The following is a 141,859-nucleotide window of genomic DNA, read 5'->3' on the forward strand; positions in this document are numbered from 1 at the left end:
GGGAAGACAAGAACAGAGGTCTGAACAGAAAAACAAAATGGCAGAACAAGGTTCAGATTAGATCAGAAACAGAAAAATGAGTGACAGGAGTTGGAGAGCGGAAATCGGAGGTTGGAAACGGAGGTGGTGAACAGAAATGGACAGGAAATCAGAAACAGAAGGTGGTACGGAAAATGGAAGTGGTCCGAGGCCAAAATGGCCAGGGCCCAGAGGTCTAGGGCAGACATGGCTCAAGGCCAAAAGTCGGAGGGGTGATTCGGGGCCGACGTGGCTCCGGACCAAGAGGCAGAGGGGTGTCGAAGGCTGAGAGGCCTAAGACCAGCGATCGGAATTGAGAAAAGGGCATGGCCCAATTTGCCAGAATGACTGCACAGGCAGCAATAGTGGGCCTGGCATCAGAGGCGCACATGGTGGGTTGAAGGTCGGGTGACCAGCGAAGCGACAGAGGTTGAGTTGGGTGGGTTGCTAGGAGCAGGGACATTGTGCTGTTCAGTACCCATCCGGATCAACGGATCACAAGAGGGCGATTCAGTTGTCCTAGCATGATAGCGACCTAACCAACAGCGGAGTTGCGGAGTTGCGGCAAAACCTCACCAGTGGCAAAGCAGAGAAGCGGCAAGGGTCGGGAGCGAAGGCTAGTGACCAATGGCGCAGACAGAGTGACCAAAAGGCCAGGGGGCAGATGGTGAAGACTAAGCATGGCTTAGGTCTCCCAGGAATGGTGCATGCTCAGTGGGTCGGGTGTCGGAGTTGGCTCAGGTGGATTTGGGCTGGAATGCTTGGGTGTGCGACTTTGCCAATCAGTAACCGGCTAGATCAACGGATCATAGGGGTGAGTTGGCTGTCTTAGTACCATGGCATATCAGATCCGAGGTAGGAGAGGGCTTGGAGACCGCACTGGCAGCATAACGGGGAGGAATGACGGAAATGGTGCGGCGAACAACGGCGAGAACTCAGTGGTATGCACCAAGTCGCAAATTGGTGTTCAGGGGAGAACACTGCAGAGTCACAAGCCTGAGGGGTTGTGGGAGAGGTGCCTCAGCGGAGGTCTTTCGGAGGAGCGGGTCCGCAAGGGGACTTATCGCCAGAGGGTGCCTTGATAGGAAGGGCTTTAAAGATGCGTGTATGCTCAGGGAGGCTTATTACACTCGAGAGAGATGTCGAGGGTGTGGTGAAGCGTCTGCAGGTGTGAAGGGAACCAATCCTCATGGCTTAGAGTGAAAGACGCAGATGGTTGGATGCCTTTGAGGACGGCGCGGAGCGGAAAACATCGGCGGGACCATCAATGGTTGACTTGGCGACGTCCTTATCCCCCTCTTGGGGTAGACGTCCCATCGTCTACCTAGGAACAAACGACACCGAGTTTCCAGGCAGAGGCAGAGCTCGTAACGGAGTGGAGAGTTCTGAGGAGAGACTTCAACAGGCTGCCTAACCAGCCAGTTAAGTCCAGACAGAGGTGACGGAGGCGGAATACCAACAAGCGGATTGCCCAGCAAGTTGTAATCCAGAGGCGGAGTAGCGGAGCGGAGGTTCAAGCGTGCAGAGTGCAACACATGAAACCAGAGACGGAAGGGTGACAAGGGGTAGCAGAGTTAGGATTCCAAACAAGCAGGTTATCTGCGAGTCAGAATACCAGGAACGGAGTAGGACTCCAAGGGAACAAGGAGGTTGGAGAGATGACAGGGAGTGATAGACCACAATCAATAGCAGAGTGAAAGCGGAGGCGTGAACGTAAATCCCAAACCAAGGAGCATGGCGGAAGTCAAACACTTATTGCCTATAGTGGACTGTACCAACGGGTACCAGCACCAAGGTCGAATTATGTAGACTTGGCCAGTCCCAGGTAGGAGGAATGTCGGAAGGCTCAGAAGCGCCAGAGGCTGCGGAGGGTGGTCATATCGGCGGAACGGCATAGGCGGAGGTGGAGTTGCAGAATGGTGAGAAGGGTGTGGCTCTTCTCCAGAGGTGAGTGCCCAGAGGGCGACGAAATCCTTCAACCACAGTACTCAGCAACGGCCGCAGTACTGATGGTATTGATGGCAGAGTTAACGGATTAGGGGATGACGGGGAAGTGGCGGAAAAGTGCGGAAGGCGAAAAGAGAGCGACTCTTCTCTCAGAGGGGTGCCCGAAGGCAGCGGAAGTTCTCAGAGGCCGGAATTGCTCAGCAACGGCTGAAGCGATGTAGGCGATAGAGTGATTCCGAAGTGGAGGGGAGCATAGCTCACAATCCCAGAATGTGAATGCCCAAGCAAAGGCCAGAGCCCTTTTGTCAGAATGCTTAGCTAGCAAGCGGACGGGATAGTGGTGCTTGACAATCAAGTGCTGACGGTGAATCGGGTTCAGAGCGCAACCAGGGAAAGGTTCCACCAGCTGCAGTGCACGGTTTTGTTGGACTGGAATGCAGAATGCACAGACCTAGTGACTGCCCAATACTCGTTGATCAACGGATCATATTGAGTGAGCTAGTCGGCGTCCCAGAACAGAGAGCAGGGTCCATCCAACGAGGTATGTCAGAATGACAACAGAGAGATTGCACCGGAAAACAGAGGTGTTTGGCGACGTGGTGTCCACAAACGATAAGCGATGTTCAGATCCGCAGAAGCGGGAAATGAACGGCGATGTGCGGAGTTGGACTGATGGGGTGACGGAACAGAGGAGATGCTTGGCGGCAATTATGCCCACAAACAGCATGCGATGTTTCAGCAGGGTGTTGCATAGCGCAACCAGAGTTGGAGACGGAATGGGATTGGCAGGTGGATCAAAAGCCTCAGCAGGGGGATCAGCCCTCGAGACGGGATCGGAGCGGAAGAGCAGAGAACCTAAAAGTAGGTTAGAGGGAATCAGAGAGAGCGAGCGAAGAATCCGAAACGGAGATCAGAGAGAAAGCAGAAATCAGGGAAAACAGAGAGAACGAGCGACATGTCCTGAAAAGGAAATCGACCATTCAGAGAACAAAAGGAAAGACAAGATTATGACGGGAGACAGAAATCCCGGAATGGAAGACAAGTCAGAGCCGGGGGTATACCCCTTGAACTGGGGAATCGACCATTATCAAACCAAAAGAGAAACAGAAAACAGAAAAAAGAAGGAACAGACTATTTGTTTAGTCTCAGAAGAGACGCCCGGTTTGATTTCCGGACATGCAATCCTGGTTGCTCAAGCCAAGGATGCACAGCATGGAGGTCTTTGGTAGTCTTTGGTAACCTAGACCAGACTGTCCGCAGACTAACAGAGGGTAGCAAGGATTATGGAAAACAGATAACGGCTGAGGGTAGGTGCACGGGTACAGTCTCGCCGAGACTTTCGCCGGACTCCTAACCACTCATGCCACGCAAATACGGAAGGTGGCCCCGGGCTGAAAAGCGTCGGGTGCCCAAGATACTCTCCTGAAGACGTGGCATCAGGGAGAAAATCCACACAACACCGCAGATATCCAAGTCGCCCAATGAATGGGTGATTGAAACACGATGGTGAAGCGGGAAACATAACAGGGTGGACAGAGGTGGTGCAAGCCAGGCTAAGCAGACTGGACAAGCCGGAGGTCGACAGAGGTGACAACTCATAAGGGAGTCTGACCATGATTAGACCAGCGACGCACGAAGCGCCTCCAGTTATCAGTAGTCAGGACAACCGAGTATCCAATGGCGGAAGGTTGCGGAGTTGGTAACAGAGGTTAGAGGCGCAGGGATGGGGTGCCGAGGTCGATGATAACGCGGGTAGAGACCAAGGCGCATCCCAAGCGCGTCAGAGGATACTGAGTGAATCAAGGAAGTGTGAACAGAGGTGCAAAAGCGGCAGCGAGTTGAAATCAACTGCCAGCTTGCCAGATGTTCGGATGCCGGAGTTGAAGTGAATGAAGGTTGCCCAACTGAACTACTTCCAGGACTTTGGAAGAGATGCCCACATGGGCTCGGAGTGCCAGCGACGTGCTAGCGGCGCGACAGAGGTCAGATCGGACGGAGATCGGATTTTGGGAAGTCAGATCAGATAAGGACAGATGTGGTCGCGATAAGGATGACAGAGGTTGCAGGAAGACTGGATAAGGGATCGGAAAGGACATGAAGAGGCCCCCCACTCAGGCTCGAAGATTGGAGTAACCTAGAGCACAAAGTGGTATGGCCAGGTAGAGTCGGAGCAGAATGAGAGGTTGTGAATCCAGAGGTTATCCAGCGACCTAAAAGCCCATTCTGAGTGCCTATCAAAAAGGCCCCAGAGGGTCAGAGAATGCGGGTTTGAGCCATGATGGCATCAGGGAACCCCAGAATCCCTACTGAGCGCGATCCAACTTCAGTGGGAGTGGTTTGTTGGCGGATGTGCGCGACCGTGGGAAAGAAGACGGAATCGGCCGGGCATACAGATTGACGGAGTTGGGGATCGCAACGGGAATTCAGAATGGAATGACGGAGGAGCGTCAAGCCCAGAGTGAGTCTGAAATACTGTCAGAGACTGGATTTATTGTCAGAGGCTGGGATATTGTCGGTGTCGGAGATTGTGGCAGAGGTCTGTTGGAGCGCGCACGCGCGGATATGCGGGCGGAAATATGCGGCGCGTCCGGAAGCGCTGTTCAAGGTTAGCAGAGTGGGATCGCGGCCTCAGCGACTCAGGTGGAGCGCTGTGCCCTGAGCTTGACGTTTGGGGGAGATCCCGTATTTACAAACTGACACTTACAGCGGACTTCAAACCAGACTTGTGGGCGGAGCGGACCTGTAGGAGGAGCGCGGACTCCGCAAGCACGGACTCAGAGGGGGGAAGCCCCCTTTGCAGAAGGAGAGACTCAGACCAGACAGGGGGGGTACTCTAGTTGATTTCAGACTGGGGTCCCCGAAAGTATTTACAAGGTATATAAATAGGCAAGAGGGAATATAGAAAGGCCGGTCAGTCCGGCGCGGTCCGGCGCGGTCCGGCGCGGTCCGGCGCGGAGATAAGCGGGAATTGTCAAACTAAATAAGGACAAGAGCCCGGGAACTGGAAAGGAGGAACAGATCACTAAACAATAAGTGGCAAGGGTTATTGATGAATAACTGAATGAGATCAATAACCTAGTGCCAATAAAGAGGGGATCAAATGCCGATATTGGCAGGGAAGCAAACAATAAATGGCACTCGGCAAGGAATGAATGATAAGCTGCCAAGTGACAAATGGCCAGAGGAAAAGCAGAGGTCAGCGCGCGGCGCCGATACAAGTCCGCAAATAAGCGGGGTCGGTGCGGTGCCGACACAAGTCCGCGAACAGAAGTTGATCTGCCAGCACTGTCACACAAGGACAGCATGAAGGCCAACAGAGGTACAGAGGGGAGTGGGAGTGTTGACCTGACCAGAGGTGTCAAGGGCAACCAGAAGTGGCCAGAAGGTGCAGAGATGGGCAGAGGGTGCGGAGTGGGCAGAGGGTGCGGAGTGGACGGAAGCGGGGCATGGCTGTGACCACATAGCGGGAAGCGATGAGTGTGGTTCAGATGGAGACAAGGCAGGCGTGACTGAATGCCGGGAGCGCCAAGGGCTCAGGAACTGGAGGTAAGGTTGGAATACCGGCAGGGTCTAGGTTCTGATTCTTGGCCAAGTCTCACGCAGTAAGGCAGGGGGCCAGACATGGGGTTGGGGGCTGGTTAGGATGGGTTTCGGGTCGGCGGATTCGCCTATCGGCATTGGTTCGCCGCTGACGGAGCCCCGGGATTTGTCGGTCGTGACAAACGACTCGCATGGTTGCTGTATGTCAGGGGACGCGCGTGCTCGTGCAAGATGCTCCAATAACTGTCAGGGACGGCTTGAGGGAGGCAGAGGTAGTGGTGTAGCGCTCAGCGCTAGCGGCCCGGACAGCAGCGGGGCGGTAAGACCGTATAGTGGGCAGCCCTCACTTGGGCTTACGTCCCTGTGTGGCTTCTTAGGCTGAAGCGGGAAATGTATTGTTATTAGGGTGGGAAGCTAGACTAAACTAGGGTACTTGCCTGAAGTGGGAAATGAGAAGAAGGTTACTTCTTCGGTCCTGCTTCGGCTTAGTTTATATACATGTGTGAATGGGTCACATGGAAGTGCCACGTCACCTTCGGATGAAGCCGGGTTACCGCGGGTGGCTCCGCGGTCGATCCCGAGTGTTGGAGGGGAAGTACAAGTAGGAGTGCGCGGCGCGTCCGGTGTGGCGGTGCCCCTACAGGGTGCTCAGCATCGGGCGCGTCCATGCTACAAGTGTAGGAAAGAAAGAGAGAGGTCGTCTGTATAAAGATAGAAAAAGAGAAGAGGGAAAGAAGAGAGAATGAGACGATGAGACGAAAGGAAAGGAGGTGGCGGCGGCAGCGTGCCCTGACAATAACCTAGTTGTGATTAAAGCCAGGGGAAAGGGATGTCCCCATCTTAGGGTCAGCTATATACATGTAGAGTCCGGCAATAAGGAAACCAAACGGATTGCCGATAGAATCACGTGATCATAGAATGTTCCAGAACAATGCCGGAGATGATCCGGGTCACCGGGGCTTAGGTAAGCGGAGTAGACGGGAATTACCGGCATACTTCCCACGCGCATACGCGCAGCCAGCATAAGGTCCAGGGTCATTGCTGATCCCTGACACCGTACCCCATTCTTTTTGGGGATTTTCTGTAACAGCAGCTGACCTGTTGTTTCCGCAATGGTTGTTGATGCGCCTTTTGGCGCAAAAGGATTCAGTATGCCCCTCACCCTTCATATGTCGGTTTCGAGGGCTGGTACACTTGGATACAAGACGAATCGGTGGGACTCTCCATCATCCTGATTTTTTGCTCTCTTGGAGACTCGATGCCATCAGGTACTCCTCGGAAGCACTATTTCCATTTCTCAGTAACACCTATTGGTGACTCGTCTACTATCAAGCCGGTCGAGTTCCATTTATTTCCTGATGACCTTCAACATATCGTGGACTCCCTGCCCAATTCAGAGACAGTTTTGCAACCATATACTTTGAACATACCTAATATTGGAAGCTTCACCGTGTGTCAGAGACGGGATTATTGTCAGAGGCTGGGATATTGTCGGAGTCGGAGATTGTGGCAGAGGTCTGTTGGAGCGCGCGCACGGATATGCGGGCGGAAATATGCGGCGCGTCCGGAAGCGCTGTCCAAGGTTAGCAGAGTGGGATCGCGGCCTCAGCGACTCAGGTGGAGCGCTGTGCCCTGAGCTTGACGTTTGGGGGAGATCCCGTATTTACAAACTGACACTTACAGCGGACTTCAAACAAGACTTGCGGGCGGAGCGGACCTGTAGGAGGAACGCGGACTCCGCGAGCACGGACTCAGAGGGGGGGAAGCCCCCTTTGCAGAAGGAGGGACTCAGACCAGACAGGGGGGGTACTCTAGTTGATTTCAGACTGGGGTCCCCGAAAGTATTTACAAGGTATATAAATAGGCAAGAGGGAATATAGAAAGGCCGGTCAGTCCGGCGCGGTCCGGCGCGGAGATAAGCGGGAATTGTCAAACTAAATAAGGACAAGAGCCCGGGAACTGGAAAGGAGGAACAGATCACTAAACAATAAGTGGCAAGGGTTATTGATGAATAACTGAATGAGATCAATAACCTAGTGCCAATAAAGAGGGGATCAAATGCCGATATTGGCAGGGAAGCAAACAATAAATGGCACTCGGCAAGGAATGAATGATAAGCTGCCAAGTGACAAATGGCCAGAGGAAAAGCAGAGGTCAGCGCGCGGCGCCGATACAAGTCCGCAAATAAGCGGGGTCGGTGCGGTGCCGACACAAGTCCGCGAACAGAAGTTGATCTGCCAGCACTGTCACACAAGGACAGCATGAAGGCCAACAGAGGTACAGAGGGGAGTGGGAGTGTTGACCTGACCAGAGGTGTCAAGGGCAACCAGAAGTGGCCAGAAGGTGCAGAGATGGGCAGAGGGTGCGGAGTGGGCAGAGGGTGCGGAGTGGACGGAAGCGGGGCATGGCTGTGACCACATAGCGGGAAGCGATGAGTGTGGTTCAGATGGAGACAAGGCAGGTGTGACTGAATGCCGGGAGCGCCAAGGGCTCAGGAACTGGAGGTAAGGTTGGAATACCGGCAGGGTCTAGGTTCTGATTCTTGGCCAAGTCTCACGCAGTAAGGCAGGGGGCCAGACATGGGGTTGGGGGCTGGTTAGGATGGGTTTCGGGTCGGCGGATTCGCCTATCGGCATTGGTTCGCCGCTGACAGAGCCCCGGGATTTGTCGGTCGTGACACCGTGGAGCCAAAGACCCAACGTTATAATCTCACCATCCCATGTAGAGAAAGCTCTTCCGAGCACTGGAAAGTGTCCATAGACATAACGGATCGTGTTCCATTATCGCAGGAGCACCCTATTCTGAGTCCTCACAGCATGGCTCTTTCAAGATTGGAAACTTTACTTCCATTGCATTGGGCAATTTTCTCAACCGGATCGAAGGCAAATTATGACATGAAGCATATCGGTACCGATGGGGTGGGATTAGAAGTCTTTGGAGGCACAGGGGTGGCACATATGGAAAAGAACTGGGGCGCATCATTTCCAACTGGCTGGACATGGTATGTCGCTATGCTGTGCTTCACCACCCACTTCTCAATTCGAGCTTTTTTTTATGTTGTAGGTGTCAAGCATTTGGCGCATCCTCGCATGATCCCGTGCAGACATTTGGTGACCATCGAGACAATGCAACAAGAGATTGTGTTGCCATTGTGGGTGGTGTCCTCGCTTTGGGTCAAAAGGCATATCTCATCCATTACAAGGATTCAGGCGACGCCTGGCACCGTCGTCATGAGCGTTCGACACATCCTTATTCAGCGAAGGATCATGAAAGTACTGAAAATTCTGATCCTAATGACAAGCAGCATATCAACTGGACCTTCCGCCCATTATGGACTCTGATTCTAGCACTCCCGTATCCTGCTGGTATCCCATGATTCAAGATATCGTGGAAGAATCTAGTGGAAAAAAATCCCTCATTGTCCAATACCTTTGACTCCTCTGCTGGCTGTGGGTCAACCGCCGTTAGCACATTGACGTTGTTGTGGGGACAACTCCGTGTACCGCAAAAAGTCGGATTCTGTGGAATTTGGTCACCAACACGCAGTACATATCCGCTGACGCTCACGATACTCATTCTATCACTATCCAACACTCCTTACACTCATTCCATATTTTTCCATATTTTCCCCATCATTCCCGACAACCCCAAGCAAAATTCCCACGCCCAACCACGCCGCCAATTTCACCCCCTCTCCAGATCTCCATACCTACACATACAACCCAGCCATTTTTCCACCCGATAGTGATGCTCTACCTTCCTTCTTCACCCCCGGAGCATTTCCCAGAATGGCAATCCCATGCCTGGATGGTTCAGCACGGAGTAGAGTCTCACGTGGTCTTGACAGCACCTGTCAATGGCCACATCTCAACAAGTACTGCACCAAATGGGACGAATAGGGGCTCGTTGGAAAGCTGGAGACGAGGAGGTCGCTGACGGGAGGATAGGCGGGCGCTGTGGCGAAGCGTTGCGGAGTTAACTTTTACATTTCCCATTTCGGACCCGTTATGATATATTCCCCATTCATTCATATTTCTTTTATTGTTTCTTTGTTCCCAATTGGATATTCATCATTTACGGTTGCCTAACGGCCCGTTTACATTCCCCCAGTCCATTCATTTCATTTCAAACATATATAAACTAGATAACAACTTGTACATAACAAGTTAGTATTGAATAGACCCGTGAAGGGACAAGCAGAAGTTGCATCCAAGTGGCAAAGACGCCATCCACGACCCTAATGCCCCCTCTGAGCTAGTTGCTCACGTCTAAGACCCCTCACATCATAATACGCAGCCTTGACGTCCAAGAGAGACGTAGGTGAGTGTTTGTTTGAGGTTTTTGCAGACTCAGTAGCACCCACGGACCAAAACCCGGCCCAACGAACCACACCCGCGCACACTATCACCCTCCCCCTTCTCTCTGTCTCGAGTCTAGGCGATAGACCCGTTACAACGTTTAATTTTTCCATCCTCGGCCTCCCTGCACTATCCCTCATGATCCCTTATGCCATCATCCAGTTCTCCCCATTTGGATCCATGCATGAAACGTTCACATACGATGAACGCTCAGGATTCGGACAGTTGCAGCTTACCGCTGCGACCCTTAACAGACGGATCCTAATTAATGCACAGTCAGAGTCGCGGCCTGCCATTCTCAATTCACAAGTACAGCCAAGATGGCTTGCGCTGCATTGCCCAATGCCTGGTGGGCATGCCACACGTGTGTACGAGACATTCACAGCAAGGGCAACGATAAGAGCCGACAGGCACCAGTGGAGATTCAGCTGGCCATGATGGGTCGAAATCAGGAATGTCAAGTTTGAACACATGGCATTGGAGTTTGGAGGATTGTATGCTGCGATAGCATGATCAGCACCTCAATAAATCAGAGATGCCAATATGGGACGAGCTATAACTTGTGGAAAAAATTATGCCCCCTCCCAGTTCCAGATATTGGACCCTGGCCACCCACCTTCTATAACTTTATTCTAAATTGTGCAGATGTGTTATTCTGTACATAGAGCTTGCGAGGATTGGGTGGAGTATATGGATCGATGGCCACCCCAGGCCAGTGCTGGTACGTCGAGCATCCTGATGTGTCTGGTTCTGAACACAATAAACAGTTGGATAAAATGTTGCTCTTTCCTGGCATGCATGATTCTGGGATGAAGTCATCAAGAACCGCTACTGGGTGGGAGGGGTTAAGGATACCTATTGTCATATCCGTGCATACCCGACCCTGACCCGACTTCCGGACCTCCACCCTCTTCACCTCCGGAGTCATAACCTACCGCTGCTGTTCCGATACTCACCTTCGGTCCTGGCAACACACCTCCTCCTTACCTCTCCGACCCTATCCCCGTCCGCTCCGATACTCACCTTCAGACCTGACTACTCTCCTCTCCGCCACTCCTCCTCCCCTTACCTGTCCCCTCTCTCCTCCCTCCGTTACTCCTCTGCCACCCTTCCGCCAAGTTACGACCTTCCACCGCTGTTCCATACTTCGCACTTGGACACCGCTCGTACCTTGCTCCGAGCCTCCGTCATAGTCCCTACCTTGGACTTTGACTCCACCTCGGTCTTAGTCCATTGCATTGGTGACCTCATACTACGTAAACACCATTGCCAATATCCCTCGGACTTTCAACCCCGCCTCCACAACCTCCGTAAGCTCTGCAACCCCCGAGCTTCACGGATCGCCTTCGGCACTCTCGCCGCTTGTAATGTATTTCTCGCGTTTTCCCCTCACCCCTATTTGGACTACTGCTTCTTCCTATTCTAGCCAGTTAGTCATCATCCCCACTTCCCCTCATCCTCCTGCCTCGCCCTTCCTACCTCCTTTCGGATGTATCACAGGTCCTGCCTTATGACCTTCGGTACCGCTCCGCTCCTTCTACCCTTTGTTCCCGTTCGGACGTCTTCGTTCCGATTCGGTTACCCTTTGTTCTCCTTGTGCTTTTGCCCCTTCCATTATATATATCGGCGCTTGTACATACTCGTTTTGGTTCAGTCCGAAATCGACCTGAAATGCCCCCTAGAGACTTCCTGCTCACCTACTGTGAAATTAAGGACCAAATGGACAAACAGCAATGGCACAGCGCTCCGCCTGAGTCGCTGAGGCCAAGGTCCCTCCACGCTAAGTCTCCAATTCCACTCCGGAGTCGTCTGTTTCCGCCGGTTCTAACACCTATCCCATTTCTTTGTGCAACAGACTTGGGATAAATCCGAATGCGGCACAAATTCTGCAGCTTTCGCTGGCCCCAGGTTTCAGTGTGATCAAGCCAAGGTGGAACGAGGTACTCTTCAAGCCTCACAAGTTCATGGACTAAGTTGGGATGGGGTTGCCCATACATTGACTTTATTTAACGCGATGCAAAAAAATCGTTCACTTTTGTCCCGATATCTTGTAGCACTAAATGCTCATATCTCAGCATTTATACAACGTTGGTTCTTTGTATGGATGAACGCCGGGCGAAACGGTGGAAATTGGCAAAAGAAATACCGATTTTTTAATACGTTCAGAGTGATCCATTTCGGCCAAGCCTTTTAGTGGTGCAGGTTGGCTCAAATGGACAGATAGATACATTCTGATGCAGAGTGAAAGGGAATCAAGGAACTATGGAAAGCGCAAAATCAAAAAGTCTGGGGTCACAAACGCTGATGAGCATTCATGTTGTCTGACCTGGGACTAAATGACAGTGCAAGGAAGGAATGGTCATAGATCCGTTGAAGTCTCCAAGCCCGTATTTATACCCACTGCACCATAGGGAAAGGGAACCTCATCCGGGGGAAGTCCAGAAAGATGGAAGGGCGACCTAGTGAAACTTCGTGGCAATTCCCCCTCTGATAGTGGATAGAACGTGGAAGGTAAATGAGAAGATATTGCAATTGACCACAAATATCCTAAAGGACTTGACTAAGATCAACAACAATTGGAGCTGTCTGTCGGCCTTGCAAGAGAATTCAAGTCCCATCTTTGCTGGACCGAGGGCTGTACAGATCGATAGGATCAGATGGCACTTGATCACCATACCAAGCGCCTAGACCTTCGGCACCAGAAAAGTTAACTAGGCGATACTCCTTGGGAATAAAGAATTCAAATTCGCCATCGAAGTACACTGGTAGCCCAGCGGAGCCGAAAGTTCCGAAAAGTGGGGTTCTTCCGGCTGCAGATGAATGGATTTTATACCGCGGTATTATGAAATTGATGTCCTCCTTGGCTAAGATAACATAAAATGGGCACTTGATCCAGGATTCGTCCAAGTTATGCCCTGCATGTGTTTCAGAATGATGTATATCTGCTGCTTCACCCTCTGTCAAGGAAAGTGTAGGCTGAGTGGATACAGGATTAGGGATGCGATAAGAGCGGGCGAGGGGAACAGCAGGGTTCATGATCCAAAGCTTGAAATCTGTCACACGATAACTCGCAATGAGCTCACCCGAACCTGTCGACCAGGCGAAAGCACTGAGGCCATCGAAAGCGCCGAGATAATGTGCTCCCGGAGAAAACCCAAGCGTGCGACGATGAGGAATCACTAGGGATGCAGAGGACCTAGTAGAAGACTTGGAGGCTAAGATAGGAGGGTTGGAAGTTGGAGTGAAACCATTGGAAGTAGGGGGTGCAAGGTGCTGCATGTGCAGGTCACCTGAAATGGATATGAGGGTCATGCTGTCATGCCAAGAACTATCAGCGTTCCGTGGAACCTGTACGATAAATAATCCATTATCTGATACTCGAGTTACAGCAGGAAGAGGATTGTTGGGAAGAGTACCAATATTAATGGAAGTCATATCATGGCCAAGGATGGTGACGTTCCCCTCATTGTCCTCAGCAGCAACTCGGTGGCTGCCATGGACAAATTCGATCCAGACTGGATGGTTGGGTGGATCGAGCTGGAATCGGGAAATTGTGTGCTGATGGTCGATATCAGCGAGTTCGATGACACCGCTACCAAAACCAAGAGCTACACGGTGACCATCAAGGGAGAGCGCGGCGCATGTCACGATACCATTACGAAAATCAGGGTCGTTGAATTGGGCGTCATAATCAGCCACAACACCCTCATCCTCAACATTCTTTAGCAAATTAGGTAGCTTCGCCTCCATGACCATCCGAGCATTGAGTAAATCCTCACTCAATGGGATTTTGCGCCCAGAAAACTCGCCGGAAATGGTGAAGATCCGGACAGGATCGGAGAGGTGGCCATACAGTTCATACAAAGGTGATGAGGATGGGGTGAAAGGAAGGGTTACTCGATAGAGGGGCCATGGCTCGAAGGACTTCATATTGATATACTTCACATACTCCATTTCTTGAGCTTCTTTCAAGAGTTTAAATGAATCGCAATTCTGTTAAAAATGACATCATATTAAAATAATCGCAACGCATTAATTTTATTTACCTTGAATTCGTCAAATCCATCAGGGAGTTCCCTGCGCACTTCATTGAATGTTGTCAGGTGCATAAATGTAACCAAGTTTCGTGTGAGGAATGTATTAAACTCATTCTGCAAATTGGACCCTTGTGCAAAGAGTTGTGAGGGGTCCAAGTGTTCTAATAAATATTCACGAGTATATTGGAGATGATGAGGGAGGTTATGTTTTCTTTCCCGAAAATCGCCCCATTTCCCCATGTCTCCCAAAGGGAGAACAGTGGGCAACTCAAACACATCCCGCTCACAACAATTATTGAAAAATTGGAGGAGTGGTAGTCCGAGGAAATACTCATTCACATTCTTGATAAAGAATACTTTGTCGTTTTCATCACCAATCGGATCCCCCGTTATAAACTCTTTCATCGTTGCATGATAGAATTTGATGCCCTGCATGTCATTCGAGGAACTTTCCAAGCCGCCGTCCGGGCCGCTGTCTGAGCCGCCATCCAGGCCACTGTCTGAGCTGCCATCCGGGCCGCTGTCTGAGCCACCGTCCAAGCCACCGTCCGAGCCACCGTCCAAGCCATTTGTCGAAGAAAGGTCAACAATTGAGCAAATTGGATCCAATATGGCTAAGACCTCTTCCTCGGCAATTCCTAATAGCTGTGACATGGAAAACACACTCAGTGGCTCAAACGCCACATTGATTGTGGCAACCACTTGGCGATAGTTCTCCGCTATATGTGGAGGAACTCCAGATGAGTCAAATGTATAGGCACGGCGAAGTATGCGCAGGTACTCCAAATTGACGTCACCAGGGGCATCGATGAGGTCACGGAAGTATTTGAACTCGGATCGAAGGGTTGCACCACGACGAGTTCGAATGCTGACATCCCGGACGCGGATTGAAGCGATAATGGGTAGTCCACGACAGGCTGTGGCAAATGTATCGATATCCTTTTTCGACGGTTTCCAGAATGACTTATTGACACAATCCCGGAGGCCTTCCTCCACCATGCAGCGGATAGTATGGAACTTCTCTTCCTCAGTGACGATGTCCACATCTGCACATGGTATGGAAAGACCCCGAGCCCGAGCTCCTTCCCATGCCGATACAACGGATGACTCTTGCCGACAGCTGACCAACACGGCAAATGTGGCTGGCAGCTCATCAAGGATAAGTACTAGCTTCATTAAGGACTCAAGTTCCTCCTGAGCCCCACACTCGTCCAATCCATCCAAGATGATGACGGAACGCTCCCCACGCAAAGATAAGAGTTTGTGTATGAGATCGACAATCAAAGACCCCATCTGCTCCTCCAGTCGGAGGTCCTTCAGTGCCGGGGACTGTCGAAGTTGACTGACAAGAAGACCTTCATACTCAGCGTTAAACAACGCAAGCTGACGTGCAAGAGTAGAGGCAAAGTGTTCAATCGAAGCAAGTCCTTCTCCCTGACGATTTTTGTCCCAGAAGAAAGATGCCGCCAAGCGACCCTGCTTGTTAAGAGCCGAGGCAACACTCATCGATATAGCAGTCTTTCCCGTACCCAGAGAGCCACGAAGCCAGACAAATCGGTGCTTCCGGTTCTCCAAATGATCGAGTATCGATTTCTGGATCTGGACTCGCGTACTTTCCAGGCACTCCGACTTGCTTTTCACGGCAGAATATCCCGCATTTGCTTTGTGGAGTTTTGAGAGTTCATCTGAAATGTTCATTAAATTCCAAACGGTGAAATCAATGGAGAACAACAAACAGTCCACCGATACCCGAATTGTGTGAAGGAGACTTAGAGTTGTCGCAGCAGCCTATGGAGAATCGCCTGGTCAATCTTCTAATGGCTTGAACGTAGACGATAACGCAGACTAGAATAGAATAATACTCAGTCTCGCGGTTGTGAACGCAATGAGAACTATAATTGGATATCTACCTAGAATAGAATAATACTAGGTGAAGGTTTTAGAACAAGTAAACGAGTGAATATGATAAAAGATATACCGACCTCAGTCTCGCGGTTGTGAACGCAATGAGAACTGAGGGCGTCAGCGAAGAAAACATCGAGCTTTTAAGCGTCGATTAATCGAGTGTAACAGGAGTGAGGATTATTACAAATAAAGGAAAGTGAGGCGACCAACAGGTCGGAAAAAGGAAGATAAATGCTAAATAAACATGGAATGATCAGACAGTAGAGACCGACTAGAAATAAACCTAACATCAATCATCGGGCGTCTCACCGAGATAATGTAGGTCGGGTATCCTTGCGCTAAACGTCGAACCAACCGTTGCTGTCTTACAACACACCCACTCAGCGATGGGTGACTCGACGCAAACCCAGCTCTCCTCGGAACTTCTCGAATTTGACGATGGGGAGAGCTTTCATGAAAAGGTCGGACACTTGATCGGCGGTTGGGACGTATTGGAGTTCCAAAGTTCCGCTTTCGATCTTCTCTCGGATCCAGTGGTGGCGAACGTCGATGTGCTTCGTTCGGGCGTGGAATACGGGGTTCTCGGCGAGGGCGATGGCGGATTGATTGTCGACAAAAATGGTAATGGGTGAGTCAACGGGAATTCCAGAGGAGTCGTAAAGATGATCCAAGTAGACTGCCTCCTTACCGGCATGAGTTGTCGCCATATACTCCGCCTCGGTACTCGACAATGCAATCGTGGGTTGCTTCTTGGATGACCAGGCAACCGCGGCCCCACCATAGATGAAACAATACCCGGACACGGAGCGTCGGGTGCTCGAGTCGCCAGCCCAATCGGCGTCAGAGAAGCCAGTTAGTCCTTCCTTTACCTTCTTCCCATCAAAGACCAGAGCATAGTCGCGAGTTCCGTTGAGATAACGAAAAACTCGTTTGATTGCCGTGAGATGTTCTTTTCCGGGAGCGATCGCGTGCTGAGCGAGTAGACCCACAGCGAAGGATATGTCGGGACGAGTGCTGACGGAGGCGTACATGAGTGAGCCGAGCATAGATTGGTAGAGGTGAGTGTCGACTTCAGGGGAATTTATTTTGTTTAATTTCAAGTTAGCAGACATTGGAGTGCTCATCGATCGAGCCGTCTCTAGTCTGAATCGCGTGAGAATTTCAGTCACGTACTGGCGTTGGCTAATGGTCACGGTTCTCGCCGTTCGATCACGTGTGATTTCCATCGCGAGAAACCAATGGACTTCGCCGAGGTCACGCATCTCGTAGCGCTCGGTGATTTCCGACTTGACTTTCGAGATGTCGCGCTTAGGGGCAATGACGAGTAGGTCGTCCACATAGACCAGGACAAAGTGTGAGTCCTTTGAGCGATATAGGCAAGGATCATACCCTGATTGTTTATATCCCAACGACTTTAGATAATCGCGAAGCGTGCGGTACCACTCGAGTCCGGCCTGTTTCAAACCGTACAAGGCCTTCTTCAGTAGCCAGATCTTACCGGGTGTAACGGGGACTCCTGGGGGTGGTTTAATGTAGATCTCCTCTCGGAGATTGCTGTTAAGATAAGCGGCAACGGCGTCAAGTTGATGGATTTCGAGGTCGAGGGATGCGGCGTGTGCGAGTGAGGAGAATAGGGTGTCGCGACCTAGCGTTGGTGAGTATGTCTGGAAATAATCCACACCTAGCTCTTCAGTAAAGCCTTTCGCAACTAATCGCGCTTTCTTCTTCACTACTTCTCCCTCAGAGTTCGTCTTTTCCGCGAAAACGAGACGACTATCGTGAACTCTCATATCTTGAGGTAGGTCCACTTCCTCGAATACTCCGCGCCGAACAAGATTCTGATGTTCTTCCACAATAGCTGCTGTCCATTCATCCGAGTCTTTTCGGCCCATAGCTTCGTGATAATTGCGTGGGACGCCTTCGGCGGAAAGAGCAAACTCGCCAACGTCTTTGAGAATGGCAAAGTTAAGTTCTTCGTCCCGAGTATGATTATCACCCACTGAAGCTTGGTTCGTCCCGACGTCACCCACTGAATCCGAGTTCGCTGGCAAAGGTGCCAGAGATTTGACTCGTCTTGAACCTAGACTCAGTTTCGGGTCCTCGTCAGGTCGCATAGGGCGTTTCCCGGCATTAGGGCGATTCGAACGTCGGAGATTTGGAGCAGGTGTAGGAACAGGATCATGGGAAGTGTGAGGGGGATGAGTCAGAGAATCGTTCGCGCTCGGTACGTGAGTATCCGTAGAAACGTTCCTATCCCCCCCTGAATCAGCACCCTGACCTTCATCCTTCAGCCCATTTCCCTCGCTTCCAACTTCCTCTCTCGTCACTACTTCAATTTGCACCCTCTCCTTACTATCCGCCTCCAAGAATTCCACATCCCGCGATTCCAACATCCTCCGCGCAACTCTATCATACAACAGATACGCCTTCTTCTCTTCCGCGAAGCCAACATGCACACACTCAATCGCCCGCGCACCCAACTTGGATTGGTACTTCTTGGGGACGTGAGCGTATGCGAGGCAACCGAAGAGTCGAAGGGCTTGGAGAGATGGCTTACGATCAAAGTACGCCTCGTAAGGCGTCTTATTGTCGTCGAGAGCACGGGTGAGTACGCGATTTTTAATCCAAACAGCATGTCGGATTGCAACGCTCCAGAAGTTTTGAGGCAACTTCTTATCTTGTAGGACCTCTTTCGCGTCCTCAATCATTGATCGGGCGTGGTCGTTCAGCGTGCGATTAGTACGTTCAGCAACGCCGTTTTCTTGTGGGGTATAGGGATTGGTGTGTTCGTGGGTGACGCCGTCGGACCTAAGGTACGCTTTGAACTCTTCCGACGTGTACTCACCGCCGCCGTCAGTACGAAGGATCTTCAACTTCTTACCGGATTCCTTCTCGGCTTTGGCTTTCCAGGCCTTGAATTGACTAAGAGCGGCGTCCTTGGTCTTGGTAAAACCAATGTGAGTGTATCGACTGGCGTCGTCAATGAATGTGATGAAGTATCTGTAACCTTCGCGGCTTTCGGGTAGGATGGGTCCACACATATCGCTGAAGACCCTCCCCAGGGTTTCAGTAGCGCGTTGTGGAGTGGATTTGGGAATGGGGTTACGCGTCCTTTTGCCCTTTAGGCAAGGTACGCACTTCTCTTTCTTCTTGTCCAATACCTCCATGCCAGTAACCGCCCCCGTGTTTGCCAATCGGAGGACAGTATCCTCGTCGATGTGGCCAAGTCTCCTATGCCACAAGGTGAGACTACCTTTAGAAGCATTACTCACACTCGTTACTAGGGCACATCCGTCAACTTCTTCGACGTGCGCAAACCTGGCTTCCTCCGGATACACGACTTCGGCACGTAGCCTATAGAGGTTTCCGTTTAAGTAAGCCCGACTGAGGACCTTACCGGATTTGGGGTCAACAATGTCGGCGCTACTGGAGGAAAAGGTGGTCTGAAGACCGCCTTCGGCCATTTGACGCGTGGAAAGAAGGTTTTCACTGAGGTGAGGGACGTGGAGTACTCTGGAGAGTGTGGCAGGTTTAGACTGATATCCGACCGAGGTTTTGATCTCGATGTTGCCAATACCGACTGCGTCGATTAGTTTCTGATCGGCAATGCGGATTTTCTTTGGATTGGGGAGTGTTTGGTAGGAAGTGAAGTAGGAACGATCCGAGGCCATATGAGACGAGGCCCCAGAATCAATGATGAAGTCAATGTGGGAACGGGTGTCCGATGCGAGTAAGGCCGAGGTTTGGGGAGAGGTTTCTAGAGCATAGTAAGTAATGTGATCTCCGTCTCCACTTTCCGAGTCAGCCACTCTTGCAGATTGTCCGCCTCCCCTCTTCTTTCCTTTCTTCCCTTTTCCGTCCTTCTTTGGTCCTTTCCCCTCAGAACCTCCCCCTTCGGCCCAACACTGTTCAGCAGTGTGGCCTTTCTTCCTACAATTTGAACACGTAGGCTTATCGCCATCCTTTGGCTTAGGTCCAGACTTCGTGGTCTTCTTGTTATCGCGAGCAACGAGGGCGACGGCCTGCATCTGCTTTCGCTTCAGATCATGCACAAGGATGTGGTCGATAGTGTCTTGGAGAGTTAGGGAAGAGCTGTTTAGGAGGATGTCCTGGATGGTAACCCATTCATCTGGCAACGACATAAGAATCGCGGTGGCTAAGACTTCGTCGCTAATGGTGGTGCCGAGTGAGTGAAGTTTAACTGCCGTCTCTTTGATTTCCTGGATCTGGAGCTGAATGTCTTTCTCGGGCAAGATAGTGTTCCGAAAGAGCTTCGTCAGTAAGTAAAAGACTGATTTGGGGCCTTTGCCCTCGAAGCGCTTCTTGATAATGGACCACGCCTTAGTGGCTTCCTTTATATCATTGATATATACGCGAGTTTCCTCGTCGACAGATACCAAGATTTGGAGCAAGGCATTAGAGTTACCCTTATTCCAGGCTTCTTCAGTCAGAGTCGCAGGTGCAGTGGGAGCCGTAGCAGGTGTAGCAGCAGCAGGAGCATTAGGGTCTGGGGGATTTGGAGGATTGGAAGGAGGAGTGGGAGTAGAGGTAGAGGTCGGCTTTGTGATAGAGCCATCGGCGTAGCCAAGTAGTCCCTGGTTGATTAAAACGAGTTCTATGATAGCTCGCCAGGTTCCGTAGTTCGACCCGTCAGACTTAAGACGGTCGTACTCAAAGATCTTGGTCTCAAGTTTGATGTTGCTAGGATTAGTAGACATGGCTAGAATAAGATGGCGAGTTCTTAAAGTTAGAGTGAGACTGGGCTCATAACCCTAACGCAGACTAGAATAGAATAATACTCAGTCTCGCGGTTGTGAACGCAATGAGAACTATAATTGGATATCTACCTAGAATAGAATAATACTAGGTGAAGGTTTTAGAACAAGTAAACGAGTGAATATGATAAAAGATATACCGACCTCAGTCTCGCGGTTGTGAACGCAATGAGAACTGAGGGCGTCAGCGAAGAAAACATCGAGCTTTTAAGCGTCGATTAATCGAGTGTAACAGGAGTGAGGATTATTACAAATAAAGGAAAGTGAGGCGACCAACAGGTCGGAAAAAGGAAGATAAATGCTAAATAAACATGGAATGATCAGACAGTAGAGACCGACTAGAAATAAACCTAACATCAATCATCGGGCGTCTCACCGAGATAATGTAGGTCGGGTATCCTTGCGCTAAACGTCGAACCAACCGTTGCTGTCTTACAACAGACGAGACGAACCGAAAAGTGGGAGATAGCATCACGGATGCACGACTGTACGGCGCTTATTTCTTGCGTTATCTCAGTCGCTAAAATTACCCTCTTGGCAAGCTTTTGACGTTTGAGTGCCTCTATTTCCTTTAATTGTTGTTTTAGAGCTCTGTGACCGAGGGTCAAGATTTGGGCGAGAGAACAATGAATGAATGCACATACGAGTTAAATCGTTCAATCAGTTCACTTATTTCGAGAGGAACTTGGCCAGTCCACAACTGGACTGGCCTGAAAATCGTTTCGTGAGCCTTTCGAACTTCATCGTCTAATCCCTTGAGATTTTCGTCGTTGTCGTCGATGGTCTGCATGAAAACATGGAGGTTATATCATTAAATCGCAAAATCGCAACAACACCTGCGAACCTCGTAAACTTGGAGCCATTTCAGAAGTATATTTGGTATCTGATCGACGTTTGGAATAGGGGCGAACCTAAGGGCAGAGGCGGCAGTTTGAAGGACGAGCTTTGTGGCGGCGATGATTGTTTTCTTTCCGTCACCAGCAGGGACAGCTGAAGATGACGGTGTCCGATCTGTTGACGATGGGGCATCTAAGTTCACGCCTGTGCGTCCTGGTGGTGAGTGGGGTGTCTCAGTGTTGCTATGGATGATGGGCTCGTGGGGCATCATGTGAGGGATATCGATGGCCCCCTCAGGGAGAACGGGAGATGGCGATAAATTAGGGGGTGGTGGGTCGGGCGTAGAGGGAGAAGATTGTCTGTGATCGGAGGGTTTCGATTGGTCGATATGAGTGGGATCGGGACTGAGACTTCTGCTCAACAGCTTAGCTATAGTGTGCCGAACAGACCACCGCTGCTTCCGGCCTCGAGAACTACCGCCAGTAGTAGTAAGAGGCTTAAGACCGGATCTATCAGATCCACCGCGATCTGTGCTAGTTGTTGCAACGCTTTCAGTGGGAGAAGTAGTGATCTGAAGGCTAGGAACAGAGGTCGAGGGTCGCGAAGAGCCACCGGGAGGCGCAGGAGAGTGTCCTCTGTTAGAAAACTTAAATCGATCAAGCATCGTGTATCAGCAATCGCAGAGGATGTTGTGGGTAGAGAGGAGAGAGTTGAACCGCCCTCGACCACACATCGACATATAAGGCAGTACTGTCCTAACCACTGCCAAAGCAGGACAACAAATATTGAAATACCCTTCTGTCGGCGATGGAATGTTAACTATGCTATCTGGGGCCGATAGCGAAATCCAAAAAAACCACTTGTGTTTACCACGCTCCCTTGTAAGTGATTTTTTAACATTGTCGCTGTCGTTGATAGTTATTTGGTTCGGACCACCAAACGCAGCCTTGTGTTTCCCGCCACAGCGAACTGTCCAATACGCGAATATTAAACTGATTGCACACACAAACATCAGGGTCTCGTCTGTTGTCCACCTTGTCAGTTGTTCCCTCTCCACTGCCATCTAGCAATACGCTTCAGCCCGGTTGCTTCGATTCCAATGCTCTGAGTCATCCCAGAACAGCTCTAGATCACTTCCCAGCTCCTCGTATAGGGATCCAAGCCATTGATGGTGGGCTGTGTCTGACTGGATGGCTTTGTGTTAATGGCGACACAAACCTAGACGAAATTTCAGCAGAAATTACTTACCAGGCGAGGCATCCACTATTTTTGTCGGGCCACTGGCCAGTAATAGAACTGATGCGAAAGATATTAATATTCCAATCTTGCGCTATTACTGTTGGACTCCTTTCTGCGGTATCCGCTTCCCTCAACTCTAATTGGCGACCTCGCACCCCCAGGTATCCAAGTAGCGGAGGGATCCTATTTCGCTGTCGTTCTAAAACATGAATTTACCTAAGCATTTCCCCACATATCAAGTGCTGCTATCCTTGAGAATGGGGTGGGTGGAAGATGCCAATACTTCGAGTGATGACGGAGTTCCATCCGTACAGAGTATCTCGATCTCACGCTCTATACTCTCAGACGGCAATCACACGAGCGCACCACAATGGATTTCTTGTCAGTCCCTCCCCCTCCCCTCCCTAGAAATTGTATTTCATCGGTTCCCTCTGCTCATGTCACTCCACCGTCTCCGCGTTGACGCGTCAACATAGCTCCATCGGGTTGCTTCTCTAAAACAGTCCGTCCATCCCTTGCCGTTAGTACTGGCTCTCCCGCTTCTTTCCTCAGAGCCACCGACTGGAAAGCGTCCCCGCGATGTTCAAAAAGTAATTTGTCTTCTCTTCTTTCCGCCAACCAACCCACTCTGCTTCCAACCTAGTAGGGGAGAGAGTGTTCCTTCAGTCCTCAAACTATCTCCGCCAGTATCGTAGGAGCAATGTTTATCAATGGGCCATAGGTGGATGTCGGATGGGGATTCCATGAGTGCAGCAACCAATGCCGGAAGAAGGACGCTTGGCTCATCTGATCCATGCAAGGAAATCTTGATGTAGATATATGATCCTTGTTCGGGTCACCGTTTGACTCCAGAGCAAGAGGATGTTGTTTCCCCCTTCACCTGCCGTTCACAACTAACTCGTTATCATTAATATTATAAAATGTCAAGCGCAACGATGTACAAATCGGAGGACAATGTATAACGCAGTGACAGAAAAACGCTCGAACTAGGCGACTAACAAGTGAAGAAGGAATCGCAATGACCCGCGACCCATCCTAAACGACTTGCTAATTTCGACGACAATTGGAGTCGTCATCCGGTCTTGGAGCAGAAGTTGAGTCGCATCCTTGCTCGACCGGAGGTGATAGAGATTCGTGATTGGTAGCATCAAACGGCATTCGATCACCACATGAGGCTCCTAGTTGGTTGACGCAACTCACGTTAACCGGCGGGTACCGCATGGAGACAGTGGACTCTGTTCTGCCATCAAACCATGTTTCCTATCCAGAGCAATGGGTGTTCTCCCTGCAACAGACGAATTAACGCCGAGGTCCTCGTGCATGCTTGGTGGGAAGCCGTAAATCGGGATGCATCTGAGTCACGCATCCGGTTCGGAAAGGTGCATGTCTGCTGGATCACCAGGGAGGATTGGGTCGAGGGGATACAGGAGTAGGGATGAAATATGAGCAAGTGGTGGGGACCTGTGAGATTCATAAATTAAAAACTGACATTCGTAACGCTGTAAGGCGCAATGAACTCGCCCGACTCGGTCGACTAAGTGAAAGCGCTGACTCCATCGAAAGTGCCGAAATACCATGCTCCGGAAGGGAACCCAGGTGGGCGACGACGAGGAATTGCTAGCAAAGGATTTGAGTGGAAGGATGGAGTAGAAGGATGGAGTAGAAGGAGAGGGGAGGGGCTGAACATGCGGGTCGTCGGTATAGGCGTCATTTTGCCGACATGTTGTCGTACCAAGGCCTCGGACATCAATGTTCCGGCACGAAGGAGCCGTTGGAGAGGGTGGTCCCGTCATGGGGTGAGCATCCCCGACCACTTGGTCTGAAGTGGGAATGTGAGAAGAAGGCTACTTCTTTGGTTCCCACTCCAGCTGTTATTATATACATGTGGGATCAATCACGTGGGGTGCACCACGTCACCCTCACATACAGCCGTGGCTCTCCAGGTGTTTCCATGGGATATCCTGAGAGGGTCTGCTGTAGGCGCAAGGTGAGCGTGGCGGCAGTGGCGGCGATATAGGGATGGTAGGTACAGGAGGGGGATGTGGCATGTGCGCCAGTGATACATTGAACAGCAGGAAAGGTGGTCCATATAAGAGAAGGAAAGAAAGAAAGAAGAAGCGGTGCAGAGCAGGGGGCAGTGTGTCAGGGACCGACCCGGGGTTGAGAGCGCCCAGGTGTATCGCCCGAGGCTGAGGGTCCGGTAGGTATGACGTGTGTTGGAATATCAACAATCGGTTCTGACGACGGAGTGGCGAGGACGGTGTTGATTGTTGGTGGCGGAAGTGAAGTTTTGGGGCATGTCTTTTGCACCCCATTTTTCTTCTTTATGCGACGGGCTCGCCACTGGTGTAGTTCGCATATAAGAAGGGAGTTTTTTGGACTCCCTCTCCCTCAGATCTCTAACACAAGTCTGAGGTGAGATAGATTTTATTATTCTTTACAAAAATTGTCTAACTGTTGGCGCAGACACTTACGTGCCATAGGTACATACAATTTATAGACCTCTAACACGAGTCTGAGACACTTACGTGCCATAGCCTTATATTTAAAAGGTTATGAGCCCAGAGATGGCCAACTCAAACGATAATACCAAAAGCGTTCATAACATTGAAAAGTTGAAGAACGATGGAAAGAACTATCGGATTTGGTCCCCGCATGGTGCTCATAGACAGAGGTCTCTGGAGCGTTGTAAACCCTAAGGCAACAACCTCTAATCGCCCCACTCCTATCTCTACTTCTGCTGCTGCTCCACAATCCCCCACGGCTTCGGCTTCACAAACTCCTGCTGCTCCGCAAACGTCTACAGCTCCCTCTCCGGACCCTACCCAAGTTTGGGATGAAAAGGATGAGAGAGCGCTAGCACAGATCTGTCTCACGCTTGAAGAAAACCCACTTAACATTGCCGAAGACAAGAAAAGCGCAAAAGAGGCTTGGGTAGCGTTAGAGAAGCGCTTTGTTGGACAAGGGGCTCTGGATGCCTCGGACCTGGCTTATGATCTACACCACATCAAACTGGATGACTCCAAACCTTTGGAGCCTCAGATCAATCAGATGCGGATACTGTGCCAACAACTGGATTCACTCGGTGACACTATAACAGATGCAAAATTTGCGCTGATTATCGCCAAAGCTCTTCCACCTGCGTATAAACCACTCAAGACTATAGCTATAGCCAATACTCAGGATGCATCGACACTAGCTTGTGAAACCCTCATAGGCCAGATCATCAGAGAAGAAAAATCTATTAAAAGCGAGGAGGCTGAGACAGCCGCACTACTTGTTAAATCTGCGAAACTACCGGAGAAAGGCAACAAACTAGCAGGAAAGAAGTCCCAGAAGGGTAAAGACCGCCCACGTTGCACTAATCCAAAGTGTAACAAAATAGGCCACACATTTGAACAGTGTTGGGCCGAAGGGGGCGGATCTGAGGGACAACGTCCGTCAAAGTCCAGCAATGGACAGTCCAAGAAACCCTCGAAGGACAACAAGAAGGAAGCTAAAGTGGATGTTCTCCTAGCTGGAGAACATGCTGCAGTTGCAAAACATGGTCCTACTCAGATATCTGAGTGGGTTGTGGACTCCGGTGCATCATCGCACATGTGCGCACACCGCGAGTGGTTCTCATTCTTTACATCTCTCAATCCTCCCTGTCCCATTTACCTTGGTGATAAATGCGTCTTGAATGCCATCGGGCAAGGACAGATACATGTCATCATTCACAATAGTTTCGGTGAGCGATATGCCATACTCAAGGAAGTACTTTATTGCCCCCAGATCGGCACCAACCTACTATCCGTCACACACCTCACTAAATGCGGATCGAATATCCGCTTCGCCGGCAACAAATGTCAGATATACAATCCCAACAATGATCTCATTGGGATGGCATTCTCATCAAATGGATTATATCGATTAACCTGCACTATCTTTGGAGCGGAACAAGCATACATCACGAAACATGAAACAGACAATGTCGAGGCTGCCCAACTTGCACGTACAACAACGGCAACAGCTTCCATTGATGTGTGGCATGCCCGACTTGGACACATTTCAGTGGATTCAATCCTGAAAATGGTCTGAAGTGGTATGGCCAGGGGAATAGATATAGGAGGAAATGAGCCAACAGAATACTGTGAGGAATGTGAAGCATCAGGACATACCCGATCTCCAATCCCAAAAGAAACACTTACCCGTTCCAAGGAAGTCCTTGGACGAGTCTTCTCCGACATCTGCGAAGTCCAAACCATCACCCGAGAAGGCTTCCGATATTTTATCACATTCGTCGATGACCATTCCCGATTCCTCACCGTCTACCCCATCAAGAAAAAGAGTGATGCTCTTGAAATCTTCAAAGAATTCTTGGCAGAGGCAGAACGGCAATCTGGAAACAAACTCAAAATCTTGCGCACTGATGGAGGAGGAGAGTACTTCTCTTCAGACTTCATCAAGTATTTGAAGGATGCCGGGATAGTCCATGAAAAGACAAATCCCAACACACTGCAGGAAAATGGTGTGGCTGAACGTGTTAACAGAACACTGGTCACTATGACGATCGCGATGTTGGAAAGTGTGAAGTCTCTAGTCGGGCGCACTGCTTGGCCATATGCCCTACGACATGCTACTCGCATCAAAAATGTCGTCCCACATTCATCACTCCCAGATGGCATTTCACCCTACGAACTGTGGACGGGAAATAAGCCATCTGTCTCCACCATACGCACCTTTGGCTGCAAAGCCACTCTTGCTGTCCCTGAGAACCAACGGGACAAGCTTGCAAGCCGCTCTATAACGGGAGTCCACCTCGGACTTGCCATCGGTAAAAAGGCGTTCATCATCTATGACCCGACTACCCGTAGAATCCACGAATCCCGAGATGTCCATTTCTTCGAAGGGCCTACCGAGTCAGAGCGTGTCACTATTGAAGTGCCCGAAGTTGTGTTGGGATCACACATTGTTCAAAGGGATGAAGAAGTTGAGGGCCAGAGAGCTGAGGGTCAGAGGGTGGAAGGAGGTGCGACAAGCATCGTGGAGGGTGGAAATAAGGAATCCAGAGAGATAAATGGTAGAGTTGAAGATGGGTTGAATGACGATGAAAGAGGGCTCGCGGCTCTCTATGCCGACTAAGCTCATGGGGCCAAACTCTCCAAAACTCCTACTTCTTGACTAGACTTTGCTTGACTCTCGATCCTTAAACTCTGTGTGGGTTCTCCGGGATTTCCGCAAGGTCCGGGCTCAGTGTCCACTACTCACTCGTTGTGAGCTAGATCACTGCCCTTATTCCTACTGTTGGAATTCCACTCACTCACACCCTCTCTAGCACATCCTAGCACCTTAGAGAAAATGGGGGAGGGGAGAACTTCTATTCCAAAATCCGGTATGTACAGGATTATAAGAAATAATTATTTTTAGAAATAATAGATGGCAAATATTGGTGCCATATGGCACCTGGGTACCTTATTAGGCGAAATAATAAAAAGGGGTAATAGTAACAATAAAAGAATATCAATCAATATCTGAAATGATGGCAAAATATGAAAATATAAGGAAATAAGCGATATCTCAATGGATTTACGGAATTAAGAGCCGAAATTGGAAATGTGACTGAATAGAACTATTATGCAGCCAATGAGCATTTTTACCAATTTATTAGACGCCGTGGGAACGAGTGAGGCTGGAATTCTGGGTTGCTGCTTGAGATTCCCACGCCCGCACATGCCCGTGCCTAACTTTCCCAACATAGAACTCCGTCAAATCTTCACCGATTGGGACGTTTTTGATACCGTCGGAATCGTACGAATTAGCACTATTTTTGGGTACCAAATTCATATCGAGTTGTCGCGTGAATGGAAGTGGTTTCTGAATGTTGGAAGGGGTATCTGAGCCGGCTCTGTGCGTGGGCGATTATCCCACCTACAACGACGCGCGAGAAGAAGTAGTGCCGGAAATGCCGAGACGATCAGGACGAGTACGCCGACCCCGAGTACGAGACGACGACGACCGATACTTTGTTAGTTCCTATGATCGAGGAAGTCAGCCTGACAAACCAAACAATGCCCAACGAGAGGGTGAAGTACACGCCTATGTAGCCCATACCGAAGTTCCACGCACCTATCATGAAGCCCTAGATCGACCCGACACGGACTCCTGGCTTGAAGCTTGCCAGGATGAACTTCTTTCACTAAAGGAAACCCGGACATACAGTCTGGTTAGTACAGATGAGGTAGGCTCCGGTAATGTGGTCGGATGCAGATGGGTATTTGCCTTGAAGCGAGGGGCAGATGGTGCAATAGAGCACTACAAGGCAAGGATTGTCGCTAAAGGCTTCAGTCAGATTTACCAGGTCGACTATGACGAGACATTTGCGCCTGTAGTCAAATGGGCTTCCATCCAGATACTCCTTGCAATCGGTGCATGTCTTGACTTAGAAATCGACCAGATGGATGTCAAGATGCGATCAATTCGGTTTCTCTAACGCTCGACCCATCTCTACTCCTATCGCTGCCGGTCTCAAATTGTCACGACTCGACACCTCTGAAGTGAACGTCCGCGACTATCAATCCCGCATTGGTAGTATCATGTACGCTGAAGGAGAGAACAAAGGAAGGTCAGTTGGGAGGTTCAAACGAGACCACCACCAAGCTGTTCCCTGGTTCTTTAGTTAGGATGGGGAAGTGTACTAGTGTTGTTTATTGTAAATATAGTACCAATCCGAGTGTTTTGGCGAATTCTATTTTTATGGGTTAGTTTTAAAGTTTCTGGGAATTGACTTACAGATAAACCGAACCCTGCGGAGCTGTTTCTTTATTGAAATTTCCTAATTTGTCTAGGTGTAATTCTGTGTAGCGTTGTTTAATTTGGATTTAATCTTCTACTTGGTGAAGTTTCAAAGATTCTATTCAGTTAATGAATTTGGATTATGTCTGGAGTGTCCCTTGAGTTTGTTTTATTTTTGTCTTATTTTATTGCTTGTTTTAACAGTAGCAAAATAACTGTTTTGTGTTTACACTTTGAAATCTGGAGTGTTAACCAGCTCTCCTGTTGAAATATCTACTTAATATTTCTCTCCTTAATTGCTGCCTTTTACTACAGTGGCAATCTTAACTGTATATCACTTTTTCGCACTGGAGTGACAACCAGAAATGCTTGAGAAAAATAATACTCTATTTTCTTACTTCTCTAAGGGGGGCGAAAAGTCGCAGAAAGGGTCTCCTTTTTATACTCCTTGGGTCGCCTTCCTTTTTCACGCTCTACCTTCTATTTACAGGATTTATTTACAGTGTATTTTTCTCAAACTGAATAAAAAGTGAAATTTTCACGCTATAGTTCCACTGCGCTTTGCTGCACTGAACTGCAGCTCTACTGCGGTCAGACTGCGCCTGGAATCCTTATTGTCCTTCCTCGCCTAAGCTATTTTAATGGTTAATTAGAATTTGTCTGCGCCGCATTTGCCGCAGTTCCCTATATCAAAATCCCCATATTTTCCATTAAGTTCGCTATGACTCGGTCATACTGAATTCAAACCTCGCATTACTATGCGTGCGACTGTGCTGAGACCTTCAGCTGATTTATTCCAATTTTATTTAGTGACATTTAGTTAAAATGAGACTGAAATGATAAATGAGTGAATTATTCAGGTTTAAAACTGAAAGAAAAAGTTGCTAGTAATCAAGAATTACTCAAACGAATGTGTTGTAGCTCTCTACTTCATTAGAACATCGTTCCCTAAAATTCCCGCCATGGTCCATCGTAGTTTAGTAGTTTTCGTGAATTTCGTTCATATTCCCTGATTCCCCTTTGTATTATCACATCCTAATCCTCCATATGTATTGTTCGTTGTTATAGTAGGTCGTCCTCGAAGATATCATATTTTTATGTATTTTATTTAGGGCTCTAGACCTCTTGAAGCTGTCTTCCCGCGTGTTTTCAGGTTTCTAACTTCATGTCCTTGTATCTCATTCATTTCTGGATGTTTTCTCACGTTCTTGGTATCATAAATTTTCATTTATTCCCACCTTTCCAATGGTACTAAGGTTGTGTCCTATTTCCCTGTATTCGTTGAGTTAGCAAAGTTTCGCGCGCACATTCGGTAATCACGTGCGTTGTTCCCATAGTCGTTCGTATGCGGGAGCCGTTTTCGTTTAGTTGTTTGGGATTTATGATATGCGCGGGTGTTTATTTCTTTCATATGGGCTTCTGTGATTTATTTCAGATTTTTCCCTCATGATCTAAGGTTGTTTTGCACTTTCCGTGCTTTGTTTTGACCGGGCTCTTCCTTATTTGGATGGAAATTGGTCTTCGCGATCTGCCGAAGTGCGGATCTCGGTTCCAACGGCCGGTTCCCTGCGCATCGCCACCCTCACGTGTCATTATACATGATGCGGATTCCTATATTCCCGTCATGGGTATAACTTCACAACGGCTGGACCGTTTGGGCTGAGAATTTGCATAACTATAGTTTCCCATTTTTAATAATTTCTGTGTAAATTTCGTTGTATGTTTTAATTATGGATCCTACGCAAACATCGTCTTGTCCCTGAGCTCGGACTTTTGATGTCACTATTCCCGTTATTGGATATCTCATTAACGCATGATCCTTTTATTATGAAAATTTGGGAGGATTAAGATTAGATCCCTTCCTTTCTAATGGGCCATCAAGCTTGTCTCGGTCGTTACTGGTTAATCTTCGCGCTTGCCTTTTAGACATTGTCCTCGTTTTGCAGGAGTTTTAGTCATATCTCCGTCGTTTATGGGTAGTTTCCCCTGTAATTACTCTCATTGGTTCCGTTTGGGGAACATCTACATTTCCTATTATAAACACGACTTTGACCTTTGCATTAGTTCCTGAGGAATCTTTGTTCCATGGTACTTCCATCCTTGGCTACATGTGCGGACGTGGGAAAGTAGTTTCCGTGGAGGTTCTCTGATTGTTTTTATAGTCAAATCTTGGTCGATTGTCCTAATTCTTGGTTTAATATTTGCTATAAATTCCCCCGAGAATTCCGTCTCGTTGATGGTAAGCTTGAAGTATTTTTGTTATTTTTCTTTCTTTCGATTTATCGTGTATAGTCATAATAATTCGTAAAAATTCGTAAAATTCGTTAAAATTCAGGTCCTTCTATGTTCTCATATCTACTTGTCGTATGAGGTTTTGTGATTTATCTGGCATATTTCCATAATAGGTTTCCATAGTGTGGCCGTTATTTCTCCTACAACGCAATGCTGGGAACTCGCCCCGATATCGCATATGCCGTAGGCGCTCTAAGCCAATACTCGGCCAATCCTGGAAAAGACCACCTCAATGCGGTAAACCGGGTTCTCAAATACCTCAACTGTACTAAGGACTACAAGCTCATGTACAACGGAAAAGCACGCGAAGGTGACTTCACGGCCTACTCTGACTCTGACTGGGCGGGCGATGCTCGTGACAATAGGTCCATTTCCGGCTATGTCTTTATCATGGCTGGCAGTGCTGTGTCATGGAGCTCAAAGAAACAGCCATCCACCGCGTTGTCGAGCACTGAGGGAGAATACATGGCGTTGACCCATGCGGCAAAGGAGGCGATTTGGATGCAACAGTTCATTGGTGATGTCCTTCGTCCTCCATCTGTTCCTACCACCATACTTGGCGATAACCAAGGCACATTAGCACTCGCCATGAACCCCGCTTTTCACGCTCGTACTAAACATATCCGTGTCCGACAGCATTTCATTCGAGATTGCGTTTACGACGGAGATATTATACTCGAATACATTCCAACCGCGGACCAAGTGGCCGATATCCTCACAAAAGGACTCGCATTCGAGAAACATGATAAATTTACGAGGGGAATGGGAATTGTCGATGGGAACCATCGTTGAGAGGGCGTGTTGGAATATCAACAATCGGTTCCGATGACGGAGTGGCGAGGATGGTGTTGATTGTTGGTGGCGGAAGTGAAGTTTTGGGGCACGTCTTTTGCACCCCATTTTTCTTCTTTATGCGATGGGCTCACCACTGGTGTAGTTCGCGTATAAGAAGGGAGTTTTTTGGACTCCCTCTCCCTCAGATCTCTAACACGAGTCTGAGGTGAGATAGATTTTATTATTCTTTACAAAAATTGTCTAACTGTTGGCGCAGACACTTATGTGCCATAGGTACATACAATTTATAGATCTCTAATACGAGTCTGAGACACTTACGTGCCATAGCCTTATATTTAAAAACGCGGGCGCGCGTAACAACGGGCCTGAAGCAGACAAGGGTCCCTGGCCACTGAGACTAAAGTGGGAAATGTGTTATTGTTATTATCAGGGGAAGTGTAAGCTACTTGCCTAAAGTGGGAAATGTGAGAAGAAGGTTGCTTCTCAGTTCCCACTTAGGCTGTGTTTATATACATGTGGTTGAAGGCCATGTGGGAAGTGCCACATCATCCAAGCACACAGCCACCTCCATCCGGGTACCTCCGTAAGAGGTTCTAGGAGCGTCCGGTATGCGGGGGGTCGTCCGGTGTGTCCGGGTTCGGGCGCGTTACACTGCAGCCGGGTCAATGGTACATTGATACAAAGGAAGTCGTCCATGTGATAAGAAAGGAATAAAGAGGAGAGAGAATAGAAAAGAAGGGGAAGAAGAAAGGGAAGGGAAAAAAGGGGAAGAGGGGGGAGGTTGGGAGGAGTGGATGGTGGGGCACTGGGTTAGGTGGGGCCGGGTCAGGCGGGTGTGCCCTGACACAGTGGAGCAAGGGTTGGGCGGGGCATGTCGGGGCATGCCCTGACACAACACCCCTCCGATCGCCTACCTTGGATCCAACTCCGAAAGTGAGGATGACGTTGGGTTTGACATTGAACGGCATCTTGGTGCTACCTCCCATTCTGGGGTTAGGCATGATCCGGTGGAGCTCAGTGATGATGAGCTTGATGCCAACGATGCAGACTCAGATGTTTTCCTCTGAGCCACAGCCCACCCAATCAACCTACCCCTACCTCTTTTTTTACATCTCTTTTCTTTTTTACTTCTGTTCTATCACTATGCATGTGTGAAATGCATTATATTTTCAAGTATTGTACAAGAGTTTAGAGGTAGCCTGAGTGATGAAACCAACCTCAAGCTTTCACAGGCGTTACGGAGAACACAGCAGACAAGAGTAAGTCTGTTGCACGATGAAGGGACTGTGAGGCCAGCTCATTGTTTACATATGAGTGGTTGCATTGCAGCCAAGCCTTGATGGATGAAATGTCTTCTTCAATTGGGTTGAAGTCCAGGGAATATGGGGGAAGATACTCCAATCAGACTCCACTACAAAGGGCAAGGATAAGAACAATAATGATACCAAATATTCAATTACTTACCGATCCTCACACATTTGTGCAAGCTGATCAGATTTGTGAATTGCCACATTATCCATCACAAGAACCGAGTTTCGCTGTGGGAAGGGGTTCATTGTGGCTGTCAGAGTACACCTGTTTCCAGCCTGCTTACTCATGATTGATGACACTACACAGCCCCATGATCCAACCCTGTGATCCGTGATCCATGATCCCTGATCCCTGATCCTTGATCCTTGATCCATGATCCATGATCCAAGTCCTTGATCCAGCATAGCCCCACATAGCTAGATCAAACACCTGTGTAGATTGGCTGTGCATGTAGTAGGCTATATTATCCCCTGAGTAGCAAGTAGGAAGGGCCAGCTTTCTTCTCTCATTTCCCCTCGCTGCTCAGCTGGAGCCTGTGTTGCCTAGCACACCTCATGGTTCTCCTATTGAGACCGACCCAGACCTTCCTAGTCTTACCTCCACATCTACTGGATCTCTTGACCTTAGCTCTGAGCAGCTCGGTATCCTGACAGTGGCCAGAAGAGCCTCAATAAAGTGGTCAAAAGACTTGGCCATGTATGTGCCGACCTGGATGTCACAGTGCAGAATACCATCCAGTGACATTGCAGGGAGGACAGAATACCTAGTGAGGAGATTGTCAACTTATACAATATCTTTCTAGAACCTGACTTACTTTGTGCCACAAATAAAAAAGTCATGGCGTTGCATGTGCTCTCCACAAGGTGCCCAACCATGCACCCGGGCTCCTGTCTGACGGTTAACCCCAGTTTCATCCACGAATACAAGTTGGTTTGCTCAGTAGTTCATTGCCATGTATTGTCGGAAATTAGCATGCCTATCTTCATCACACTCAGCTGCCACTCTCTGAATCTAAAATCCAAGTTTATACTTCCACATTGTGGGAGGGATGAGCCAGTAGTACCCAAACACCACCATATAACGGTCTACAGATGCTACCTGGGACCCGACACACAATCCCCCAGCCCATTGCACTTCCCCCATCATCTCTGTATTTTTTGATATTTTTCCGGACCAGGTTACGGCCACTTAGTTTCCATATCGGGCCGCTTCTATAATATTTTCATCATATCTCCCCCAGTTCTTCTCCGATCCAGACGCATTTTATATCGTTAGAAAGCTACCGTCAAGGTGAGTCGAACAAGTCCAGCATCGGGTGATTTGGTGCAGCCGTTGTGGAGATCGTCGAATTCTATCGATTGTGTGGCCGCACCCATATATTTATCATGTTTTCTGTTGTTTTCTTTGTTCTATGTTGTTCTGTCCGTTTCTGTCCGTCCCTAACACCGTCGGATTGCTCGGACATTAGCTTTGGTTATATACAAACATGTATTTAGTATGATAAGAGATCTTCTCCTTCCCCACTTTAGTGCCAGTCTGACAGTACTGCATCTGGGAGCGTGTGAACGAGTTCAGTTAGGTTTAGGGTGACGTTGAGAAGGCAGGATGCCTTGCTTGGCCCTAGGGAAGGTCCACCAGTTGGTTTAGTTGGTTTTTCATGGAAGTTTGAGTTTTCGGACCTAGTAGGAAGGTCCGCCAGTGAGTCTGTCAATGCTGCGGTTTTGCTCCTCCCCCTTTCGTTACCTGTGTGTGTGTGTGAGGGTGGTCTGCTCAGGTTCAGAGGTCTTGTGCCCCTGCAGCCTCTTCAGCCATTCTCCCCGCTTGCAACGCCCTTGAGGAATGGTGGCACTTCCTGCAAGGAGCAGAAGAGAAGGTTGAGGTCTACACTGACCATCGTAATCTGGGATACTTCTGCACCGCACAGCACCTGAACCAGCGCCAAGCACGTTGGTCACTCCTCTCCCAGTTCCACTTTACCCTCATCCACTGCCCAGGAAAGCTCATGGGGAAACCCGATGCACTCTCACACCGCGCTGATCACCTGAGGGGCAAGGATGACAATGAGGGGCTGACACTCCTCCAACCAACTTGGTTTGAGACCCACGCAATGGAGGCGATCTCCATAGAGGGAGAGGAGATGACTATCCTCGAGAGGATCCATGGGGCAAGGGACCTGGATGAGAGTGTAGTGAAGGTGATGTGAGAACTAGGAGAAGGGATGGTTAGGTCAGATGAATGGGAGAAACAAGGAGAGCTAGTCCTATACAGGGGGAGGATATATGTCCCCAAGGACCTGCAACTCCGCCATGACCTGGTGTGGTTACACCATGACACGCAGGTGACAGGGCACCCGGGGCGATGGAAGACCCTGTCAGGGCCTGGCCTCGGACTCGGAGGCTCCCTGACCTCAACCCCCATCTAACCTGTCCTCACACTATGTGGGGCATGAGATGAGAAGAAGGGTAAAGGTCTCATCTCCCCACATGGTTGCTATATAAAGGAATGGGTCACATGCCCACAACTATACAGCTCCTAGAGTTGTGTAGTGTGACCCGGAGGGACCACCCAGGTGGCAGTGCCCAGTAAGTGTGGGAACATTCTGGGTGAGCTGCTCGCTCAGAAAGTTCCCACACTATTCCGTGCACTGTAGGAGAAATAATATTCAAAGAATAAAACAATGATCTATCAGAATAGTCAACAAAAAGGTGACAAGTTCAGATGTTTAACAGATCTCATGATCTTTATGAGACTGGACAGACATTAGAAGATCATTATAAATTATCTACACCCATGTAGCATGAGATTTAATCTACTACAAGCATGCCTAGAACCTGGCATAGGTGTAATATTCAAAGAATATATCCCTACAACAAGAAAATAGCACATAGACGGCAGAATAAGAAGGAACATTGGGAAAGAAATGTGATATCTCGGGAACCAGTAAACTTTTGACTGTAATCTTTTTACCATCTGAAAGGACTGTTTCTAAACTTTATCCACGGTTTTGTTTCATTCTAAAAGCTTCAAAACTGACGGAGATATCGCTCAAACGGCGAAACACCTTATAATTCATATATATTTATTTGCTAGTTCTTATAAAAAGTAATGTGACTCAAGGGAAATATATTGGCGCCCGGAAGTCTGGCAGACCAAATACCATATGACAGAGTATTCCCCGACGCGGGTGGACAGTTTTTGATCGCATCAGAAGAGGAGAAAATGCTAAAAAACTGGATCTTGTATATTTTCCCATGATTCATCAAAACTTTTTGATTTTAAGCTCAAATAAATCGGAACAAAGGAATGATTGATGATCTGGATCTCGGATCATAAGCATAAAGTGATTCAGAAGTCCGCGGATCAGTTAATTAATTGGGAAAGCTCTAGAACATTAGTAATGATGCGGCTTCACAAAAAGGGGTGAATTAGAGAACAGTCTAGAAAGTTCCTTTATAGCCAAGTCATTTCTAAAGATAACCGTTCGTAATTAAGGCGGTGTAGAGCATAGCTTTAGCGCTACAAGACCACGCTAAGATCGGCCCAAAAGACAAAGAAATGAATTACTTATTGCTGAGTCATGTCCTAAGTCCATTATTAAGCTTACACAGCCCAAGCCCCTATATCATTCTAGAACTATCTATAATACAAATGTAGCACATGTAACTAGTGCGAGGCGTGGGAGTAGAGAGGCCTCTGAAAAGCATAAAAGGCCGCCGCTTCTGCCCCCTCTCAAACCTCAGGTAGAAATAAAAGTTTAATTCTCCTCACCAGTGGTTGGTTCATTTGCTCCAAAAGATAAAAGCAAATATTAGTTGTTAGCTAATATAAAACTAACACGTCACTCTAAGCGTGAGTTAGGGTCAGTTAGACACAGCTGAACAAAAGTGTCATAGTGAGAATTAGTGAGAATTTGGTGGAGGGACTTCTTAATTGAATAATCTCTCAGTAATACTTGGTTATCACACCACAGGAGAAAAGTGAGCGATCCTGAACCTGCTAGATAACTAGCATGCACTCTAAGCGATAGAAAGAGCAGTTTGGTCACTCCTGTATTGAGTAACATTTATTGCAGAATTATTTTATTAGTAGTTTTCCTTCAGTAAATTATCAGGAAAATCATGTCCTACTGAAAAGTGGTATATCTAGGTGTAATATTGACTAGAAATCATAGTAAAGTCAATATAGAATTTTATCCATAGATGATCTATACGTCAGGTGAGATCGTTGGGGGGTGTTTATTGTTGTTTAGACAGTGAACAATTATATATTTGGCAACCAAAACACGGTCAGTATGCAAATCAGCACAAAGTTATTGGACATAGGAAACTGGTTACATAAGGTGATCCAGCTCCGCTCCTTCAGCGCGCATGTACACAACACACAAAGGCAACAACAAGGCAACAATCAAGGAATAAAGTAGGTGGGGAGTCTGGGGCACCCTAAGGCAGGGTGCTGAACCCTGACAGACCCTGGAACTCGTCTCCCACGACTACTGGTGGCCTCAGATGGCAGAGTATGTAGGATGGTACATGCGCTGATGCGACACCTGTAACCGCGTCAAGTCCTTCCCCTCCCACAAGGTCAGAAAGCTCATCCTGAACAAGGTCCCCACCTGCCACTGGCAAGTAATCTCTGTCGACATGGTAGGGGAGCTCCCTGAGTCGAAGGGCTACAACGCCATTCTTGTTGTAGTGGACTGCCTGTCCAAGTGCATCCATGTGGTCCCCACAGTGATGATGGTGGACTCAGCGGGAATCGCATGGCTTTTTCTTGAACACGTCTGGAGGCACCATGGCCTACCTGAAGAGATCCTCAGCGATAGAGGAAGCGCCTTTATTTCCCATTTCTCAAAGGAACTCGCAGACCTCCTCAGATTCAAGCTCACCCCCTCAGCACCTTACCACCCCCAGACAGATGGACAGACCAAATGGGTAAACCAGGAGATAGAAGCCTACCTTCAAGTATTTGTCAACCACCACCAAGACAACTGGGTGGACTGGCTCCCGCTAGTGGAGTTCACCTACAACAACCACGTCCACTCCGCCACCCACTGAACCCCCTTTGAGCTCAACACTGGGCAACACCCCAGGATGGGGACAGAGCCCATGCACATGTCTGAGATGCGTTCTCCTCAAGAATGATGAAAATGCAAGAGGAGGCGAAGGTGGTGCTGGAGCATGCAGCGGATGAGATGGCCTGCTACTATGACCGCAATTGGGGAGCAGCCCCTACATACCAAGAAGGTGACCAGGTCTGGCTCAGCACCCAGAACTACATGACTGACTGTCCAACCAAGAAGCTAGACCACAAGTGGATCGGCCCCTTCAGGATCACCAAAGTCGTCTCCCCCACTGCTGTTAAACTCTGATTCACCACATGACAGAAGGGAATCCACCCAGTCATGTCTGTGACGAACATCAGGCTGCACCGCCCCGATGACATTGTGGAACGCCCCACTGACCCCCACCCGGGCCCAGACCTTGTAGATGGAGAAGAAGAGTACAAGGTCGAAAAAATTCTGGACTCTAGATGGCAGTGCCGAAAACTCTGGTACTTGGTAAAGTATATGGGCTGGCCAAACTGTCAGGGCAATAGCCCCGAACCCCGAGTCACATGTAAACTAGATACATATAGTCACGTGGACAAGCGGGAACCTCCGGGTAACCGCTTACACACCACCGTAAAATACACCATCTTGTATCACTTACGGCCTTGTGTGCTGAGCAACCCTAAGACCTCACACTTTTTTAAGTGCATGAGGTGTGTTTTACAACACAACCCACAACTACACAATCTCAACATCTGATTCGGAAGCGCTTATGGCGCCTAAACACGCCCGCAAGGGCAAGGTCGCATCTGCAGCGATGTTAAAAAGAAACGAGCGGTTTATTAAGAAACCGCAATCTCCCATCATGGGAGATTCAAACCAAAAGCCGTTGTCAGATGACAACGAGGATCAACGCGATCCGGAATTAGCAACCACTTCAGGGCTGGTCCCTGAAGGCTTTAGAAACTTACGTGGAGTAAGTGCGGGGCAAAATACCCCCAGAACTCCACAACAAACCGATCTAACCCAAGCTGGGGAAGATCCCTTACCTCCTCACGAGGTGATCAACTTGCGCGAAAAATGCGTAAGCGCCCAACGATCAGCCCAAAAAGCTGATCGGATAGAGCCGCAGGAAACCCCAGGGCCCCACTATCCCCTGGAGTTCCCCATCACGTCCCCAAGTCAAGCCCCAAAGGCAGACAAAGGGAAACAAAGGGAAGAACCCCCGCGTCGGCTATCCGAAAAACTACTGGACTTGTTCCAGGTTCCGTCCGAATGGAGGACGGAAAGTGAAGATCAACTTCTTCTCAGGCTGAAAGCCCGAGAAGGCGTGAAAATACGCCCTGAGAGCAGGATCTCTCAGAGCGCGGAAGCTCCAAAAGAACCTCCGCTGTTTACACTCCCACGCACCATGCCAGACAAGGCAAGGTCGCCAACTTCGGAGGAGGTCTCCGAGATAATGAAGAGGAGGCGAACTGAAATGAGGGAGTTCGCTGAGGAAGCCTTACGTAAAAATAAGGAGAAACCAGCGAACAGACCCCTCTATGAAAGGGAAGCACCCTCCGCAACGGCCTCGCCAAAACAAAGCGAGCGTGGAGTGTTCACTCCAAGAACCCATTCTGGAACCCCCAGAAGCGGAAATGTCAACTGGGGAGAGTCACTGCTCGCCCAACCAAACTTCCTCCTGGAAAACCAGGAATCGCGCATAATAAACGTGATAAACTCGATCCAGAAAAAGATCGAGGAAACGAACCATAATAGCACGGCTCGTCTAGAGATAACTCTAGAAAGAATGGCCAACGCAATCGATGCGTTGACAGAAAAAATCAGCGAACAAACAGATTTGCTGAAGGAAATAAACTCCTCACAAAAAAGTGAGGAAACAAATAAACACCCCTGGACCACGGTCCAGGACATAAATAGAACTCGTGAAAAATTCACGAAAAGAACCACCAGTGAAAGCACACTGGAATATCACCAGCAACTCGACAGAGACGCTAAGGAGATCCTTCTCCCAAGGATAGGAGAAGACGATGCCGAAAGAAGGCATCGTTCAGAGATTAGAAGGAGAATTGGCACGTACCAAAGGTTCGGCCAAACATCCAATTATGACGGACCTCTCGAACAGAGAGGTAACTCATTCACACCCTCTCAAAACAATGAGAGAATACAAATACAACTTCAGGTGAATTCGCCTGAAACCAAAGAAACGCTGCGAGGAAGATTTCCCCCAGCAAAAACCCCCCCAAAGGAGAGATCTCCATTGGATAGCGACCCTGCGAAGGCAGGGGAGCAAGAAGAGTACCTGGAGAAATGGTACGAAAAGGCCATAAGAATGGCCGAAGTGAGAATACTCACTCCCTACCCAGAAGGAGTGAAGCCAGAAGCCCTAAAGAATGGGCCGGCATTCCCTGACAAGAAATGGTCAGGGGAGAACGACATGGAATCGTTCTGGCAGTGGTTCACAGAACTACTGGGATTCCTCGCCTCGCGAGGATGCAAAGGTCCCCAATTCGACGAAGTCCACCTGGACTGCTTGATTCGTGGATTAGGGGGACCCGCGTTTGACCTCGGAATTAGACTCCGAGACGAAACTCTCCTCAGAGGAGACGAGGGCATGTTCCTCGAAGTTCTCAACATATTGATGAGAACCTTCATCAAAGCCTCCGCCGCGTTGAAAGCGACAAAGAAATACCACAACGTCAAATACGAAGCGGAAAAAGGCCTAAAACAGTTCTACTTAGAACTGTCAAAAGCAGCGTCCCAGATGGTGACGCCACCAGACCAGGCGTCCTTCAACGCCAGATTCCTAAACTACATTCCCCTCGAATGGAAGAGGGAAATGATTGCTCATGATAGAATCAGAGCAGACTTCTCCTCAAACGAGGAGATGTTAAAAGCAATATCTCGTGTAGACGAGATAATTGACGGGCTGAAGATGTCTTCAGCCTACAAATCAGGTTACTATACCCGAACAACCACCACAGCAACAACGAGCCACGGCAAAGCCCCCCCATCAGGAAAGAAAGCGGAAGAGCTGAAACCCAGATGGAAAGAGGATACATCCTCGAAAAACTCGAGGAAAACTGACCAAAAGTCAGTTCCAATTTGCGGCAAATGCGGCAAAATAGGGCAAACGAAAGATTGCCCAAGACACAATATAACGAGCGATGAAAAACCAAGGCGTATAGCTGCCATGGAAATCGCGAACTCAACAGATGAAGAGTCAAAAAGCTCATCAGATGAGAAACCGGAGAACAACTCTGGTAACTCCGAAGCATCAAGCTTCGAAGTAGAGGACCCATACGAAGGACCTCAATATTCACCCGACTCAGAGGGTGAGGAAGTCAACGTTGGGACCATAAGAATGGGCCCAATGTCAGTCGTCGACCACAATGACATAAATTATAAAATCAAACTGGCTGTAGCACACCAGTTAGAAAACACAGCAGACGAAAAAGTTGCCGAAGCCTTGGTGGAAGCACCAAGAAAAGACGCCTTGGGGAAATACACCAAAGTACCCAAGGAAAACAAGGACAAAGGGAAGAAGGACCAAAAGTCCATCGAAACCCAGTCCCCTTTATTTGATGCGAAATTCCGCATCTCAAAAGACGCGGGAAAATACCCCGTAAACAGACTGCTCTCAACAAAGAGAACGCTAACGGCTCACATAAAAATAGCAGGCATAAAAGCCTATGCGCTATTTGATAGTGGAGCCGAAACGGACGCTTTATCACCGGACTTTGTCCGCGCGGTCCACATCCCAATTCTTCAACTGGAGAACCCAGTCGTCCTTCAAATGGGGACGAAAGGAACAAGATCACAGATCCTGTTCGGAACCAACGTGGACGTTGAGATCAACGGCCACGTAGGAAAACACTACTTCGATGTAATTAACATCGACAGGTACGATGCCATCTTCGGTGCCCCCTGGTTAAACAAAAACCAGGTAAGCTTAGACTTCCGGTCCCACAAAGTGAGAACGGCGAACAAGGGCAACATAGACACCCTTGGAATAAGCGAAGACCGTGTGATGAGATCACACGGAGGGAAAACTCGAGCAAGAGCCCGAGAACAACCAAAAAAGAAGCCCCCCTGACAGGGAGGCGGGATTGAAACACACCTCAGGGTAATCACAAGAAAATTCCCTGAAGGTTGGCCCAATCCTAGTCCGGAAGGACTAGAACTTCCAGATGTACCACACCTGGAAGGTCTCTCCATGAACAACCCCGAGTTCGAAATACTCAGGGAGTGGTGGAGAGAAAAATTTGAAACCGTAATGGCGCCAGCGCCATTAGAAATGCCTCCCCTGAGGGAAGTGAACCATCGAATCCCGTTGAAGGATCCGAACAAGAAATTTCGGGAAAACACCCCGAGATGTCCCGCAGCACTGCAGGAAGCACTAGCGACCAAAATAGATCGCTATGTAAAAGCAGGATGGTGGTATCCCGCGAACAGCGAGCGAGCATGCCCGCTACTGTGCATCCGCAAAGCAGATAGATCTTTGCGCATGGTAATAGACGCGAGGAACCGTAACTCAAACACGATCCTCGACGTCACACCAATGCCAGACATGCGACTGATCCAGGAATCAGTCGCCAGAGCAACATACCGATCTAAGATCGATATGTCGGACGTGTACGAACAAATACGCGTGGATCCAGATGACGTCCATAGGATGACATTCTCCACGCCCCACGGGACGTACAACTCGAACACGATGCAGCAAGGAGACTGCAACGCTCCCTGCACCTTCCAGCGCGCACTGACCTGGGAACTATGAGGAGAAGTAGGCAGACGCCTACACGTCTGGTTCGACGACATATTCACCAGCACAAGCTTGGTGGAAAACCACAATAAAGCACTATTGTGGTTATTCACTCGCCTAAAAGGGGCGAAATTCTACATAAGCCGGAAAAAATTCCAGCCATTTGCCCCAATCCTAGATGTTCTAGGAAGCCGAGTGGATGAACAGGGCATCCACGCTCAAGCGGATAAAATGGAAAAAATCCACAACTGGCGAGAGCCAGCAGACCACACAGGAGTCCTAAGATTCCTGGGAATGGTAGAATATCTATCGATATTCATGCCAAACGTCAGCGGTTACACAGGACCACTGCAAACAATCTGCTCAAACAAGCAGACATTCAGGTGGACACCACTCCACCAGAAATGCTTCGACGAAATCAAACGTCTAGCATGTAGGGCTCCGATCCTGAAGCCCGTCCAGTGGAACCCACCGGAAAGCCTCTCAGAAGAAGAGAGGACCAAACTCCACATCTGGGTCATAACAGACGCATGCCCAGCGGGCATGGGTGCATTAATTGGACAAGGCGAAAGATGGCAGACTTGCCGCCCGGCCGCATTTATGTCCAAAAAGTTCACCAACACACAACGTAGGTACTTCGCCTACGAGCTCGAGGCACTGGGTGTCCTCGAAGCGCTCATGAGATGGCAAGACGACCTCATGGGAGGCCGTGAATTCACAGTAATCACGGACCACAAAGCTTTGGAATATTTCAAAGCGAAAAACCACAACTCAGGAAGACACCTGAGATGGCAAGCCTTTTTCGCAAGCTTCAATTGCGAAATAAAATACGTGGAAGGCCACAAAAATAAAGTGGCAGATGCACTCTCACGATACTACGACTCGTCAACGGACGAGGATCTGCATTTCGACGATTACGTGTCGGCAGACATCCACCTGGACAAAAATGCAGAAGATATCATTCCCGACAGAATCGAGGAATACGAAGAACTGCTACTAAGCAGTACCCTGAGTAAAAACTCAGAGAAAAAGAGACTCACAGCGATACGTGCGAAAAACACCCTAGAGGAAGCTCTAGGGGGAGCGATAACCTAGAGGAAACTCTAGGGGGAGCGCCCAAAATCTGGAAGAAATCATAACTCCAGAAAAGAACCTTCGAAAACAATTCGAAGAAAAAGACCTCATTGAGGCAATAAAATCTGGATACTTGAAAAGCCAGATCCACCGGGAAATCCTAGAGAACCCGGGGAATTTCAAAAACTTCTCCGTAAAAGACGGGCTGATAACCCGACTTGGAGAAGGAGGAACAACCCAGATAGTAGTCCCGAAAGGAAACTACGAAAGGAAGTCCATTCGGGGAATAATCCTCAAGAGCATCCACGAAACACTTGGACATCTAGGATCCAAGAAAACAGTGGAAACCCTCCATCGACACTTCTGGTGGAAGTCGATGAGAAAAGATACCCACAAGTTCTGCAGGTCTTGCGGAACTTGCCAAACAACCAAGAAAAGCACCAGGAGAAATCCCGGAATGCTTCACCCACTCCCGACCCCTGAGACACCATGGTCATCAATAGCCATGGACTTCACAGGTCCATTCCCAACAAGCTTGGGATATGATTACCTCTGGGTAATCATCTGTAGGTTGACGTCCAACGTCCACCTAATTCCAATAAAAACAACAACAAATGCACTAGAACTAGCATTCGTATTTCTTCGTGAAGTTGTAAGACTCCACGGTCTACCACACTCGATCATATCAGATCGAGACTCGAAATTCACGTCAAAATTTTGGCGCGAACTACACCAAATACTCGGCGTACAGTTGAAATTCACAACTGCATTCCACCCGCAAGGCGATGGCCAAGCGGAAAGAATGATACAAAAAGTAGTACAAATACTACACGCGATGGTTAGACCAGACCAACGCGACTGGGCAGCGAAACTGTCGATGGCGGAATTTGCGATCAATGCGAGCTCGAACACATCGACAGGATTTGCCCCGTTCGAATTAATCTACGGCCATATGCCAAAGATGTGCCTAACAGCACCACTCTCGGACTACCCGGGAGTAAATGACTTCGCTCAAAAAGCGAAGGAAAACCTCATGGCAGCACACGACGTGATAATACATAATCGCGCTGCTCAAACAATCCAGGCGAATAAGAAAAGACGCCCAGACCCGCCTTTGAAAAAAGGCGAGCTCGCATACTTATCCACGGATAAGCTGAACCTACCCAAAGGCAGGGCAGGAAAACTAAAGCCCCTATACATAGGGCCTTATGAAATTCTGGAAACATTTCCAGAAACGTCCAACTACGTCCTCAAGTTGCCACCACAACTTGAACAATGCGGAATCCACCCAAGATTCCATGTATCCCGGCTCGCACCTCACGAGCCGAACGACCAGGAAATCTTCCCAAATAGGGAAGTAAACATATTCTACGATTTTGGGGAAGACCCTGATCGCGAAGCAGTAGTTCGCGAAATCCTAAACCACGCGTGGGTTCACAATGAACTCTGGTTTAAGGTTAAATGGGAACTAGGGGACACCACATGGGAACCCCTAGGAAATTGCAACGACCTCGTCCACCTGGACGAGTACCTCACCTTACAAAATGTAAGGGAACCAGAAAAACTCCCTATCAAAGAAGACAGGGAACTCTCGGCATTACTACGCCCCCAAAAACGGAGGCGGAAGAAGTAAAGCCGAGGGACGATGGCCCACAGCCAAGAGTGTGGGAAAGTTCTGGGCGAGTAACTCGCCCGGACAGCCACACCATGTACTAGAAATCACATGGGCTAGGCAAGCAACTCGCCTAGACCACATGAACCACAGGCTCACGTGCAAAAGAACACACAACCGCGGCGAATCCCACGCACGCAAGAACGAAGACCCCTCCCACCGCCACGAGTAACATAACGACGAAATGTCGTTCTCTGGGGGAGGCAACCCTCGGTTCGATCCAAACAAACCGCCGGATATCGAAATACGACAACCCGGGGAGCAAGGCTCCCCGGAACAACAGCAACACCAGGCGCAGATAAGCGCCATGGATTACATGACGCACGCAGCACAAATGAGTGCTGCGAACCATCAACCATCCACGTTGCCAACAGGCACCGCATACCTCCAGCCTCCCCAAAGAGGCTTCCAACCATATGCGGTGCAAACTGCACTGATGGCGCAACAAGCGCCATTCCAGGGGCAGCATTTGCTGCTGCAGCCCCAGGCATACTCCCCAGGGAACTTCCCTGGCCAGATCAACCCCTGGATTAGCCAATTCGGCCCAGGTCCAACAACGCCCCAGCCAAATGCAGGCTGGGAATCAGCCATCGCGTCAGCGGTAGCTGCTCAGACAGGTCAGCTCCGTGAGGAGCTGAAAGAAATGAAGTCCCTCGTAGGAGGGAGACGAGGGAGCGACAGCGGCTCCTCGTCCAGACCGTCCAAGCGGGCACGGTCTGATAACTCGAGGGCGTCAGAAGATGCCTGCGACCATTGCGCCCACTGGAGGCACGAATACAACAGAGCACGAAGAGATGCTGAGGGCATCTTTGACTCTCTGAAAGACGCAGAGAGAGAAGTCGATCTCCAAAAAAGGGAGATCGAATTACTGAAACGCGAGCTCAGAGAGGCACGCGCACTGGCAGACCTCGCTGCCAAACCCATCATGATGGGGGCCTCCCAGGTCAGGGGGAGGGGATACGGTTCCGGGCCTCATGAGGTGCGACCCCAAATGGGGACTAGCGCATCAAGGGGTGGGGCACCGACTATCCCGCCACCCCATGGGCAGGCGACCCTGTCCGGGTTGCATAAGGGCCCGCCCTCAGAGGGGCAAACCCATGTCGAGGGGAAGAGGGAGAGCGGTAGGCAACCGACGGCAGACCCTAAAACGGGGACCACTGCCAGAGGCGGCGGGCCACTGAGTACCTCAGCACCCTATGGGCAAGCTACCCTGCAGGGAAGTGTCCACATGCTATACGAGACCGCCGAACTCAACGAGTTCGGCAAAGTCGAAGCTCCAGTCGACATAACAATCGACCCCAACTTCCCCATGAGGAGAATAGTGGGGTCAGAAGCGGCGCATGATGCTGCATATGCTTGGTGGACAAGCGTGAGTGGGAAAGAATTCGTACACTGGTACAAACAGGCTGAAGCCGCCTTCAAAAGCGGCAAGGTACACAGAACCCTTCGCGAAAAAGCGAAGGAAACCGAGAAATACTTCTTGGGACTCCCAAGTATCGCAAGACTCACAGAGGAATATAATTCCCCGGAGAACAAGGGAAAAATCTCCTGGGAAAGTCTAGGCAAAGCTGCCTACTTAAAGTCCCAGTTCAAACCACTCAGGACTCCTGAGGAACGTGCTGCAAGAACGACGGAACGGGAAGCGAAAGCTTCCAAATACCGGGAAAGAGACGCAAGCCTCCGAGCTGGACAACCAGCCCAACAACCATCCTTCCCCACGGGAAGAACGGTAAACCTACCGTACTCTACACCTGAGCCAAGCAGCTCAGGAACACAACAACCCGCTCCCACCCAGGGAGCACCCACTTCGTCGAGCCCACAGCCCAACAATGTAGCCCAGGCTACGTCATCGCATCCGATGCAGCAATCGGATGTCCAGATGAACAACCCGGAGGAAAACCCTCCTCCGGGGCAATGAATCCACCCTTGAGAGAAGGGAGAGTGACACGGTAATACGCCACCGAGGCGCCCGTGAAAACACCTCCCCCCAACTCGAGGCCCCGCACACAATACTGTATGCGAGGAACCGCAAGTAACAATTGCGGAAATCTCCACTCCGTCAAAAGACCCACACCCACCACCGCTTGTGTGTAAACACCACTTACACACGAACCCTCACAGAACAAGTGAGGAACACCAAAGACATACAACCTTTGGGTCGAAATCCATTTTCGACAAACTCCACCACTTCTTTCTTCTCTCCCTGCGATACCAATGTATCGCCGTTCACTTCAAAGTAACGGCCCACACTCATTCACTTCTTAAACCCCCTCTCTTCCTTTCACCAACATGTACAAAATCACCCACTTTAAAGTGGCGACAACAGAAACACTCATTGATAATTCCAAACTCAATGTAAATCAACTATTAAAACTCTGTTTCTATTCACTATCAACCTTGTATGCGTCGCAAATGCAACGCAAGGGGGGAGAATGTCAGGGCAATAGCCCCGAACCCCGAGTCACATGTAAACTAGATACATATAGTCACGTGGACAAGCGGGAACCTCTGGGTAACCGCTTACACACCACCGTAAAATACACCATCTTGTATCACTTACGGCCTTGTGTGCTGAGCAACCCTAAGACCTCACACAAACTCAGAGAACCAGTGGCTCGTGCATGACCACCTGACCCATGCCCCCAACCTAGTGGAAGACTTCCATTGGACACACCCCCACACCCCAGGGAGAGAAAGAGAAGGCCGCCCAGCCACTTCGAGGCAAAGCGGCTTAAGGAGGGGGTGATGTCAGGGCACGCCCCAACATGCCCTGCCCGACCCTCGCTCCGCTGCCCCCCACGCCGCACCGCTTCTTCTTTCTTTCTTCTTTCTTTCTTTCCTTCTCTTATATGGACCACCTTTCCTGCTGTTCAATGTATCACCGGTGTGCATGCCACATCCCCCTCCTGTACCTACCATCCCTATATTGCTGCCACTGCCACCATGCTCACCTCACACCTACAGCAGACCCTCTTGGGATATCCCATGGAAACACCCGGAGAGCCATGGCTGTATGCAAGGGTGATGTGGTGCACCCCACGTGATTGATCCCACATGTAGATAATAACAGCTGGAGTGGGAACTGAAGAAGTAGCCTTCTTCTCACATTCCCACTTCAGACCAAGTGGTCGGGGACGCTCACCCCGTGATGGGACCACTGCTACGCATAGCCGCTTCTCATCCCATCGAGTCCCCCGCACTGGGACTTCATGTCAGAGACAGGATTTATTGTCAGAGACTGGATTATTGTCGGAGTCGGAGATTGTGGCAGAGGTCTGTTGGAGCACGCACGCGCGGATATGCGGGTGGAAATATGTGGCGTGTCCGGAAGCGCTGTTCAAGGTTAGCAGAGTGGGATCGCGGCCTCAGCGACTCAGGTGGAGCGCTGTGCCCTGAGCCTGACGTTTGGGGGAGATCCCATATTTATGGATTGACACTCACAGCGGACTTCAAACAAGACTTGCAGGCGGAGTGGACCTGTAGGAGGAGCGTGGACTCTGCAAGCACGGACTCAGAGGGGGGGAAGCCCCCTTTGCAGAAGGAGGGACTCAGACCAGACAGGGGGGTACTCTAGTTGATTTCAGACTAAGGTCCCCAAAAGTATTTACAGGATATAAATAGGCAGGAGGGAAACACAGAAGGACCAGTCAGTCCAGCACGGTCCGGTGCGGAAATAAGCGGGGATTGTCAAACTGAATGAAGGACAAGAGCCCGGGAAATGGGAGGCAATGAACTAAACAAAAGCGGATCAAGTGCCAATATTGACAGGTAATAAGAAGTGCATCAGCACATGGATCAAGTGCCAATATTGGCAAGTTAAGCGAATGAATGGATGAACAATACAGGCACTCAGCAAGGAATGAATGGTATGCTGCCGAGTGACAAGATGGCCAGAGAAAAGTGGAGGTCAGCGCACGGCGCCGATACAAGTCCGCAAATAAGCGGGGTCGGTGCGGTGCCGACACAAGTCCGTGAAGGGACATGGAAATCAGCGCGGTGCTGACAAGTCCGCAACAGAGGGTGGTCCATCAGTGCTGTCACAAACAAGGGCAGCATGATGGCCAGCAAGGTCGGAGGGGGGTGTTGGCCTGACCACAGGGTGTGGAGGGCAACCAGGAGTGGCAGAGGTCCAGAGGGTGTGGAGGTGGGCAGAGGTACAGATGTGGGTGGAGGTCCGGATGTGGGCAGAAGTCCGGATGTGGGTGGAGGTCTGGATGCAGTGCATGGTTGATAGGGCAGGGGGCCAGACATCGGATTGGGGGCTGGTTAGATTGGGTTTCGGGTCGGCGGATTCGCCTATCAGCATCGATTCGCCACTGACAGAGCCCCGGGATTTGTCGGTTGTGACACTTCGCTGCTTTCAGAGCTGTCCCTGACAAGTTGACATGCTTGCGTGAAAGGTGATCAGTTGGTGATGATGGGATGTCAACAATAGTTATCGAATGGAAGTTGTGCTTGACCTGGTGTTTGACCTGACATTGACCACGAGTGCACAACAGTGACGATGTGATGTTGTCAGAGACCGGGTCGAGACGAAGGAGTGTCTCCGTGATGGAGGGCTTCGGCCTCAGCGACTTATGCCAGGAGCACTGTGCCTAGTAAACATGTCCGTGCCCTAACTTACTAACTGGCCACCAGAACTGAAGAGGGTAAACTCTAGTCGATTTTATTACTGGAGTGTAACCTATGTACAAGTGTAGTATATATAGTTACAGCAAGGGCGGGTCTGCAAATGGCAGAGCAGAGCTAACGGGGTTTAGACATTAGCCGATTGAATATTACCAACGAGTCGGGTTATGGGGTTAGCGGAAAGGCAGGCGATAACCCAGAAATGGAAAGGAGGGATAGGCCCGAAGGTGAGCTTGCAGGGCAAGCAAGTGTATTGCCCAGTGGAGGCAGGAGTGCGCTAGCGGACGTCGGAGCTGTCCGGAAGCCTTCGGGGCTCCGTATTTAGGGAGGCGTAGGTAATAAATTGAAAGGAGGGGGTGGTGACCATCGAGGGGTACTGAGGGGATTGCGGAATACGGGAGCTCCGAGGTTAGTGAGGAAGGAGCGGAAGTGGATCAGAGGGATCGGAGGGATCGGAAGTCGATGGCCAGGGATGGATATGACAGATGTCAATGACAGTTGTTGAATGGCGATTGAGTTTGACTTGGCGTTGACCATGAGTGGGTGATGATGGTGCGATGACAGGCAACGATGAGGATATGTCGATGAGCAGGGCATGGATTGGTATGCTCAATCTTGCTGAGTTGATGGTGACCTTGAGTGTCCTTGGCTTCGGGGTTGGGGTGGCAGGTGAAGATGAAGTGATCTTGAAGGTACTGGGCCCCGGGGTTGGGCCAGCAGGTGAGTCAACGTGGGGTGACTCAGCAGTCTTCATGTGTTTGGGGTTGCAAAGGGGTGAGAGAGACCGAGAGTATTTTTTCGCAGTTGCTGAGGTGACATCACAGGACTGGCTGATCTTTGCACATTTGAAAGTGTGAGGGGGCGAGTGGGACTGAGGGCATTTCTGTAAGGGAGATAGGCCATGTACTCATGGCCCTCCCTATTCATTCCTTATTTATCATGTCGGGTTTGTACCCGATGCAATACCTTCATTTCACCATGCGGTCCCAAGCTGCATTAATCACATGTATTTACAATCTTGTATATAACCTACATGAGAGGGGATAGAGGAAGAAAAAGCCTTTACTCCCCTGTTGATAATATAGCTACATACAGCATATATCTGATGGACTGGGAGTGTGAGGCAACACTTGACTATCGCAAGATCACTCACGAACTCAACCTTAACAATGCTTACAGTTTCCCACATTTGATGTGTGATGGGTCAAATAGGTTGTGATGGGGTGGCCTGTCCAACATTACACCTGCCCTACCTTCGCTCTGAATATACGAATAAGATGTAATTGATAGAATAAGTATGAATGGTTGGAAAGGAAGATAGATAAAAAATGCGAGGCATACCAGACAGTTAGCCCATAGACTGAGGGCCTCATTTGACAAATGCAGATGGCCCCATTCTGCCTTTGGGTGGGGGTAACAGTGACAAGAATGCCTACTGCACAGAGTGGCTTCTAAGAGTTGGCAGGAATTTCTCTGAACGCAAGGCAGTGGCTGGGCCAGCTTTAGAGTCAGTAGATGATTTCTTTCCCTTGGCCTTTTTCGTAGTTTTAGCGACAGCGGACTAGGGATTGATTACTGAGTAATCGTATGGAATTGAAAATAAATGACTTACAAGGTTGATGATCTTCAGGCGCTTTTGCTTGAAAGTGCGGGACTGAATGCGGTGCTGGTGCTCCAGGCTGGCTGCAAGGGTACCTGCACAGTCAATGGGGACAGGGTCATCCCTTACCTTCATTTTAGATGTTTTATATGCGATTCTGTGAACTTCAAGGTTCACACCCATCTCAGATGCGATTGTCATATCCATACAATCCCGACCTCCACTCCGGGCTCCCGGAACTCCGAAACTGATTCCGGAGCCCTACTTCCCTTCCATCACCTTCTCCTTGCCGACTCCCAAGAGGTTATCCCACCTCCGGCTCCAACACCACCTTCGGTCCGACTCCAGAACATTCCGGGTCTGACCTCAACCTCAACACCTCCCAGACAAGCATGCAACACCTATGCCCCTGACTCCGGACCTCCGCTCCGGAATCCCGTTTCGCATCTCTGTCTCTGGAACCTCCGGTCTTAGCTCCGACCTCGGACTTTGACCCCACCTCCGCTTATACCCATTGTATTGGTTAGCTCATTCCATTTAATTATGTTTGCCAATATTCCGGAGTTTAACTTCCGAGTTTGGACTTTCTGGACTTATGTCGGACCTTGCAACTATTGCATTGTTCCATTCAATTCCGCTATACTCCCTCATTCCTATTTGGGCTGCTGCTTCCTTTCTATTCAGTCAGCTGGCCATTCCCCACTCCCATCCTCCTTCCTTCCTCCTTGGGCCTTGGCCCTTCATTCCTCCATTGGGAAACACCATTGAGTCAAACCCTTGACCCTTGGTGTTGACCCTCCTTTCAGCTCCCTTTGTCTCCTTTCAGAGTACCCTTGTTCCTTTTGATTCCGGACCCCTCCTTACATCCAATGTACATAGTAACTTGTAACCTCAGTCCGAAATCGACTTGAATTCCCCCAAGAGACTTTCCCTCTGCTAGATCCGAAATTAGGGACCCCCAGGACAACCAGCAATGGCACAGCGCTCCACCTGAGTCGCTGAGGCCGAGGTCCTTCCATGCTAAGTCTCCGATTCCACTCCGGAGTCGTCCGAATCCGACAGTTCTAACAGCGATCGTCAATAGCACGTGTTTGGGAGTCCAGGACTCGGGGACATCCAAGACACAGGAAACTGTGTCCTTGGAAGGGTCCATGGTGTGGAGGGGTAGGTCGATTTGAAGGCCTGGGAGTTGTGTTGTATAATTATATAGTTGCTAATGAGAATCAGTTTGACTCACCAAAGCGGAGCTTGGCTCCAGAGGGTTTGCCGGTTGTCTTCACATCGGGTCCATTGGTTGATGATGCAGTATGAGTGGCAGTGCCAGATGAGGTAGAAGGCTGAGTGATCATGCCTTTGACCCAACTGATGATATCGGCTAGCATGGTTGGTGCATTTGATGTTGCTGGGTTATGAGTAAGATAGTTTTGAATGCATTTGCAGATGCTGCCATTCAAAGACAATACATGATCCCCTGTAGAAAGCTGAGGTTGGAACAGATGTAAACAAGAAATAACGCACAATCATCAGGTACTCACAAGGACACCTGATCATTTCAGCCCTTGCCATCAATGAGGGCATCCAGCACAATTGTGGAATTGTCTGGTAAATAATTTGTGTGTCCATTGACGAGTAATTTCGAGAGAGCATCCTTGCGAGTTTTGGGTAGTGGGATAAGATCCATTGCCCCAAGTAGATATGCAGCAGGCCATATAGAACGTTTCTCACGGTTCTCTGCCCAGAATTTAATATCTAATTTGTTCATTGCAGTGAGAAAGCAGTTGTCATATCCATACCAACTCTGCCCAACCTCTGATCTACTCCGCCACCATTCTGGTTCACCTCCAGTTTGTCTTCTCCCTCACCTCCACCATAACCTCCAGTTGTCAGGGTACCAAGCTGCTTGGAGCTAAGGTTGAAGGATCCAGTAGATGTAGAGGGGAGACTGGAAGGGTTTGGGTCGGTCTCAATAGGAGAACCATGAGGTACATTAGACAACAAAGGCTCCAGCTGAGCAGCGAGGGGAAATGAGAGAAGAAAGCTGGTCTTCCTACTCGCTACTCAGGGTGTAATATACTGTAGCCCACACACACAGCTAATCTACAAGGCACTGTACATACCAACAATCAATGATCCAGGTTTGTCTGGCTGTGCTGGATGATGGATCACAGAACATGGAACATGGAATCTGAGGGATCATAGATCATGGAATCAGATCATGATGGGTAAGTAGTGTTAGATCAGGCGGATTCAGACAACTCCGGAATGGAATTGGAGACTTAGTGGGGAAGGACCTCGGCCTCAGTGACTCAGGTGGAGCGCTGTGCCATTGCTGGTTGTCCTAGGGGTCCCTAATTTCAGATCTAGCAGAGGGGAAGTCTCTTGGGGGGGAATCAAGTCGATTTCATACTGAGGTTACAAGTTACTATGTACATTGTATATAAGGAGGGGTCCGGAATCAAAAGGAGCAAGGGTATTCTGAAAGGAGACAAAGGGAGCTGGAAGGAGGAACAACACCGAGGGTCAAGGGTTTGACTCAATGGTGTTTCCCAAAGGAGGAGTGAAGGGCCAATGTCATATCCATCCCCGGCCATCGACTTCCGGTTCCTCCGATCCCTCCGGTCCAACTCCGTTCCTCCCTCACTAACCTCGGAGCCCCCGTATTCCGCAATCCTCTCGGTACCCCTCGATGGTCACCACCCCCTCATTCCAATTTATTACCTATGCCTCCCTAAGTACGGAGCCCCGAGGACTTCCGGACAGCTCCGACGTCCGCTAGCGCACCCCCGCCTCCGCTGGGCAATACACTCGCCTGCCCTGCAGAGCCCACCTTCAGGCCTATCCCTCCTTTCCGTTTCTGGGTTAACGCCTGCCTTTCCGCTAACCCTGCGAACCGACTCATCGGTAATATTCAGTCGGCTAATGCTTAAACCCCGTTAGCTCCACTCCGTTCCGCTCCGCCAATTGCGGACCCGTCCCCGCTGTAACCATATATATATCCCACTTGTACATAGGTTACGCCCCAGTAGAAAAAATCAACTAGAGTTACCCCCTAGGTTCTAATTGCCAGTCAGTAAGTTAGGGCACAGACGTGTCACTAGGCACAGCGCTCTTGGCAGAAGTCGCTGAGGCCGAAGCCCTCCGTTACGGAGACATTCCTTCGTCTCGAATCTGGTCTCTGACAGCCAAGGCCCAAGGAGGAAGGAAGGAGGATGGGAGTGGGGAATGGCTAGCTGACTGGATAGAAAGGAAGCAGCAGCCCAAATAGGAATGAGGGAGAATAGCGGAATTGAATGGAGCAATGCAATAGTTGCAAGGTCCGAAGTAAGTCCGGAAAGTCCAAACTCGGAGGTTAAACTCCAGAATATTGGCAAAGGTAATTAAATGGAATGAGCTAACCAATACAATGGGTATAAGCGGAGGTGGGGTCAAAGTCTGAGGTCGGAGCTAAGACTGGAGGTTCCAGAGATGGAGACGTGAATGGGATTCCAGAGCGGAGGTCCGGAGTCGGGAGCATAGGTGTTGCGTGCTCATCTGGAAGGTGTCATATCCATACAATCCCGACCTCCGCTCCGGGCTCCTGGAACTCCAAACTCCCACTTCCGGAGCCCTACTTCCCTTCCGTCACCTTCTCCTTGCCGACTCCCAAGAGGTTATCCCACCTCCGGCTCAGACACCACCTTCGGTCCGACTCCGGAACATTCCGGGTCCGACCCCAACCTCGACACCTTCCAGACGAGTATGCAAAACCTATGCTCCTGACTCCGGACCTCCGCTCCGGTATCCCGTTCACGTCTCGTCTCGGAACCTCCGGTCTTAGCTCCGACCTCAGACTTTGACCCCACCTCCGCTTATACTCATTGTATTGGTTAGCTCATTCCATTTAATTACCTTTGCCAATATTCCGGAGTTTAACCTCCGAGTTCGGACTTTCCGGACTTACTCCGGACCTTGCAACTATTGCATTGTCCATTTCAATTCCGCTATTCTCCCTCATTCCTATTTGGGCTGCTGCTTCCTTTCCATTCAGTCAGCTAGCCATTCCTGACTCCCACTTGCTGTCACAAACCCACCTGGGAAATGTCTGGAGCACTACCCAGGTGGGTGTGTCTGATGGAGCTTGAGGTTCCAGGTCATCCAACGGTGGGTCGGAGACAGACCGGAGGTGGGGTGGAGCTCCAAGGGTGACAGGGTGTTGAAGGGACTCGGCTTCAGCGAGTCAGAATGGAGTGCTGTGCCCGTTACGTCCTCATTGTCCCCAATTCGTCAGGGGGGCTGGTGACAGAGGAACAGAGGCCACCAGCAGAAGGGGGCCAGAAGCCCCCCCTCACTACTTAATGATGAAGGCATTAGCGAGGGTCAATCGTTCGTCACGCAATTCATTGGGTATTATACCAAGGTGCCTTTAGACATGTCTGTCACTCAGTTCTTGGTTCAGGTGGAGTAGCAGACAAGTAGAATGTGAGAGATGTCCTGGGAGAGGTTTTGGATTCGAAGACTTAATATTATAACTGGGGGGAACTATTTACTAGAGGGGTACACACGTACATGTAGTCAAGACGATTGGATCCGAAGGTAAACAAAGGTTACCAAGGGGAAGAGGAAGTAAATAGGAAGGAATCCACAGGACAAATATAGACTAGGCGAAAAGCCTGAATTACGTCTGAGGTTTGTGGAGTGGGAGGATTAGAAATCAACTGAATGGTAAGGCCTAGGCCCATCTATGAATGAGCAGGGGACTACAGGGGAAGATGTTGTCATATCCATCCCCAGCCATCGACTTCCACTCCCTCTGATCCCTCCAGTCTACCTCTGCTCCTTCTTCACTAACCTCGGAGCTCCCATATTGTCATATCCGTGCATACCCGATCCCAACCCGACTCCAGGACCTCCTCCTTCCCCACCTCCAGAGGCATACCCTACAGCTGCCCGTTCCGATACTCACCCTCGGTCCTGGCAACACGCCTCCTTCCACCCCCCATGCCACCTCTACTCCTCCTTCCCTCTCCTCCCCTATCTCCGTCCGCTCCGATACTCACCTCGGACCGAACACCGCCCCTCTCGCCACCCTCCTACTACTCCTCCTCCTCCTACTCCGCTCCTCCTTCACAACACCGCCACCCTTCTGTCACCCCCCTACGCTTCCACTGTCCGCTCCGATACTCACCTTCGGACCTGACTACTCTCCTTCCTGCCACTCCTTCTCTCTTACCTTCCTCTCTCCTCCCTCTGGTACTCTTCCGCCGACCCCCCGCCAAGTTACGACCTTCCACCGCTGTCCCTGTCATATCCATCCCCGGCCATCGACTTCCGGTCCCTCCGTTCCCTCCGTTCTAACTCCGCTCCTCCCTCACCAACCTCGGAGCCCCCGTATTCCGCAAACCTCTCGGTACCCCTCGATGGTCACCACCCCCTCATTTCAATTTATTACCTATGCCTCCCTAAGTACAGAGCCCCGAAGACTTCCGGACAGCTCCGACGTCCGCTAGCGCACCCCCGCCTCCGCTGGGCAATACACTCACCTGCCCTGCAGAGCCCACCTTCGGGCTTATCCCTCCTTTCCGTTTCTGGGTTATCGCCTGCCTTTCCGCTAACCCCGCGAACCGACTCATCGGTAATATTCAGTCAGCTAATAGTTAAACCCCGTTAGCTCCGCTCCGTTGGCTCCGCCAATTGCGGAAACCGTCTCCGTTGTAACCATATATATATCCCACTTGTACACAGGTTACGCCCCAGTAGAAAAATCAACTAGAGTTACCCCCCCTAGGTTCTAATTGCCAGTCAGTAAGTTAGGGCACGGACGTTGTAGGAGAAATAACAGCCACACTATGGAAACCCATTATGGAAATATGCCAGATAAATCACAAAACCTCATACGACAAGTAGATATGAGAACATAGAAGGACCTGAGTTTTAACGAATTTTACGAATTTTTACGAATTATTATGACTATACACGATAAATCAAAAGAAAGAAAAATAACAAAAATACTTCAAGCTTACCATCAACGAGACGGAATTCTCGGGGGAATTTATAGCAAATATTAAACCAAGAATTAGGACAATCGACCAAGATTTGACTATAAAAATAATCAGAGAACCTCCACGGAAACTACTTTCCCACGTCCGCACACGTAGCAAGGATGGAAGTACCACGGAACAAAGATTCCTCAGGAACTAATGCAAAAGTCAAAGTCGTGTTTATAATAGGAAATGTAGATGTCCCCCAAACGGAACCAATGAGAGTAATTACAGGGGAAACTACCCATAAACGACGGAGATATGACTAAAACTCCTGCAAAACGAGGACAATGTCTAAAAAGCAAGCGCAAAGATTAACTAGTAACGACCGAGACAAGCTTGATAGCCCATTAGAAAGGAAGGGATCTAATCTTAATCCTCCCAAATTTCCATAATAAAAGGATCATGCGTTAATGAGAAATCCAATAACGGGAATAGCGACATCAAAAGTCCGAGCTCAGGGACAAGACGATGATTGCGTAGGATCCATAATTAAAACATACAACGAAATTTACACAGAAATTATTAAAAATGGGAAACTATAGTTATGCAAATTCTCAGTCCAAACGGTCCAGCTGTTGTGAAGTTATACCCATGACGGGAATATAGGAATCCGCATCATGTATAATGACACGTGAGGGTGGCGATGCACAGGGAACCGGCCGTCGGAACCGAGATCCGCACTTCGGCAGATCGCGAAGACCAATTTCCATCCAAATAAGGAAGAGCCCGGTCAAAACAAAGCACGAAAAGTGCAAAACAACCTTAGATCATGAGGGAAAAATCTGAAATAAATCACAGAAGCCCATATGAAAGAAATAAACACCCGCGCATATCATAAATCCCAAACAACTAAACGAAAACGGCTCCTGCATACGAACGACTATGGGAACAACGCACGTGATTACCGAATGTGCACGCGAAACTTTGCTAACTCAACAAATACAGGGAAATAGGACACAACCTTAGTACCATTGGAAAGGTGGGAATAAATGGAAATTTATGATACTAAGAACGTGAGAAAACATCCAGAAATGAATGAGATACAAGGACATGAAGTTAGAAACCTGAAAACACGCGGGAAGACAGCTTCAAGAGGTCTAGAGCCCTAAATAAAATACATAAAAATATGATATCTTCGAGGACGACCTACTATAACAACGAACAATACATATGGAGGATTAGGATGTGATAATACAAAGGGGAATCAGGGAATATGAACGAAATTCACGAAAACTACTAAACTACGACGGACCATGGCGGGAATTTTAGGGAACGATGTTCTAATGAAGTAGAGAGCTATAACACATTCGTTTGAGTAATTCTTGATTACTAGCAACTTTTTCTTTCAGTTTTAAACCTGAATAATTCACTCATTTATCATTTCAGTCTCATTTTAACTAAATGTCACTAAATAAAATTGGAATAAATCAGCTGAAGGTCTCAGCACAGTCGCACGCATAGTAATGCGAGGTTTGAATTCAGTATGACCGAGTCATAGTGAACTTAATGGGAAATATGGGGAATTTGAAATAGGGAACTGCGGCAAATGCGGCGCAGACAAATTCTAATTAACCATTAAAATAGCTTAGGCGAGGAAGGACAATAAGGATTCCAGGCGCAGTCTGACTGCAGTAGAGCCGCAGTTCAGCGCAGCAAAGTGCAGTGGAACTATAGCGTGAAAATTTCACTTTTTATTCAGTTTGAGAAAAATACACTGTAAATAAATCCTGTAAATAGAAGGTAGAGCGTGAAAAAGGAAGGCAACCCAAGGAGTATAAAAGGGAGACCCTTTCTGCGACTTTTCGCCCCCCTTAGAGAAGTAAGAAAATAGAGTATTATTTTTCTCAAGCATTTCTGGTTGTCACTCCAGTGCGAAAAAGTGATATACAGTTAAGATTGCCACTGTAGTAAAAGGCAGCAATTAAGGAGAGAAATATTAAGTAGATATTTCAACAGGAGAGCTGGTTAACACTCCAGATTTCAAAGTGTAAACACAAAACAGTTATTTTGCTACTGTTAAAACAAGCGATAAAATAAGACAGAAATAAAACGAACTCAAGGGACACTCCAGACACCCTCCAAATTCATTAACTGAATAGAATCTTTGAAACTTCACCAAGTAGAAGATTAAATTCAAGTTTAAATCCAAATTAAACAACGCTGCACAGAATTACACCTAGACAAATTAATAAATTTCAATAAAGAAACAGCTCCGCAGGGCTCGGTTTATCTGTAAGTCAATTCCCAGGAACTTTAAAACTAACCCATAAAAATAGAATTAGCCAAAACACTCGGATTGGTACTATATTTACAATAAATAACACTAGTACACTCCCCCATCCTAACTAAAGAACCAGGGAACAGCTTGGTGGTGGTCTTGTTTGAACCTCCCAACTGACTTTCCTTTGTTCTCTCCTTCAACGTGTCACTAGGCACAGCGCTCTTGGCAGAAGTCGCTGAGGCCAAAGCCCTCCGTTACGGAGACATTCCTTCGTCTCGAGTCTGGTCTCTGACAGTCCCGTACTTCATACTCGGGCACCGCTCGTATCTTTGCTCCGAGCCTCCGTCATGGTCCCTACCTTGGACTTTGACTCCACCTCAGTCTTAGTCCATTGCATTGGTGACCTCATACTACGTAAACACCATTGCCAATATTCCTTGGACTTTCAACCCCGCCTCCGTAACCTCCGTAAGCTCCGCAACCTCCGAGCTTCGCGGATCGCCTTCGGCACTTTCGCCACTTGTAATGTATCTTTCACGTTTTCCCCTCATCCCTATTTGGACTGCTGCTTCTTCCCATTCTAGCCAGTTAGTCATCATCCCCACTTCTCCTCGTCCTCCTGCCCCTCTGAGCCTCGCCCTCCCTACCTCCTTTCGGACGTATCACAGGTCCTGCCTTATGACCTTCGGTACTGCTCCGCTTCTGTCTACCCTTTGTTCCCGTTTGGACGTCTTTGTTCCGATTCGGATCCCCCTTTGTCTCCTTGTGCTTTTGCTCCCTCCATTATATATATCGGCGCTTGTACATACTCGTTTGGGGCTCAGTCCGAAATCGACCTGAAATGCCCCCTAGAGACTTCCTGCTCGCCTACTGTGAAATTAAGGACCAAATGGACAAACAGCAATGGCACAGCGCTCCGCTTGAGTCGCTGAGGCCAAGGTCCCTCCACGCTAAGTCTCCGATTCCACTCCGGAGTCGTCTGTTTCCGCCCGTTTCTAACACATATTCTGTAAATCACCTCGGTACCTCTCGATGGTCACCACCCCCTCTTTTCAATTTATTACCTACGCCTCCCTAAGTATGGAGCCCCGAAGGCTTCTGGACAGCTCCGACGTCCGCTAGCGCACTCCCGCCTCCACTGGGCAATACACTCGCTTGCCCTGCAAGCCTACCTTCGGGCCTATCCCTCCTTTCCGTTTCTGGGTTATCGCCTACCATTCCGCTAACCCCATAACCCAACTCATCGGTAATATTCAATCGGCTAATGTCTAACCCCGTTAGCTCCACTCCGCTCAGCTCTGCCAATTGCAGGCCCGCTCTCGTTGTAACCATATATATACTCCACTTGTACATAGGTTACACCTCAGTAATAAAATCGACTAGAGTTTACCCCTTTCAGTTCTGGTTGCCAGTTTAGTAAGTTAGGGCACAGACGTGTTACTTGGCACAGCGCTCCTGGCACAAGTCGCTGAGGCCGAAGCCCTCCATCACGGAGACACTCCCTCATCTCAACCTGGTCTCTGACAGGTGTCCGGGAGGGTCCAGAGCCCGGAAGTTGTAGTCTGGAAGATTGGGGTTGTAGAAAATATCAAATGATAAAACAATAAAGAATAACATGACCAGAGGTAGGTTAGGAGTGGGGAGGTACCGGAGATACGGAGGTACCGGAGATACATGACCAGAGGTGCAGAGACCCAAAGTAAGGAGGAGGGTGGATAGGCAAGTTGAGGGTTACCAACAACAAGTAGACCATATCCTTCGAACAAGGGGTCTGAGGAGGTGGAGGTATGGTAGGGGAGGTCTGGAGGTGATGCAGACATAGATGGGAGGAAGAGCAGGAGAGAGGAGTGTCAGGGGACGACTCCCAGGTCCCCATGACCCTCCCCTATGGCCCACAGCCTCAGGTCTGGCCAGCCCTGTCCAGGGCACAATCAACTTGCCTACTGTGGGTCAGAGATGAGAAGGAAGTTAACTTCTCATCTTCCCACAGTAGCCATAATACATCGAAAACTTCCGGAGATATCCGGAAGTCACATGAGACCCGAGACCCGAGGTCCGGGCCATCCGGCCACACTGAGTGTCCGGCACAGGGCGCGCATGGGGAGTGCAACAGCTGGGTGCAGTCGCGGGTGTGGGTGCGAGTGCGGGTGTGGATGCGGGTATGGGCTAGGTCAGGGTGTATGCCCTGACAAGGAGAAGGAGAATGAAAGGTTGCTTACTTATTTGGGGACGGTAACGTTCCGTTCCCCCATTCGCCTCAGGCCTCAGTTAGTCCGTCTAAATATAAGCTTAAATGTGCTGTATATTCAACGGGGTAGAGGTAAAAGGCTACCGGGCCTTTACAACTACTCCGAGGTATATATATGTAAATTACATATCTCGGCACAAATAAATAAAGAAATAACCACATCACTATAATGGGAATTATAGCGATGCAACATAATATAAATATCACTATAATCGGAATTATAGTGAAGTAAGGTTAATCCCTTACATCCTCCTCCCTTGCGATATTGAATCGCAGACAGGGTACAAGCATATGAAAGGGAAAGCAAGCATATTAAGGAAATATAACACTCTACATACGAAGAATGTATGCAAGCGGGGGTACACTCATTGCAGGAGGCTATAGTAGTAGTTTGTAGGCAAAGCCCACTTAGAGTTTCTCCTGGAACATATGTACCCAGCTCTCGACAACAGCATTGTCGATGATGAAGTAGCAAGTGTCAATATGACAAGCTAGACTAACGGTTGAGTCACCGTCGAAAATCAAAAAAGGAAAGGAAAAGAACCAACAACGGCATTGTTGTTGATGAGAAAAGGCAGTGACACCTGAATTGGTCCGCTGCGGGATTGGGCACATACTGTGCAGTTGAGTTTATAATGCCCACAAGTTTGCAGCATCATGGCTTCCACCAGCAAGAGATGAAGCAGTCAACCCGAAGGTTGATACTCCAGTGACAGAAGTAACTCACCGAAGGTTATACCCCGGTGATAGTCAGTGAGTCCAAACCCGAAGGTTGATACTCCGGTGACACAGGTAACTCACCGAAGGTCAATACCTCGGTGATGGCCAGTAAGATAATAATGAGTCAGCGCGATGCTGACCCACAAAAATATCCACTAAAGAGCGGCACGGGTTTGTTTCTCCCTAGACAGTTGTCTGGGGGAGTAGTTGAAAATTCAACCTAGGAATCTAGGTTAAAAAAATAAGACAAAATTTCCGCCACACTTGAATGTGGGCCGGAGTTCTGAGCAGTGATCTGCTCCTCCCTAGATAGTCATCTAGGGGAGTAGAGAGGTCATTCTGTCCATATGAGTGACAGAATGGAAGCGCGGCCCATGAACTGGGCAGGCCTGAGCATGTCTGATCATTCAGACACGGGTTTTTGTTGGGGGCAGCTTGTCCGTCGGTGGGACAGCTTGTTCACTATGAAGTGAACAATAGAGAGAAGCCCTTTCCTTAGAAAGGGCCAGCCTTCCAGATGGGAAGGCAATAAGGAAATGAGCGTGGTGCAGAGAGGCACCGCGCATTTTGATGACCTGGCACTCAACAATGCCAGGAAAACACAGACCTTCCCTTGGAGGAGTGTCTGTTGGCAAGACAGATCGTTCACTCTGCAGTGAACGACAGAAGGGAACCCTTTTCCAGATGGAAAAGCAACAGAGAAATGAGCGCGGTACAAAGAAGCACCACGCATTTTGGGGACCCGGCACCCAATAATGCCGGGAACACACAGACTTTCCCAGAAGTGGAGTGTCTGTGGGCAGAACATATCGTTCACTATGCAGTGAACGATAGATGAGAACCCTTTCCTTAGAAAGGGTTGGTCTCCCTTCCGCGGAAGGGGTGGAGAATAATGAATCACCGAAATCGCGATGTGGAACAGCATCGCGCATCTTGGTGACCTGGCACTTAACAGCGTCAGGAAAGCATCCCTCTTGGCCTGCAGAGGGCCAAGGAGGCGGTTCGGATTCGACTTCCTGCAGAGTGGAGGGAGTAGGTGCTGCTGGGTTGTCAAACCCAGGAATTTCCGAAGCGCTGGGCAGCTCTATGAGCTGGCACTTGGCAGCAGCTGAAGCGCTGCCGATTCCATCTATAACCATAATAGATGAGAACCCTTTCCTTAGAAAGGGTTGGTCTCCTTTCCATGGAAGGGGTAGGGAGTCATGAACCACCGTGGTCCGGAGCATCCTGGTGACCTGGCACTCAAAAGCGCCAGGAAAAACGCTCCTCTTGGCGTGAAGAGGGCCTCTGAGGCCCCTCGAATCCATCCTCCCTCAGATCAGGATGAGTAGGGGGTTGGGAGTGTGTAAGGAGTATCTGGGTTGTCAAACCCAGGAATTGCCGAAGCGCCCGGGTAGCTCTATGAGCTGGCACTTGGCAGCAGCTGAAGCGCTGCCGATCCCATCTAAAACCGATGGTAAACAAGTCGCTTGGGCCCTCACAATGTCGCTAGATCGACACTTGGCTCCCACTGGGGCAGGAGAGTCAATGAGACTTTTACACAGCGAAGCGCTGGGTGGCTCGGTGCGGTCACACTCTACAATATTAGAGGAATGGTTATTCCGCCCCAAACTGGGCGGAAGGGAAGTCTCAGCACGCTTTTCTAGTGTGCAAGTGAGTGGGGAGGGAAGTCGGGCCTGAGTGGCCACGGGTGGGTCAACTCGCGTTTTTGTCCGCGGTTCTAACTTTGTTGACGCGTTCACATAATACTCATGCGCTCTTGAAATAGGGAGAGCGGGCCCATGATGGTGAACGCGAGGGTGGCAGTAGGACAGACACCAAGATGCTGCAACAGGTTCAGCATCTCCTGAGATGGTACAACGCATATGAGACATGTTGCTGGGCCCTCACGGGCCCAGATCACCACTTCCAGATGGAGTGGTGTTGACTCCCACCATAGGACTGGAGGGAGGGCCAGCTGTGCAGGTGCGAGTCCGGAACTTCCTGGTTGTGAGCATCAGGAAGTGAGATCAAAGGTTCCGGTGTGAACCTTGATTGAATGTGCGCGTCGTCAGGGACAACGATGCGTCGGTTGCCAAATGGGGTTCTGGCACCGGTGTCATGGTGGCTTCCCAGATCCTGAGATTGGGAGGGGTTGCCTCTACTCTGAGGCACAGCCTAGGTGAGCGTGCGTCTAGGAACGGCGCACGATGCGCGTGAGAACTAGGCGCAAATGCGCGTTGTCAGGCTAGACAACGCGTGCATGATCAATGATGCGCGTTGTCAGGGTAGACAACACGTGTGGGACACAGCAGGGTTCCGTCACCAGTCGCGGTGCCGAGATTGTAAAAGGAAACTAGCTTAAAAAAGTGAAAGGTTGCTTACTTATTTGGGGACGGTAACGTTCCGTTCCCCCATTCGCCTCAGGCCTCAGTTAGTCCGTCTAAATATAAGCTTAAATGTGCTGTATATTCAACGGGGTAGAGGTAAAAGGCTACCGGGCCTTTACAACTACTCCGAGGTATATATATGTAAATTACATATCTCGGCACAAATAAATAAAGAAATAACCACATCACTATAATGGGAATTATAGCGATGCAACATAATATAAATATCACTATAATCGGAATTATAGTGAAGTAAGGTTAATCCCTTACAGAGAAGGTAGTCCTAGGATCGTTTGGCATCGACCGGAGGCAGCAAAGAGAGATTGGGAGGACTGGTGGAGGTCATAGGAGTCGTCTAGGACTAGGGCGGAATGAGGTGGGAGATCCAGGATATGACACTTGCCAGGTTGGCGAGCTCATGGGAGAATCGCCTTATCGAGCACTGTGAAGTGGGTAAATGAAGGGTGGGATTAGCGACAGCTATTGGATAATGGGAAAACCTTTGTGGGGTTGGTGGAGGTCCTAGGAGGTTCATAGTAATGTTGGGTAGATAGAAATATTAATAAACTTCTATGATGAGGATACAGGGTACCGGAAAAGGTACCGGAGATCGGAGGTGGAGGTGGACCAGAAGTATACTGGAGGATATGGCAGAGGTGAGGGAGAGGACGAACCGGAGGTGAACCGGAACAGTGGCGGAGTAGGTCAGAGGTTAGGCGGAGTTGGTATGGATATGACACAGACATTTCAGCACTGATGTCCTCACCCATGGCAATGAGAGCAATAGCAATTACTGCATAGGCTTTGAACATGTCATCTTCTTTCTCGGTGTCGATGTGGTCACTGCAGTGATGAAGTAAACTTTGCACTATCAGAACGTTGTTGAGCCACCTGGATGCAAAAGTAAATGAATGCTGGAGGGTAGCAAGCCAGATCTGCGCATGGGTATTCTCCAAGTGGGATTTATAAATGTCCTCTAAGGATTTGGGGTCTCCTACAGCCAGTTCCTTGTCAAAAGCACAAAATGATCCAAAAAATAGGTGTTGCTCAGACATGCAAGAAGGTCTTCTGGTAGCCTCCAACTCAAGTTTCCATCTGGTCCCCAGAACTCGGTGGTCACACTCACTCTAGCAGGACTAAGGCCCAAGCAAGTATGAAAGCAAGCTGCTGCTGCAGAGCCTATGAAGGCAATTAGGTTCGGGACTGCAGGGTGTCCAGTCAACTCATGGATTCACAGGAGCGTGGAAATCTTTCTATGTTAGTAGAGGCTGGGAACCTGCCTAGATGAATGGCAAGAGATAATGCTTCAGGATATTTACTTCAAAATGGAGTACATTTTTAACATTATTGGAGCATTTTGATGCACTGGAAAGCGTTTTTCAAACAGCTAAAATGTAAAGAAACACATCCCATTGTACAAAAAATGGATCACACCGAACTAAAAACCTTCCCATGTGATCTAAGCGGTATATGCAATTTTCCGACAAAGTTGCTGCTTAACCACATGACTCTCTACATACAACTTTGTTACATGTGACTTGGGGTTCGGGGCTACTGCCCTGACATAAGTGCAAGCATAGATAAATCAGAAGCACATACTGGTCAGCACACATTTGCTCAAGCTCATCAGATTTGTGGATGGACACATTATCCATAATTGAGGGAGAGGGAATGGGTTCATGCGAGGAAGAATAGATTGAATAAAATCATTGAATGTGTCCACTGTGTATGCTCCCTCCTGAATTTTGACATGGAGAATGCCTTCAACACTGAGAGTGGGGAGTATGGAGTACCTGAGAAGGGGCCATTAGGTTTTAATTGTGAATTTGGAGTCAAATTACATACTTAGTGCCTCATACAAAGAAGTCCTGATGACGTGCACAGTCACCAGATGGTGCCCAGCCATGGGAGTGTGAAGAGGTATTACAATTGCAACCTGTTTCATCAACAAAAACAAGTTGTTACAATTGATAATTCCGACCCATGTACTGCCTAAGTCCAGAACACAATTCTTCATTGCATTCATAAGCTGGCTTTTGTAACTGTCATAAAGAACAACCTCTTCAGAATGTTAAATAAAAATAAAAACATAGAATACCCACTTTTTGTATGTGAAACCTTGCTGCTTCAGGCTGAGCCAGATAGTAGACTGGGAGACAGAAACATCATTGTATCTCTTCAATATTTGTTGTATTTCATGGAGATAGAGATCCAGCTTAAGCTACTTGATAGATTCAGTGCTGGAACCAACTGGCTGCTGTGATTCATCATACTCACATCCAGATCCCAGTTGTTAAGTTTGCGACTATGCCCATGGTTGCCAACTTTCTCAAAGGGGATCCCTTGCTGGTGAGCCAAGAGAATGCGGTGAACTGTGCAGACACTGAGATGGGCAATTTGCACAATCTCCTTAGTACTTAGTAGTGAGGGTTTCGGACATGAGGACAATGAGTCACTTCATGTCTGGAGAGGTGTGTTTGGTACCCATGAGATGGTGATGGTGTGTGGGAGCCTGGCTGACATGTTTGTTTGCCAGATGTGAGGGCTAGGATTGAGAGCTGGATCACTGTGACCATTGGTGCTGTGGTCATCATTCAATGGGGAATGGGGAATAGCTATGTGGGTGCTAACTCTACATCATGGATAACTCTCAGGTTGAGCAAATTATGCTCATGCACACGGTATGCTCCAATGAGGAACACCAAGTACCTGTTGCCTGCCTATCATCCCTTCAGTTCCCAACCTCAAGTTGTTGTTGTGGGGACAAGTCCATGCAGGCCAAAACAAGCCCCATTGCACACTTCACCCCCTACTGCATCAGGGACTAGGATTGGTGAGTCGGGGTAATAATAGGAGTTATAGAGACTGTAAAGGTGGTTCTGACGAGTCTGAGATCGTTGGATTTGGTTGGGTGGTTGAGGAGATATGACATTTTCTTTATTTTTTTACTATTTTCATTCATTCACGTATGTGACTTTCCTTTTATGTTTATATCGGCTACTACCAGACAACTGTACAGACAGTAGAGACGGAGAGAGAGACCTACCCCCCTCCCCCCCCAGACCTGAGTCACAAGTCGCAAGTCTAGTTGGATAGACCTGTTACATCATGATGATGATATCAACTCACTCAGTTGTGAACCACAATTGATGAGGACTCAATCTGCTTCTTATGAACTAAACTTGGACAACTCATTGATTACACACATTGGTGCTGTACAGGTCAGATCTCATAACGATCTGTTGACCTTAAGAACAGGTCAAGAAGGGAGAATCTCTCCCCATTCTTGCAACATGGGTGGTGGTTGTTAGGTCATGTATATTCTTATTCTCATTGCAAATAAGATACAACAAATGTATATAGTTCTTTACCATCTTCCATGTTCTGTCAATAATATAGCTCTATACTGCTTACATTATCAACAGACTAAGGACAGCAGGGTCACCAGGGTCAGCACCCCAACTGCCCCTTACAGTTGCCCATATGTTGGCATTATTTAACATGATGAAAAGACTGTCACTTTTGGCCCCATATCTCATGAGTATTAGTAGGGATCTTCATTAAATGCTCACCCACACATACTACATCAGTCTTTTTGTTACATTACTTATATACAGCTGAGGATAAATGTCATGTCAGGGATGTCATGTCAGGGCAATAGCCCCGAACCCTGAGTCTGATGTAATGTTAGATATGGGTCTGGGGTCGGCACTGAGGGTTGCCGTTGTGGGCCGCTATAAGCTGCGATGCCATGAACAGCCTGAGGGTAGGGCATTTGGCCTCAGTGACTCTAAAGGAGCACTGTGCCCCCTAGCTGTCTCCTGGCCCTCATTTCAAACTCACTGGGGTTGCCTTGTTGGGGTCAGAGCCTGGGGAGTCATGATCAAGTTGATATTAGAGCTGAAGTACAATAAAGTATCATACAGGATATATATAGAGAGAATGAATGAATGGGAGCGGACCCGGGCCGAGGGCCGAAGGGTCCGGAAGCAAATATGAATAGGGAATGGAGTTGGCCGCATAGTGGCTGGCAATGACCATGGGTCAAAACAAACAATAATAGATAAACAAGAAGGAGTGTAGGGCTGCTGTTAGAACGGGTGGATTCGGACGACTCCGGAGTGGAATCGGAGACTTAGTGTGGAAGGACCTCAGCCTCAGCGACTCAGGCGGAGTGCTGTGCCATTGCTGGTTGTCCTGGGGGTCCCTAATTTCAGATCTAGCAGAGGGAAAGTCTCTTGGGGGCATTTCAGGTCGATTTCAGACTGAGGTTACAAGTTACTATGTACATTGTATATAAGGAGGAGTCCGGAATCAAAAGGAGCAAGGGTACTCCGAAAGCAGACAAAGGGAGCTGGAAGGAGGAACAACACTGAGGGTCAAGTGTTTGACTCAATGGTGTTTCCCAAAGGAGGAGTGAAGGGCCAAGGCCCAAGGAGGAAGGAAGGAGGATGGGAGTGGGGAATGGCCAGCTGACTGAATAGAAAGGAAGCAGCAGCCCAAATAGGAATGAGGGAGAATAGTGGAATTGAATGGAGCAATGCAATAGTTGCAAGGTCCGACGTAAGTCCGGAAAGTCCGAACTCAGAAGTTAAACTCCGGAATATTGGCAAACGTAATTAAATGGAATGAGCTAACCAATACAATGGGTATAAGTGGAGGTGGGGTCAAAGTCTGAGGTTGGAGCTAAGACCGGAGGTTCCGGAGACGGAGACGCAACCAGGATTCCGGAGCGGAGGTCCGGAGTCGGGAGCATAGGTGTTGCATGCTCATCTGGAAGGTGTTGAGGATGAGGTCGGACCCAGAATGTTCCGGAGTCGGACTGAAGGTGGTGTTGGAGCCAGAGGTGGGATAACCTCTTGGAAGTTGGCAAGGAGGAGGTGGCAGAAGGGAAGTAGGACTCTGGAAGTCAGGTTCGGAGTTCCGGGAGCCCGGAGCGGAGGTCGGGATTGTACGGATATGACAGCTGTGATAGCAGCGATGGTATTGTAGCAGTGCCAGACTCGGAGTTGGGCTGGAGTCAGGCATGGGAATGATAGCAGCCCAGTGAGGGCCAAGCGGGTGGAGTAGAAGGAGTCACACTGGGCATGGTGCCGGAGGCAGACTCAGGGTGGGAAGGATGGTGAGGCTGGGGGGGAGTTGGCCAAGTGCAAGGGAGCCTAGGGGCATGCGTGGGGGTGAGCAGGGGGTCCTCAAGGAGAATAGGGATGAGGGTTGGGGCTCGTGCTCATGCTCGCACAGCGGGAACGGGCTTGGGTGGCATCAGGATGGGTGGGGAATGGGCCAGAATGCACAGCCATGACATGTAAAACAGTGTACATAGAGTCACGTGGCTAAGTGGCAACTTCCAGTAACCACTTAACACCATCATAAATATACACACCATTGTATCACTTACAGTCTGGTGTGCTGAGCAGCCCCCTGAGACCTCACACTTTTTTAAGTGTATGAGGTGTGTTTAAAAAGTAAACACAAACCACAAAACTCTCAACATCTACAACAATCTGACTTGGTAGTGCTCATGGCACCTAAGCATGCCTGCAAGGGCAAAGTCACATCTGCAGTGATGATAAAAAAGAATGAGCAGTTCACAAAGAAACTGCAATCTCCCACAATGGGAGATTCACAACAAAAGTCGTCATCAGACAATGACGAGGATCAACACGATCCTCAAAAAGCAACCACTTCAGGGCTGGTCCCTGAGGGTTCAAAAAACTCACATGGAGTAAGTGTGGGGCCCAATACCCCTAGAACTTGTCACGGCCCCGCAAAGTCCCCGCCCATCTACCATTTCCATCACTTAGTGGCGCCGATAGTGGTTCCCATCTATGGCCCCGTAGCGGCACCTCCTTCTTTCTCCTGCCACCACTTGAGCTCCTCAGCCATTCGGCCGATACCGTTTATTCATTCGCTTAACTTACTAGCGGCCAGTGTTGTCGCCACTGATCCGCTCCTTATTGACATTTGGTTTATTCCTTTATTGACACTTGGTTATTCCTTTATTGACATTCTGATCCGCCACCATATTGGCACCTAGATTGTCGGGCTATCCATTCTGCCTCCCAACTTCGCCGTCCTCTGTCCCATTCATTTCTTCTGTTCCATTTCCCTGGTCCTCATCGCTCTTTAGTACTTGCCATCCCGCTCCCGTCCCGTGCCGGACCGACCGGCCCCTTCTCTGTTCCCCTTTCGTATTTATACTTGTAGTTTACTGTCAATGTACTTCAGTTCGAATATCGACTAGAATTCCCCCCCAAGTACTCTCATCTTAAGTTTGCCTCTCAACTTCATCCCCGCTTAAGTCAACGTCGCCACAAGGTCTTTCCTGCTAACATGAAATACGGGACAGCCTAGAACGCGTGGCGCAACGCTCTGGCCAAGTCGTTGAAGCCGAAGTCCCAACCCCCACGACACCTTGCAACGGAGTAGCTCATTAGCTAAGTGACCACTTACACCGCTGTACTCCGCTCCGCTTCCCGCGAATACATCAAATACAGTTTCTGACAGAACTCCACATTACACAGATCTTACCCACATTGGGGAAGATTCATCACCTCCAGAAGAGGTGATTGACAACTTATGTGATGAACGGGTAAGCGCTGTAAGCGGGCTGGGGATCTAACCCAGCAAGCAAACAGGAAAGGACAGGGACTGGATAGGTATCCAACAGGTCAGGGAAAAGGGGTAATGGTATTGGTGAATATGGTCCGGTGCGGTGCATGGGTGGCTCTAATCAATCTCTCACCCCACCTCTCTGGGTGACACTAAGGTGAAGACTAATCTAGAGGTCTTCTTGGCTGTCTTCTAGGTCGTACTACTCTCTACTAGTTTGGGAGGGGCAAACTCAGTGGTTTCTTATCCAAAGGAAAAGGTAGCTACATCCTCATGTACAGGTATATATGAGAAATGATCAAATAAAAATGAAGGAAAATATCTGATGAGTCCCATGTGCTTAGGTGGGTCATATCGGCAACAAACAATATCGGAAAAAGGAAGGGAAAACAATAATCAAGGAAATAATAAAGCAATAAATGGTATCCGACCAAAAATATCCAACTCTATCCATCGCCAATGAACTCCCGCTAATCGTGGATCCTAATACTCCTAAATGACGCGTTTCCAACGGTACCAATATCGTCCAAATCGGTGCAGTGGTTACTGAGATAAGTGGGGTCTATTCCTTGTGTGGCCGCGCTACTGGGTGGGCGTGGGAATTTGGTTTGTGGGGACTGGGAATATGTCTGGAAAAATTGGGAAAAATCGTGGAAGAGTAGAAATGGTATATGAGGACGTGTATGATGTGTTTTGTGAAGTGGGGATGTGCTGGGATGGGGAAATCACGATATTCGGTTTGTTTGTGCAGTACCGGCTGTGCCTGCCTACAGCATCGAGAAATCAGCCCAAAAAGCTGATTGGACTAAGACACAGGAAACTCCAGGGCCCCACTATCCCCTGGAGCCTTCCCACATCTCCCCAAGTCAAGCCCCAAAGGCAGACAAAGGGAAACAGAGGGAAGAACCTCAGTGTCGGCTGTCCAAAAAATTACTGGATTTGTTCCAGGTCCTGTCTGAATGGAGGATGGGAGATGAAGAAGAACTCTTTCTCAGGCTGAAGGCCTGAGAGAGCGAAAAGGCATGCTCTGAGAGCAGGATCCCTCAGAGCACGGAAGCTCAAATAGAACTTCCGCTGTCTGCACAACTCCATGCCATGCCAGTGTAGGGGATTAACCTTACTTCACCATAATTCCGATTATAGTGATATCATTATGTTGCATTGCTATAATTCCCATTATGGCGATGCTGTTATTTCTTTATTTATTTGTGCTGAGATATGTAATTTATGTACATATATATACCTCAGAGTAGTTGTAAAGGCCCGGTAGCCTTTTGCCTCTACCCCATTGAATATACAGCACATTAAAGCTTATGTTTAGACAGACCTACTGAGGCCTGAGGCGAATGGAGGAATGGAACATTACTGTCCCCAAATAGTAAGCAAAACCCTTCAGCCAGACAAGGCAAGGTCGCCAATGTCAGGGCACGCCTTCGGGTCGCTAGCGTAAGTAGCGCATTGCCACATGACCTGTATCTCCATCAGCTTCTACTTCTTTTCTTCTTCTTCATCTCCAATCTGATCCGATCTGCGGCTGTCGGTTATGACGCCGCATGATCTTCTATCATTCTTGATCCGATACTACCAGTTATTAGCTAGTTGACTAGTTACCGCCTCTATCGTGTATATATGACCGTGTGCTGGGATGGGCATGTCCCCCAGCTTTGATATCAATTAGGTTTCTGGGGCATCCTTCGTTGCGAGCACGCACGACCCTGACAGCCAACCTTGGAGGAGGTCTTCGAGATTATGAAGAGAAGGCGAACCGAAATGAGAGAGTTCGCTGAGGAAGCCTTACGGAAAAGTAAGGAAAAATCAGTGAACAGACTCTTCCATGAAAAGGAAGCGCCCTCCATGACTGCCTCACCTAAACAAAGCGAGCATGGAGTTTACACTCCAAGAACCCCTTCTGGAAATCCCAGAAGTGGCAATGTAAACTGGGGAGAGTCACTACTCACGCAGCCTAACTTCCTGTCAGGGCCCGGCCTCGGACTCGGAGGCTCCCTGACCTCAGCCCCCATCTAACCTGTCCTCACACTATGCGGGGCATGAGATGTATAGTAAAAGGAAAGATAATATATACACTTGCCTATGCGGGGCATGAGATGAGAAGAAGGGTAAAGGTCTCATCTCCCCGCATGGTTGCTATATAAAGGAATGGGTCACATGCCCACAACTATACAGCTCCTAGAGTTGTGTAGTGTGACCTGGAGGGAACATCCAGGTGGCAGTGCCCAGTAAGCGTGGGAACGTTCTGGGCGAGTTGCTCGCCCAGAACTGTGGCTGTGACCCGTGGGAACATTCTGGGTGAGCTGCTCGCTCAGAAAGTTCCCACGCTATCCCGTGCGCGCGCGTGTACACAACACACAAAGGCAACAACGAGGCAACAGTCAAAGAATAAAAGGGGGTAAAGTAGGTGGGGAGTCCGGGGCACCCTAAGGCAGGGTGCTGAACCCTGACACTTCCTCCTGGAAAACCAGGAATCAAGCATAATAAACGCGATAAACTCAATCCAAAAAAAGATTGAGGAAACGAGCCACAACAGCACAGCTCATCTAGAGATAACTCTAGAAAGAATGGCCAACGCGATCAACGCATTGACCAACAAAATCAGCAAGCAAATGGACTTGCTGAAAGAATTAAACTTCTCACAAAATAGTGAGGAAACAAAAACATATCCCTGGTCCATGGGCCAGGAAAAAAACTAAAACTCGTGAAAAATTCACAAAAAGAACGACCAGTGAAAGCACACTGGATTACCACCAGCAACTTGACAGAGACGCTAAAGAAGTCCTTCTCCCAAAGATAGGAGAAGACGATGCTGAAAGAAGACATCGTTCGGAAATCAGGAGAAGGATTGGCATGTACCAAAGGTTTGGCCAAACTTCCTTCACTGATGAACCTCTTGAACAAAGAGGTAATAACCCACTCTCTCAAAAGAATGAGAGAATCTATATCCAGCCTTGGGTGCAACCACCCAAAACAAGAGAACCGCTGAAGGAGAGAACGAAGGAAGGTCAGTTGGGAGGTTCAAACGAGACCACCACCAAGCTGTTCCCTGGTTCTTTAGTTAGGATGGGGAAGTGTACTAGTGTTATTTATTGTAAATATAGTACCAATCCGAGTGTTTTGGCTAATTCTATTTTTATGGGTTAGTTTTAAAGTTCCTGGGAATTGACTTACAGATAAACCGAGCCCTGCGGAGCTGTTTCTTTATTGAAATTTATTAATTTGTCTAGGTGTAATTCTGTGCAGCGTTGTTTAATTTGGATTTAAACTTGAATTTAATCTTCTACTTGGTGAAGTTTCAAAGATTCTATTCAGTTAATGAATTTGGAGGGTGTCTGGAGTGTCCCTTGAGTTCGTTTTATTTCTGTCTTATTTTATCGCTTGTTTTAACAGTAGCAAAATAACTGTTTTGTGTTTACACTTTGAAATCTGGAGTGTTAACCAGCTCTCCTGTTGAAATATCTACTTAATATTTCTCTCCTTAATTGCTGCCTTTTACTACAGTGGCAATCTTAACTGTATATCACTTTTTTGCACTGGAGTGACAACCAGAAATGCTTGAGAAAAATAATACTCTATTTTCTTACTTCTCTAAGGGGGGCGAAAAGTCGCAGAAAGGGTCTCCCTTTTATACTCCTTGGGTCGCCTTCCTTTTTCATGCTCTACCTTCTATTTACAGGATTTATTTGCAGTGTATTTTTCTCAAACTGAATAAAAAATGAAATTTTCATGCTATAGTTCTACTGCGCTTTTGCTGCACTGAACTGCGGTTCTACTGCGGTCAGACTGCGCCTAGAATCCTTATTGTCCTCCCTCGCCTAAGCTATTTTAATGGTTAATTAGAACTTGGCTGCGCTGCATTTGCCGCAGTTACCTATTTCAAATTCCCTATATATACCATTAAATTTGCTATGACTCGATGATTCTGAATTCAAACTTCGCATTACTATGCGTACAGCTGTGCTGAGACCTTCAGCTGATTTATTCCATTTTTATTTAGTGACATTTAGTTAAAATGAGACTGAAATGGTAAATGAGTGAATTATTCAGGTTTAAAAGTGAAAGAAAAAGTTGCTAGTAGTCAAGAATTACTCAAATGAATGTGTTATAGCTCTCCACCTCATTAGAATATCGTTCCCTAAAATTCCCGCCATGGTCCGTCGTAGTTTAGTGGTTTTCGTGAATTTCGTTCATATTCCCTGATTCCCCTTTGTATTATCACATCCTAATCCTCCATATGTATTGTTCGTTGTTATAGTAGGTCGTCCTTGAAGATATCATATTTTTATGTATTTTATTTAGGACTCTGGACCTCTTGAAGCTGTTTTCCCGCGCGTTTTCAGGTTTCTAACTTCATGTCCCTATATCTCATTCATTTCTGGATGTTTTCTCACGTTTTTGGTATCATAAATTTTCATTTATTCCCACCTTTCCAATGGTACTAAGGTTGTGTCCTATTTCCTGGTATTCGTTGAGAAAAGTTCGCGCGCACATTCGGTAATCACGTGTGTCATTCCCATAGTTGTTTGTATGCGGGCACCGTTTCCGTTTAATTGTTCAGGATTTATGATATGCACGGGTTTTTATTTCTTTCATATGGGCTTCTGTGATTTATTTCAGATTTTTCCCTCATGATCTAAGGTTGTTTTGCACTTTCCGTGCTTTGTTTTGACCGGGCTCTTCCTTATTTGGATGGAAATTGGTCTTCGTGATCTGCCGAAGTGCGGATCTCGGTTCCGATGGCCGGTTCCCTGTGCATCGCCACCCTCATGTGTCTGTCATATCCATCCCCGGCCATCGACTTCCGGTCTCTCCGATCCCTCCGTTCTAACTCCGCTCCCCCCTCACCAACCTCGGAGCCCCTGTATTCCGCAAACCTCTCGGTACCCCTCGATGGTCACCACCCCCTCATTTCAATTTATTACCTACGCCTCCCTAAGTACGGAGCCCCGAAGACTTCCGGACAGCTCCGATGTCCGCTAGTGCACTCCCGCCTCCGCTGGGCAATACACTCGCCTGCCCTGCAGAGCCCACCTTCGGGCCTATCCCTCCTTTCCGTTTCTGGGTTATCGCCTGCCTTTCCGCTAACCCCGCGAACCGACTCGTCGGTAATATTCAGTCGGCTAATGTCTTAACCCCGTTAGCTCCGCTCCGTTCGGTTCCGCCAATTGCGGAACCGTCTCCGCTGTAACCATATATATACCCCACTTGTACATAGGTTACGCCCTAGCAGAAAAATCAACTAGAGTTACCCCCCTAGGTTCTAAGTGCCAGTCAGTAAGTTAGGGCACAGACGTGTCACTAGGCACAGCGCTCTTGGCAGAAGTCGCTGAGGCCAAAGCCCTCCGTTACGGAGACATTCCTTCGTCTCGAGTCTGGTCTCTGACAGTGTCATTACACATGATGCGGATTTCTATATTCCCATCATGGGTATAACTTCACAACGGCTGGACCGTTTGGGCTGAAAATTTGCATAACTATAGTTCCCCATTTTTAATAATTTCCGTGTAAATTTCGTTGTATGTTTTAATTATGGATCCTACGCAAACATCGTCTTTTCCCTGAGCTCGGACTTTTGATGTCGCTATTCCCGTTATTGGATATCTTATTAACGCATGATCCTTTTATTATGAAGATTTGGGAGGATTAAGATTAGATCCCTTCCTTTTTAATGGCCCATCAAGCTTGTCTCGGTCGTTACTGGTTAATTTTCGCGCTCGCCTTTTAGATATTGTCCTCGTTTTGCAGGAGTTTTAGTCATATCTCCGTCGTTTATGGGTAGTTTCCCCTGTAATTACTCTCATTGGGTCCGTTTGGGGGACATCTACATTTCCTATTATAAACACGACTTTGAATTTTGCATTAGTTCCTGAGGAATCCTTGTTCTGTGGTACTTCCATCCTTGGCTAGGCGTGCGGATGTGGGAAAGTAGTTTCCGTGAAGGTTCTCTGATTGTTTTTATAGTCAAATCTTGGTCGATTGTCCTAATTCTTGTTTTAATATTTGCTATAAATTCCCCCGGGAATTCCGTCTCGTTGATGGTAAGCTTGAAGTATTTTTGCTATTTTTCTTTCTTTCGATTTATTGCATATAGTCATAATAATTCGTAAAGATTCGTAAAAATTTGTGTCCTTCAGTTTTCTTATATCTACTTGTTGTATGAGGTTTTGTGATTTATCTGGCATATTTCCATAATGGGTTTCCATAGTGTGACCGTTATTTCTCCTACACCGCTGAGAGAACAGTTTCTCCCAGCAAAAAACCCTCCAAAGGAGAAATCTCCATTGGACAGTGACCCTGCTAAGGCAGGGGAACAAGAGGAGTACCTGGAAAAATGGTACAAAAAGGCCATAAAGATGGCCGAAGTAAGAATACTCACTCCATACCCAGAGGGAGTAAAGCTGGATGCCCTGAAAAATGGTCAGGGGAGAACGACATGGAGTCGTTCTGGCAGTGGTTCATGGAACTACTGGGATTCCTTGCCTTGCGAAGATGCAAAGGCCCCCAGTTCGACAAAGTCCATTTGGACTGCTTAATTCACGGACTAGGGGGACCCGCATTCGACCTCAGAATAAGACTCCGAGATGAAACTCTCCTCAGAGGAGACAAGGGCATGTTCCTCAAAGTTCTCAACATACTGATGAGAACTTTCATAAAAGCATCTGCCATGTTAAACACAACAAAAAAGTACTGCAACGTAAAACACAAGGTGGGCAAATGTCATATCCATACAATCCTGACCTCCGCTCCGGGCTCCCGGAACTCCGAACTCCGACTTCCGGAGTCCTACTTCCCTTCCGTCACCTCCTCCTTGCTGACTCCCAAGAGGTTATCCCACCTCCGGCTTGGACACCACCTTTGGTCCGACTCCGGAACATTCCGGGTCCGACCCCAACCTCGACACCTTCCAGACGAGTACGCAAAACCTATGCTCCCGACTCCGGACCTCCACTCCGTTATCCCGTTCACGTCTCGTCTCCGGAACCTCCGGTCTTAGCTCCGACCTCGGACTTTGACCCCACCTCCGCTTATACCCATTGTATTGGTTAGCTCATTCCATTTAATTACGTTTGCCAATATTCCGGAGTTTAACCTCCGAGTTCGGACTTTCCGGACTTACTCCGGACCTTGCAACTATTGCATTGTCCATTTCAATTCCGCTATTCTCCCTCATTCCTATTTGGGCTGCTGCTTCCTTTCTATTCAGTCAGCTAGCCATTCCCCACTCCCAACCTCCTTCCTTCCTCCTTGGGCCTTGGCCCTTCATTCCTCCTTTGGGAAACACCATTGAGTCAAACACTTGACCCTCAGTGTTGTTCCTCTTTCCATCTCCCTTTGTCTCCTTTCGTCCTACCCTTGTTCCTTTTGATTCCGGACCCCTCCTTATATACAATGTACCTAGTAACTTGTAACCTCAGTCCGAAATCGACCTGAAATGCCCCCTAGAGACTTCCTGCTCACCTACTGCGAAATTAAGGACCAAATGGACAAACAGCAATGGCACAGCACTCCGCTTGAGTCGCTGAGGCCAAGGTCCCTCCACACTAAGTCTCCGATTCCACTCCGGAGTCGTCTGTTCCCACCCGGTTCTAACAGCAAAGGTTTAAAACAGTTCTACTTAGAACTGTCAAAAGCAGCATCCCAAATGGTGACACCACCAGACCAGGTGTCCTTCAATGCCGGGTTCCTAAACAACATTCCCCTTGAATGGAAGAGGGAAATGATTGCTCATGACAGAATCAGAGCGGACTTCTCCTCAAACGAGGAAACGATAAAAGCAATATCTCGTGTAGACAAGATAATTGACAGGCTGAAGATGTCTTCAGCATACAAATCAGGCTATTACACCCAAACAACTACCACAGCAACCACAAGCCATGGTAGAACCCTCCCATCAGGGAAAAGGGCTGAGGAGCCCAAACCCAGATGGAAAGAGGACTCATTGTCAGAGACCAGATTCGAGACGAAGGAATGTCTCCGTAGCGGAGGGCTTCAGCCTCAGTGACTTCTGCCAAGAGCGCTGTGCCTAGTGACATGTCCGTGCCCTAACTTACTGACTGGCAATTAGAACCTAGGGGGGTAACTCTAGTTGATTTTACTACTGGGGTGTAACCTATGTACAAGTTGGGATATATATATGGTTACAGCGGAGACGGGTCCGCAATTGGCGGAGCCGAACGGAGCGGAGCTAACGGGGTTTAAACATTAGCCGACTGAATATTACTGACGAGTCGGTTCGTGGGGTTAGCGGAAAGGCAGGTGATAACCCAGAAACGGAAAGGAGGGATAGGCCCGAAGGTGGGCTCTGCAGGGCAGGCGAGTGTATTGCCCAGCGGAGGTGGGGGTGCGCTAGCGGACGTCGGAGCTGTCCGGAAGTCTTCGGGGCTCCGTACTTAGGGAGGCGTAGGTAATAAATTGAAATGAGGGGGTGGTGACCATCGAGGGGTACCGAGAGGATTGCGGAATACAGGGGCTCCGAGGTTAGTGAGGGAGGAGCGGAGTTAGAACGGAGGGATCGGAGGGACCGGAAGTCGATGGCCGGGGATGGATATGACACTCATCCTCGAAATATTCAAGGAAAACTGACCAAAAATCAGTTTCAATTTGCGGCAAGTGCAGCAAAATAGGGCAAACAAAAGATTGCCCTAAACATCACATAATAAGCGACGAGAAACCAAGGCACATAGCTGCCATGGAAGTCGCCCATCTATCAGAAGAAGAGTCAGAGGAGATAAACCAGAGAATAACTCTGGTGACTCTGAAGCATCAAGCTTCGAAGTCAAGGACCCATACAAGGGACCTCAATACTCACCCGATTCAGAGGGTGAGGAAGTTAATGTTGGGACCATAAGAATGGGCCCAATGTCAGTCATTGACCATGACGACATCAATTACAGAGTCAAACTGGCAGTAACATGCCAGTTAGATGAATCTGCAGACAAGAAAGTTGCAGAGGCTTTGGTTCCACATCCCAATTCTCCAGTTGGAGAATCCAGTCATCCTCCAAATGGGGACAAAAGGAACAAGATCAAAAATCTTGTTCAGAACGAATGTGGGCATTGAGATCAACAACCACATTGAGAAACATTACTTTGATGTCATCAACATCGACAGATACGACGCCATATTTGGTGCCCCCTGGTTGAATAAAAACCAGGTAAACTTAGACTTCCAATCTCACAAAGTGAGAATGGCATCCAAGGGCAACATAGACACCCTTGGAGTCGGAGAAGACCATGTGATGAGATCACATGGGTGGAAAACTCGAGCAAGGACTCGAGAACTGCCAAGAAAAATGTTGGAGGAACCGTGTGCTATGGGAGGCCGGACGAGTTTTCGTACAGCCACATTCCCACATCCGAGTGAGGAACTCGCCCGGACAGCCACATTCCTGCGGTAGTGTGACTACTTAGTGTCATATCCGTGCATACCCGACCCCGACCCGACTTCCGGACCTCCACCCTCTTCACCTCCGGAGTCATAACCTACCGCTGCCGTTCCGATACTCACCTTCGGTCCTGGCAACACACCTCCTCCTTACCTCTTCGACCCTATCTCCGTCCGCTCCGATACTCATCTCGGACCGAACACCGCCCCTCTCGCCATCCTCCTACGCTTCCCCCGTCTGCTCCGTTACTCACCTTCGGACCTGACTACTCTCCTTTCCGCCACTCCTTCTCCCGTACCTTTCCCCTCTCTCCTCCCTCTGTTACTCCTCCGCCACCCTTCCGCCAAGTTACGACCTTCCGCCGCTGTTCCGTACTTCGCACTCGGACACTGCTCGTACCTTGCTCCGAGCCTCCGTCATAGTCCCTACCTCGGACTTTGACTCCACCTCGGTCTTAGTCCATTGCATTGGTGACCTCATACTACGTAAACACCATTGCCAATATCCCTTGGACTTTCAACCCTGCCTCCGTAACCTCCGTAAGCTCTGCAACCCCCGAGCTTCGCGGATCGCCTTTGGCACTCTCGCCGCTTGTAATGTATTTCTCGTGTTTTCCCCTCATCCCTATTTGGACTACTGCTTCTTCCTATTCTAGCCAGTTAGTCATCATCCCCACTTCCCCTCATCCTCCTGCCCCTCTGGGCCTCACCCTCCCTACCTCCTTTCGGACGTATCACAGGTCCTGCCTTATGACCTTCGGTACCGTTCCACTCCCTCTACCCTTTGTTCCCGTTCGGACGTCTTCGTTCCGATTCGGTTACCCTTTGTTTTCCTTGTGCTTTTGCCCCTTCCATTATATATATCGGTGCTTGTACATACTCGTTTTGGTTTAGTCCGAAATCGACCTGAAATGCCCCCTAGAGACTTCCTGCTCACCTACTGTGAAATTAAGGACCAAATGGACAAACAGCAATGGCACAGCGCTCCGCTTGAGTCGCTGAGGCCAAGGTCCCTCCACGCTAAGTCTCCGATTCCACTCCGGAGTCGTCTGTTTCCGCCCCGTTCTAACACTTAGTCACAACACCTCTTTTATATTATTTCGGACGAACCCGTGCCAGGCCACAGATATATTCATTCATTTGAATTCATTTCCTTTTCCCTCAGTTCTTCATGCACATTAGCTGAGACTGAGGTTAGTTACATTCCCTCATTGTTTTATCATTGTAACTTATATTATGTATATTACCTCTAGTATTTACTCATAGGTAATATGTTTAGTTCTTCACGCATATTAGCTGAGACTGAGTATTTGCTCATAGTCCAGCTCCGAGATCACAAGTGTCGCTCATCAACAAAAAAAGCCTCCCTGACTGGGAGGCAAGAAAGAAACACACCTCAGGGTAATCCAAAAGAGATACCCTGAAGGTTGGCCCAATCCTAGTCCGGAAGGACTAGAACTTCCAGACATACCACATCTGGAAGGACTCTCCATAACTAACCTTGAGTTTGAAATACTCAGGGAATGGTGGAGAGAAAAGTTTGAAACTGTAATGGCACCAGCGCCATTAGAGATGCCTCCCCTGAGGGAGGTTAACCATCGGATCCCATTAAAGGATCCAAACAAGAAATTCCGGGAGAATACCCCAAGATGCCCTGCAGCACTGCAGGAAGCACTAGCGACTAAAGTAGATCGCTATGTAAAAGCAGGATGGTGGTATCCTGCAAGCAGCAAGCAAGCATGCCCGCTACTGTGCATCTGCAAAGCAGATGGATCTTTGCACACAGTAATTGATGCAAGAAATCGAAACTCAAACACAATCCTCAACGTCACTCCAATGCCAGACATGCGACTGATCCAAGAATCAGTTGCCAGAGCAACATACCAATCCAAGATCGATATGTCGGACACATATGAACAGATACATGTGGATCCAGATGACATCCACAAGATGATGTTCTCTATGCCCCATGGGATGTACAACTCCAAAACGATGCAGCAAGGAGACTGCAACGCTCGCTGTACTTTCCAGCACACGTTGACCTGGGAACTACGAGGAGAAATAGGCAGACGTTGTAGGAGGGTAGGACAGGCGTACTCCAAAACGTGGAATTTTTCGCGATATACACATCAAAAATGGGCACTCACCCTTGTACATTATTAAGGATCGAGAAAGAGAAAAGAAAGGGCTTTCATACAAACCGAATGAATGCATCCCTGAAGGAATCAGTTGAGAATTGGTGGAGAAATCATGCAGAGGAATCCTCTTACATTTAATCCATGCACTTGACCAAAACTCAATCGGAAAAAGGTCAAAGTTGTTGGCAGAGGATGATCTAGGGGTCATTAATTGTGGAATAATACCCATAGACCCAGCGCAAAATCTCATCCAGAACGGAAAAGTAGTTGTGGAGAAACCAAGGGAATTATCTGAATCCTGGACTTGATGCATGTCATGGGACCACACGAGAACATCGGATGGTCACGTTTGGGTCAGCCTCAGCGAAATTCCAGAGGAATTCAAGCTAGGAATATGCGAGCAATGCAAGGGATATTGTCAAGGAACTTTTGGAATTTTGGGAGATAATTTAGTCCAAGTTTCCCTGTGCATGGACAATTGTATTGAGGATCCCACACCACTGAATTCCCGTTCTTAGCCAATTCTACACCAAATTCCACAAAATTGGTATCGTCTGAAAGCTACAGTTGAGGAGAGTCGGATGGTATGAAGGGACGAAGTTTTGACGCAGCGATGGGCGTGATATGGTGAAGTTTTTGATTTTCACTTCATTTTTCTTTTGTTCTTTGGGATTTTACTCAAGCCAACAGCACCCGAACCTTACCACCATTAGTGGTGGAGGCTTACTCTAGCCAAACCATTTGTTTCGGAACTATTCCTTGGCACAATGTAGCAATTCGATATAAGTATGTACTTTAGTTAGGAGAGAAAAGCAAATTCCCCCTCTTCACATCTAGCTTGGAGTCAGTGCACTCTGGGGTGCGACAAGAGGCTTAGTAACTAAAGCTAAGGAAAAATTTGGTCCTTAGGGCAATTCCACCAGTTTAGTTGAGTAGTTGGTAAAAACATCAAACCTAGTACAGTGGACCTCCCAACCCCTTTTCGCCCCCCCCCCCCCCCCTCTTCTTCCCTGAGATGTCAGGGAGTGAGCTGGAGCGCTCCCTTCTTTCTTAACCCTCTCTCCCCTCTAGGAGTCCATTCCCGCTTGCAACATCTACACATCTGGTTCAATGATATCTTCACCAGCACAAGCTTGGTGAAGAACCACAATGAAGCACTATTGTGGTTATTCACTCGCCTCAAGGGGGCAAAGTTCTACATAAGCTGGAAGAAATTCCAGCCATTTGCTCCAATCCTAGACACTCTAGGAAGCCACATGGATGAACAAGGCATCCATGCCCAAGCAGAAAAAATGGAAAAAATCCGCAACTGGCAAGAGCCAGTAGACCACACAGGAGTCTTAAGATTCCTGAGAATGGTAGAATATCTATCGATATTCATGCCGAACGTCAGTGGCTACACAGGGCCACTGCAAACAATCTGCTCGAATAAGCAGATATTCAGGTGGACCCCACTCCACCAGAAATGCTTCGACAAGATAAAACGCCTCACATGCAGGGCTCCAATTCTGAAGCCCGTCCAGTGGAATCCACTGGGAAACCTCTCAATAGAAGAGAGGGACAAACTCCATGTCTGGGTTATAACAGATGCATGCCCAGTGGGCATGGGTGCACTAATTGGACAAGGCAAAAAGTGGCAAACTTGCTGCCCTGCCGCGTTTATGTCCAAAAAGTTCACAAACACTCAGTGTAGGTATTTTGCCTACAAACTCGAGGCACTCATGAGATGGCAAGACGATCTCATGGGAGGCTGTGAATTCACAGTAATCACGGATCATAAAGCTTTGGAATAAAAAACCACAACTCAGGAAGACACCTGAGATGGCAAGCTTTAATTGTGAAATAAAATACATGGAAGGCCACAAGAACAAAGTGGCAGATGCACTTTCACATTACTACAACTCGTCAACTGACGAGGATCTGCATTTCGACAACTATGTGTCAGCAGATATCCACCTGGATAAAAATGCAAAAGACATCATCCCTGTCAGGGCATGGGAAAACGTTACCGTGACTCGCCGTCGGCGACCGTTAAGGTCCACTATTCCGGTGTAACAGCCCGTTAAGGGCGGGGATGACAATCGTGGTGAAGCGGGGTTTTGGCTTCAACGACTCGTTCATGAGCATTGTGCCTTGTACTTGATGCGGCCCCGATATTTCAGAGGACAGATGGTGCGACTGGGTCAGACAGAGAACACAGGGGGTAACCCTAGTTGATTTTCGAACTAAAGTACGAGGTAGTGTACAACCGGTATTTAAGCATAATGGAATGAATAGGAATAAGTCGCCAGATCTCACGGAGATTGCAGGTGGCCTTAAGAAGGAACAAAAACAAACAAAGAGCGTGAGCAGGTTCTGAATTCATCACATACATTCCCGCGCGCCCCACTCACCCTCCTGGCGGATTGGAGGAAATTGACCCCAGATACGGTGGAGGTCGAGTTCTTCCACGACCTTTCGAGGCAGTCCATCGCCTGTTGCATCGATAATAAGCGCCGTACTCAATTGGCGACGATTTTTCATGCGATTGGCGACTTCACCCGGACCGCATCACATCTTGGAGTTATGCCAGCGAAATTCGTGTTAGAACCACCTCTGCCTAATGCGGGCATTTAGTGTAATGGTAACACACTCAAGGTACCTATGCAGGGCTCTGTGGTTCGACTCTGTCAGGACACACCTGCCTCACCCGGCTCCACCCACCCTGACCCAGTATCCCACTCACCTCTACTCCCCACCCTTCATCACAGTTCCTCAACTCCTGTTCTTCTTTCTACCCTTTTGTTCTTTTATTCCTTTGTTCTTTCTCCTATCTTTATCTACATGGACGACCTTTCCCCATACCTATGTATTATTGACCCACCCGCGACGTGCGCATGACACACCCAGCCCCGGACAACCTGGATGGCCTCACGGTGCAACCCAGCACACATGCATGCTGCACATGCCCTCGGGATCCCCCATGGGGACACCCAGATGACTGCGGCTGTATGCGGGGTGACATGGCAAACCTCATGTGACCCGAGCTGCATGTACATAAAGGTACCTGGGGTGGGAACCGAAGAAGTAACCTTCTTCTCACAGTTCCCACTTCAGGTAAGTAGCATAGCCTCCCCTTTTAATAACAACTCACAGTTCCCACTTCAGTCTGAGTGGCCAGGGACCATTGTCCTGGATCGGGCCCGCCAGTACGCACGCCCGCTCCACACCCCGTGATGGCCTCAGTGCTGGGCATTACCCCCGGGCCCTCTCAACCCCGGACACGTCCCTGACAGCAGAAGAAGGTTTTAACCTTATCTCCCCTGCCTCCCCCATCTCCCCAGCCATGGTGTCAGAAGAACAGTATGACAACCTGCTGGCCCGCTTCCAGGAGCTCCAAGCCATCGTGGAGAGCCAAACCCGCAACCACCCCCCACCCGCACCTGCACCTGCACCTGCCCCTGCACCCGTGCCCGTACCCACACTCGCGCCTAGACCCAAACCACCGAAGGTCACTGCCCCCACTCCCTTCTCGGGAGCCAGTGAAGACCTTGATCGTTTCAAAGCCGAGTGCAGGATCTACTTCCATGTCCGTGCAGCCGAGTTCCCTACCGAACTATCCCAGATCCTCTTCGTCCTCTCCTACATGAAGGGAGGACCCGCAGGGGCGTGGGCGACACAACGGATGATCACCCGGCTCCCCCACCATAACTATGGATGAGTTCAACACAGAACTTGATGCCATGTTCCAGGACCCGAACTGGGAGGCCACAGCTCGGCAGAAGTTGGCAGTCATCCGCCAAGGGACTGACTCCGTGGATAAGGTCATCCAGGAGTTCGAGATATTGGGACCCGCCTCGAGGCTAGGCGATGTCGGACTGGTCGACCGGTTCGAGCAAGCGATTAACTCCCGGCTCAGGGAGCGTATATACCGCCTCCGCCCCATGCCCACCACTTGGACTGAGTGGAAGTGTGAAGCCACGCTTCTGGACAACCAGTGGCGACGTTTCCAAGCCACCCAACCATGCGCACCCCCACCCAGACCCCCATTTCCACCAGCTCGACCTCCACTGACCACGACCCCATCCCAGGCGTGACCCACACAGACCCCCCACGACCTGCTCCCGCACCTCCGCCCCCCACTCCAGCAGCCCGTCCTACACCAGGGACGGGCCCCCAGCTGATGGATCTCGACAGGTCGAGGACTGACCAGAGGCAGTGCTACAATTGTAACACCCCGGGTCATCTCGTGCGAGAATGCCCACACCCCAGGGTCAGCTGAGTACGACGTCTCCACCCGGAAGACCTGAGAACACTGATGGAAGGGCTGAAGAGACAGTTGACCAAAGGGACAGAGACGGTGGAGGGGGAACCAGAGGTAGAACCTCAGAGGGATTTTCAGGCAGGCGACCGGTAAGGGATGCGTCCCAGCCGCCTGTAGAAGATAGCTCGTGTAAATACTGCAGCGCACGTAAGCCAACGCCAATGCCAAAGTTTCACCAAGTCATCGCGAAGAAAAAGAGGAGAAACGCATCCTCCACCCGTGAGAATGAGAAGACCCCAAGGGCAGTAACGCCCGAGGTAGCAGTCTCCCCCCAGCCATTTACATCCTTTCCAAGCAGTCCCCCAGATCCCTTAACCTCACAGTGAAACTGACCGCCCTAACCTCCCTCGTGTCAGTATCTGTATCAGCCCTCCTGGACTCAGGAGCCACCGGGAACTTCGTAAGCCCCGAGTTCGTCCAGAAGCACAACCTAGAGACAACCCCCCCCCCAGCCCATTCCCGTCCGTAATGTCGATGGAACCCCGAACGAAAATGGAGCTATAACAGAGGAACTAGAAGCCCTCTTGACCTTCGGGCGACACACAGAGCGGGCACGCTTCGCGGTTGCAAATCTCGGGCGACAGTCCCTCATCATAGGACACTTGTGGTTGCTGCACCACAACCAGAAGTGGACTGGGTACGACAGAAAGTCGTCATGTCCCGCTGCCCATCCTCCTGCAGACAACCACGAATACGAGATGATCCGGACCCTGTACTGGAGCCCGGGATGGGATCTACGCTGCTATCATTCCCCCAAGCTGGGGCCATGACCTGAGAGCCACCACGACCCCCTCGCAGCAGATGGCCCAGGAGGCCCGCGACCCGGAGGCTGAGCCCGCATCGTTTGAGACGCTAGTACCAGAGCACTACCAGGACTTCCGGGACGTGTTCTCCAAAGAAGCCTTCGACCAATTGCCCCCCTGGAAGCCCTGGGACCATGCTATAGACTTGGTACCGGATGCCAAACTGCCCAGGGGGAAGACCTTCCCACTCTCGTGCCCGGAACAGAAAGAGTTGGACGAGTTCCTACGCGAGAACCTACAGAACGGGCGCATATGGCCGTCCAAATCCCCTATGGGAGCACCAGTCTTCTTCGTCAAGAAGAAGGATGGGTCCCTACACCTGGTCCAGGACTACAGGAAGCTGAACGAGATCACAGTGAAGAACTCGTACCCGCTCCCCCTCATCTCGGACGTCCTCGCCCGCCTCTGCAACGCCAAATACTTCTCAGCCTTAGACCTATGCTGGGGGTTTAACAACGTCCGGATCAAGGACGGAGACGAGTGGAAGGCAGCATTCGCGACCAACCAGGGGCTGTTCAAGCCCATGGTGATGTTCTTCGGCCTGTGTAACTCCCCGGCAACCTTCCAGACCATGATGAATGACATCCTGAGGGATTTCATCGACCGGGAGGTTGTCATCTGTTACATGGACGACATCCTGATCTTCATGGCCACCCTGGAGGAACATCGAAGGGTCGTCCGAGAAGTCCTAGAGATGCTGAGGAGAAGGAGGCTCTTCCTTAAGCCAGAGAAGTGCAAGTTTGAGCAAACCCAGATTGACTACCTGGGCCTCGTTATCTCGGAGGGTAACGTCGTGATGGACCCGGTGAAGATCCAGGGTGTCCTTGACTGGCCCCCCCCAACCAAGGTGAAAGAGGTACAATCCTTCCTAGGATTCGTAAACTTCTATTACCGGTTCATCAGAGACTTCTCTGAGAAGGTGCGCCCCCTTCACAGGCTGACCCGGAAGACCCAAACCTGGAACTGGGGCCCGGATGAAGACGATGCCTTCCGCACCCTCAAGGAAGCCGTCACCACAGCCCCCGTCCTCTCTTTCCCTACTGACCACGGCCGCTTCAGGCTCGAGTGTGATGCATCCAACTTTGCAACCGGCACGGTCCTCTCCCAACTCCAACCGGATGGAGAGTTCCACCCGGTAGCATTCATGTCCAAAAGTTTCACGGACGTAGAGTGCAACTACGAAGTGTACGATAAGGAGATGCTTGCAATCGTCCGAGCCCTCAAGGAATGGCGACACTTTGTGGAAGGTGCTGAGGAGAAAGTCGAGATCTACACCGACCACCGTAACCTGGGCTACTTCCGGATGGCCCAGAGGTTAAGTCAACGTCAGGCCAGATGGTCCCTTTTCCTCTCCCACTTCCATTTCACCCTCATCCACCGCCCAGGGAAGCTCATGGGGAAACCAGACGCACTCTCTCGCCGCACTGACCACCCAAAGGGAAGGGACGACAATGAGGGGCTGACCCTCCTCCAACCGGCCTGGTTCGAGGCCCGTGCGACAGAAGCAGTCTCAGTGGAAGGTGAGGAGGCGGATATCCTAGAGAGGGTACAAGGAGTGAAGGATCATGACAAGCAGGTGGTGAAGGCCATGAGGGAACTGGGAGAAGGGACGTTAAGGTCGGACAAGTGGGAGAGACAGGGAGAGTTGGTCCTCTACTGAGGCAGGGTGTACGTTCCAAAAGACCCACAACTCCGCCACGATCTGGTACGGCTACACCACGACACACAGGCAACGGGACATCCAGGGCGATGGAAAACCCTGGAGCTCATCTCCTGCGACTACTGGTGGCCTCAGATGGCAGAATATGTCGGGCGATACGTACGTGGATGTGACACCTGTAACCACGTCAAATCCTTCCCCGCACGGAAGGTTGGGAAGCTCACCCCAAATAAAGTCCCCACCCACCGTTGGCAGGTAATCTCGGTAGACATGGTGGGAGAGCTCCCAGAGTCGAAAGGTTATAACGCCATCCTAGTTGTAGTGGACCGTCTGTCCAAACGCATCCACGCGATCCCCACCATGACATCCATGGACTCAGCTGGTATCGCCCGGCTCTTCCTAGAGCACGTCTGGAAGCACCACGGGCTCCCGGAAGAGATCCTCAGCGACAGAGGGAGCGCCTTCATCTCACGCTTCTCGAAAGAACTTGCAGATCTCCTGGGGGTCAAGCTAACCCCCTCAATGCCCTATCACCCCCAGACTGACGGACAGACAGAGTGGGTTAACCAGGAAATCGAAGCCTATCTTCGGGTGTTTGTCAACCACCGCCAGGACGACTGGGTGGACTGGCTCCCACTGGCAGAATTTGCCTACAACAACCGCATCCACTCGTCCACCCATCGAACCCCCTTTGAGCTTGACACCAGGCAGCATCCCAGGATGGGGATGGAGCCCACACGTACGTCCGAGGTAGAAGCCGCCGACGCCTTCTCATCCAGGATGATGAAGATGCAGGAAGAGGTGAAGGCAGCCCTGGAGCATGCAGCGGATGAGATGGCCCGCGACTACGACCGGGGTCGAGAGACAGCCCCCAAGTACCAGGAGGGCGACCGAGTCTGGCTCAGCGCCCAAAACTACACGACTGACCACCCAACCAAGAAGCTAGACCATAAGTGGCTAGGCCCCTTCAAAGTCGTCAAGGTCGTCTCCCCAGCTGCTGTCAAGCTCCAGCTCACCGCACGGCAAAGGGAATACACCCAGTCGTATCCGTGATGAACGTAAGACCCCACCGCCCGGATGAGATTGCAGAACGACCCCCCGACCCCCGCCCGGGCCCAGAACTCGTAGATGGAGAGGAGGAATATGAAGTGGAGAAAATACTGGACTCTAAGTGGTTATGCCGGAAGCTCTGGTATTTAGTAAAGTTCGCGGGTTGGCCGAACTCAGAGAATGAATGGCTCCCCCGAGACCAACTAATCCATGCCCCTGACCGGATCGAGGAGTTCCACCAAACACACCCCCATGCCCCAGGAAGGGAGAGAACGAACCCCCTGGCCGCTTCGAGGCGAAGCGGCTTAAGGAGGGGGTGATGTCAGGGCACACCCACCTGACCTGGCTCCACCTGCCCTGACCCGGTATCCCACTCACCTCTACTCCCCACCCTTCATCACAGTTCCTCAACTCCTGTTCTTCTTTCTACCCTTTTGTTCTTTTATTCCTTTGTTCTTTCTCCTATCTTTATCTACATGGACGACCTTTCCCCATACCTATGTATTATTGACCCGCCTGCGATGCGTACATGACACACCCAGCCCTGGACGACCCAGATGGCCTCACGGTGCAACCCAGCATGTGCGCATGCTGCACATGCCCTCAGGATCTCCCACGGGGACACCCGGATGACTGCGGCTGTATGCAGGGTGACGTGGCAAACCTCATGTGACCCAAGCCGCATGTACATAAAGGTACCTGGGGTGGGAACCGAAGAAGTAACCTTCTTCTCACAGTTCCCACTTCAGGTAAGTAGCATAGCCTCCCCTTTTAATAACAACTCACAGTTCCCACTTCAGTCTGAGTGGCCAGGGACCATTGTCCCGGATCGGGCCCACCAGTACGCACGCCCACTCCACACCCCGTGATGGCCTCAGTGCCGGGCATTACCCCCGGGCCCTCTTGACCCCGGACGCGTCCCTGACAGACTCCCAGAATGTCCATATTTTATGCATTAAGGTTCCTGAGACCACGTGTACAAATTCCAACAATTCAAGGTGGACCCACTGGGGGATATTTGGTGGGCTTTGGTAGAGGGTTCTGAGCTGCGTATTTTCGCTTCAGCTTGGAATATTTTAAAGAATAATTTTAACGATTTTCTTTTACACTTGGAACGCGCGCAGAAGGCAATAATCGCCCCGTTGTCCCAGCCACTGGGCCATTCCCCCAACCCAATCCGAGCCCAAACGACCCAGCCCAGCCCAGCTCCCCTCCCTCCATCATTGCGTCGACCCCAGGAAACGACGCGTCAGCCCACTGCAACGCGATCCATTCCTGGATCGACGGTTTTTGCCCAACCGCGCCCGGTAGCCCCACCCCCTCCTCCCACCACCCCTCTGTGTCGTCCAACGACCCCACCACGACCGTGTCCCATTGTCCCACTGTCAGTTCCATGGCACTCATGCCCGATCCAACAGCACACGGCCATTCCACCCCCAATTCCATGGAATTCGCGCCTGATCACGACGTGCACGTCATTCCCAATGCACCATTTGCCCCTCCAACTGCATCTGGCCCCCTCCCCACCTCTCCCTTTGACTTCAGCGTGCCCTGAAACCGCGCTGTCGTCGTCGTCATCGTCACCGTCTCCCTCCCCACACCCCCTGCGCCAAATCTGGCGTGTCTATCGACTCCACCGCATCCAGTACCACAACAGACGTGTCCTGGCCCCCCCCTCGGTTGCGTCCACCATCGAAATGGGTGAGTCTGGCACCCATCCAGCCACGCACGGGCCCATTCCCGCTTCCCCCTCCCAATCTCCCTGGCCCGCTGCGTCCACCGGGTGAGCCTCCACCCCGAGTCCACTGCCAGGGCCCTGGGGGCTGGACTGTGGGGGGCTGCTGTGTGGCCCACTGGAGTCTGGGGGGCTGGGGCCCTCTTTTTTTTTATTATTCTACTTTTCATTTTATAAAATTTATTTCTTAATCTAAACCTTGTGCCAAGCTTTCCCACTGGGTTTTGGTGCTGGCCAAGGGATTTTTTCTGTATTGTGGGACTTCTCACAACTTTTCTTTCTTTTCTTTTCTTTTCTCTTGTTGATGTCCTGCACAGAGACCCATAAGAGCCTGGGGGTGATGTTATGGAAATGGGATTTTCCCATTTTTAGCCTCTTATGGGCTCTATGCAGTACAATATCACGTGACATGTAAATAGTAACAACCTAACCAACAATTATCACCCAAAACACCCAATGTCCATGTTATTGTAAACACCACTGTTACAACATCTGTTACATTAATTGTAACATCTTCTCAATGTCACGGCCCCCTCCTGCACCCGAACGCTATAGAAATGGGCCAATTAGGCCCCATTTTTATAACAAAGGAGGGACGACCCCAATAGTAGTTCCAAAAGGGAACTATGAGAGGAAGTCCATTTGAGGAATAATCCTCGAAAACATCCATGAAACCCTTGGACACATAGGGTCCAAGAAAATGGTGGAAATCCTCCGTCAACACTTCTGGTGGAAATCAATGAGGAAGGACACCCACAAGTTCTGCAAGTCTTGTGGAACCTGTCCAATGACAAAGAAAAGCACCAGGAGAAATCCCGGACTGCTCCACCCACTCCCGACCCCGGAAACACCGTGGTCATCAATAGCTATGGACTTCACAGGTCCATTTCCAACGAGTTTGGGATATGATTACCTCTGGGTAATCATGTGCAGGTTGACGTCCAACGTCCACCTAATCCCAATAAAAACAACAACAAACACATTGGAATTGGCATTCATATTCCTTCGTGAAGTCATAAGGCTTCATGGATTGCCACACTTGATTGTGTCAGACTGAGACTCCAAATTCACGTCAAAATTCTGGCACAAACTACACCGAATACTAGGTGTGCAGTTGAAATTTACAACCGCATTCCATCTGCAAGGTGACGGCCAAGTGGAGAGAATGATACAGAACGTAGTACAAATACTATGTGCGATGGTCAGACCAGATCAACGCGACTGGGCAGCAAAGCTGTCGATGGCAGAATTCACGATTAATGTGAGCTCAAACGCATCGACAGGATTTGCCCCATTCAAATTAATCTATGGCCATATGCCAAAGATGTGCCTAACAGTACCACCCTCGGACTACCCGGGAGTAAACAATTTTGCCCAAAAGGCGAAGGAAAACCTAATGGCAGCACATGATGCGATAATATACAATCGCACTGCCCAAACAATCCAGGCAAATAAAAAGAGACGCCCAGACCTGCCTTTGAGAAAAGGCGAGCTCGCATACTTATCCATGGATAAGTTGAACCTACCCAGGCAAACTAAAGCCCTTGTATATAGGGCCTTATGAAATTCTGGAAATAATTCCAGAGATGTTGTAGGCAGGAATCTCCGCTACCATACAAACAAGCCCCAGTACCTGATGCACCTCATACATGGTCCCAGATACCCTTTCTACCCTTTCCCTATTTTTCCCGATTTTTCCGATGCATTTCCAGCCCTACAGTCAAGATTCCCATGCCTGTCAATGTAGCGGCCACCCAATTCCAGGCATATCTCAAGAACCACTGGATGGATTTGGATGAAATTAGTACCATTGGAAAGCTACGAGCGAGGAGAGTCCATTCGAACGGCGGGAGAAGGTTGTTGGATGCTCGATTAGGAGGGATACTATTTCCATCATTCATTTTATTGTTTCTGATATTGTTTTCATTGCTTTTATTTGTATTTCCTTTCCATCACTTTCTTTGCTATTCTGTGTCGCCATAGAGGTGCATTTCTATTCTTCCCCTTTGCCCTGCAATTTCTCACTTATAGCGCACATTTTCATGTATGGTACAGAGGACTCCCCCAATGAGAAGGGACACCCCCATCAAGTAACAAGTTGTTTGATAAGCTTAGTGACGCCAGAGGGTGATGTACGAGTTTATACAATATCTCTGACTCCTGACGACTGTCCAAGAAGGACCAGGAGTGAGTACTGATTTAGTGAGATTTTGTTGATTGTTTTCTAGCACCCGGACCACGGCACAGTATTGGCACTGTTGCCATTACCTTTCCCTCCTTCTGACCCGACTCAGACACTACCCCCAGGTCCCTACTCCCTTGCCTGGGCAGCTCTCTTGCCTGGCTACAATGTCGAACTACGTCCTCAAGTTGCCACCACAACTTGAGCAATGCAGAGTCCACCCAAGATTCCACATATCTTGACTTGTGCCTCACAACCCGAATGACCAAGAAATCTTCCCAAATAGGGAAGTAAACATATTCTATGACTTTGGGGAAGACCCTGATTGTTACAGGAATGGGTTCCAGGGAACCCAACCTGAGCCGTTCTGCTCACAGACGGAGGTGGCTGTGTAGCCATTGAAGGGAGAGCAGGAGGAGATCTGAGGCCGGGTGTACTAACAGTAACTTGGCGCTCCAAGGAGCGTACCAGCAGCAGGTGTGGTGTCATGCTAGCGGTAACTTGGCACTCTGAGGAGTGTACTGGCAGCAGGTATAAAGGGGGCTCCCTGAGGGAGCCATCTAACAGTTGGCTAGCGGCAACTTGGCACTCATGTGAGCATACCGGTAGCGTGGGCAGTTGGCACTCCTTGAGGAGCAGCCCAGTGGTCGACTATCAGTTACTTGGCACTCAGGGGAGTGTACCAGTAGTGTGAATTGTTGAGACAAGTGGGTTGGTTGACTAGCGCATGGTAGTGAGTGACCGTGGGAATTTGGGCCCGCAGGTACGTGGCCAAGCATCCTGGGGCTGCCTGAGTCACTTCTCCCTCCCAAGAAGGGAGGAAGGGTTGTAGGACCTGGTAGGGTACTACAGGAAGGGTAGGAATGGGAGCTCAACCACCCAGTGGGGGGTGGGAGCAGGAAGGGTGAGGTCCGGTGTCTGAGCACTCACTGGGTCGTTGAGGTTTCCTCATGGATTGTAAGAATATTGATGTAGACATCAATATGGACCGAGTCAGATGTTACAGGGAAGGTTTACAGGTGATGGCACACTGGGGTGACAGTTACAATCACTGGGTGATAGTCTGAGATTGTATATTTTGATCCTGAGAACATTTCCGGCATCTGCCTTACATGTCATATGACTTCTAACTATCTAATATAAAAGTCACAATGGTCAAGGGAAGTCCCTTGAAACTCAACAAATCCCCCAGCCAGCACCAAAACCCAGTGGGAAAGCTTGGCATTGTCATATCCGTGCATACCCGATCCTGACCCGACTCCCGGACCTCCTTCACCACCTCCGGAGTCCTACCCTACCACTGTCCGTTCCGATATTCACCTTCGGTCCTGACACCACACCTCCTCTCCCCCCTCATGCCACTCCCACTCCTCCATCCTTCTCCTGTCCTATCTCCATCTGCTCCAATACTCACCTCGGACTGAACATCACTCCTCTTGCCACCCTCCTCCTACTCCTCCGCTTCCTCCTGACAACACCTCCACCCTTCCGTCATTCTCCTACCCTTCGCCTGTCCGCTCCGATACTCACCTTCGGACCTGACACCTTTCCTCTCCTCCACTCCTCTCCCCTTTCATCTTTCATCCCTCTTCCCTCTGGCCCTCTTCTGCCGACCTTCCGCCAAGTTACGACCTTCCACTGCTGTCCCATACCTTGTACCCGGACACTGCTCGTACCTTCGCTCCGAGACTCCGTCATAGTTCCTACCTCAGACTTTGACTCCACCTCGGCTTTAGTCCATTGCATTGGTGACCTCATACTACGTAAACACCATTGCCAATATTCCTTGGACTTTCAACCCCACCTCCATAACCTCCATAAGCTCCGCAACCCCTGAGCTCCATGGATTGTCTTCGGCACTTTCGCCGCTTGTAATGTATCTTTCGCATTTCCCCCTCATCCCTATTTGGACTGCTGCTTCTTCCCATTCTAGCCAGTTAGTCATCATCCCCACATCCCCACATCCTCCTGCCCCTCTGGGCTTCACCCTCCTTATCTCCTTTCAGATGTACCACAGGTTCAGCCCTATGACCTTCGGTATCACTCCGCTTCTGTCATCCCTTTGTTCCCGTTTGGACGCCTTTGTTCCGATTCGGACCTCCTTTGTTTCCTTGTGCTTTCACCCTCTCCATATATATATCGGTGCTTGTACATACTCGTTTTAGGCCTTAGTCTAAAATCGACCTGAAATGCCCCCTAGAGACTTCCTGCTCGCCCCCTATGAAATTAAGGACCAAATGGACAAACAGCAATGGCACAGCGCTCTGCTTGAGTCGCTGAGGCCAAGGTCCCTCCTTGCTAAGTCTCTGGTTCCCCTCCGGAATTGTCCGCCCTCGCCCAGTTCTAACAGGCATGGGGTTTGGCAATGAAATAAAGGAGGAGGAAATGGAGGTGACCCTGGGTCCCCTTGCTTGCAGCCATGGACCATAAGATTCTAGTCCATTTCTGTAACACCGATCATGAAGCAGTAGTTTGTGAAATCTTAAACCACACATGGGTTCATAACAAACTCTGGTTCAAAGTCAAATGAGAGCTAGGGGACACCACATGGGAACCCCTAGAAAATTGTAACAACCTCGTCCACCTGGATGAGTGTAAGGGATTAACCTTACTTCACTATAATCCCGATTATAGTGATATTTATACTATGTTGCATCGCTATAATTCCCATTATAGTGATGCTGTTATTTCTTTATTTATTTGTGCTGAGATATGTAAATTACATATATATACCTCGGAGTAGTTGTAAAGGCCCAGTAGCCTTTTACCTCTACCCTGTTGAATATACAGCACATTAAAGCTTATGTTTAGATGGGCCTACTGAGGCCTGAGGCGAACAGGGGAATGGAACAATACCGTCCCCAAAATAGTAAGCAACCCTTCAACGAGTACCTCACATTACAAAATGTGAGGGAACCAGAAAATCTTCCTATCAAAGGAGATAGGGAACTCTCAGCATCACTACACCCCCAGAAATGGAGGCGGAAAAAGTGAACCCGAAGGGCAATTGCCCACAGCCAAAAGTGTGGGAAGATTCTGGGCAAGCGACTCACTGTCAGGGCACACACCCTGACCTAGCCCGCACCTGCACTTGCACCTGCACTCGCACCCACATCTGCATGCACACCCGGCCGTTGCACCCCCTGTGCGTGCCCTGTGCCAGATGCTCCATGTGGCCGGATGCCCCGGGCCCCGGGTCTCGGGCCTCATGTGACTTCCGGATATCTCCGGAAGTTTTTGTTATATTGGGCCACTGTGGGAAGGTGAGAAGTTAGCTTCCTTCTCACCTTCTTACCCACAGCAGTGTGCCCTGGACAGGGCTGTGTCCCTTTAGGAGTGTGGGCCATGGGGGGGTCATGGGGACCTGTGAGTATCCCCTGACACTCACCCAGAAAACTTGCCCGAACAGCCACCAATAGAGCCAGGCGAGAAACTTGCCCAGACAGCCACACAAAAAAAAAATCCTGTGAGTTAGACATCACATGGGCCAGGTGACATTGTCACCTAGACCACGTGAACACCAGGTTCATGTAATTCCACACACTTGTGGCGAATCCCATGCACACAAGAACCACAACCCCTCCCACCACCACGAGAAACAAAACAACAAGATGTTGTTCTCTGGGGGAGGCAACCCTCGATATGATCTGAACAAGCCACCAGACATCGAGATACAACAACCTGGGGAGCAAAGCTCCTCAGACCAACAACAACACGAGGCACAACAAAGCACCATGGACTACCTGACACACGTGGCACAAACAAGTGCCGCAAATCAACAACTTCCCACGATGCCAATGGGCACCATATATCCCCAGCCTCCCCAAAGGGGCTTTCAACCATACACGGTGCAAACTGCACTGATGGTGCAACAAGCACCATTCCAGGGGCAGCAATTGCTGCTGCAGCCCCAGGCCTACTCTCCAGGGAACTTCCCTGGATCAGCCAATTTGGCCCAGGTCCGACAACACCCCAGCCAAATGTAGGCTGGGAATCAGCTATCGCATCAGCAGTAGCTGCCCAGACAGGTCAACTCTGTCAGGAGTTGAAAGAGATGAAGTCCCTTGTAGGAGGGAGACAAGGGAGCAACAGCAGCTCCTCATTGTCAGGGCACACCCACCTGACCCGGTCCCCCACTACCCACTCCTCCCCTACCTCCCCTTCTTTTCTCTTTCCCTCCTTCTTTCTTTCTTTCTTCTCTTTTCTCTTTTCTTTCTTCTTTCCTTATTACATGGACAACTTCCCTTCTATCAGTGTACTATTGACCTGGCTACAGTATGACATGCCCGGACCCAGACACGCCGGGTGACCTCCCACACACCAGGCGCTCCTGGGATCTCTTGCAGAGATACCCAGACGGACATGGCTGTGTGCATAGATGACATGGCCTTAACCACATGTATATAAACACAGCCTAAGTGGGAACTGGGAAGCAACCTTCTTCTCACACTTCCCACTTTAGGCAAGTAGCTTACATTCCCCCTGTTAATAATAATAACACACTTCCCACTTTAGCCTAAGTGGCCAGGGACACCTGTTTGCATCGGGCCCATTGTTACACACACCCACGTCACACCCTACCAGGCCCTCAGCTCCGGGTGATATACCTGGATGCTCTCGACCCTGGGTCAGTCCCTGACACTCATCCAGGCCATCCAAACAGGCATGGTCTGACAACTTGAGGGTGTCAGATGATGCCTGCGATAATTGCACCCATTGGAGGCGCGAATACAATAGAGCATGCAGAGATGCTGAAGGCATCTTTGCCTCTCTGAGAGATACAGAGAGAGAAGTTGATCTCCAGAAGAGGGAGATTGGATTATTAAAATGCAAGCTCAAAGAGGCACATGCACTGGCAGATCTCGCTGCCAAACCCATTATGATGGAGGCCTCCCAGGTCAGGGGGAGGGGATACAGTGCTGGGGCACCGACTATCCCACCACCCCATGGGCAGGCAACCCTGTCCGGGTTGCATAAGGGCCTGCCCTCAGGAGGGCAAACCCATGTCAAGGGGAAGAGGGAGAGCAGTGGGCAACCGACAGCAGACCCCAAAGTGGGGACCACTGCCAGAGGCATGTAAGCATTGTTAAAGGTTGAGTTCGCAAGTGATCTCGCGATAGTCAGGTTTTGCCTTACACTCCCAGTCCACTGAAGTACACTGTATGAAGCTGTATTTATCAATGGGGGGTAAAAGGCTGGGGAAGCCTTTACCCCCCTCGCATGTAGGTTAAATACAATATTGTATATACATGTGATAGTTGCGGCTTGGGACCGCATGGTAGAAATGAAGGGTTCAGGAATAGAAGTGTCACGTTGGGTACAAACCCGACCCGATAAATAAAGAATGAAGAATGAATAAGGTAGGCCACGAGTATGCGGCCTATATCCCTTACACTCTCCTCCCTTGCGATATTAATATCACACAGGCAGGTATAACAAGAAGTTGTCAAGAAATTAATATAAAGTGGGGAATGGCGATTAAGCCATTCCCCTCAAAACCTTTTACAAGAATTATTCAAGAAAGAATTAAAAACGATAGCTGTTAGGCCATCCAGTAATTGCAAGGCTGTTAGGCCTTGACGAAACCGTTATTATGACGGTTTCAGGATTAAGTGAAAGTAGAGGCTGTTAGGCCTCCATGGGTCTGTTGTTTCGACAGACCAAAGAAAAGATATAAAGCAGAGGCTGTTAGGCCTCCATGGGTCTGTTGTTTCGACAGACCAAAGAAAGATATATAAAGTAGAGGCCATTAGGCCTCCACTGACCTGCTGTTTCGGCAGATCAGAGGAACTAAGGAAGTGAAGGCCGTCAAGCCTTCACACAACCATTATTATAACGGTCCAGAGAATGGGGTGGAGAACATAGCAAAGCAAAGGCTGTTAGGCCTTTGCAGAACCGTTGTTACGACGGTCCCAGAGCAGAAAGCAAAAAAAATGATGAATGAGGCGGTTAGGCCTCAGTGGTACAAATGACGCACCAGAGCGGATGATAGAATGGGGGGTGATTAACCCCTCTGTGTTAAATGAGGCACATATACCTCGACGAAGAGAAGGTGATTAAACCTTCTTGGAGGAAGGGCCAGCGGTAGCCAAAACAGCAGCATTAGAAAGGTCTGAAGGACCAGCAACAGCGGCCTCGGTCTCAGACCGGATCGCAGCAGGGAAACGACGTTCAGGAAGAGGGGCAGCCTCATCAACTGACCCTGTAGTCGCCTCGCCATCACTCTTCATATCCTCATCCTCGTCAGGGATAGGCGGTGGGGTGGGAGGGCGCACAGCAGTGGGTAGATGTTAGAACCAGGCGGAAACAGACGACTCCGGAGTGGAATCGGAGACTTAGCGTGGAGGGACCTTGGCCTCAGCGACTCAAGCGGAGCGCTGTGCCATTGCTGTTTGTCCATTTGGTCCTTAATTTCACAGTAGGTGAGCAGGAAGTCTCTAGGGGGCATTTCAGGTCGATTTCGGACTAAACCAAAACAAGTATGTACAAGCGCCGATATATATAATGGAAGGGGCAAAAGCACAAGGAGAACAAAGGGTAACCGAATCGGAACGAAGGCATCCGAACGGGAACAAAGGGTAGAAGGAGCGGAGCGGTACCGAAGGTCATAAGACAGGACCTGTGATACGTCCGAAAGGAGGTAGGGAGGGCGAGGCCCAGAGGGGCAGGAGGATGAGGGGAAGTGGGGATGATGACTAACTGGCTAGAATAGGAAGAAGCAGTAGTCCAAATAGGGATGAGGGGAAAACGCGAGAAATACATTACAAGCGGCGAGAGTGCCAAAGGCGATCCGCGAAGCTCGGGGGTTGCGGAGCTTATGGAGGTTACGGAGGCAGGGTTGAAAGTCCGAGGGATATTGGCAATGGTGTTTACGTAGTATGAGGTCACCAATGCAATGGACTAAGACCGAGGTGGAGTCAAAGTCCGAGGTAGGGACTATGACGGGGGCTCGGAGTAAGGTACGAGCGGTGTCCGAGTGCGAAGTACGGAACAGCGGTGGAAGGTCGTAACTTGGCGGAAGGGTGGCAGAGGAGTAACAGAGGGAGGAGAGAGGGGAAAGGTAAGGAAGAAGGAGTGGCGGAAAGGAGAGTAGTCAGGTCCGAAGGTGAGTATCGGAGCGGACGGGGGAAGCGTAGGAGGATAACGGGAGGGTGGAGGTGTTGTGAAGGGGGAGCGGAGTAGTAGGAGGGTGGCGAGAGGGGCGGTGTTCGGTCCGAGATGAGTATCGGAGCGGACGGAGATAGGGTCGGGGAGGTAAGGAGGAGGTGTGTTGCCAGGACCGAAGGTGAGTATCGGAACGGCAGCGGTAGGTTATGACTCCGGAGGTGAAGAGGGTGGAAGTCCGGAAGTTGGGTCGGGGTCGGGTATGCACGGATATGACAGTAGATGGCCATAGTTGCCATCCATTAATTGAGAGAGAGAAACCCGTGTCTTTTGTGGAGGCACGGGTGGAGCTGGTTCAGGCATGAAGTGCCCTGACCACGATGGAGGGGGAGGAGGTACGGGGTAGTCGCCCACATGCAGTTTCGAGAATTTGAAGGCGGTCATATTGGCCACCCTACAAGCCCTTGCCTCATTGGAGGGATGATGCCTCCACAATGACAGCAGGATGTACTTCATCCCTGCCTCGTTGAGAATTTCGGGAGTCCTTTGGACATACCCATACCTCTTGTCGAAGTCATCCGTGGAAGGATTCCCTCCACCCTCGAATTTCAGCTCGAAGTAACGAGCATGAAGGTCACAAACATCACCTGGGGCATCATCAATAACCCCAGCCGCCCCAACCTGCTGGTCGATCCACTTGAGGTCGACCAGGAATTTAAACCTGTTCACTGTAATCAGGAACAGGAGTATGAAGTTTGTCAGAGACCAGGTTGAGACGAAGGAGTGTCTCCATGGCGGAGGGCTTCAGCCTCAGCGAGCCAGGAGCGCTGTGCCAAGTAACACGTCTGTGCCCTAACTTACTAAACTGGCAACCAGAACTGAAAGGGGTAAACTCTAGTCGATTTTATTACTGAGGTGTAACCTATGTACAGGTTGAGTATATATATAGTTACAGCGAGGGCGGGCCCGCAAATGGCGGAGCCGAGTGGAGCGGAGCTAATGGGGTTAGACATTAGCCGATTGAATATTACCAATGAGTCAGGTTACGGGGTTAATGGAATGGTAGGCGATAACCCAGAAACGGAAAGGAGGGATAGGCCCGAAGGTGGGCTTGCAGGGCAAGCGAGTGTATTGCCCAGCGGAGGCAGGAGTGCACTAGCGGACGTCGGAGCTGTCCAGAGGCCTTTGGGGCTCTGTACTTAGGGAGGCGTAGGTAATAAATTGAAAAGAGGGGGTGGTGACCATCGAGGGGTACCGAGGTGATTGCAGAATACAGGAGCTTCGAGGTTAGTGAAGGTGGACCGGAGGTAGACCGGAGGGATTGGAGGGAGTGGAAGTCGATGGCTGGGGATGGATATGATAGTATCCCCTTCTTAGGCCTGAACCCTTGAAGGCCCAGAATTAGTAAGGTGAGGGGAGCTGTACTTACAGAAGAAAAAAAAAAAGAAAACGGAAGTGAGGAGTGGAGAGAAAGGGAGAGATGGGAGAGGAGCCGGGGTTCCTAAGGGGCTTCGGGTCCAGGCTTATCTGGGTACCGAGAGTGGAACACTTCGACGAGGTCGGAGGCGTGATCGAGTTCGCCAGCAAGGAGCCATTGTGTCTCCTCGTCGGTCCCTTCATAGCCTAGCCACTTGACCAGGTAGAGCAACTTGTTGCGTCTACATCAGTCGATCTTGGAGTTGAGTATCTCCTCGATCTCGATCTCGATCTCGCCTTCGATTTCTATGGGAGGCGGAGGTGGCTGGTGGCGGTTCGGAATGATGTTCGGGACGGAGGGTTCAATCTGCGAGACATGGAATACCGGGTGAATGGCTCGCATGTTTTCCGGCAGGTGGAGAGTTGTCAGGGCACACCCACCTGACCCTACGCCGCACCCCGCGCCGTACTGCCCTACTCCGCTTCCCCGCTGTCACCCTTTGTCTCCTCCCTCCCCCTTCCTTCTTTCTTTCTATTTCCTTCTATGGTCGACTTCCCTTTCTCTATGTATCACTAACACACCTAACCCCACTCCCCCGATCGCCGCGCCCGCTGCGCGCATTCCCGCTCACAGAGCGGCACACCTCCGGGATCTCCCACGGAGATACCCAGGGGAGTGCGGCTGTGTGCAGGGATGACGTGGCTCCTCCCACGTGACCCTGACCACATGTATATAATAGCACCTGGGGTGGGAACAGAAGAAGCAGCCTTCTTCTCAACTTCCCACTTCAGGTAAGTACTGTAGCTTCCCCCTTTTTAATGATAATCAACTTCCCACTTCAGCCTAAGTGGTCGGGGACGCTCACCCCACGACAGGACCGCCACTACACATAGCCGACACTTGTCCCATCAAGTCCCTCGTGCCGGGACCTTGCCACTTTCGGAGCTGTCCCTGACAAGAGTGAGGGAGTGAGTTCCTACATGGGCAATGATCTCGAATGGGCCGAGGTTTTTCTCGGAGAGCTTTTTGGAGGGTTGGGTGGAGCGGAAATACTTGACCTTTACATAGACCGAGGTTCCTACTTTGAAAGCTGGGGCAGGACTCCGATGGGAGTCTGCTGGGCCCTGATAACGGATCTGAGTGAGGTGCATTTCCTCACGAAGGAAGTGATGGAGGGAGCCGAGATCTACAGAGTACTCCTGGGTGCATACTGATGTTAGGTCTCGCTCCGGGTGAACGGTGATGTTCAGATGGTAGCCTTTGTTGGCAAAGAACGGAGAGACGCCTGTGGTGGCATTCGGAGCGTTGTTGTATGCGAACTCCACGAGAGGCAGGAGTTCGGACCAATTGTCCTGCTGGTAGTTACTGTAGATGTGCAGGTACTGCTCGAGCGTCTGGTTCATCCATTCGGTCTGACCGTCTCCTTCCGGATGATAACCGGAGGTGAAGTGGAGGCAGATGTCAAGGGCCTTACCAAGTGAACGGAAAAAATGAGAGACAAACTCCGGACCCCTGTCAGAGGTGACGTGGGAAGGAACTCCGTGCTTGGAGAACACATGGAGGAGGAAGAGCTTGGCCAGTTCCGGAGAGGTGATGGTATCGTGGGTAGGAATGAAAATGCACTGTTTAGACAGGTGGTCCATGACGACCAAGATGGAAGTGAATCCGGAAGAGGAGGGTAGCTGTTCGATGAAATCCATGGAGATGGAGTTCCAAGGACGTTTGGGGATGGGGAGTTGTTTGAGCAAGCTGTAAGGCTTATGATGGGGGACTTTGGCACGGGCACAAGAAGTGCAGGAGGAGATGTAGCTCTTGACAAAGTTATGGATGCCTGGCCAGGTATACTCACAACGTACTAGATCCAGAGTCCGGTTTTGACCGAAGTGTCCGGAAAGTTGGTGGTCGTGTTTGTCTCGCAAAACGCAGAGACGGAGATCGTTGGAATCCAGAACGTAAATGCGGTTGTCCAGCCTTAACAGGCCTTCAGCATCAACGGACCAGCAGGAATTGGGGAGGTTGGGGGAAGCGAGATGAGAAGAGATTGTGGTATCGGAGGAGAGGGAGGCTAGAATGTCTCGATGGAGAGCCTCTGTGTCGACGAGTATGGCTGCTCGGATTACTGTGGCAGCTAGGAACGTGGCTCATAAGGACACAGTGAGCTGCTCCAAAGTGAAGACCTGTCAGAGACGGGATTTATTGTCAGAGACTGGATTATTGTCGGAGTCGGAGATTGTGGCAGAGGTCTGTTGGAGCGCGCGCACGCGGATATGCGGGCGGAAATATGCGGCGCATCCGGAAGCGCTGTTCAAGGTTAGCAGAGTGGGATTGCGGCCTCAGCGACTCAGGTGGAGCGCTGTGCCCTGAGCTTGACGTTTGGGGGAGATCCCATATTTACAGATTGACACTCACAGTGGACTTCAAACAAGACTTGCGGGCGGAGCGGACCTGTAGGAGGAGCGCAGACTCCGCAAGCACGGACTCAGAGGGGGGGAAGCCCCCTTTGCAGAAGGAGGGACTCAGACCAGACAGGGGGGTACTCTAGTTGATTTCAGACTAAGGTCCCCAAAAGTATTTACAGGATATAAATAGGCAGGAGGGAAACACAGAAGGACCAGTCAGTCCGGCGCAGTCCAGCGCGGAAATAAGCGGGGATTGTCAAACTGAATGAAGGACAAGAGCCCGGGAAATGGGAGGCAATGAACTAAACAAAAGCGGATCAAGTGCCAATATTGACAGGTAATAAGAAGTGCATCAGCACATGGATCAAGTGCCAATATTGGCAAGTTAAGCGAATGAATGGATGAACAATATAGGCACTCGGCAAGGAATGAATGGTATGCTGCCGAGTGACAAGATGGCCAGAGAAAAGCGGAGGTCAGCGCGCAGCCCGATACAAGTCCACAAATAAGCGGGGTCAGTGCGGTGCCGACACAAGTCCGTGAAGGGACATGGGAATCAGCGTGGTGCTGACAAGTCCGCAACAGAGGGTGGTCCGTCAGTGCTGTCACAAACAAGGGCAGCATGATGGCCAGCAAGGTCGGAGGGGAGTGTTGGCCTGACCACAGGGTGTGGAGGGCAACCAGGAGTGGCAGAGGTCCAGAGGGTGTGGAGGTGGGCAGAGGTACAGATGCGGGCAGAAGTCTGGATGCAGTGCATGGTTGATAGGGCAGGGGGCTAGACATCGGATTGGGGGCTGGTTAGATTGGGTTTCGAGTCAGCGGATTCGCCTATCGGCATTGATTCGCCGCTGACGGAGCCCCAGGATTTGTCGGTCGTGACAAGACCGGTCGGAAGTTCTGCAGATTGACGCAAGTGTAGTCCATATCCCCTTCTTTGGGATAGACGTCCCAGCATCTAGTCAACGCATCTGGTTTTACTCCGAGTCTTCCGGGACGGAATCAGACAGTCATGTGGAACTGGGAGAGGAACTCTGACCAATGGGCTTGCTGCCAGGTCAAGAGTTTGGTGGTGGAAAAATACTCAAGGTTCTTGTGGTTGGTAACGACGTCGATTGGAGTTCCTGAACCTTCAAGGTAGTGACACCACGATCGGAACGCATCATGGATGGTGAGCAGTTCCTTATCATGGGTGTCGTAGTTGAGCTCCGGCGCCGAGAGTGTTCTAGAGCGGAAAGCAATGGGGTGAATCTCTCCATCATCACAACGGATGGACAGGATTCCGGAGATTGCGTAATCGGAAGCGTCGGTTTCTACAATGAGGGGGGTGTCGGGTAACCAATGTGTCAGGATAGGAGCAGAAGTGAAGGCTTCTTTCAAGGTGTTGAAAGCAGAGCGACAGTCGTCAGAGAATAACCAGGGGGCTCCTTTACACGTAAGGTGTGTCAAGGGGACCACAATGTCGGAGTATTGGTGGATGAAATGCCGATAGAAGTTAGCGAAGCCAAGGAAGGACTGGACATCCTTGACTTTACGGGGCTCGGGCCAATCTTGGACGGCTTTGACCTTCTCGATGGACATGGTGAGTCCGGAGGGAGAAAGGCAGTATCCAAGATATTCCATAGTGTCCGTATGAAAATTCACATTTCTTCGGATTGGCATATAGGCCGTGTTTGCGGAGTCTCCTAAGCATTTCTCGGACATGTGTCACGACCATGCATCCCGGCCCGTTAGCCACCCATCCCGATGCCGCCCGAGCCCATTCCCGCTATGCGAGCGCAAGCGCGAGCCCCAAACTCAGCCCTATCCTCCATGAGGACTCCCTGCTCACTTCCCTGCTTGCCCCTAGGCTCCCCTGCACCTGGCCGACTCCCCCACAGCCACACCGACCTCCCTGCCCTGAGTCCGCCTCTGGCACCAACCTAGCGTGACTCCACGACATCGCCTACTCCGCTATGATACCATCGCCACTATCGCGGCCCTACACCCCTTCGTTTATTTATCTGTTATTGTTTGTTTTGACCCTCGGTCATTGCCGGCCGCTGTGCGGCCAACCCCGCTCGTTGTTCCTATTTGCTTCCGGACCCTTCGGCCTTCGGCCCGGGTCCGCTTCTATTCATTCTATCTTCATATATATATCCTGTATACTACATTATAGTACCTCAGCTCTAATATCGACTTGACCACGACCCCAAGCCCTGACCCCAACAAGGCAGCCCCAGTAAGTTCGAAATGAGGGCCAAGAGACAACTAGGGGGCACAGCACTCCCTTTAGAGTTGCTGAGGCCAAATGCCCTACCCTCGGGCCTTGTCTGAGGCATCGCGGCCATCGCGGCCCTTAGCGGTCCACATCGGCGACCTTCGGTGCCCGACCCTGGATCAGTATCTAACAACATGCTCCTGATGTGAAGCCATGTCTTCTGAGTAGGTAAGGATGTCGTCTAGATAGACTACCACAGAAACGTCCAAGAGGTCGGCAAAGATCATGTTGACGAATCGCTGGAAGGCCGCGGGTGCATTTGTGAGACCGAATGGCATGACAAGCCACTCATAGGAACCATAGCGCGTGCAGAAGGAAGTCTTCCATTCATCGCCTGCTGCAATGCGAACCAGGTGGTAAGCATGCCAGAGGCCGAGTCTGGTGTAGACTGTGGCATGGCTAGGTGCGTCAAGGAGGTCGGAGATGTGGGGAAGTGGGTAGCGATCCTTTTTGGTGATCTTGTTCAGCCCTCGGAAGTCAATGCAAAGACGGAGGGATCCGTCCTTCTTGCAGACGAAGAGGACTGGTGCCGCGTGAGCGGAAGTAGTGGGACGAATGAACCCGGAGGCAAGGTGTTCATCTAAGAATGCCTGGAGGGCCTCAAGTTCCGAAGTAGAGAGAGAGTACATAGTACCCAAGGGTGGTGAAGTGCCTTCCTCTAGGTCGATCTTCAGGTCGTGCTCACGGTGCGGTGCCAGCATCGAGGCTTTGCTCTTACTGAACACATCCACGAACTTGTGATACTCCTTCGGAACAGCCGAGAGGTCAACGGAATCGGTGTGGGATGAGGCAGCCCTCAAGCGGCTGTCCTCAGAAGGGATGGTTAGGCTGAAGGATACCGATCCTTCAAGTTGACAAGCCTTCGCAAATGCAGAACGGCTGACGAACTCGATAGATGGTAATGGAGGAAAGGGAGCCTGTGACTGGGGTGCTGGTGGAACATCAGGTGGTTGGATGTCGGATGACGGCAGTGGTGCCGGAAACGATGGGGGAGAGCTCGGAGTAACTGTCTTGGTAGGTTCGAAAGTTCGGAACATAATACTGCTTGAGACCCAGTCAATCAACAGATTGTAGCGGGTAAGCCAGTTGTGTCCTAGGACTAGGGAACATGATCCATCCAGCGATGTGACAAAGAAAGTCATGGGGGTGATGTTTCCGGAAGCGAAGTGGAGGGGAATATTGATGGCATGGGTTATGATTGAGTTGGTGCTACTGTCGAATAGGCATAGTTGTAGGAGTTTAATCTGATATGTCTTCAAGGGCAACTTCTTTATGAATGTGTCGTCGATGAAGCAGTCCGAAGACCCAGAGTCTATGAGTGTGGGTATGTTCTCATAGGAGCGGAAAAGTTTATTTTGTGTCCTATCATTGGACGGAGGAGAAGAGAAAGAAGAGAAACAGAGAGAGGTGGATCGATCTACGGAAGTCGTCGGAGGGGGTGGAGGAGAGAGTGGTACATCAGCAACACTATCTACAATGGGTAGAACATTAACCGGAGGGTCAACATTGAGAGGAGAAAATAGACCATTTGGAAGAGAAAAAGAAACGGGAGTATGGAGGGAGGATAAGTCGGAGATGGAAGATGCGTTTAAATGCACTTCTTTGAGCACACGGAGGGAAGAATCGCAACCCCCGGTCCGTGCGGAGTCCACAGGGGTGCGGACTAATTTTTTGCTTCTGTGGAAGCGGATCCTTGCTCCTCGGTCTGGGCTGAATGGGCCTTAGATGCGTGAGAAGAAGACTTGGGACAGTCCTTGACCATGTGGCCAGACTGGCCGCAGAACATACAAAGTTTCTCATCGAGACAATGCTTATGCTCTTGTGGCATGAGCTTGCCATTGTCTCCGAGTTTTGACGAAAGGTCCGGTTTAGCGGAGCTGGCCTCGGACTTCTTATTGTCCTTCGGAGGCTTGCTACCGGAAGCGGAGTTGAAAGAGGAGGAGGAAGGGTCAGGGTCGGAACGAGAAGCAGCGGTGGACTTGTCGAAAACGTTAGAGGAGGAGGGTTTCGCATGATGTGTAACTTCAGATTTACGCTCCCAATAGTGCACATCGAAAGTTTGCGACAAGGTGCGAAGTTCCGAAAGAGTAGAAGGTTTACCTACTCTGGCAATATCGTCCTTGATACGTTCCGGCAATCCGTTATAGAAAAAATGACGAAGCGCGGCTTCTCTGTAACCATGAAGTTGAGAGGCATGTCAGTTGAACTCAACGACGTACTTATTGATGTGGTGCCCATCCTTCATGTCCAGGGTCATTAGTTGAACTTCGGCGTCGCCCACAGGATCATGAGGACCGAAGTTGGTTTGAAGTTCATTGACGAACTCTTGATAGTTATTCATCCATCACAGATGAAGCATAGAATTTTGATCGAATAATAGATCCGGCTTGAACCAATCGAGGGCCATTCCCTTGAGGTAGGACTGTGCAAAGATGACCTTAGCGCGGTCGCTAGCAAAAGCGAGGGGACGGTCCTGGAAATTAAGTTCGCATTGGACCAGAAATACTCGGAGTTCTCAGGGATCTTTCCCGTCGAACTGTTCGGGCTCATGGACCTTGGTCCGGAGAGCAGAGGATGGTGGAGGTGGTGGGCATCCGGTGTGACAAGCCAAGCTGGCAATGGCTTGGGCTAATTGTGCAATAGCCATGTTGGGGATGGGTTCGGCATTGTTGGCGGTTGGGACAGTGGGGATGGGAGGATCAGCAGGAGGAGGGTCGACGAAATCGGGGACCTGTCAGGGCACACCCGCCTGACCCGGGTCCACCCGGACCCACCCGGCCACACCACACCCTCCTTCCTCCCTCTCCTTCCCCTTTCTTTATTTCTTTCTTCACTTCTTTCTTCTCATCTTCCTCTTCCTGTTTATTTCTTTCTATCTACACGGACCACCTTCCTTTGTATCGATGTACCATTGACCCGTCCGGCCCACACACCCCGGACGGTTTCCCGCTGTGCCCAACACGCGCGCATGCAGCGGACGCTCTCAGGATCCCCCACGGGGACACCCGGATGCCTGCGGCTGCCTCCAAGGATGACGTGGCACTCGTCATGTGACTCAAGCCGCATGTACATAAATGTACCTGAAGTGGGAACTGAAGAAGTAACCTTCTTCTCACATTCTCCACTTCAGGTAAGTAGTATAGTTTCCCCTTTTAATAACAATAACACATTCTCCACTTCAGACTAAGTGGCCAGGGACCGCTGTCCCGGATCGGGCCCGCCAGTACGCGGGCCCGCTCCACACCCCGCGACGGCTTCAGTGCCGGACATTACCCCCGGGCCCCCTCGACCCCGGACGCGTCCCTGACAGGACCTCGGAACCGAGTCCAAAGAAGTGAACGGGGTCTATGGGTTGTTCCGTGGTGTTGTCAGGGCCCGGCCTCGGACTTGGAGGCTCCCTGACCTCAACCCCCATCTGGCCTGTCCTCACACTATGCGGGGCATGAGATGTATAGTAAAAGGAAAGATAATATATACACTTGCCTATGTGGGGCATGAGATGAGAAGAAGGGTAAAGGTCTCATCTCCCCGCATGGTTGCTATATAAAGGAATGGGTCACATGCCCACAACTATACAGCTCCTAGAGTTGTGTAGTGTGACCCGGAGGGAACATCCAGGTGGCAGTGCCCAGTAAGCGTGGGAACGTTCTGGGCGAGTTGCTCGCCCAGAACTGTGGCTGTGACCCGTGGGAACATTCTGGGCGAGCTGCTTGCTCAGAAAGTTCCCACGCTATCCCGTGCGCGCGCGTGTACACAACACACAAAGGCAACAACAAGGCAACAGTCGAAGAATAAAAGGGGGTAAAGTAGGTGGGGAGTCCGGGGCACCCTAAGGCAGGGTGCTGAACCCTGACAGGTGTCTCCGAAATCGAAATCTGCAACTGGTGTGATCGATTCCTAACGGAACGCATGATCGGAGTCGATGGGAGAGGGGTTTCTAGATTAGAAAAGCTACGAAACTCAACTGGATTTCTCGCCAATCAACTAGGACCAGGCTGTGAGGGTTCTGGGGATGGTGAGGCAGAGTTGGGAACTAATGTGTGTAGTTGTGAACGAGTGCGAGGGGCTTTTGGTGCCATACAAGATGTGTACTAGTCAGGGAGTAATAAAATACTGTCAGAGACCAGGTTGAGACAAAGGAGTGTCTCTGTGGTGGAGGGCTTCGGCCTCAGCGACTTATGCCAGGAGCGCTGTGCCAAGTAACACGTCCATGCCCTAACTTACTAAACTGGCAACCAGAACTGAAAGGGGTAAACTCTAGTCGATTTTATTACTGAGGTGTAACCTATGTACAGGTTGAGTATATATATAGTTACAGCGAGGGCGGGCCCACAAACGGCGGAGCGGAGCTAACAGGGTTAGACATTAGCCAATTGAATATTACCGACGAGTCGGGTTACGGGGTTAATGGAATGGTAGGTGATAACCCAGAAATGGAAAGGAGGGATAGGCCCGAAGGTGGGCTTGCAGGGCAAGCGAGTGTATTGCCCAGCAGAGGCAGGAGTGTGCTAGTGGATGTCGGAGCTGTCCGGAGGCCTTCAGGGCTCCGTACTTAGGGAGGCATAGGTAATAAATTGAAAAGAGGGGGTGGTGACCATCGAGGGGTACCGAGGTGATTGCGGAATACAGGAGCTCCGAGGTTAGTGAAGGAGGAGTGGAGGTAGACCGGAGGGATCGGAGGGAGTGGAAGTTGATGGCCGGGGATGGATATGACAAAGTTGTCCCATCGCCATTGATGACGGCCTATTTCGGTGGTGATTAGCCACCTCTGGCCACTAACGGTAACTCCATGTATGAAGTTGTTGGTGCGGAAGGAACCCAGGATGGGTATGTTTCTCCATGTCCCAGGAGAAGGAGAATGATTCTGGCTAGGTAGCCGGAACCATGAATATTCAAGTGGTAGGAGGGGGTGATGCGGTGCCCGCTCTTTTCCCAACTCGGGATTGGATGTATTAGATTGGATCCTATGGCTCACCATTGGGTCAGCAATGGGTACTTGAAGGTGGGCCAGTTTGGCTGGTCCAGGGTGTGGATGAGAGTTGTCGTCTACACGATGCGCCCTCTTGACAGGGGCGTTCTGGGTACACGTTTCTGTGTGAGGGATTTTTCAAGGGCGCGATGCCTCATCTTCCTCGCAACCTTTTTCAAATGACTCAAGGTCCCTTTCCAGTGAGTTGCACTTTCGTCGGAGGAAATCCCGGTGTAACGAGACCTCCCGCAACTCGCTGGTGAGATGCTGGTTCTTGAGCTTGATGTTAAAGAGTTCCTCACGGAGCCCTATGTTTTCTTCTTGGATACATTGTTGTGGGGACAACTCCGTGTACCGCAAAAAGTCGGATTCTGCGGAATTTGGCCACAAACACCCACTACATACCCGCTGACGCTCCCGATGCTCATTCTATCACTATCCAACACTCCATACACTCACTCCTTATTTTTCCATATTTTCCCCATCATTCCCGACAACCCCAAGCAAAATTCCCACGCCCAACCATGCCGCCAATTTCACCCCCTCTCCAAACCTCCATACCCACACTCACAACCCAGCCGTTTTTCCACCCGATAGTGATGCTCTACCACCCTTCTTCACCCCCGGAGCATTTCCCAGAATGGCAATCCCATACCCGGATGGTTCAGCACGGAGTATACTCTCACATGGTCTTGACAGCACCTGTCAATGGCCACATCTCAAGAAGTACTGCACCAAATGGGACGAATAGGGGCTCGTTGGAAAGCTGGAGACGAGGATGTTGCTGACGGGAGGATAGGCGGGCGCTGTGGCGAACTGTTGCGGAGTTAATTTTCACAATTCCCATTTCGGACCCGTTGTCACATTTTCCCCATTCATTCATATTTCTTTGATTGTTTCTTTGTTCCCAATTGGATATTCATCATTTATGGTTGCCTAACGGCCCGTCTACATTCCCCCAGTCCATTCATTCCATTTCCAACTCATATAAAATAGATAGCAGCTTGTACATAACAAGTTAGTACTGAATAGACCCGTGAAGGGACAAGCAGAAGTTACATCCAAGTGGCAAAGACACCATCCACGACCCTAACGCCCCCTCTGAGCTAGTTGCTCACGTCTGAGACCCCTCACATCATAATACTCAGCCTTGACGTCCAAGAGGGGCGTAGGTGAGTGTTTGTTTGAGGTTCTTGCAGACTCAGTAGCGCCCACGGACCAAAACCCGGCCTCACGAACCACACCCGCACACACTACCACCCTCCCCCTTCTCTCTGTCTCGAGTCTAGGCGATAGACCCATTACAATGTCGAGTCCCTTCTCGAGACTGCGACAGTTCATTGTCAAGACGTCGAACATGGGCATTTGCGTCCGTAAGGAGTTCAGTCAGGAAAGACCCTGACATTGTAGCATGCGGCTGGTGAGCCACTTCAGGAGTGGGTGCTCCATGAGGGAGGGAAGGGTGGTAACCCCAGAGATTGGGGTTAAAGTATGGCAACAGCAGTGCTTGTCCTGGTGCCATCGAGTCCACAAAAAATTGCTGGCCCATTGTCTGATGGTTGGACACAGTGTAAGCTGCAGTAGCTTGCACATCCATCACAGGGGAAAAACACCCTGATACTGTTGGTATTGGGGTAGGATTAGGGATATTGGCGGTGCTGGGGGCCTCAGCACCCGGCGTCGAAGTATGTTGAATGCTGTCTAAAGCGGGACCCATGGTCTCAGTGTCCATGGGGTGGTGTTCGATTGTGGGCTTTGCCCACAGTCGTCGTTGGGCAGCATTTCCCTCCCGAAATTTCTTGCACTTGCTCAGACATGATGGGGGAAAAGAAGAAGGATGAAGTTTTGTCCGTGGGAACAATGTTCATACCCCGGAGGCAAAACCCAAATATGGCAACTAGCGCCATAATTGTCCTTTGTTAGGCTGTAAGACTATTCTCAAGTGGGTAGTCCGTCGGGAGCGAGTAGGATGGGGCGCTTTATTAGCCCCTCGTGTGGGAATAGAAGGAAATTTGCTTTCCTTATTCAAATTTTCTACTGCATTGACCCCATGTAACAATAGGTAGTCATCTAATGCAGCCAATTCGTTGCAATGAGTGAGAGGCTTCCATGTGAGATCCCCCAGGCCCCATTTGACGTGGAACCACAGGCTACCACCAGTGTCCCAGGAATGGTCCAGGATTTCCTGGACCTGATATTCCCGTTCAGGATCTTCACCAAAGTCGTAGAAGACTTGGGCAGCCCGACCTGGGAATAGCAGTGAGTCGTTTGGCTCATGTGGGGCTGTCAGGGACGGCTCTGAAAGCAGTGAGGTCCCAGCGTGCGGGACTCGGTGGGACGAGTAGCGGCTGTGCGTAGCAGCGATCCCGTCACGGGGTGAGCGTCCCCAACCACTTAGTCTGAAGTGGGAATGTGAGTTATCATTAAAAGGGAAAGCTACACTACTTGCCTGAAGTGGGAATGTGAGAAGAAGGCTACTTCTTCGGTTCCCACTCCAGCTGTTATTATATACATGCGGTATCAATCACGTGGGGTGCGCCACATCACCCTTGCACACAGCCATGGCTCTCCGGGTGCCTCTGCGGGAGATCCCGAGAGGGCCCACTGTGGGTGCAGGGTGAGTGCAGCGGCGGTGGCAGCAACATAGGGGTGGTAAGATACAGGAGGGGAAATGGGCATGCGCGCTGGTGATACATTTGTCAGGGCACACCCGCTCGACCCGCCTCGACCCGGGCCCACCTCACCTGGTTCCCCTTCTCCCACCCTGCACCCCTCCTTCATACCCCTTCCCCCTCTATCCCTCTCCCACTTCCACTTCTATTTCCATTTCCATTTCTATTTCTATTTCTACTTCACACGGACGACCTGTCCCTTATATCCATGTATTATTGACCTGCCCACGACGCGCACATGACATGCCTAGCCCCGGACGACCCCGGACGGCTCTAGGGCGCAACCTAGTGCGCGCGCATGCAGCATACACCCTCGGGATCCCCCACGGGGACACCCAGGTGACTGCGGCTGTATGCGGGGTGACATGGCGGACCTCATGTGACCCAAGCCGCATGTATATAAACACACCTGGGGTGGGAACTGAAGAAGTAACCTTCTTCTCAACATTCCCACTTCAGTCTAAGTGGCCAGGGATCGTCGTCCCACATCGGGGCTGCCAGTACGCACGCCCGATCCACCCCCCGTGAGGTCCTCAGCACCGGACGCTACGCCCGGACCGCCTCAACCCCAGATGCGACCCTGACAGCAGAAGAAGGTTTCAACTACCCTTCCTCTATCTCCTCCCCTGCCATGGTGTCAGAAAAGCAGTATGACGACCTGTTGGCCCGGTTTGAAGAACTACAGGCCATTGGCGAAAGTCACACCCTGAACCGGGCCGCACCTGCACCCGCCCCATACCCGCTCCTGCCCCCCCACCTATGCCAACACCCGCACCCAGACCTAAGGGCCCCAAGGTTGCCCCTCCTACCCACTTCTCGGGAGCCAGCGAGGATCTCGACCGCTTCAAAGCTGAATGTGGTATCTACTTCCACGTCCGTGCGGCCGAGTTCCCCAGCGCCCTCTCGGAGATCCTCTTCGTGCTCTCCTATATGAAGGGAGGGACCGCAGGAGCATGGGCCACGCAACGCACCATCACGTTGCTGACGGCCGGCTCACCCGCACTCACCATGGACGAGTTCAACACAGAACTCGATGCCATGTTCCAGGATCCGAACCGGGAAGCCACAGCCTGGCAGAAACTGGCAAACATCCGACAAGGGAGTGACTCTGTGGATAAAGTCATCCAGGAGTTTGAAATACTAGGACCCGCCTCACAGCTAGGTGACGTTGGGCTAGTCAACTGCTTTGAGCAAGCAATCAACACCCGGCTCTGCGAGAGCATTTACCGCCTCCGCCCCATGCCCACCACCTGGGCTGAATGGAAACGCGAAGCCACCCTCCTAGATAACCAATGGCGACGTTTCCAGGCAACGCAGCCCTGCACGCCCCTGTCCAGACCCCCACTCCCGCCGGGACGACCCCTACCAACTACCGCCCCCTCTCACCCATGCCCCACGCCCGCACCCGTACCCCTACCCCCGACTCCTATAGCCTGCCACGCGAGTGAAGCAGGCCCGCAGCCAATGGACCTCGATCGCTCAAGAATCGACCAGAGGAGGAACGGGCTGTGTTACAACTGTAATGCCCCAGGGCATGTTGCCTGGGAGTGCCAGCACCCCAAAGTCCATCGGGTACGACACCTCCACCCTGAAGACCTCCGGGCGCTGATGGAAGGACTGAAGAGCCAGTTGACGGGAGAGCCAGAGACGGAGCAGAGAGGGCTGGAGGAAGGTCCCCAAGAGGATTTTCAGGAGGGCGACCGGTGAGGGATGCGTCCCGGCCGCCTGTAGCGGACAACTCGTGTAGATACCGCAGCGCGTGTAAGCCAACACCAATGCAGAAGTTCCACCGAGTTATCGCAAAGAAAAAGAGGAAAAACGCATCCTCAGCCTGTGAAAGCAAGAGAGACTCAAGGGTAGCACCCGAAGTAGTGGTATCCCCACCCACTATCTACGTCCTCTCGAAGCAGTCCCCCAGGTCACTCAACCTTACCGTGAAGCTGACCACCCTGACCTCCCTCGCCTCTGTATCTGTGTCCGCCCTCCTAGACTCCGGGGCCACTGGGAACTTCGTGAGCCCCGAGTTCATTCAGAAGCACAAGCTCGAGACGACCCTGCTCCCACAGCCCATCCCCGTCCGTAATGTCGACGGGACCCCAAATGAGAATGGAGCTATAACTGAGGAGCTAGAAGCCCTCCTAACATTCGGGAGACACACAGAGCGGGCCCGTTTTGCTGTTGCGAACCTAGGACGACAATCCCTCATCATTGGGCACTCGTGGCTACTACACCACAACCCGGAAGTGGACTGGGTGCGACAGAGGGTTATCATGTCCTGCTGCCCATCGTCCTGCCAGTCACCACGGGTGCCGGACAACCAGGACCCCCTGATAGAACCTGGGGATGGGATCTATGCTGCGATCATCCCCTCGGGGTGGGGCCATGACTTAAGGGCGACTACAATGCCCTCCCAGTGAATGGCCCAAGAGGCTCATGAGCCGGACGCAGAGCCCGCATCGTTCGAGGAGTTAGTGCCAGGTCATTACCAAGACTTCCAGGACGTGTTCTCGAAAGAGGCTTTCGACCGACTACCCCCCCGGAAGCCTTGGGACCATGCCATAGACCTGGTGCCGGATGCTAAACTGCCCAGAGGGAAAACTTTCCCCCTCTCACGCCCTGAACAGAAAGAACTAGACGAGTTCTTATGTGAGAATCTGCAGAACGGGTGCATACGGCCATCCAAGTCTCCGATGGGAGCCCCGGTCTTCTTTGTCAAAAAGAAGGATGGGTCGCTACGGCTGGTCCAAGACTACCGAAAACTGAACGAGATCATGGTAAAGAACTCGTACCCCCTCCCACTCATCTCAGACGTTCTTGCCCGCCTCCGCAAGGCCAAGTACTTCTCGGCCCTAGACCTATGCTGGGGGTTCAACAACGTCCGGATCAAAGATGGTGATGAGTGGAAGGCAGCGTTCGCGACCAACTGGGGGCTATTCGAGCCCATGGTGATGTTCTTTGGCTTGTGCAACTCCCCCGCAACCTTCCAGACGATGATGAACGACATCCTCCGGGACTTCATCGACCGGGAGGTTGTCATCTGTTATATGGATGACATACTCATCTTCACTTCCACCCTGGAGGAACACCGGAAGGTCGTCCGGGAGGTCCTAGAGACGTTGCGGATGCGAAAGCTCTTCCTGAAGCCGGAAAAGTGCAAGTTCGAGCGGACCCGGATCGAGTACCTCGGTCTCGTCATTTCTGAGGGCAGCGTTGCAATGGACCCGGTGAAGGTCCGTGGAGTTCTCGACTGGCCGACCCCAACCAAGGTGAAGGAGGTACAATCTTTCTTAGGGTTCGTGAACTTCTACCATCGATTCATCAGAGACTTCTCCGAAAAGGCACCACCCCTCCATGTGCTGACCTGGAAGACCAAGGCCTGGAGTTGGGGGCCGGACGAAGAAATGCCTTCTACGCCCTTAAAGAAGCCGTCACCTCTGCCCCTGTCCTTTCCTTCCCCACAGATTCGGGCCGTCTCAGGCTCGAATGTGACGCCTCCAACTTCGCGACCGGTGCGGTCCTCTCCCAGCTCCAGTCGGATGGAGAGTTCCACCCGGTAGCCTTTATGTCCAAGAGCTTTACAGACGTAGAGCGGAACTACGAGGTGTATGATGTAATGGGTCTATCAATCTAGACTCGAGGCTCAGGTCTAGGGGGGGTAGGTATCTCTCTATCTCTCAGGTAGGATGGTCCTTGGGAGTACGGTGCTGATACTCTGTGTAACCTCTAACTAACTGTCTGTACAGTTGTCATGGAAGAGTCCGATACAAATATAAAAGGAAAGTCATATGCGTGAATGAATGAAAATAGTAAAGAAAATAAAGAAAATGTCAGATCTCCTCAACTACTCCACCAAGTCCGACGATCTTGAGCTCGTCAGAACCACCTCCACAGTCTCTACAACTCCTACTATTACCACGACTCACCAATCCTAGTCCCTGATGCAGTAGGGGGTGAAGTGTGCAATAAGTGTCGGTTTGGCCTGCACGGACTTGTCCCCACAACAACGACAAGGAAATGCTCGCGATCATCCGGGCCCTCGAAGAATGGCGGCACTTCCTAGAGGGTGCCGAGGAGAAGGTCGAGGTTTACACTGACCACCGCAACCTGGGGTACTTCCGCACGGCCCAGAGACTTAACCAATGTCAAGCACGCTGGTCCCTCTTCCTCTCCCGCTTCTACTTCACCCTCGTCCATCGCCCAGGGAAGCTCATGGGGAAACCGGACGCACTCTCCCGCCGTCCTGACCACCCGAAGGGAAGGGATGACAACGAGGGGCTGACACTCCTCCAACCAGCCTGGTTCGAGGCCCGTGCGACAGAGGCAGTCTCAGTAGAGGGTGAGGAGGCGGATATCCTGAGGAGGATAGGAGAAGCGAAGGATCAGGACAAGCGGGTGGTGAAAGCCATGAGAGAACTAGGGGAGGGGACGCTGAGGTCGGACGAGTGGGAGAGACAAGGAGAATTAGTCCTCTACTGGGGAAGGGTGTACGTCCCGAAAGACCTGCAACTCTGCCATGATCTGGTACGGCTCCACCACGACGCGTGGGCGACGGGGCACCCGGGATGATGGAAAACCCTGGAACTCATCTCCCGCGACTACTGGTGGCCTCGGATGGCAGAGTACGTCAGGCGGTACGTACGTGGATGCGACACCTGTAACCGTGTCAAGTCCTTCCCCACACGGAAAGTTGGAAAACTTACCCCAAACAAAGTCCCCACCCATCGCTGGCAGGTGATCTCAGTGGACATGGTGGGAGAGCTCCCAGACTCGAAAGGCTACAATGCCATCCTGGTCGTAGTGGACCGCCTGTTGAAGCGTATCCACGCGGTCCCCACTGTGACGTCCATAGACTCGGCTGGGATCGCCCGGCTCTTCCTGGAGCACGTCTGGAGACATCATGGGCTCCCTGAAGAGATCCTCAGCGACAGGGGAAGCGCCTTCATCTTGCGCTTCTCGAAAGAACTCGCAGACCTCCTGGGAGTCAAGCTAACCCCTTCCACACCCTACCACCCCCAGACGGACGGACAAACAGAGCGGGTCAACCAAGAGATCGAAGCCTACCTCCGGGTATTCGTCAACCACCGCCAAAACGACTGGGCGGATTGGCTCCTGCTAGCAGAGTTCGCTTACAACAACCGAGTCCACTCCTCCACCCGCCGGACTCCCTTCAAACTCGACACTGGACAGCACCCCAGGATGGGGACAGAGCCCACTGTCAGGATCCGGACCCCAGCTGGGAGTGGCCGGAGGGCGAGGCCGGGTGTGGATGCTGGGGTACTCTCCCCAGGTGCTAACTCCTCGAAGTCGCTGAGGGGACTGGCCTCAGCCTTCACAGGGAATGAGCTGCTATTCATTGAAAAGCGGGTAAGTACACTTGCCTTCACAGGGAATGAGCTGAGAAGAAGGGTAAGCTTCTCAGCCCCCTGTGAGGCCGACACAAAAGGACCCTAGGAACTATACAGTTCCCGCTTGCTGCCGACTTTCCATAACGGGTGTGACCCGTGGGAAAGTTCTGGGCGAGCTGCTCGCCCAGAATGTTCCCACGGTTGTGGCTGTACATTTCTGGGCAAGTCGCTCGCCCAGAATGTTCCCATGGGTTCGCATGCGCACGTCATTATGTGAGACAGTGGGGGGAAGGATAAGGGGAATGGGGAAATGTGAGGAGGGGGTGGTTAGGGAAAGGGTGAGGGTGTCTGAGGGTGAGTGAGGTCAAGGGCTGTGCCCTGACACCCACATGCACGTCCGAGGTGGAAGCCGCTGACGCCTTCTCATCTAGGATGATGAAGATGCAAGAGGAGGCGAAAGCAGCACTGGAACATGCAGCAGACGAGATGGCCCGCTACTACGACCAGGGTCGCGAAGCGGCCCCTAAGTACCAAGAGGGCGACCGGGTCTGGCTCAATGCCCAGAACTACACGACAGACCGCCCGACCAAAAAGCTGGACCATAAATGGCTAGGCCCCTTCAAAATCGTCAAAGTCGTCTCCCCGGCTGCTGTCAAGCTCCAGCTTACCGCCCAACAGAAGGGGATACACCCAGTTGTGTCCGTGACGAACGTAAGGCCCCACCACCCAGACGAAATCCCAGAACGACCCCCTGACCCCTGCCCAGGCCCAGAACTCGTAGATGGAGAAGAGGAATATGAGGTGGAGAAAATATTAAACTCTAAGTGGTTACGCCGGAAACTCTGGTATTTGGTAAAGTTCTCTGGCTGGCCGAACTCCGAAAACGAATGGCTCCCCTGGGACCGGCTGACACACGCCCCCGACCGAATTGAAGAGTTCCACCAGGTGCACCCCCAAGCCCCAGGGAGAGAGAGGGAAAACCCCCTGGCTGCTTCGAGGCGAAGCGGCTTAATGTCAGGGCACACCCGCCCGACCCCGCACCCCGCGCCGCACTACCCTACTCCACTCGCCCGATATCACCCCCTGAGTCTCTTTCCTCACTTTTCCCCTTTCTCTCTCTTTTTATTCTACGGTCGATTTCCCTTTTCTCTATGTACCACTACATACCTAACCCCTTTCCCCCGATCGCCGCACGCGCCGCGCGCACTCCTGCCTACCGAGCGGCCACCTCCGGGATCTCCCGCGGAGACACCCGGGGAGGTGCGGCTGTGCGCGGAGATGACGTGGCCTCCTCCACGTGACCCTGACCGCATGTATATAATAGCGCCTGGGGTGGGAACAGAAGAAGCAGCCTTCTTCTCAACTTCCCACTTCAGGTAAGTACCATAGCTTCTTCCTTTTAATGATAAACCAACTTCCCACTTCAGACCAAGTGGTCGGGGACGCTCACCCCGCGATGGGACCACCGCTACGCATAGCCGACATCTGTCCCATCGAGTCCCTCGTGCCGGGACCTCGCCGCTCTCGGAGCTGTCCCTGACACTTAAGGAGGGGGTGATGTCAGGGCACACCCACTCAACCCGCCTCCACCCGGGCCCACCTCACCCGGTTCCCCTTCTCCCACCCTGCACCCCTCCTTCATACCCCTTCCCCCTCTATCCCTCTCCCACTTCCACTTCTATTTCCATTTCTATTTCTATTTCTATTTCTACTTCACACGGACAACCTTTCCCTTATATCCATGTACTATTGACCCACCCACGATGCACACATGACATGCCTAGCCCCGGACGACCCCGGACGGCTCTAGGGCACAACCTAGTGCATGCGCGTGCAGCATACACCCTCGGGATCCCCCACGGGGACACCCGGGTGACTGCGGCTGTATGCGGGGTGACGTGGCGGACCTCATGTGACCCAAGCCGCATGTATATAAACACACCTGGGGTGGGAACCGAAGAAGTAACCTTCTTCTCAACATTCCCACTTCAGGTAAGTAGCATAGTTCCCCTTTTAATAATAACTCAACATTCCCACTTCAGTCTAAGTGGCCAGGGATCGCCGTCCCACATCGGGGCTGCCAGTACGCACGCCTGATCCGCCCCCTGTGAGGTCCTCAGCACCGGACGCTATGCCCGGACTGCCTCGACCCCGGATGCGACCCTGACAACATTGAGCAGCGGGAAAGGTGGTCCGTGTAAGAGAGAGAGAAAGAGAGAAGGAAAGAAAGAAGAACAGGAGAAAGGAAGAGGGAGAGGAGGGAGGAGCGGTGCGGAGTGGGGAAGCGGAGCGGGGGTCGGGTGGGGTGTGTCGGGGCATGCCCTGACAGGGGCCAAGCGAGAAACATGAAACTTGGGGTGAATACCCCTATTGAGAAGCTCCAGAGGGAGCTTGAGTGTATAGTTGGATGAATCATCGAATGCTTCGAGGATCTCATACGGCCCAACGTATTTGGGGAGGAGTTTCTTGCTCTTCCCTTAGGCAGGTTGAGGTCCTTGGTCGCCAAGTAGGCGAAGTCGCTTACCTTCAGCTTAGGCGGATCTGGGCACCTATGCCGATTGGCTTGGACCAATTGCTCAATGCGACTCTTTATTATCGCATCATGGGCGCCCTGGAGGTTATCTAACGCTTTCTGTGCGAAGGCACCCACTCCAGGGAGGTTAGTCAGTGGAACTTCCACCGTCATACAGGGTATTGTCCCTTAGATAAGTTCGAAAGGGGCATACCCTGTCGACTTATTCACGCTCAAGTTTATTGCGAACTTGGCAAGAGGGACTTTTAGTGCCCAGTCGCACTGATCTGGCCGAATAGCTGCACAAATTACTTGGACGACACTCTGAACCATTCATTCAGCTTGTCCGTCGCCTTCTGGATGGAAAGTGATTGTCATTTTTAGACGAACGCCAAGTAACCTGTGTAATTCCGTCCAAAATCTGGATGTAAACTTAGTGTCTCTGTCAGACACTATGGATCTTGGGAGTCCGTGAAGGCGCACGACGCCTTTCAAGAACTCATATGCAAGTTCTAGCACGTTGATCGTGGTTTTCACAGGTATCAAGTGAACCTGCAAAGTCAAACAGCACATAACTACCCAGAGGTAGTTATGATCTAGACTCGCTGGGAAAGGACCAACGAAGTCCATCGATATAGAGGACCATGGGGCCTCTGGAATCGGCAGCTGGTGCAACAGCCCAGCTCTTTGTCGAGTAGACCACTTGGTGGTCTGGCACGTTTTGCAGGAGGAGACATACTTCTCCACGTCACGTACCATTGTAGACCACCAATAGTAGCGGCGTAAATATTCTAAGGTTTTATGGAATCCTAGGTGACCTAGGATCTCATGTGCATTTTGGACGGCGATCCCAGTCGCCTTCTCCCCTTTATGAATGACGTCTGGGAGAACCAGACGTGGTTCTCCCAAGTCATTCAACTTTGAAATAAGGCCGCTCTCGACCTTAAATCTTGGGAATTGTCCGGGATTCTCTAGAATCCCTTGCCAAGCTGCATGCTCGGCATACCCCTCTCTCACAGAGGAGAGGAAGTCATCTTCCTCAAAAACACTCCTGAGGGAATCCTCAGGCAGTACAATGTCAGCGAGCATCAGCTCGCTCCTCCCTGAACGATTGTCAGGGGGTCTAGGACCGTGGCTTCCAAGTCGCAGTCTTCGATCACACTACTCGCCATAGCGAGTTGTAACGAAAGTCGGTGCAGAAGAAGCATTTCTTCTGCCTCTTCAATTGTCAGGGCATACACCCTGACCTAGCCCATACCTGCATCCACACCCGCACTCGCACCTGCACCCGCTGTAGGAGAAATAACGGCCACACTATGGAAACCCATTATGGAAATATGCCAGATAAATCACAAAACCTCATACAACAAGTAGATATGAGAACATAGAAGGACCTGAATTTTAACGAATTTTACGAATTTTTACGAATTATTATGACTATACACGATAAATCGAAAGAAAGAAAAATAACAAAAATACTTCAAGCTTACCATCAACGAGACGGAATTCTCGGGGGAATTTATAGCAAATATTAAACCAAGAATTAGGACAATCGACCAAGATTTGACTATAAAAATAATCAGAGAACCTCCATGGAAACTACTTTCCCACGTCCGCACACGTAGCAAGGATGGAAGTACCACGGAACAAAGATTCCTCAGGAACTAATGCAAAAGTCAAAGTCGTGTTTATAATAGGAAATGTAGATGTCCCCCAAACGGAACCAATGAGAGTAATTACAGGGGAAACTACCCATAAACGACGGAGATATGACTAAAACTCCTGCAAAACGAGGACAATGTCTAAAAAGCAAGCGCGAAGATTAACTAGTAACGACCGAGACAAGCTTGATAGCCCATTAGAAAGGAAGGGATCTACTCTTAATCCTCCCAAATTTCCATAATAAAAGGATCATGCGTTAATGAGAAATCCAATAACGGGAATAGCGACATCAAAAGTCCGAGCTCAGGGACAAGACGATGATTGCGTAGGATCCATAATTAAAACATACAACGAAATTTACACAGAAATTATTAAAAATGGGAAACTATAGTTATTCAAATTCTCAGCCCAAACGGTCCAGCCGTTGTGAAGTTATACCCATGACGGGAATATAGGAATCTGCATCATGTATAATGACACGTGAGGGTGGCGATGCGCAGGGAACCGGCCGTCGGAACCGAGATCCGCACTTCAGCAGATCGCGAAGACCAATTTCCGTCCAAATAAGGAGAGCCCAGTCAAAACAAAGCACGAAAAGTGCAAAACAACCTTAGATCATGAGGGAAAAATCTGAAATAAATCACAGAAGCCCATATGAAGGAAATAAACACCCGCACATATCATAAATCCCGAACAACTAAACGAAAACGGCTCCCACATACGAACGACTATGGGAACGACGCACGTGATTACCGAATGTGTGCGCGAAACTTTGCTAACTCAACGAATACAGGGAAATAGGACACAACCTTAGTACCATTGGAAAGGTGGGAATAAATGAAAATTTATGATACCAAGAACGTGAGAAAACATTCAGAAATGAATGAGATACAAGGACATGAAGTTAGAAACCTGAAAACACGTGGGAAGACAGCTTCAAGAGGTCTAGAGCCCTAAATAAAATACATAAAAATATGATATCTTCGAGGACGACCTACTATAACAACGAACAATACATATGGAGGATTAGGATGTGATAATACAAAGGGGAATCAGGGAATATGAACGAAATTCACGAAAACTACTAAACTACGACGGACCATGGCGGGAATTTTAGGGAACGATGTTCTAATGAAGTAGAGAGCTATAACACATTCGTTTGAGTAATTCTTGATTACTAGCAACTTTTTCTTTCAGTTTTAAACCTGAATAATTCACTCATTTATCATTTCAGTCTCATTTTAACTAAATGTCACTAAATAAAATTGGAATAAATCAGCTGAAGGTCTCAGCACAGTCACACGCATAGTAATGCGAGGTTTGAATTCAGTATGACCGAGTCATAGCGAACTTAATGGGAAATATGGGGAATTTGAAATAGGGAACTGCGGCAAATGCGGCGCAGACAAATTCTAATTAACCATTAAAATAGCTTAGGCGAGGAAGGACAATAAGGATTCCAGGCGCAGTCTGACTGCAGTAGAGCCGCAGTTCAGCGCAGCAAAGTGCAGTGGAACTATAGCGTGAAAATTTCACTTTTTATTCAGTTTGAGAAAAATACACTGTAAATAAATCCTGTAAATAGAAGGTAGAGCGTGAAAAAGGAAGGCGACCCAAGGAGTATAAAAGGGAGACCCTTTCTGCGACTTTTCGCCCCCCTTAGAGAAGTAAGAAAATAGAGTATTATTTTTCTCAAGCATTTCTGGTTGTCACTCCAGTGCGAAAAAGTGATATACAGTTAAGATTGCCACTGTAGTAAAAGGCAGCAATTAAGGAGAGAAATATTAAGTAGATATTTCAACAGGAGAGCTGGTTAACACTCCAGATTTCAAAGTGTAAACACAAAACAGTTACTTTGCTACTGTTAAAAACAAGCGATAAAATAAGACAAAAATAAAACGAACTCAAGGGACACTCCAGACACCATCCAAATTCATTAACTGAATAGAATCTTTGAAACTTCACCAAGTAGAAGATTAAATTCAAGTTTAAATCCAAATTAAACAACGCTACACAGAATTACACCTAGACAAATTAATAAATTTCAATAAAGAAACAGCTCCGCAGGGTTCGGTTTATCTGTAAGTCAATTCCCAGAAACTTTAAAACTAACCCATAAAAATAGAATTAGCCAAAACACTCGGATTGGTACTATATTTACAATAAACAACACTAGTACACTTCCCCATCCTAACTAAAGAACCAGGGAACAGCTTGGTGGTGGTCTCGTTTGAACCTCCCAACTGACCTTCCTTCGTTCTCTCCTTCACCGTGACTGCACCCGGCTGTTGCACTTCCTGCGCGCGCCCTGTGCCGGACGCTCAGTGCGGCCGGATGGCCCGGACCTCGGGTCTCGGGTCTCATGTGACTCCCGGATATCTCTGGAAGTTTTCAATGTATTGTGGCCACTGTGGGAAGATGAGAAGTTAACTTCCTTCTCATCTCTGACCCACAGTAGGGTTGTGCCCTGGACAGGGCTGGCCAGACCTGAGGCTGTGGGCCATAGGGGAGGGTCATGGGGACCCGGGAGTCGTCCCCTGACATCAATACAACTTAGAGGGAGGTCATCTCCAAATTTGTCTATGCGGACATCCGCAGAGACAAAGTCATCATAATGAAGGTCTTCATCTGACAAAGACTCGTAATAGCGGCTGAGTGCATCAGCCACTTTGTTTTTGTGGCCCTCGACATACAAGATGTCACACTTGAAGCCATAAAAGAAGTTTTGCCACCTTATGTGGTGCCCAGAAGTGTGCTGCTTCTGTTTGAAGTAGGTGAGGGCTTTATGGTCTGTAACGACCGTAAATTCACGCCCTCCAGTCAATTCGTCCATCCACTTGGACAGGGCTTCCAAAACACCCAGGGCTTCCAGTTCATATGCGAAGTATGAACGTTGTGTCGAAGTAAACTTCTTCGACATGAAGGCAGCTGGGCGGGATAGTTCCCAGCTGGTACCCTGAGCCAAAATAGCCCCAACACCTGCAGGGCAGGCATCGGTAATAACCCAGACTCGAAATCTGTTCCTCTCTTGTTCAGAGAGGCCATCTGGTACTTGCCAGATGATTGGTTTTAGAATCAGCATCTTGCACGTGAGATTCTTTATGTTATTGAAACACTTCTGGTGCAGTGGTGACCAGAAGAAAGGCAGATTGTTAGTGAAAATGGTCTGCAAAGGACCAGTGTATGCACTAACATTAGGCATAAATCGAGCAAGGTATTCTATTAGGCCTAGGAAGCGTAGCACTTCCCAGTGGTCTGAAGGTTCACGCCAAGTGCGAAGCTTTGCCATTTTATCAGAGTCCACGTGGACCCCATGGCCATCAACCTTGCATCCCAGAATGTCGAGAACTGGGGCAAACAGTTCGAATTTCTTACGGCTAATGTATAGCCATTCAGACTTTAGTCGGTTGTGCACCCACTGAAGTTTCTCATTGTGTTTGGAAACCGTATCGGTTCCCATAAATATGTCATCAAACCATGCATGAACAGCCCACCTGATATTATCTCAGAGGACCCACAACATGGTCCGCTGGAATGTGGAGGGACCATTACAGTCCCCTTGTTGCAGTACGTTTGAAATGTACGTGCCCCAAGGAGTGGCAAATGCAGTGCATGGAACGCACTCAGGTTCCACACGAATTTGCTCATAAACATCTGTCATATCGATCAAAGATCGATATGAATTCCTGGCCAAGCTATCCATAATGGATCACATGTCAGGCATCAGTGTGACATCGAGAATCGTATTTGAATTACGATTCCTTGCATCAATAATGGTTCTTGTTGAACCGTCCTTTTTTGCAAGACATAGTAATGGGCATGCCATAACGGCTGGTCAGCAAACCCACCAGCCTGCACACTTGTATCAAAGAGTTTTCTCTCATAGCTGTTGCTCGAGAGATTGGGGGCACGTTGCGCACCTCTCATGATACCTTTTATTGGGATCGATAAAGTCGATCCTGTGATTAACCTCCCGGAAGGGAGGTAAGATCTCAGGCGCAGGCGCCATGACATCCTCAAATCACGACCTCCACCAGTTGCGGAGGGCGCTAAAACCATCGTCCATCATTGGGCGATTTTCGAGATGAGAACAGTCTGGTAACTTCCCAGACTGGGGATCAGGCCAGTGAGCCGGGTAACTTAATGCATCTGTTGTGGACGCATTGGATGTGGCCTTCATAGCAGATATGCTATGAAGACCCTGCTCCTCCCTAGAGTGATTGGGCGGCAAAGTCTCCTTTGCCTTATTGAGTCACACCTTGGGTGTGTTGGTCGAAGCAGACACATGGCTGCTTGTGGGTGGAGGCCTCTTAGAGAGGCTAGTGAAATCTCAATGGGCCTGGTGGCCAGTCGACACAAAGGAACGTTCTGTAGGAACGTCGAAAGTGGAGATAAGACTGCCCTTCACATGGACGGTGTGCTTGCCAAAGTCCAGCAAAGCTTTGTAGGTGTTCAACCATGGAGCACCTAGAATGGCATCGTAACGTTCAATGTTCACGACATCGAAGTAGTGTTTGTTTTTCTGACCAAATCAGCATTGGTCCCGTAGTAAATACAGGACCTACTCCCCTTGGTGCCCATTTGGAGCATGAGGGGATTGGGAAGTTCAAGGAGTGGGATGTGACACGCTCTGACAAAGTCAGGGGATAACGCGTTGGTCTCTGCCCCACTATCGAACAATGTGAATGCTTTGGTCCCATTGATCTCAACGAGACCAGTCAGGGTGCGACGTAAGTCGGCACTCCGATCAGTAGGGTATTTACCTGCCTCACACAAAAGTCTGAACTTTGCGTCGAACATAGGCAGGTTTTTCTTTGTTATTTTTGCCAGGACTATATCAGTCTCCGGCTTTGGGAGAGGCAACTGCCTCTCAGTCTTAAATCGATGAACTGGTTCGTCTACCAGCTCAGTGAGTCGGCTCTTTGAGCCGACGCTAACTTAAGGGCATAGTTGTCCTCGGATGGGTCAATAATACCCATCCCCCATAAACTTAAGCGCCTGAAGACGACCTCGTCTTCAGGTTCGCTGACCATCTCATCAGGAGGGCCAGCCGGTTTGTATGGGTCCTTGACAAATCGATCGTCAGGATCGCCATCTTCAGTGGTAACTTCTTCTTCTGGGGCCTCCTGGTCGTAGTGGACCGCCTGTCGAAACGTATCCACACGGTCCCCACTGTGACGTCCGTAGACTCGGCTGGGATCGCCCGGCTCTTCCTGGAGCACGTCTGGAGACATCATGGGCTCCCTGAAGAGATCCTCAGCGACAGGGGAAGCGCCTTCGTCTCGCACTTCTCGAAAGAACTCGCAGACCTCCTGGGAGTCAAGCTAACCCCTTCCACACCCTACCACCCCCAGACGGACGGACAAACAGAGCGAGTCAACCAAGAGATCGAAGCCTACCTCCGGGTATTCGTCAACCACCGCCAAGATGACTGGGCGGATTGGCTCCCGCTAGCAGAGTTCGCTTACAACAACCGAGTCCACTCCTCCACCCGCCGGACTCCCTTCGAACTCGACACTGGACAGCACCCCAGGATGGAGACAGAGCCCACACGCATGTCCGAGGTGGAAGCCGCTGACGCCTTCTCATCTAGGATGATGAAGATGCAAGAGGAGGTGAAAGCAGCACTGGAACATGCAGCGGACGAGATGGCCCGCTACTACGACCAGGGTCGTGAAGCAGCCCCTAAGTACCAAGAGGGCGACCGGGTCTGGCTCAATGCCCAGAACTACACGACAGACCGCCCGACCAAAAAGCTGGACCATAAATGGCTAGGCCCCTTCAAAATTGTCAAAGTCGTCTCCCCGGCTGCTGTCAAGCTCCAGCTTACCGCCCAACAGAAGGGGATACACCCAGTTGTGTCCGTGACGAACGTAAGGCCCCACCACCCAGACAAAATCCCAGAACGACCCCCTGACCCCTGCCCAGGCCCAGAACTCGTAGATGGAGAAGAGGAATATGAGGTGGAGAAAATATTAAACTCTAAGTGGTTACGCCGGAAACTCTGGTATTTGGTAAAGTTCTCTGGCTGGCCAAACTCCGAAAACGAATGGCTCCCCCGGGACCGGCTGACACACGCCCCTGACCGAATTGAAGAGTTCCACCAGGTGCACCCCCAAGCCCCAGGGAGAGAGAGGGAAAACCCCCTGGCCGCTTCGAGGCGAAGCGGCTTAAGGAGGGGGTGATGTCAGGGCACACCCGCTTGACCCGCCTCCACCCGGGCCCACCTCACCCGGTTCCCCTTCTCCCACCCTGCACCCCTCCTTCATACCCCTTCCCCCTCTATCCCTCTCCCACTTCCACTTCTATTTCCACTTCTATTTCTATTTCTATTTCTACTTCACATGGACGACCTTTCCCTTATATCCATGTACTATTGACCCGCCCACGATGCGCACATGACATGCCTAGCCCCGGACGACCCCAGATGGCTCTAGGGCGCCACCTAGTGCGCATGCGTGCAGCATACACCCTCAGGATCCCCCACGGGGACACCCGGGTGACTGTGGCTGTATGCAGGGTGACGTGGCGGACCTCATGCGACCCAAGCCGCATGTATATAAACACACCTGGGGTGGGAACTGTCATATCCGTGCATACCCGACCCCGACCCGACTTCCGGACTTCCACCCTCTTCACCTCCGGAGTCATAACCTACCGCTGCCGTTCCGATACTCACCTTCGGTCCTGGCAACACACCTCCTCCTTACCTCCCCGACCCTATCTCCGTCCGCTCCGATACTCATCTCGGACCGAACACCGCCCCTCTCGCCACCCTCCTACTACTCCGCTCCCCCTTCACAACACCTCCACCCTCCCGTTATCCTCCTATGCTTCCCCCGTCCGCTCCGATACTCACCTTCGGACCTGACTACTCTCCTTTCCGCCACTCCTTCTTCCTTACCTTTCCCCTCTCTCCTCCCTCTGTTACTCCTCTGCCACCCTTCCGCCAAGTTACGACCTTCCACCGCTGTTCCGTACTTCGCACTCAGACACCGCTCGTACCTTACTCCGAGCCCCCGTCATAGTCCCTACCTCGGACTTTGACTCCACCTTGGTCTTAGTCCATTGCATTGGTGACCTCATACTACGTAAACACCATTGCCAATATCCCTCGGACTTTCAACCCTGCCTCCGTAACCTCCGTAAGCTCCGCAACCCCGAGCTTCGCGGATCGCCTTTGGCACTCTCGCCGCTTGTAATGTATTTCTCGCGTTTTCCCCTCATCCCTATTTGGACTACTGCTTCTTCCTATTCTAGCCAGTTAGTCATCATCCCCACTTCCCCTCATCCTCCTGCCCCTCTGGGCCTCGCCCTCCCTACCTCCTTTCGGACGTATCACAGGTCCTGCCTTATGACCTTCGGTACTGCTCCGCTCCTTCTACCCTTTGTTCCCGTTCGGACGCCTTCGTTCCGATTTGGTTACCCTTTGTTCTCCTTGTGCTTTTGCCCCTTCCATTATATATATTGGCGCTTGTACATACTTGTTTTGGTTTAGTCCGAAATCGACCTGAAATGCCCCCTAGAGACTTCCTGCTCACCTACTGTGGAATTAAGGACCAAATGGACAAACAGCAATGGCACAGCGCTCCGCTTGAGTCGCTGAGGCCAAGGTCCCTCCACGCTAAGTCTCCGATTCCACTCCGGAGTCGTCTGTTTCCGCCCGGTTCTAACAGGAACCGAAGAAGTAACCTTCTTCTCAACATTCCCACTTCAGTCTAAGTGGCCAGGGATCGCCGTCCCACATTGGGGCTGCCAGTACGCACGCCCAATCCGCCCCCCGTGAGGTCCTCAGCACCGGACGCTACGCCCGGACCGCCTCGACCCCGGACGCGACCCTGACAGATGGGCAGTGGGACATACTGACCTTTTGCCGCGTTGTAACAGGTCTATCCAACTAGACTCGCAACAGGAAAGAGGGGGGATAAGGATCTCACTGAGGGTCAGGTCTGAGTGGGTATATTGGTCCAGTTGAGTCTGGTGCTGATACTCTCTACCCAACTGTACAGCGAGTCACGGAAGAGTCCGATAAACAAATAAGGAAAGAACATCACATGACAATAAGGAAATGGAAACATTGGGCTCTAGACACCGGAAATGGAATCAGAACAATAAGGAAAAATAAGGAGTGTGTATGAGAAGCGTATGAGAGTGCATGCTATGTGTCTAGGATGTGGGGAGTTTGTTGAGCATGGTGGAATCGCGGGATTTGGCTCGTTTATGGTACACTGGCAAATCCCCGTTACAGCATCCAGTCTACCTCTGGGTTGTGGTGCAGCAACCATGAGTGTCCGATGATGAGGGACTGTCGCCCGAGGTTTGCAATGACGAAGCGGGCCCGCTCCGTGTGCCGTCCAAATGTCAGGAGTGCCTCTAGTTCCTCGGTTATGGCCCCATTCTCGTTTGGGGTGCCATCGACGTTGCGGACAGGGATGGGTTGGGGGAGCGGGATCGTCTCGAGCCGGTGTTTTCTGACAAACTCGGGGCTTACGAAGTTCCCAGTGGCTCCTGAGTCCAGGAGGGCCGACGCAGAGACAGTGGTGAGGGAGGTCAGGGCAGTCAGCTTTACAGCTAGGTTGAGGGATCTGGGGGGTGCTTGGACAACACGTAGATGGCGGGAGGCGGGACCGCTACTTCGGGCGCCACGCTTGGTGTTTCTCTGTCCTTGCTGATCGAGGACGCGGTTTTCCTCTTTTTCTTGGCAATAACTCGGTGGAATTTGGACGTTGGCGCTGGCTTAGGCACGTCACGGTATCTACACGAGCTAGTACTATTGCCTACAGGCGGCCGGGGCGTGTCCCTCACTGGTCACCTTCCTGAAAATCCTCTTGGGCTTCTACCTCTTGCCCTTCTCCTCCATCCGTCTCTGTCCCTGGTTCATCCACCAATTGCCTCCTCAGCCCCTCCATGAGTGCCCTGAGGTCCTCTGGGTGCATCCGCCTGGGCTGGCGGGTTTTTGGCTGTGGGCACTCCTGCGCGATGTGCCCCGGTGCGTTGCAATTGTAGCAGAGGCCGCTTCGTCTTTGGTCTATCCTTGAGCGGTCAAGGTCCATAGGTTGCGGCCCTCCCCCGCCACGGGGTGCGGTGCAGGAGGCAGCGGTGCGGTGGGAGGTTGGGGGTGCGGCGGTGCGGGGGCTGGGCGGGCTTGTGGGAGGGTGGTGTCAGGGCACGCCGCCGCCGCCGCCACCTCCTTTTCCTTTTGTCTCATCCCCTCATTCTCTCTTCTTTCCTTCTTCTCTTTTTCTATCTTTATACAGACAACCTCTCTTTCTTTCCTACCCTTGTAGCACGGATGCGTCCGATGCTGAGCACCCCGTAGGGGCACCGCAACGCCGGATGCGCCGTGCACTTCTACTTGTACTTCCCCTCCAACACTCGGGATCGACCGTGGAACCACCTGCGGTAACCCGGCTTCGTCCGAGGGTGACATGGCAACCCCACATGACCCATTCACACATGTATATAAACTAAGCCGAAGCAGGACCGAAGAAGTAACCTTCTTCTCATTTCCCGCTTCAGGCAAGTACCCTAATTTAGTCTGGCTTCCCACCCTAATAACAATACATTTCCCGCTTCAGCCTAAGAAGCCACACAGGGACGTAAGCCCGAGTAAGGGCTATCCACTATATGGTCTCACCGCCCCGCTGCCATCCGGGCCGCTAGCGCCGAGCGTTATGCCGCTACCTCTGCCTTCCTCGAGCCGTCCCTGACAGGTGGTAGGGAGTGGGGATCTCGCAGGTGGGAGCTGGGGCCTGGCTGGGGGGAAGCGGGGTTGGGTTGCCTGGAAGCGTCGCCACTGGTTGTCAAGGAGGGTAGCCTCGCGTTTCCACTCGGCCCAGGTAGTCGGCATGGGGCGGAGGCGGTAGATGCTTTCTCGGAGTCGGGAGTTGATCGCCTGTTCGAAGCGGTCTACTAGCCCTACGTCTCCTAGCCATGAGGTGGGGCCGAGGATCTCGAACTCTTGGATGACCTTGTCCACAGAGTCGGTGCCTTGTCGCAGGGTGGCCAGCTTCTGCCTGGCCGTGGCTTCGCGGTTCAGGTCTTGGAACATGGCATCGAGTTCCGTGTTGAACTCGTCCATGGTAAGCCCGGGGGAGCCCGTCGTCAGCAGCGCGATGGTACGCTGCGTTGCCCATGCTCCTGCAGTCCCTCCTTTCATGTAAGACAGGACAAAGAGGATCTGGGAGAGGGCATCAGGAAACTCTGCCGCCCGAATGTGGAAGTAGATGCCACATTCAGCCTTGAAGCGGTCAAGGTCTTCGGTTGCTCCAGAGAAGGGGGTGGGGGGGGGGCAACTTTAGGCGGTTTGGGTCTGGGGGCGGGGGCGGGGGCGGGGGCGGGTGCGGGTGCTGGCGTGGGTGCGGGTGCTGGCATGGGTGCGGGCGCAGCTGGGGGTTGGTTCTGGACTTGGCTCTCTACAATAGCTTGGAGCTCTTGAAATCGGGACAGCAGCTCGTCATACTGCTCTTTGGTCACCATAGCGGGGGAGGCAGGGGAGGCGGGGGAGATGAGGTTAAAGCCTTCTTCTGCTGTCAGGGACAGCTCCGAAAGCGGCGAGGTCCCGGCGCGAGGGACTCGATGGGACAGGTGTCGGCTATGCGTAGCGACGGTCCCGTTGCGGGGTGAGCGTCCCCGACCACTTAGTCTGAAGTGGGAAGTTGGTTATCATTAAAAAGGGGGAAGCTACAGTACTTACCTGAAGTGGGAAGTTGAGAAGAAGGCTGCTTCTTCTGTTCCCACCCCAGGTGCTATTATATACATGCGGTCGGGGTCACGTGGGAGGAGCCATGTCATCCCCGCACACAGCCGCACTCCCCTGGGTATCTCTGTGGGAGATCCCAGAGGTGTGCCGCTCTGTGAGTGGGAATGCGCGTGGCAGGTGCGGCGATCAGGGGAGCGGGGTTAGGTGTGTTAGTAATACATAGAGAAGGGGAAGTCGACCATAGAACGGAAATAGAAAGAAAGAAGGAAAAGGGGGGAGAAGAGACAAAGGGTGATAGCGGGGAAACGGAGTAGGGCGGCACGGCGCGGGGTCAGGTGGGGTGTGCCCTGACAGAAAGGGAGCCTAGCTCCCAAGTTCCACATGTTGCAAGCTCTGTCCACCCTCAGGTGGTGAGCTTGACTATCCCCCATGACGGATTTGTTGAATCCACTCTCAGGTCTTATTCAAGGGACCCGAGTAGTTTGTCCCCCAGCAACCCCGAGGGATTCATGGAGGAGCTGGTTCGCCAAATCGCAAACCTGATCAGGATAAGGATCCTGACCCCTCTTCCTGTCATATCCATCCCCGGCCATCGACTTCCGGTCCCTCCGATCCCTCCGTTCTAACTCTGCTCCTCCCTCACTAACCTCGGAGCCCCTGTATTCCGCAATCCTCTCAGTACCCCTTGATGGTCACCACCCCCTCATTTCAATTTATTACCTACGCCTCCCTAAGTACGGAGCCCCGAAGACTTCCGGACAGCTCCGATGTCCGCTAGCGCACTCCTGCCTCCGTTGGGCAATACACTCGCCTGCCCTGCAGAGCCCGCCTTCGGGCCTATCCCTCCTTTCCGTTTCTGGGTTATCGCCTGCCTTTCCATTAACCCCGTAACCCGACTCGTCGGTAATATTCAGTCAGCTAATGTTTAACCCCGTTAGCTCCGCTCCGTTTGGCTCCGCCATTTGCGGACCCGTCTTCGCTGTAACCATATATATATCCAACTTGTACATAGGTTACACTTCAGTAATAAAATCGACTAGAGTTTACCCTCTTCAGTTCTGGTGGCCAGTTAGTAAGTTAGGGCACAGACGTGTTTACTAGGCACAGCGCTCCTGGCATAAGTCGCTGAGGCCGAAGCCCTCTGTCACGGAGACACTCTTTCGTCTCGACCCGGTCTCTGACATTAAGCATTTTTATACTCAGCTTCTCCGAGCATTGGAGAAGATGATCACTCGCCCTGACCAGGTGAGTTTCAACGAACGTTTTGTAAACGCTCTCCCCTATCATATAAGGGAAGAGCTTGTACTATGCAACTGAATCTCGGTCGACTTCATGTCCAAAGATGAACTGTGGACGGCTGTTCTTCACGTTGACAACGCGATGGACTCAATGCGTGCAATAAATGTGTATAAAGGAGGGCTTTCCCCCTCCAAATCAACCAATACACACCCGACTAGCAAGTCGAGTGTATCCAACAACTCAACCCCGTCCACAAGGGGAACATCGGGAGTTGCTTCTAGGATAGCCCCAATGAGGGGCTATCCAAATTTCTCTTCTTACTCTAGTAATAAGAAGCCCACTGCAGCCACGACGAAGCCTGTTACAGGCTCATCTTCTTCACATGCCAAAGGGACTCTCCAGGCCCCTTCTTCGTCAAACAACCGGTATTCTTCGAATACCGGTAATTCTTATAACACCCAATGACGCCCTTCGAAGGATTCGAAGGGCAACCCCCTCTGCTACAAATGTGGCAAGATCGGATACTCTTTCGAGTGTCCAAACCATCCACCCAGAGCCAAGTTATACACTCTGGGTGTAGAAGAGGACCAAGACCCTCCCCACGAGCCAGAGGGTCAGGGAGACGAAGATGATCCGTCTGGGGATGGCATTGTAGCCTTTCGAGTCTGGGAGCTCTCCCGCCATGTCCACTGAGATCACCTGCCAGCGATGGGTGGGGACTTTGTTTGGGGTAAGTTTTCCAACTTTCCGTGTGGGGAAGGACTTGACACGGTTACAGGTGTCGCATCCACGTACGTACCGCCTGACGTACTCTGCCATCCGAGGCCACCAGTAGTCGCGGGAGATGAGTTCCAGGGTTTTCCATCATCCCGGGTGCCCCGTCGCCCACGCGTCGTGGTGGAGCCGTACCAGATCATGGCAGAGTTGCAGGTCTTTCGGGACGTACACCCTTCCCCAGTAGAGGACTAATTCTCCTTGTCTCTCCCACTCGTCCGACCTCAGCGTCCCCTCCCCTAGTTCTCTCATGGCTTTCACCACCCGCTTGTCCTGATCCTTCGCTTCTCCTATCCTCCTCAGGATATCCGCCTCCTCACCCTCTACTGAGACTGCCTCTGTCGCACGGGCCTCGAACCAGGCTGGTTGGAGGAGTGTCAGCCCCTCGTTGTCATCCCTTCCCTTCGGGTGGTCAGGACGGCGGGAGAGTGCGTCCGGTTTCCCCATGAGCTTCCCTGGGCGATGGACGAGGGTGAAGTAGAAGCGGGAGAGGAAGAGGGACCAGCGTGCTTGACATTGGTTAAGTCTCTGGGCCGTGCGGAAGTACCCCAGGTTGCGGTGGTCAGTGTAAACCTCGACCTTCTCCTCGGCACCCTCTAGGAAGTGCCGCCATTCTTCGAGGGCCCGGATGATCGCGAGCATTTCCTTGTCGTTGTTGTGGGGACAAGTCCGTGCAGGCCAAACCGACACTTATTGCACACTTCACCCCCTACTGCATCAGGGACTAGGATTGGTGAGTCGTGGTAATAGTAGGAGTTGTAGAGACTGTGGAGGTGGTTCTGACGAGCTCAAGATCGTCGGACTTGGTGGAGTAGTTGAGGAGATCTGACATTTTCTTTATTTTCTTTACTATTTTCATTCATTCACGCATATGACTTTCCTTTTATATTTGTATCGGACTCTTCCATGACAACTGTACAGACAGTTAGTTAGAGGTTACACAGAGTATCAGCACCGTACTCCCAAGGACCATCCTACCTGAGAGATAGAGAGATACCTACCCCCCCTAGACCTGAGCCTCGAGTCTAGATTGATAGACCCATTACATCATACACCTCGTAGTTCCGCTCTACGTCTGTAAAGCTCTTGGACATAAAGGCTACCGGGTGGAACTCTCCATCCGACTGGAGCTGGGAGAGGACCGCACCGGTCGCGAAGTTGGAGGCGTCACATTCGAGCCTGAGACGGCCCGAATCTGTGGGGAAGGAAAGGACAGGGGCAGAGGTGACGGCTTCTTTAAGGGCGTAGAAGGCATTTCTTCGTCCGGCCCCCAACTCCAGGCCTTGGTCTTCCAGGTCAGCACATGGAGGGGTGGTGCCTTTTCGGAGAAGTCTCTGATGAATCGATGGTAGAAGTTCACGAACCCTAAGAAAGATTGTACCTCCTTCACCTTGGTTGGGGTCGGCCAGTCGAGAACTCCACGGACCTTCACCGGGTCCATTGCAACGCTGCCCTCAGAAATGACGAGACCGAGGTACTCGATCCGGGTCCGCTCGAACTTGCACTTTTCCGGCTTCAGGAAGAGCTTTCGCATCCGCAACGTCTCTAGGACCTCCCGGACGACCTTCCGGTGTTCCTCCAGGGTGGAAGTGAAGATGAGTATGTCATCCATATAACAGATGACAACCTCCCGGTCGATGAAGTCCCGGAGGATGTCGTTCATCATCGTCTGGAAGGTTGCGGGGGAGTTGCACAAGCCAAAGAACATCACCATGGGCTCGAATAGCCCCCAGTTGGTCGCGAACGCTGCCTTCCACTCATCACCATCTTTGATCCGGACGTTGTTGAACCCCCAGCATAGGTCTAGGGCCGAGAAGTACTTGGCCTTGCGGAGGCGGGCAAGAACGTCTGAGATGAGTGGGAGGGGGTACGAGTTCTTTACCATGATCTCGTTCAGTTTTCGGTAGTCTTGGACCAGCCGTAGCGACCCATCCTTCTTTTTGACAAAGAAGACCGGGGCTCCCATCGGAGACTTGGATGGCCGTATGCACCCGTTCTGCAGATTCTCACATAAGAACTCGTCTAGTTCTTTCTGTTCAGGGCGTGAGAGGGGGAAAGTTTTCCCTCTGGGCAGTTTAGCATCCGGCACCAGGTCTATGGCATGGTCCCAAGGCTTCCGGGGGGTAGTCGGTCGAAAGCCTCTTTCGAGAACACGTCCTGGAAGTCTTGGTAATGACCTGGCACTAACTCCTCGAACGATGCGGGCTCTGCGTCCGGCTCATGAGCCTCTTGGGCCATTCACTGGGAGGGCATTGTAGTCGCCCTTAAGTCATGGCCCCACCCCGAGGGGATGATCGCAGCATAGATCCCATCCCCAGGTTCTATCAGGGGGTCCTGGTTGTCCGGCACCCGTGGTGACTGGCAGGACGATGGGCAGCAGGACATGATAACCCTCTGTCGCACCCAGTCCACTTCCGGGTTGTGGTGTAGTAGCCACGAGTGCCCAATGATGAGGGATTGTCGTCCTAGGTTCGCAACAGCAAAACGGGCCCGCTCTGTGTGTCTCCCGAATGTTAGGAGGGCTTCTAGCTCCTCAGTTATAGCTCCATTCTCATTTGGGGTCCCGTCGACATTACGGACGGGGATGGGCTGTGGGAGCAGGGTCGTCTCGAGCTTGTGCTTCTGAATGAACTCGGGGCTCACGAAGTTCCCAGTGGCCCCGGAGTCTAGGAGGGCGGACACAGATACAGAGGCGAGGGAGGTCAGGGTGGTCAGCTTCACGGTAAGGTTGA

General features: G+C 50.6%; 12 protein-coding genes across 12 annotated transcripts; 2 read left to right on the plus strand and 10 right to left on the minus strand.

Annotated features, from left to right (window-relative positions):
* Nucleotides 1-344: 344 nt before the first annotated feature.
* EI90DRAFT_3016587 (uncharacterized protein) lies at nucleotides 345-1,100 on the plus strand (the record flags this gene model as incomplete). Its single annotated transcript, XM_039057010.1, has 3 exons — nucleotides 345-410; nucleotides 542-832; nucleotides 867-1,100. The coding sequence occupies 3 exons, from the start codon at nucleotides 345-347 to the stop codon at nucleotides 1,098-1,100; spliced, it is 591 nt and encodes a 196-aa protein (XP_038915637.1).
* Nucleotides 1,101-8,321: 7,221 nt separating this feature from the next.
* EI90DRAFT_3123936 (uncharacterized protein) lies at nucleotides 8,322-8,881 on the plus strand (the record flags this gene model as incomplete). Its single annotated transcript, XM_039063656.1, has 2 exons — nucleotides 8,322-8,506; nucleotides 8,569-8,881. 2 exons carry the CDS (start codon nucleotides 8,322-8,324, stop codon nucleotides 8,879-8,881), a joined length of 498 nt encoding a protein of 165 aa, XP_038915638.1.
* A 3,211-nt stretch (nucleotides 8,882-12,092) lies between these two features.
* Nucleotides 12,093-13,619, minus strand: EI90DRAFT_3059056 (uncharacterized protein; the record flags this gene model as incomplete). Its single annotated transcript, XM_039060409.1, has 1 exon — nucleotides 12,093-13,619. One exon carries the CDS (start codon nucleotides 13,617-13,619, stop codon nucleotides 12,471-12,473), a length of 1,149 nt encoding a protein of 382 aa, XP_038915639.1. The 3' UTR covers nucleotides 12,093-12,470.
* Nucleotides 13,620-15,217: 1,598 nt separating this feature from the next.
* Nucleotides 15,218-15,598, minus strand: EI90DRAFT_2921457 (uncharacterized protein; the record flags this gene model as incomplete). Its single annotated transcript, XM_039054776.1, has 1 exon — nucleotides 15,218-15,598. A coding segment is annotated over one exon (381 nt), but the record flags the coding sequence as incomplete, so codon positions are not given.
* A 5,022-nt stretch (nucleotides 15,599-20,620) lies between these two features.
* Nucleotides 20,621-22,322, minus strand: EI90DRAFT_3154794 (uncharacterized protein). The gene is made up of 3 exons (XM_039065951.1): nucleotides 21,425-22,322; nucleotides 21,225-21,364; nucleotides 20,621-21,171 (listed from the first exon to the last, which is right to left on the minus strand). The coding sequence occupies exons 1-3, from the start codon at nucleotides 22,079-22,081 to the stop codon at nucleotides 20,937-20,939; spliced, it is 1,032 nt and encodes a 343-aa protein (XP_038915641.1). The 5' UTR covers nucleotides 22,082-22,322; the 3' UTR covers nucleotides 20,621-20,936.
* An 11,664-nt stretch (nucleotides 22,323-33,986) lies between these two features.
* On the minus strand, nucleotides 33,987-34,596 carry EI90DRAFT_2867159 (uncharacterized protein; the record flags this gene model as incomplete). Its single annotated transcript, XM_039053834.1, has 2 exons — nucleotides 33,987-34,106; nucleotides 34,480-34,596. Coding segments are annotated over 2 exons (237 nt in total), but the record flags the coding sequence as incomplete, so codon positions are not given.
* Nucleotides 34,597-52,450: 17,854 nt separating this feature from the next.
* EI90DRAFT_3123947 (uncharacterized protein) lies at nucleotides 52,451-52,801 on the minus strand (the record flags this gene model as incomplete). Its single annotated transcript, XM_039063657.1, has 2 exons — nucleotides 52,451-52,579; nucleotides 52,631-52,801. 2 exons carry the CDS (start codon nucleotides 52,799-52,801, stop codon nucleotides 52,451-52,453), a joined length of 300 nt encoding a protein of 99 aa, XP_038915643.1.
* A 619-nt stretch (nucleotides 52,802-53,420) lies between these two features.
* On the minus strand, nucleotides 53,421-54,000 carry EI90DRAFT_3123948 (uncharacterized protein; the record flags this gene model as incomplete). The annotated part of the gene is made up of 3 exons (XM_039063658.1): nucleotides 53,421-53,551; nucleotides 53,609-53,800; nucleotides 53,856-54,000. The coding sequence occupies 3 exons, from the start codon at nucleotides 53,998-54,000 to the stop codon at nucleotides 53,421-53,423; spliced, it is 468 nt and encodes a 155-aa protein (XP_038915644.1).
* A 12,666-nt stretch (nucleotides 54,001-66,666) lies between these two features.
* On the minus strand, nucleotides 66,667-67,251 carry EI90DRAFT_3123950 (uncharacterized protein; the record flags this gene model as incomplete). Its single annotated transcript, XM_039063659.1, has 1 exon — nucleotides 66,667-67,251. One exon carries the CDS (start codon nucleotides 67,249-67,251, stop codon nucleotides 66,667-66,669), a length of 585 nt encoding a protein of 194 aa, XP_038915645.1.
* A 25,900-nt stretch (nucleotides 67,252-93,151) lies between these two features.
* EI90DRAFT_3016591 (uncharacterized protein) lies at nucleotides 93,152-93,604 on the minus strand (the record flags this gene model as incomplete). Its single annotated transcript, XM_039057011.1, has 2 exons — nucleotides 93,152-93,223; nucleotides 93,266-93,604. The coding sequence occupies 2 exons, from the start codon at nucleotides 93,602-93,604 to the stop codon at nucleotides 93,152-93,154; spliced, it is 411 nt and encodes a 136-aa protein (XP_038915646.1).
* Nucleotides 93,605-102,079: 8,475 nt separating this feature from the next.
* On the minus strand, nucleotides 102,080-102,305 carry EI90DRAFT_3123957 (uncharacterized protein; the record flags this gene model as incomplete). Its single annotated transcript, XM_039063660.1, has 2 exons — nucleotides 102,080-102,088; nucleotides 102,138-102,305. 2 exons carry the CDS (start codon nucleotides 102,303-102,305, stop codon nucleotides 102,080-102,082), a joined length of 177 nt encoding a protein of 58 aa, XP_038915647.1.
* Nucleotides 102,306-102,992: 687 nt separating this feature from the next.
* Nucleotides 102,993-103,972, minus strand: EI90DRAFT_3123958 (uncharacterized protein; the record flags this gene model as incomplete). The annotated part of the gene is made up of 3 exons (XM_039063661.1): nucleotides 102,993-103,392; nucleotides 103,448-103,860; nucleotides 103,901-103,972. The coding sequence occupies 3 exons, from the start codon at nucleotides 103,970-103,972 to the stop codon at nucleotides 102,993-102,995; spliced, it is 885 nt and encodes a 294-aa protein (XP_038915648.1).
* Between the last annotated feature and the right edge of the window lie 37,887 nt (nucleotides 103,973-141,859).

Source organism: Cantharellus anzutake, assembly GCF_015039405.1.
Source record: "Cantharellus anzutake strain C23 chromosome Unknown EI90scaffold_25, whole genome shotgun sequence".
Lineage (NCBI taxonomy): Eukaryota > Fungi > Basidiomycota > Agaricomycetes > Cantharellales > Hydnaceae > Cantharellus > Cantharellus anzutake.

Bases quoted from the DNA above. Each gene is read 5' to 3' on its own strand.
- EI90DRAFT_3154794 (XM_039065951.1), bottom strand. From the start codon at position 22,081: ATGCTTGATCGATTTAAGTTTTCTAACAGAGGACACTCTCCTGCGCCT. The intron at 21,365-21,424 runs GTTCGCAGGTGT...GTTTTCATGCAG, and splicing joins AATGGCTCCAAGTTTACGAG to ACCATCGACGACAACGACGA. The intron at 21,172-21,224 runs GTATGTGCATTC...CCTCGGTCACAG, and splicing joins CTGATTGAACGATTTAACTC to AGCTCTAAAACAACAATTAA.